The following is a 131124-nucleotide window of genomic DNA, read 5'->3' as shown; positions in this document are numbered from 1 at the left end:
AGGCTCCAGGATGAATATTTACTTCCCAACAAATAGTTCCTGATAAGAGGGAGGCATCTCCCTGCAAGACACCCTGGCCTTTGTCCTCAGCCTGGGGGTGTTGGGGACACTGCTGGGGGTGGTGCCACCTCCCAGGTCCCATGGGGGGGGGGGGTCTGATCCCTGGGGGTGCTGTGAGGACCTGGGATGTTGGGGAGGAGCAGAGCAGCCCCATGTGCTGGGGGACACTTGTCCTGGGGCTGTGACATCGTGTCCCCCCTCCCAGCAGTGGGACTTTGCTCAGGGATGCTGAGGAGCCCCCGGTGGCTCTGGTGCCACCAAAGGACCCAGTCCCTGTGTTTTTGGGGGGTTTGATGGTGTTGTGTCCAACAGGTCCTCCTGCCACTGATGGGTGCTGGGGAGCTGATGAACCCCCCAGCCCAGGAGGGTTTGGGTGTCACCCCCATGCTTGGTGCTCCTCCAGCCCTTGCCCATCCCCTTTCCCCCCCACTCGGGTACCCCAGAACCTGGGAAAGCCCCTGGGGCCCCCTGATAACCACAAAACCCAACATGACACTTATCAGCTGGATAAGGGGAAAATCAGTCCACGAAGGTGAAGAGCAGCCCGGGTGGGGGTGGGGAGGCTGCTCCAGCTGAGGGGACAGAGAAACACGGGAAGCTAAGAAAAAAACCCGAAAATTTGGAGCAAAGTAGAAGCCGAGACTTCGGGTCCCATCTGCTCCCCGCAGCGGGCTCTGCCGCCTCCTCCCGGCGCTCTGCTGTAAAAATCCCTCGCTTTCCACCCAAAATGCAGCCAGGTTTGGGCTCCATCCCCCGCGGGTCGGGATGATTCCCGGTGAGCATCCATGTCCCTCCGGGTCACTGCCCCCCCTGAAGGCCACCACGGAAACCCCTGAGATACAAACTCGCTTTTATTAGCAGCATCAGACACTGAAAATAAAAACCAAAAAAACCAAAAACAAACCCAAAAAACATCTCCAGAATGTGTTGGGGTTTTTACACCTGCAAGTGCCTCAGGGACCTGGCAACCAGCTTAACCCCGCGGCTGAACTCTAGCTGGCTCCACCCAAACTGCTCTGATTTTAATTTAATTGCAACGGGAGCTCCCCAGGTGGGTGCTGCCCCTTCCCTGCCAGCCCCCCGGGACCTCTCCCACCCCTCAGGATGGAGCATCCCTCATGGCCAAGCCCCCAGGCTGCTCTCCCACAGTTCTTGAGGTTGAAGCCAGCACAGCTGGCACCACGGGATGAGGCTGGAGCTTCTCCCATTCCATTCTCCAAGGAAAAGGGAGAGCAGACCTAGAGGCAAGAGCCCAGCCAGAAACTCACCACCCTGTACAGCTCTAGCCCATGGGGCAGAGCAAGGAGGTCCCCAGGCCACCAGAAGTCCACACCTTGTAGCCAGAGTCCCTGCAGGGTGCTGGGGATGGCTCAGGGGGGGTGCTGGACCTGGGCTTGTGCCCAACAGAAGGAAAGATGGGTGCAAAGAGCCCAGCCTGAGGGGCAGGAGGCACAGGTCCAGCATCCAGTTCTGTGCAGGGTGAAGAGGCCGTTTGTGCCTCCAGGCTCAGAACCCTCAGCTACAGGAGGGAATAACACCCCCAGCCCAAGAAGGCCCATGGGCTCCTCCCAGCCCAGCCAGGGGCTCAGCAGCAGCCTGGCAGGCACAGCCATGCCCACCTTCCCCTGGGGAAGGGCAGGGCAGCACCCAACTGCCCAACCTGGTGCTTTACAAACAAATATCCTGGAGTCCAGCAGCTTGAGCAATTCCAAGGTGAGCCCAGAAGAGGCTGGGGCAGCACCAGCACCAGCAGCAGCATTGGGGACAGCAGTAAGGACCCCGAGATCTCTACCTGCAAGGAGAGGAGAGGAGAGGAGAGGAGAGGAGAGGAGAGGAGAGGAGAGGAGAGGAGAGGAGAGGAGAGGAGAGGAGAGGAGAGGAGAGGAGAGGAGAGGAGAGGAGAGGAGAGGAGAGGAGAGGAGAGGAGAGGAGAGGAGAGGAGAGGAGAGGAGAGGAGAGGAGAGGAGAGGAGAGGAGAGGAGAGGAGAGGAGAGGAGAGGAGAGGAGAGGAGAGGAGAGGAGAGGAGAGGAGAGGAGAGGAGAGGAGAGGAGAGGAGAGGAGAGGAGAGGAGAGGAGAGGAGAGGAGAGGAGAGGAGAGGAGAGGAGAGGAGAGGAGAGGAGAGGTCCTCATCTGAGCCACCTCCTGGGTGTGGATCCTCCCTGTGTAGCTCCAGGGTATCCCATGCTGGTGGGGGCAGGGCTGGAATTGGGCTCTACTCCAAATTTCAGGAGCTACCTTCAGCCAGGCTCCCTGGGAGGGGTTCTCTGGCTGCACAAGGCAACCCAGAGCTGTCTCACTGCAGGATGGGGTTTCCATCCTTAGGGGGTTGGCATCCTTGTCCTCACCCTCCAGGAAGCTCCACTTAACAAGCCCTCGGTTTTTTGTGGTCACGTAAAGCCAACAAGCTCTGGGAAGATTTCAAGGATCCCTCACTTCCCAGAAGCCTCCAGAGCCCTTTGGAGAGTTAAAAGCCAAACAAAACCCAAGCCCCCCACTAAGGAGGCTGTTTCAGAGCCTGGGTCGTGCCCTTCTTGGAAAGCACTCCTGGAACCCCACCTGAGCCACAGAGGAGCCTTGGAGAAGCTGAGAGTCTCCCCTCCAAGTCTGCTCTCCCAAAAAGAAGCCCAGTGGGGGCTGTGCAAGGAGAGGAAGGGGGACAGGGCCACCACCCATCACAGGTGGCTTCAGAAAACATCTCAAGGCAAGCACAGAGGGAGAACCTGGATGATGGAGCAGCAGGAACAGCGAGGTTCTGCCTGGCATCTCACCTGCAGGGGTTGTGACACGGGCGGTCCCTTCTCCTGCACCAGACAAGGACACCTGGGGAAGGGACACAGAGCATTAACACCTGGGGAGGGGACACAGAGCATTAACACCCTGCAGATGGTGCCCAGACCAAGGGTGCCCATACTCAGCCAGGGACCCTGGGCCCTGCTGGGGGGTGGGCTCTGGAGGAAGCCACCCCCAGCCCCTCCCCAGGCCACCCCACGGGTCCCCAGCTGCAGGTGAGCAGGTCCCAGGGGATGTCAGGGCAGGAGCAGAGGGGTGGGTGAGCTTTGCCCACACCCACCCAGTGCCCTGGGGCTTTTCACAGGAAAAACCTGAAAACTTTGTGCAATAGCAAAACAAACACACACACACAAATCCCCCAGGGAGAACCTCCCACTTCTATTTGAAACTGCCAGGTCCTCTCCTCAGGTCCAGACTTGAGCGTTTCTCTGGGTTTTTTTTGTTCCCCCCCTGCTCCACGTTTACAGTTGGCAAGCTGAGAATTAAAGTCTCTGCTTTGCCAGAGACTGGGGATGGGCTGGGGAAAAAAAATGCTCTCCAGCTCCCCCCAAAAAAAGGAGGAAAAGCAAAACCACTGAGTAAGGATACACATTTCCCTTCCATGGGCTGAAAATGGTAGCAGAGAGTGGAGGAGGGCTTGGTGCTCCCAGCCCAGGAGGGATGTGTGGCATCCCCCAGGGCCCTTTGAGAGGGGAGTGACCCAGAAAAGGAAATTTAAGCACAATAAGCAGGAGGCATTTTGATGACAAGCTTCCCTTCCATGCCTGGCACCAAGGGGACAACATCACCTCCTCAGACTGGGGACTCGATGGCAGTGGCCACCCAGCTGGCACGTGCCCCCACCTCACACCCATCCCCTCCTCACCAGCCAAAGAAGCCCAAGGGCCACCAGCACTCACCAGCCAGGGAGCCCAGGGCCACGCAGGCCAGGATCATGGGCAGCACCACGTTGGCAGCATCTGCAACAGAACCGACCCACAGTCCCTGCGGAGTTGAACCCCCCAGCAAACCCCTGGGCACCCACACTTGGCACAGCACACTGAGGCAAGAGGATATAGGGGGGGAGTCTGGGGAGTATCTGCCCTGTTTCTTCCCCTGGGCATCAAGGATGGGGAAGGGTCTGGAAGGTTTATGAGGAGCAGCTGAGGCCACTGGGGTTGTTCAGCTTGGAGGAGGCTGAGGGGTGACCTCACTGCAGCCCACGGCCTCCTCAGGAGGGGAGGAGTTGGGGCAGGTGCTGATTTCTTCACTCCTGTGACCAAAAGCAGGGCTTGGGGAGGTTCAGGTGAGACATCAGGAAAAGGTTTTTTACCCAGAGGGCAGTGAGCAACAGAAGCAGCTCCCCAGGGAAGCAGTCCCAGCACCAAACCTGCCCCAGTTCAAGCAGCGTTTGGGTGGTGTGATGGTGTGACCCTAGGGGGGGTCTGCCCAGGGACAGGAGTTGGACTCGATGGGTCCTTTCCACCTCAGCCATATTCTGGGGTTCTCTAGGGAGGGATCCCCACTTACTCTGGACGTGGAGCAGGAAGGAGGTCTCGTTCTGGCTGACCTGGTTGCTCACCACGCAGGAGTAGTGCCCGCTGTCGTTGATGGAGGCACCGGCGATGCTCAGGGTGCTGTTGCCCACAAACTGGATGTGCTCACTGCCCAGCAGCACCTCCCCGTTCTTCTTCCACCAGTACGAGTCCGCCTGCCCTTCCACCGCGTTGCAAACCAGCTGGGTGCTGCCTCCTGCCTTCACCGAGGAGTTGCCCAGGATTTCTGGTTGGGAGAGGGGCTCTGGGAGAGACAGGAGGGACCGAGTGCTCCAACCTGCACGCCAGCCCCTCCTTCGGGGGGACGCCCAGGCTGGGGCAGAGGCTTTGTCAGCCCGGCACTCACCCACAACACGCAGCTGGAACCAGCCCGTGGCCTCAGCCTCGGTCCTGAAGCGGTAGAGCCGCCCGTCCCCCCGGCCCAGCAGCAGCCGCAGCGAGAAATCCGTCTGATTGAAGAGGGTGCGGTTCTGGTAGGGGCGGGAGGTGTTGGTGGGGCCATCGACAGCGTGAGTGAGGATGGTTCCTTCCTCCGGGCCGCTCCTGTATTCCCAGAGGACCACCTGGGAGGTCTGCAGAGGGGGGGGCACCAGCAGCACGGTGCAGCCGGGGGCAGAGACCAACCCCCCCTGTGCCGGGCGGAGGTCTGCGGAGTAGCAGGGGGACAGGGTGCGGGCTGGGAAGGAGAAACGAGATGGGAAAGATGCTGAGATGGAACTTCACCCACCCGGAGGAGGCTGCGGGGACCATCCCTGGGGCGGTGGGACCGTCCCGGGCTCAGCCCCTCTGCAAAGAACAGAGCTGGGGACTTCAGGAATTATTCCTGGCTGTGATCAGCCACATGGAAAAGTAAAAGGATGGTCACGTATGAGGTCCCCTTTGTAGCTGTCACCTGAAAAACTCCTTCCTGGTGACACAGGTACCGTCAGCTCGGAGCTGGGCAGGGGCAGAGCTGCTCCCCCCAAAAAAAAAAAGTAGCCCTTTTCCTCCCACCCAGGAGCCCAAATCCCGGGGTGAGGGAGCTCAAGGAGCCATCCCAGCCCTTTCCCGCCGGAGCTCTGCCAAGAAAATGTGCCAAGGGACGGGACATCCCTGCCAGCCCCTTCCCGACCGTCTCTGGAAACCTTCATGGCCGGGAAGAGAAGAGGCTCAGGAGCCCGCAAGCCTGGGCTTGGCTTTTCACGCTGAAATAAATAAATAAATAAATATAACAGAGGGAGCCAGGAAAACTCTCCTGCCTTCCTGAAGCTCGGCATGGGTGCAGCCCCCACCCCGCTGCAGCTTCACAAAGGAGAGACAAAAAAAAAAAATAATCCCGAAATGCCCCGATGTGGGACACCCAGGGAAACCCCCGCAACCGGACCCACCACCCCCGTGGGGACGGACGCGGGAGAACAGAGCCCGGGGGGGGGTTCCCCAGCTCTGGGGGTGTGTGTATACCCCCTAACCCCCTCCCCCGGGGCAGACACTTGCCTGTGATGGCGGGGCCGGCTGCCGAGCTGCCGGGGCAGGCGAGGAGGAGGAGGAGGAAGAGGACGCGCAGCATCTGCGGGGCCGGAGCGGAGGCAGCTCCGCCGGGAGGTACCGGGAGGATCCCACCGGGCGGGGGGGTGGGAGGAGGAACTGGAGCGCCGGCACCTCCCTCCCCAACCCCCCATCCCGGCTGCTGCCGCTGTCGCTCAGAGTGACCTTGGCAGAGGGGCACGGGGCCCCCCCGGGCTGCCCACACCCCCAGACGGCTGCAGCCCCGGGGGGGGCGTGGGCAGGGCTGGTCCCAGCGGGGGGGAAGGAGTCGGTTTCTGGGCCCCCGACCCAGCCTGGCCCCGCTCCTCTCCTCTGTCTTCTGTCATACTCCTTCTCTTTCTCTCCTTTTCCTCTCCTTTTCTTCTTTTTCGCTCCTCTTTTTTCTTTTTCTCTCCTTTTCCTCTTCTTCTCATCTATTCTTCCTCCTCTCATCTTACTCTCCTTTCTTTCTCCTTTTTCCTTTTCCTCTTCTTATCTATTTCTCCTTCCTCCTCCCCCTCCTCTCCTCTCTTACTTCCTCTCCTTTTCCTCACCAAAGTGGTTTGAGGGTCCCCAGGGAAGCAAAGCCTTCTGCTGAGGGCAGGTCCAGTCACCACCATGGCAGCTTCAGCCACACCATCATCTGAACCCCACAAGGGCTGGGGACACCATCGCGGGCTGGGGACACCATCCCAGGCTGCAGGACACTGCTGTGCTGGCGGAGGAAGCCTCCAGTGACAGGTTGGGGGGTGCTCAGGGTCAACTCCCTGAGCTGTTGGTCCCACCAGGGGCTGAGCTGTGTCCCTGCCCCGGCAGCAGAGCCACCAAACCCCAACCCAACCCCTGGTGAGACCCCCGGGGTTGTCTCTTGGAGGATGCTCTGCTCCCTCTGTGGGGACCAGGCTGGCACCAGTGGCAGCCTGGGGGTGAAGAGGGGTGGCCAGGGGAGGGATTTCCCGAGAAGAAGTCACGGAGCTCGGGCAGGAGTGTGCGCAGGAGGCCGCAGTCCCACTAGAGGGAGCGAACGCTCGGCGGAGCGGGGAGGAGAGCGGAGGAGCCGAGCAGAGGGAACCCAGGGCAGAGGAGGAGCCGCGGGAAGGACCTGGCCCTTCGTGTCCCCACGGTGACATGGGCACAGCCAGCACGGAGTCTGTCCTCAGGCTCAGCGCCTGCTGGGGACAGGAGAAGGGACAGGAGGCACGGCTGAGCCCCCCGCGGGGCTGGATGGGCTCTGACTCTCCTCTCTCCTCCTTCCTCTTTTTTTCTTTTTCTTGTTTTGTTTCTGGTGCTCTGCTTTGCCAGGAGGTTGCAACACGCAGGACGTGAGTCAGAGCAACCCTCAGATCTCTTTTACCCGCCAGGAGCAGCTGTGTTCCAGCCCGGGGGTGTCAGGAGCAGCTCTGGGATGGATCCTGGGGCCCAGCCGATCTGTGGGAGAGGAGAGCCTGAGCCCAGGCAGCCCCTATCCTGCTGGCCCACAGGAGGCACCTCTCTGCTCAGCCAGGACCCCCCAGTGCCCACCCAGGCCAGACTCAGCCCAGGCGGAGCCAGGTTCACCCCAAAAGAGTGTTTGTATCCAGAGAGAGCCAGGCAGCAAGCACAGGCTCACCCCAAGAGCTGCCTCCAGGAGGGGAAGGGGCCTCTCGCTGTGTCTCAGCATCCTCACAAGGAGCTGGATAGTGCTGGGCAGGGAGGAGGGCATGGAAAAGCCCTGAGCCAGCAGGAAAGCTGCGGTGGGAAGCTCTGAGTCAGCCCCAGCCACGGCTTCTCTGAAGCCCATCGCTCCCCAGCAGCATCTGCAGGGTCCTCCAGGCTCCCAGGATCACAGCAGAGGGACCTTGGTCCTCATCTGTCCCTGCCAGTGTGGCTGTGGCTGCCTGGGCAGGGGCCTGGGAGCTCTTGGAGATGGAGCTGAAGGTCTCTAGCTGAGGGCCTGGCACAAACTGGGGAGTTCAGGGGAAAAGAGGAGGCTGAGAAGACAAGTCTCCATGTAAATGGGTTGTTGGGACTGTGCAGGGTTTTGGGGCATTTTCTGCTGGTTCAGTGGTGGTTGGCACTGTCCATCCCAGGGAGAAACTGGGTGCCCAGTTACTGCAGCATCAGACTCTGTGCCATCAGTACTTCACAGCTGTCAGAGGGGTTTTGGGTGCTGAGTCACACTGTCTGGGTGCTGACTCATGTCTGCTGGGGTCACCCTGTCCTTGTCCTGCTGGCACATCCCTGCCAAAAGCCAGGGCCATGGGGGGTGAGCTGCTCCTGAGCCTGGGCTGGAAGTGCTGCCCTCCCCACCCCACCTGGGGAGCGCCCTGGCAGGGGGAAGAGGTTCCCCCCACCCAAAAAAAAACCCAAAAAAACCACTCCACAGAGGAACTGGCCGGTTCAAACCTAAAGACAAATGTTTGTGAGAGCATTCCAGGAAGGTGAACAAAAGCCATCCTGAGTGGTATGCAGCAATTTCACCTCCCGAGGGGGGGGACGGGATCCTGCTGCTTCCTGACCCCCCCACCACGCAGCCAACACCTCAGAAACCATCAGCCTGCAGACTGAAGGAGCATCCCTGGGATGCTGAGCCTCGGGATGCTGATCCCTAGCACTGGGGCTCTGCTCCAGGAGGCAGCAGTCCTGGAGGAACAAGCCTAGGCTGCTCTCCCTGATCCCGTAAAACTGAGGATAACAAGAGGATAACGTGCAGATCCCACCCCCTTGCCTGAAGCCAGAATGCATCCTGTGCAAGGAAGGAGTAGGAAACCCCCACGACATTCTGGAGCCCCAGGCAGGTGCTGCTGCCCGGGTTCCCCCTCCCCTTGCTGCCAGCACAGCCCCAGCAGAACCCCAGCAGCACCTTCTGCTCCTACGAGTGCTGAGGAAACCAATTCCCAGGCTCAGCTGACCCTGGTGCACAGACCAGGAAGCATTAGCAGTGAAAAACAACTCCTCAGCCAGACAGCTTTTTTTTCACCTGGCTGCCACCCAGTTTTCTCTGCACAGCCCCAGTGCTGCTCCTGCCCTCGCTCCCGGACTTGGCTGCTCTGCAAACCTGTCCCCAGGGCACCCTGAGCAGCCCCAAGCCACCAATTTTTGTAGCTCCAGGCTGCTCCCTGCTCCTGCCATGTGTCCTCACCCCATCCACAGCCCGGGCTGGCAGCACCCATACTGCTCCTGCACCCAGGCCCCAAATTGCATGTGGCTCCACCAGAAACTTGGCCACCTCTGGCCCCTCTCCTGGCTTGAACAGGTAAATGCTGCCCCTTGCACAGGGAGGGGGTCCCTACGACACCACCCCCCTGCCCCCCAGCACCAAAAAAAAAAAAAAAAAAAAAAGAAGAAAAAGAAATTTAAAAAGCAGAATTTCTTCCTGGTACCAAAGTTTTGAAAGTATTCTCTGCCCCAGATGTGCCTGTTCTCACTCTTCCTCCTCCCCTCAGGAGATCCCTGAGCCTTTCTTACAAGAAGGACAACCAGAAGGTTTCATTTTCATTTGGATTTTCTGGAAATGAGCAGTCACGTCTCTCCCTGCCCAGTGCCAAGGGAGACATCTCACCTGGAGCCACAGCTACCTGCCTGGGCAGGGAGGGTGCTGAGCTGGGTGCTGGCCACCCAAGCTGTCATGCATCGAGCTGTCAGAGGGAGGGGGAAAACACCCCTGGGCTTGGCTGATATCTCTGTCTGGAAGATCCCCCTGTCTGAGGAGCACCCTGCCAGCAGGGAGGTGGAAGGGGCAGCACCCTCCCCAGTAGGTCTCTGCAGGACAGGTCACCAGCAGCCCCTTCCCACAGGACACCCAAGGAGATGAGAGAGGCCACCAAGACAATGAGCAACCCCAGCTGAAGGGCTTTGGCTGCTGATAAACCCCTCCTCAGCCCTTCAGCATCCCTCCTCCCCATCCCTCCCTCCTCACAGCCCCTGTCCCACCTCCTTCCCCCTGCTCCTCCTGCCCTCACCAGGAGGTGGGGACCCACTGCCCCCAAACAGCACCAGAGCTGCTTTCCTGAGAGCAGAGGATGAGGAAAAAACTTTTTTGCTACCCAGAAGATGCCAAGGAAGCCCCCGGCCTCCTCCACACACACGCTGCCCCCCACCCTCTCTCCTCGGACAACTCAGCCCCCTGGGGACACGGGTGCAGGGAGTGATAAGCTCAGGGATTAAGGCCACTTGGACAGAGCCTGCATTATTCAGAGCTCTCAAAAGCAGATCAGGTGGCTGCTCACCCCTCAGGAGCTTGGGGTGCCCCAGGGGTCTGGCCCTCTGCACACCGAAAGGCAGAACCAGGTTTGGGGACACCCAAGTGAATATGGGGTTGCTCTTTCCCTTGCAATCAGGAGTTACCTGTGAGTAGCTGCACCTCTGTGTCAGCAGGGCACGGGGCTGGATGGAGCCCAGGGCATGGTCACAAGGTTCTGGAGGAGCCAGCGCTGTACCTGGAGGTGGGATGTGAATAGGAAAAAGGTCCTTGAGCAAAGGGGAAATAAAAAAGTGTGAGAGGCTGGAGAAGGCAACAGCTTGGGGTGTGTGTCCCCTGTGTCCCCCCAGAGGGACACACACTGTGAGACCCAGCCTGGAGGGCCAAACCTTGCACCACAATATCACTGAAATACCTGAGAAAGCCCCTCAAAGCTGGCAGCTCCCCCAGGGGACGAGTGGGGACCCCCGTGGCACATGGGGAGGTGAACTCAGAGCAGCTCCGTGGCCTCATCTCTGTGGCACATCCCTACAAACAGCTGTGGCCGTGGCACTGGCCTGTGTCCCAGCCTGGGGACAGCTGCAGGGCCTGAAGTCCTGGGGACAGGGTGGCCACAGGGCAGGCACCTCCCTCACAGGTCTCCCCTGGGTCCAAGTCCTCCAGCCCACAGCCAAGTCCCTGGGTCACCATCGATCCAAAACTGTCCCAGCACCAGGCTAGGGGCGCTGGAGATGTTGGGGGGTCGGGGCCATTCCCCCTGTCCCACACCCCATCCTTGGGCAGAGGGAGGGGTTCGAGGAGGACCCAAGTGCCGGGGGGGTCCGCAGGTTCTCACTTCCATTTCAGAGGGAAAAGCAGGGAAGGGCACGGGCTGCTCACCTGGCCCAGCCCCTTCTCCAGCACCGCCGATTGTTTGCCCAACAACTCGACATTCCCATGGCCCTGTGGGGACAGGGGACAGCCAGTCCTTAGGGGACAGGGGGCAGCCGGCCCTGCTGCCAGCACGGGGGGGCCCTCACGGCTGGGCAGCAGCCGCGGCAGAGCCTGCGGGAGACACTCACCAGACCCCCAAACTTTTCCCCGTCTGAGGTTCTTGGGGGGCCCAGCAGAGCCCTGGTGTCCCGGTGTCCCCCGGGGACGTGTGGCCCATCACCTAAATCCGTATCACATCGCGTCCCCCAGCCCTGAGACCAAGGGCTCCACCCAGGCAGCACCGCGGGGTTGGGGGGGCTCGGGGGTCTTCTCCCTGCCGGGAGCTGCACGTGACACCTGTGGGGGATACCGGGGGTCCCTGAGGACATGCACCCCTGTCCCCCACCCTCCACACCTGCGGCCACCCCCTGACACTGGGACCCCCAGCGCTGCACCCCCACCCCCGGGGACACCCTCAGCCCCTGCAGCCACATTGGGTCCCGGAGTCCCAGCCCCCCGCGGTGGGCTGTGGCTTCGGGGAGGCCCCACCTCCCCTCCCGCCCCTCTCCCGCCCCCTCCCCGCTCCCTCCCGCCCCGCCGGTCCCGCCCGGTCCCTCCCGTCGAAGCGCGGCGGTCGCGGGGCAGCGGCAGCCGGGGACGGGGCCGGGGGGGGGGCCGGGCCATGGCCCCTCACCAGCCCAGCGCCGGGCAGTACCTGCGCTCCGATAGCGGCGGGTCGGAGGCTCCGATGCTGGCGGAAGGTCCCGGTGCCGGTGTCGGTGCCAGGGGGGCGCGGGGGGGGCGGCGGTGCGGGCCGCTGTGGAGCAGCGTGGCCGTCATGGCCATCCTGGCCCTACAGATCGCCTCCACCACCGGACTCTTCGTTTACTTCACCATGGCCATCTCCAAGGTGAGCCCGCGGGAGGGGGGCTTCGGCCTCAGCACCCCCCAGCCGTGCCGGGCGGGCCGGGGAGGGGACCGGCGGGAGGGGAGGGGGCTGCAACCCCGGGAGAGCCGGGGGATGAGGGGAGGGATCCAGGTCCGATCCAGATGTGGAGGGGAGAGGGCGGGGGGCACTGCCCCGAGCTCCACCCGGAGCTGCGGATCCAGATGTGGAGGCGTGGGGGGAAGACACTGCCCGGGGTCCCCTGGGAACAGCGGATCCAGATGTGGGGTGGGAGGTGGACACCGCTGCCAGCTCCGCCCAGCCAGATGTGGAGAGAAGGAGCCTTTGTCCTGGGCTCTGCGGGGGGGCGAGGGGCTGACCTGGGCCCCAGCACCCCCCGCTTCCTCCTCCATCCCCTCCCTCGCCCCTGCCATTCCCATCCCACCCCCGGGACCCCCGTGGAGCGATGGGAAGGGGGCCTGGCGGGGACCCCCCGCCCCGAGCAGCACCTCTTGAGTCTTGGCTCCGTCTTAATCACCCGAAAAAAGCGTGCTGGGACCCAGCTCCCCCCCGCCACCTCCTCACAGGTTCACTTCTGCCAAACCCTTCCCAAACTGGGGGGGATCCTGCTCACACCCCCCGCCCCGAGCAACCGGAGGGTCCCGGGGGGGAAATCCCCCCCAGAAAGGGCTCTGCTGTGGGAGGGGAGCGTTCAGGTGGTCCCCATCGACCCCGATGGTGGGGTTGGGACAGCAGGAAAAGGGTTCCGCAGCGCCGAGCGTTGCACAAAACCACACGAAAAGGGGGGGAAAAAGGGAAAAAAGTCCCCCCAGCCCTGGCTGGAGGAGCAGCCCCTGAGCAGCCTCCGGCGCTCGTCCTGGGCTTTGTTTGCATCCCCGCGGTGAGGGATGGACATGAAAGGGGCTGGAGAGAGGGAGGGTGACACGGGGGCAGGAGGAGGAGCTGAAGGGGGGGTGGGGAAACACTTAAAGTGATTTTTGGGGCTAATTCGGGAAGCTGCTACCTGGAGCCCGGCATGAGACCTGAGCTGGGAGCTCAGCATCCCCTGGGGGTGGGGGTGCGGGGGTGTAAAACCCCTCGGCCCATCAGCCTGCCCCCTCCCCTTCCCCGGGGGGTGCTGCCCCTGCCCCCACTTCTGCAAAACTTTCACTTTTTTCCTTAATTTAAAACCCCGCCCAGCAGAAGGTGCCGGGGGCAGGCAGAGGGGTTACCCTGCAGGGGGGGGTGTGCTGGTGGCACCCATCCCAGCAAGCTTTAATTAAGGCAATTAGCATGACCAGGGTGGTTGTTGGGACCCAGAGGGACACGGCATATGGGTGCCCTGATCCCGGCAAGCTCAGGACAGGGGGTTGGCCCAAAAGTGGCCAAAAAAAGCCCCACAAACCCTTTTTTCTCTGCCCTCACACAATGTGGCGAAGCCCAAGGACTCCTGGGTCCTGACCTGGGATCTGGGAACAACCCAGGTGCTGAGAGGCAGAAGGTCAAAGTGCTGGTGTTTATTCCCAGCTCTCAACACGCCAATTCCAGGACAGCCATCCCATCCGTGCCTCAGTTTCCCCACGCCCTAGCCAGCAGCCTGCTGAGACTCTCTAGCCTGTCCCCCCCTGCCATGCCACAGCTGGGTCAGCCCTGGCACCTCCGGGGAAGGGACTGCTCACTGTGCAGAGCCCACCCCCCCCGCAGGGCAGGTCCCCAGCCCACCCCAGATGCCAGCAAGGGTGAGGAACCCTCTGAGGTTCCCAGCAGGGAAGCAGGGGAGGAGAGCCTGGACCCGGCTGCCCAGGCACGTCCCAGCTGCAGCTCCGAGCAGAGCCAAGGCTGGGCTGTGCTGCTGGAGCAGCCTGGTGCCCCCAGGCAGGGCAGGAAGAGGTGAAGGTTGGGTTCTTTTTCATTACCTGGTGCTCCGCACCTTGGAGGGTTCTGGTGTCTCATCTCTTCCTCACTCTGCTGCTGGAGGTGGGGGAAGGGGCTGCTGTGTTCCCCGCAGAGCCATGATGATCAAAACCACTTCTGCCAGGGTTAAGAGGAGGACACGGTGAGATTGAACCTGTCCAGTCCACAAAAAATCGATTTTTTTCTTTTTGGACAAAGCTTGGGCTCCTCCCAGGCTCCTCCCAGCCACCCTAACCCAGCTCCATCCCCGTGGGTGTCTGCATCCCAGCAGTCACACCACCCCCAGGGGCTCAGGGTAGCTCAGGGGGGTTCTCCTGCTAACCCGGGGCTCTCTGGGGGTCTCTGTTCCAGCTCAAAGCCCAAGCACCAGCGAGCCCGGAGGAGCTGCGGTGTCTGCAGGTGATCAACCAGCAGCAGGAGGGCTCCAGCCTGGAGGAGCTCATCACCAACCAGTCCTGCCTCAAGCTGGCCAACACCATCAAAGCCTACGTGGCCACGGTGAGCTTGTGGGGACAGGGGGACAATGGGACAGACGACAGGAGAGGTCCTGCCCGCCTCCCTGCCTCAGTTTCCCCACGGGAGGGGTAGCATAGGGCAACCACGAGGATGGATTTGGAGGAGAGGGAAGAGCTGCTGGAGCCCAGAGACAACACGAGGGACAGGGTCTCCAGGGCTTGGGCGAGCCAAGAGGAACTGGGGTGGGGGGAACACCCGTTTGGCCCTGAACTGAGGGGATTTTCCTGTCCTCTGGTGCCCAGGTGACGGAGAAGGTGATCGGCAGGAGCGTGGTGCAGGGTGAGTCCCGGGGGGGACACGGGGAGCGCCGGCCACCTCCCAGCTGGGGACAGACAGAGCCACCATCCACGTGCCCGGGGCTCGGCGTGCGGCCGGGGGTGCCAGCGGGATGGGGGGGATCGGATCCTCCCCGGGGCAAACTCCAGGACGGTCCCGCCGGGTTTGTGTCCCCAGGGGAGGGTTGGGGACAGCCACGTGCGTCGGGCTGGCAGCGGGGCACGGCCAGGGGCTGTTAGACAATGATTGACGAGACCTTTCCATCCCCTCGGAACCTCCTTCTCCTCCTGGGCGGGTCAGTGGGGCAGTTCCCAGCCCCGGGCTGGGTGTCCCTGCTGCTCTGTCCCCTGCAGCCCTGTCCCTTTCCCGGCAGAAGCCCGGCGCAGCTCCTTCAACGCCTCGGAGGGGCAGGCGCGGCCCAGAGCAGCCGGGAAGCCCTCGGCACACCTCACCCTGCGTCCCCAGAGCCTGGCCCAGGATGGTGAGTGGGGCTGCTGAGCTGGGAACGGGGCAAAGATCTCTGCCCACGGGAGGGGAGGAGCTGGGGAGATGTTTCTCTGCTTCACTGCAAGGGCACCTTAGAGCAGAGGAGGCTGAGGGGAGACCTTCTGGCTCTCTGCAACCCCCTGGGAGGAGGTTGGAGCCAGGGGGGGTCGGGCTCTGCTCCCAAGGAACAAGGGATGAGACAAGAGGAACTTTTGGCCTCAAGTTGTGCCAGGGGAGGTTTAGGTTGGAGCTGGGGAACAATTTTTAGGTTGGAGCTGGGCTGCCCAGGGCAGGGCTGGGGTCCCCATCATCCCTGGAGGGGTTTCAGCCCCTGGAGATGTGGTGCTGAGGGACATGGGGTCATGGTGGGCTTGGCAGTGCAGGGTTCATGGTTTGCCTCAATCATCTTGAAGGTCTTTCCCAACCTAAACAATTCAGTCATTCTCCACCCCTCCAGGCTGGAGGGAAAGCCAGAGCTCCCTCCCCCTTTCCGTGACCCCACAGTCAGTGGCCGTGACCCCCTCAGTGACTTTTCCTTCTCCCCAGGAAACTCCAGGCGCTTTGGGAACCTCTCTCAGTCCTGTCGCCACGCCCTGACCCGCTGGGAAGCCAGCACCATCCACTCCCACCTGCAGAACATCACCTACCAGGAGGGGCGGCTGCGGGTCAATCACGCAGGGAAATATTATGTCTATTCCCAGATCTATTTCCGCTACCCCAGCGCTGCCGCCCGCCCCTCTGTCCCCCAGCTCGTGCAGTGCATCAACTGGAAGACGTCCTACAGCCAGCCCATCCTGCTCCTCAAAGGGGTGGGCACCAAGTGCTGGGCCCCCGAGGCGGACTACGGGCTGCACGCCCTGTACCAGGGGGGGCTGTTTGAGCTGAAGGTGGGGGACGAGCTCTTTGTCTCCGTCTCCTCCTTGGCCATCGACTACAACGACGCGGCCGCCAGCTACTTCGGGGCCTTCCGGCTGGACCTGTGACTGCCACCTCCCGACCCACCTGCTCTGCTCCCACCCAGACCATCTCCTGGAGCAGCAGCTATTCTGACCGGACAGCGGCCAAATACCAGGGGGGAACCTGGCACGGGGAGCTGGCATGAGGTTCTTCCCTCCCCTCACGGCAAGGGACGAGCCAGAGGAGGCACTGGGGGTGGCTGCCCACGGGGATGCCACATGGGGCCACACCATCCAGCCAAGGGGAAGCCCAAAAGCCAGGAAAGGACTCCAAGGACTTACAGGACACATGCACGGAGTGGGATATCATCACCTACCTGGTGGGACGCCCATCTGAGCCAACAGAGCCCCCCGTGGCTCCGTGCTGCAGGAGAGGGGCTCAGGTCACCTCTGCCACCAGACATCAAAGTGTCCCCATGGTAGGGTGACCTCCCCTGCATGTGTGACCCCCACTCCCGTGGGGCAGAGAGAAGCTGTGGGCACTCGGGGACCCCAAAGTGCTGGGACAGAGCATGGGGGGGCAGGGGGGACAAGGCAGGGCCAGGCTTTGCTTGGGGAGGAAGAGGAACTGAGGAGTTTCAGTTTGGACTCACGAGAAACCTGGAGCGATGCCAGGAATCAGCTCATTAGGAACCCAGAGCCACCCCAGGGATCGGGGGAGGTCAAGGAGCAGAACCATGAAGGCTCTGGAGGAATCAGCAGCCCCAAGCCCCAGCACCCCGACACGTGGCAGCCCAGCACGTTGTGCCCCAGCTGAGCTGCACAGGACAGGACTGAACCCCCCCCTGCCTCCCACCGAGCTCTTCCTTGGGGATTTTTGGCCACGTTGGACACGAGAAGATGGGTGCAGAGCAGGGCCAGGCTGGCTTGACCCACAGACTGGATGTGGCCCCTCGCCATCACCTGGATCCCTCTGCACCCTACCAGGACTGGGGGTGGGCAGGGGCAGCACCCAGGGGTGCAGTGCCCCCTGCAGAGGGGGCTGCTGGGGGGGTCACTGCTGCTCTAAATAAAGCCCCTACCCCAGTGCTGCCTGGGCACCCCATGTGTCCAGCACCCCGGGCTGGGGGTTCCCCGGGCAGCTCCCCCCCTTCCCAGGAAGGCTGTGGGCAGGAGCTGGGTCCTGCCTCACTTTGTACAGGCAAAGCAGAGCAGGGCTCAGCTGCCTCCCCCCCCGAGATGCCTGCAGCATTCCGCAGGAGATGTACTCCCCATCCTGGTGCCTTTGTGGGACCACAGGCTGGCAGAGCCCCTCTCAGGATCTTCTGCTCTGCTTTGGGGTCCCCAAGCCTGGCCAGACCACCCCAAGATGGGCTTCTTCCCCACCCTGCTGTGGCTGCTCCTTGCTCCCACTCTCCATGCCACAGCTTTCCGGGCTGGAGACCCCCCCTTCCCAGCATCTCGGGCTGGGAGCTACTGCCAGGCTGTGCCTGGTGACTCCCTTGTCCCCGTCCCCCCCCACCTCAACCACTGCCCCTCACCAGCCCCCCAGCACAGCCAGTGCCAAAAGCCCAACACAAAAGCACAAAGTGGGGCTGGGCCCCTCCAGAGCCCCCCAAACACCCCAGGCCCTGCCACCCCCTTTCTTTCCAAAGCCAGCTTTGAAACAGGCCCATTTTCTTCCACCTCTCCCTCCTCCTCCTGCTCTCAACCACCTTGGTGCCCAAGCACCAGGAGCCAGGCTCCTCAAGATACTTTGCTCCACAAAAAGCTCCCCCTGGCTCCTGCAGCCGCTTTGGAGCTCGGGTTGGACTCTGCCCGCCCGGGGCTTGCTGGGAACCTCCCGAGATCACCTCAAACGGAGCTGGGAGCAGCCCCGGCCCCGCTGGCCCCGCAGCCCCGAGCAGGTAGAGCAGCCCCGTGCGTGCCGGGCCGGGCGCCAGCCGGGTGCTGGGTCGTGCTCTGCTTTCCTGGAAGGGAGAGGGAGGAGTGGGTGGGCGGATGTTTTCTGGAGGAGATGAACTCCTGGAGCATCAGGCCAAGTGGCCTGGGTCGGGTCTGGCAAGGGACGAGGGATGGGGTGGAGGTGGTGAGGGGTGCAGGCTGGGATGGTGTCCCCAAGGTCCCCAGCTCTGCAGCATCCCCTGCTCACCCCTGCAGTTCCTACCATAGCCAAGGATGCAGATGGAGCTGGGAGCACAGGCTGGCACCCCACAAGTTCATGTCTTGCAAAGCCTCCGTGCCTCAGTTTCCCCACTTGTACAAGATGTCCGTGGAGCAAAAAAAACCCCAAAACTCTGGGCCCTCACTAGAAGCCTGCAAGGAGCTTCTACCCCACGTTGCCATTGAGCAGGGGTGGGATTGCTGGTGGCCCCCCCGTCCCAGCAGCAGCCCAGTTTCCACTGGGGCAGGAGCAGCTCCTCTCTGCTGGGCTGAGGCAGGGAGGGCCCACACGCACCAGCGGGGAAGGGGCCGAGCTCCCACCAGCACCACCTCCATCAGGACCAGAACCATAAAATAATTAAAATAATCAAATCACGTGAAGCACAGAGCTGCTCCAGCTCCCCAGCCTGGTGACAGCACCGAAACTTCTGCTGCCCTAAGAGAGACCGAGGGGGGTAGGAGGATGGCTGGAGCTCTCATGATAATTTCAGATTGACCTTATTTCTCATGGTTTCACGGCGTTGATGTGAGCCTGGCCCGTGCTGCTTCCTCCTCCTGCCTGCCAAGGCACCCTCCTTATCTTGGCCGCCACTCAGCTCTGCTTTCAATTCAGCACAGACAAACGCGCCAGCCAAGGGCGTTCACAGCCCCGACTGAGCTGCCCTTTGTCTCAAAACAAATTCTGGGGCTGAAATCAGTTTTGGTTTTTTTTTGTTTGTTTGTGTTTTTTTCTCCCTGCTGTTGCCATTAACCAGCGCATCGCTCCATCCGAGTCTTTTGTTCCCTTCCAAACAAGACCTTGTTTTAACTTTCGAGTCCCGAGCCCAAAGTTCGCAGCGGGAAGGAGGAAATCCACGCTGAAAAACACGTCAATACCCCAGGAAACCATTTCTTGGGACGTTGTAAATAAAGCCCTACAAAAGCAAGCAAGCAAGCCCGGCCCTGTGACCCCCCTGCCACACGCCTGCGCACACCTCCCTGGCACCCACTGCTCTGCCCGGGGGCACCCCGGGACATCCCACCCAGACAGGACACCCCCCGAACCCGAGCATTAATAAAGCCTGAAAGAGAGGGGGAGGGGGAAACCACCAGCAAATCCCTTCCCTTCAGAGAGGATTCCAAGAGCTGCAGGAGGCAGGATGCTCATTGTACAGACGGGAAACATTAAAGTGCTGCGAGGAGAGTGGGCAGAGGAACCGCTGCTGCCAGCAGGACCCCGTGTCCACCCATCCCTGCTCTCCAAAAGCTGGGGACCGGGGCTGAGGTCTCTCCAAGACCCCAGAATCAAAGAAAAGCTTGGGCTGGAAAGGAGCTGGAAGGAAAGAGGCTGCTCTGAAGGCGATTTCCCTCCCATCCCGGCTCAGCCCCGGGTTCCCCAGCCATTCCTCCCTTCCCTGGCAGGGACATCCCGGCCGCTCCTTGGCACGGTCCCCGGACAGCCCCGACAGCTCCCCAGCTCTGCCCTTGGGAGGAGTGAGCTGTACACACGAAAACAGCTGAGCCAGCTCCAGCCAGGCCCTCGGATCCCGGACACCAAAGACGCGCGGTTTCCCCCTTTGTTTCCCCGAGCCAGAGGAGCTGGAGGGATCAGGAAAAACAAGAATTCCCCCCTCCTGCCTGCAGCGGGGGGGAGGCGGCAGAAGCCCGATCCCCGCTTGTCCCTTGTCCATCCCTAGGCATCCAGACAAGGCTGTAGCTTTTTGGGGAGCCCTCCCCCCCCCCCCTCACAGACACCCCCAGACCCACTGCAGGGTGGGACAGGGAGCTGCAGGGTGTAGGTGAGGGGTGGCCCCGTGCCCTCATAATAAATTATCTCCCGTATTTTGTGCCCCAGGAAGTGCAGAGTCATCCACCCCCACCCACATCCCACCCCCAGGAGGCCGACAGCTCCAGCAGGCACCCACCCCCCAGGGCTGTCCCCAGTAATGCATTTCACAAGCACAGTACCCTGACCCCCCCACCCTGGCAGGTCCCCTCCTCTTTTGGGGGTGAGGCTGGAGAAGGGGGTGCCCCACAGCCACCTCCTCGCCCAGATCCACACCCCGGAGCCGGGAGGGTTCAGCAACAGACGGAGGAGGCATCGAGAGGAGCATCAGCCCCGGGTGTTGACCCAGGGACGCTGCTCGCTCAGCTGAGGCGACCTCGGGCTCAGATTTCTGGGTCTGGATCATCTCCAGCTCTGACTTGTGTAACCAGCTGGCGGCTGGAGGAAAACCCAGGGCTCCTCCTGGAGCCGCTCCGAAGGTAAAGCAATGGAAAAGCAAGACCTGGAAAGGAGACAAAACCCTTCGGAGCAGCTTGAATGTTGGCTACAGGCAACGGAGAAAACGCTCCTGGTTAAAAAAAACTGAGTATGGTCTCTTCCCTGCACAGAAGTTTTGAGGGAAGAGATGAACTTATTTTTGTTGGAATGAAGGGAATTCAGCAGAGGCAGAGAGCAAACAGCCAGGGGTTTCTCTGAGCCACATCGCCCCGGGGAAGGGAAGGCACCAGCCCCAGACACTGAGAGCCACGTCACCCCCTCCTGGGTGACACTGACCACGGGGTAATTCTGCAGCAAGTTTCCCTACACCAAAAGCCACAGTTTAGCTACAGGTCTGGAGCCAAAACAAGAATTTTCCTTCCCCTGACCCCACTGATGCTGGTTAACAGGGCCAGAGGGTCTCCACGGACTGATAGAGCAAGCTTAGACTCCCACCTCACCCACGTGTACCAGCCCCTCAGCCATGACAGCAGGAAAATTCCCAGTTTCCACATTAAAAGCAGAGAGAGTGGAAAGATCTGCTCAAGCAAGAGACAAAGAAAGGTCCTGGGCCACCACAACATCTCTTGAACTTGCCCACTGCGTAGCTTGGCACCCCGAGGCCTCCATGCTCCCAGGACTGTGTCTGTGGAGCAGAGCTGGGCTTTCCCACACAGCAGGAGCCTCCCCAGGGCCACAGGAGCTGGGCAGCTGCTTCCTGCCCTGAGCACCCCTGCTTCCCCTCATCCCTGCCCTGATGCTTCCCAGGGAGGAGCCAGCAGCCAGCTCAGAGCTTGCCCTCTCACCCTCACCTTGGCCACCTTCCCTGGAGAACATGAGGAACAGGCTCCCACCTGCTGCAGAGCCCAGTGAAGCCAGGACAGGATTTTTCAAGCTAGAGTCCTCCTGTATATTGGGAGATAAACAGAAAAGTAAAAAAAATCCCAACCCCCCCAAAAAACCAGCCCAGACCAAAAAAAAACAATAACAAAGAAAAATAAAGCTTTGTCTTTCTGGGGTCCCAAGCATGCAGCAGGGGAGAGAAGCCTGCAGCCCCCAACCTGGTATCTCCCTGGCACATGGAAGGTGGCAGCTTCTTCCCTGGGCTCAGCCCCTGGCTCAGAGAGCATCCATCAGGTGAGAGGCACACAGCCCTCTCTAGGAGGACAAAACCCAAAACATTTAAAGGCAAAACACAAAACATTTTGAGCTGTGAGTGACTTTTGGACATGCTGCAGTCTTTGTTTTATCTTGGCAAGGATCTGCTGTACAAAACCAGCCCAAAGTGAAGCTGTGGATTTCCTAAGCAGGAGGTGATTCCTTGGCCTCACCTGGGTTCAGCTCAGGTTTAAGCCCCAGAGGAAGAAGAGCTCAGCCCCTGGCTGGCAGGTGAGGACAGGTACTCACTGCTGGGCAGAGGTGAGCCATTTGTGTACACCTGGGAGAGGTTCAGCATGGCCAAACCTCCAGCCAGCTCCAAGCAGGGTCCCCACTGCCTCCACCTGGGGCTGCAGGAATGAGGGGAGCTGTAAAATGCCATCTGCACCCCAGTGCAGCCACCAGGAACATCCCCAACCTCCTCAGGCACTCAGAGACCTCCCACACTCCAGTAAACGTCACCATTTTATTAACAGGAAAATAATTTGGTAAGGTCTGGGGAAGGGACTTGATGAGAAGCAGGGATGTGGAAGAGGTCACTGGGCTGGCAGTGGGCAGGAAGGGCTTTATTGCATAGACATTGGCAAGAGGAGGGACACGGGGTGGTGGCTGTGAAGTGGCAGTGTCACCAACCCAGGGCTGAGGAGAGGAGCAGGAAGGGCACAGTTACCCCCACAGACACCCTCGGGACACCCACCACCACCTCAGACACTAGTGAGGGAAGAGGTCAGTGGTGTGGTACCCAACAGCATCTGAGCTCCATGGGAGGTGGGGGAAAGGCAGTGACTGAGGGGTTGGGGGTTTTCCTGACACACTCAAGGGAAAGGAGGGAGAAGAAACCCTCAGGTGGGCACCTGAACAAGGGATCACAATGAGAAATGCAACTGCTAACTCCTGCCTCCTCCTTGGGGTTCTCCAGGCAAGGCAGAGCAATTTAATACATTCACAGAAAATTAACCAAAACAAGCTTCATCCCAACCAGAAACTGGGCCTGATTTTAAGGAGATCAGGTCTTCTGGGGGTTTTAGTTTTGGGGGTTTCTTCCCTCCTTGCAGCCACACAGCCTCAGCTAGTCAATTATTTTTCTTCCCCCCTCCCCAGTTTTGACTTCACCATTTTCCTGTACTTTACCCACTGGCTAATTGGAAACACACTGCCCGAGTTAACACCAAACCCATTTGCCACCTCCTGACCCCTGTGTGCAAAATCATAAATCATCCTTCTGCAGAGTCTCTGGAGGTACAGACCTTGTTCTGTTCCTCCCCACGTTAGTGACAGGAGTTCAGACAAACCAAGGAGAGGAGACACAATTCTACACCATTCTGCTTTTACTCCTTCATGGAATCTTTCCAATGCAACTTCACAAAAGCAACGTAAACAGTCTCCTTTTTTCTTCTAAAAAGAAGATTATATTCCACAGATTATGTAGTGCAATTGGTTATCTGGTAGAAAAAAAAAAAAAGTTATCTTCTTCAGCTCCATGAAAAGAAAGGCTGAAAACAGTCCCACAGTCTCCATAAAAATAGGAAAGGATATCCAGTCTGGTCTGTAAAGTTTCTGTTGTGCTGAACACACAAACAGCTCCAGGCCTGCCTCTAGTTGAAGAGGATGGAATCGGGGTCCTGGTTGGCCAGCTGTGCAATGTGCTTCAGTACATCCTTCTTGGTGATGATCCCCAGCAGCTTCCTGGGAAAAGGGATGGAAAGGGATTGTTAGAGTGTCCACAGCCCCATCAGAGGCCAGCAGGGAGCCCAGGGCCCTGCCCTACCCGTTGTGTGTGACCAGGCACTGGCGCAGCCCCAGCTTGCGGAATATGTCCACCACGATCTCCATGGGGGTCTGGTCTGTCACTGTGAAGGGGCTGAGGTCCAGGATGCTCCTCAGCTTCAGCATGGAGGGGGAGCTTGGAGGCAGTGGAGGAGAGTGGTCAGTGAAATAAATAACTGAAGTGCTCACGATCCCATCCTGCTTCTTCCGGGCATTTTCTGGAAGAAGAAATGTTCCATTCAGTGTTATCCCTCCTTTCCCACTCCCCACTGAGGAGCATCCTCATGCTGGGATGGCCTTAGCAGTCCATTCCTTCCCTCACCTGCACTGTTCCCCAAAGCAACTGATAACCCAAGGAGGCTGTGATAAATTTCCCTTCTGCTTTCTACTAACTCCAGCACAACCTCCGGGGTCAGCTGCATCCTAACCTCCAGTGTCACCCCAGGGCTGGGACCAGCCCACACTCTGCCCAGTGCCAGGGCTGCCACGCACCTCAGCAGTGCCCTCTGGCCACCTAAATGCAAGTTCTGGAGATTCTGACCTCCCAGTTTTAAGAGGAGGATGATTAAATGCTTCATGCTTTGATCTGTCACCAGCTGGGTTTTACCAGTCACCCATGCAGAGCAGCTAAGATGTTTTTAAGCACTGAACCTGCTGGTGCAGGCTCTGTGCCTGTGATGAGGGTCAAGGACAGGAACCAAGTGGAGTGCTCAACCCTAACACAGATTTTGTCTGCTGTATCAAGAGAAGGCAAATGGAAGATGCCCAGAACTTCCACTTGGGTCTCCTTCCCACCCCAGGCATGCAGACCCCAGGCTGGTCAGGGATGGAGATGCAGGCACCAGTAAGCACAGCCACCACCACCACAGAGGGTGCACAAACTCATCAAGTAACCCAGTGCTGGGGCCATCTCTACCAGCACCGTGTACCTTACCCAGTGTCTTGCTCCTTACCAATGGAAATTATGAGGTCCCTCCTGAGGACAAACCCCACGAGCCTCTGGGACTCCCGGGACACCACCACGGGGTACCCACTGTAGGTGGTTTCATTGATGATGGTCTCAACATCTTCCACAGTCATGCTGTCCTGGGTGATGATGGTGAGGGGAGGGTCGCTCCTCCGCGGCCTCATGACGTCCATGGCCAAGGTCTTGTGGGAGAACTCCTCCTTGGCCTCCAGGAAGGGGTACCCGTTGAGGCGGATGTGGGCATCATAAATCCCTTCCCTCCCGATGGCATCAGCCACCCACTTGCTGGTCATGGCTGCTGCCATCAGGGGAACGATGTACTCCAGCCCCCCCGTCAGCTCAAACATGATGACCACCAGCGACACCGTCATCCGGGTCACCCCGCCTGCAAGCAGAGCATGGGGACACCCCTGCACCACACCACCCAGGGCTCTGCTGGGCTGCCAACCACCAACAGGTGAGGGACTCCAAGAGCAACCAGCGGGGGCCTCCCAAACACTGACAGAATTCTTTGTAACAGCTTTTTGTCCGGGCGTATTTAATTACGCTTCCGGATCCACATCCCAAAGCTACTCCCAAATCTTTTCATAGAGTCACAGAACCACAGAATCAATCAGAGAGTCAGCCATGGATTCACAGAATCAACCACAGAACCACCCGGGTGGGAAAGGGCCTCTGAGGTCACCCAGCCCAATCCTTGATCCACTCCCCCCGTGGCTGCCAGCCCATGGCTCTGGGTGCCACGTCCCGTCCCCGTGCCCAGCCTGCAGCAGAAACCTGGCTTACCCAGACAGGCTGCAGCCCCCACCATGGCATAGAGCCCCGGGGTGATGCAGTCAGCTCCTTGGCTGCACCAGCCACTGAAGATGGCCCAGTCGTGGTGGTAAAAGGCCAACTGCTCCACAGCCACTCCCAGCAGCCGACCAGCTATGGCCCCCACTGCCATGCTGGGGATGAAGAGACCCGAGGGCACCTGTGGGAACAGGAAGGCACCAGCTCTCAAGAGAGGCAAAACAAAAAAAAAAAAAACAGATGGAAGCTCCAAACAGGACTGAGTTGGAAGTTAGGTTGAGGTTAAAGCTGGCAAGGACACCCTGCTCTGTCACCTCTGCCCTGCCAAACCCTCTGCTCCAACCTCTCTGCAGCAGTCTGAGCTCATTCCTCCCTGAGCAGAGGAACAGCCACACAAGAGGTTGGTGTGGAGCACAACGTGTCTGCTGCCTGCAGGGAATCTTCCCACTCTGCTGGCTCCCTGTCCTGAGAGGGGGAGCATCCTCCTGCCCTGGCAGAAACAAACTCCACCACCAAAGTGAGGGTAAATGAGCACACACAGCAAGTGTCACCTCTGCAAAGGCTCCTGTTCTCTGCACTCAGGGGATCTGCCCCCTCTTCCTTTCCACATCTGGCACACAGCTTTTCCAGACACTGCACAGCTGTCTCACAGACACGATGACTGCCCTTGGATGCCAGCAACCACCTCACAGCAACACCAATGTCCCAACCTCAGTGGTGGGGTCACCTTTCTGGACAGTCCACTGGAGGAGTGGGGCAGGAGGAAATGCTCAGCTCCACCTCCTGACCCTCACTGCAGGAAAGCTCAGAGCTGGGCACTGTAACCACAGCTTGGGAGGCTGACACCAAACAGGCTCAGGACCCCCTGACCAAGGAACAGCCCTGATCAGTAAATGTATTTACAAATCAAGGTATCAGCTACTTTGCAATGAGCCTATTTAGCAACAAGGCTTAAGGTGGGACCATTCCATGCTTGGAAACTGGGATGCGAAGCCCTGAGATGCCAGCTTCAGTGGCTACATCTGACCCTGATGTAGAAGCCCTGAGGGCTTCTACTGCCCTCAGCTGTGAGCAACAGAACAAACCATCCCATTCTGTCACCTCATCCCCTCCTTCCCAGAGCCTGGGGAGGAAAACACAGCTGCTAGGTGAGCACAAGTCCTGCAGAGGATGAGAAGGACGTGAGCTCCTGCACAAGCCATCCTCACCTTCATGCCAAAGGTGAAGATGGTGATGAAGACTTTCATGATGAGGGCCAAAGCCAGCTGCCACATGGCTGTGTACACCCCGGGGCCCGCGGCCCGGTCGGGCAGGTCGTCCCCTTTGGTGCTGTTGAAATCATTGACGTACTCGCAGAGCTTCGAGGAGTCCAAAATGCCACAGTCATTGAAGAGCTCAGAAATGAGCTCGCTGGTGCTCATCCTGGTGTACTCGTTGGGGAAGGCCAGCAGGGCAGTGATGGCAGTCACCACCAACACCTCCAGCACCGGGTACCTCCCCAGCTTGGTCGTCTTGCGCCGCCGGCACCAGGCAATGTTGCTGCGGATGAAGAAAGCTCCCCAGAGCCCCCCAAATATCCCCAGGAGGATGAAGGGCACGAGCTCCAGGAGGTGCCAGGGCATGTGGAACTCCACGTAGAAGAGGACCAGGCGGCTGTTCCCAAAGGGGTTGATGGAACGCAGGGTGAAGGCGGCCACCAGGGCAGCGAAGAAGGAGCGCCACAGGGTCTTGAGAGGAAAGTAGTAGCTGACCTAAGAGAAGGAAAAAACAAGCAGATTCAGTTAACCTGACACCTTTGAGGACACCCACCACTGCCCAGGAACAAAACTGTGTCAAGAGGCAGATGTGAGCTGGCCATGTCCCCTCCTCTGTTCCCTGCTCCCCAGCCAAGCACCCCAGGCTTTGTTCTGAGCTCCTGCCCAATGTGAATGCAAAGCCCAGGACAGGTCCTGCTGTGCACACCTCCAACACTCTCATCCCTCAACTGGAGGCAACTTATTCAGCAGTGATCACTCAGCAATGAGATGAACCCAGAGAACAATGCCAACCACAGCCAGGGCTCAGCTGAGCAAAACCATCCCATGCTCCTCCTCTGAGCTACACCCTGAAGCAAGCAGCTGTGACCCACTGCACGGCTGGATCCAGAGAACAAGGATCTGAAGTGCCTTGGGTTAAAAAAAAGGGGGTTGAAAAGCCAGGCAGGTTTGTTCCCCAGCTGCCAGGACAGGGTGAACACGTGGCAAAGAGGGTGGCAGTGAGCAGCTGGCATTGCTGAGCATGGACAGACTCAGGGAAACCAACAGGTTTCATCCAAAATCAACTCTCCAGTACTGGCAGGGACTACCTGAAGCTCCAGTAAGCTTTCAGGTTGCTTGGCCTTGTACCAATCAGTACTCAAGAGGGTCTGCTCTCCACAGCCCAGCAGTTTTGAGCAGACTGTATTTTGTAAACCAGCAGGGTCAGCTCTTGCCATGAAACAGGTCCCTAGGAGCTAAGAGCAAAAGGTGCAGTCACCTCCTCCAGGCTGAAAAGCACTCCTCCGATCGGCGCCCCGAAAGCAACAGACACCCCAGCAGCTGCAGCTGCTGACAGAACCTGAGAGAAACCAACAACAGTCAGGCATCTTCCAACCTCCCCCATGCCACCTTCCCCCCCTTTCTCTTTTTTTGTCTTTACTTAAATTTGTACAGTATTTATCTCCCTAGCAGGGATTCTGTTGGGCTGGGTTTAGCAGAAGGCAAACTGGCCAAGGAGACTCTGCACATCTCCTGAGAACTCTTCTCCAGAGAAAAGCCTTACAGCACCTTGAGGATACACTCAGGAACTCCATATTAGATGCCAGCTTGGTTCTTCCACCACGTTCTACTCCCAGGCCCAAGCCCAGGTCCCTCAGGCAGTCCCCTGCCCCACTGATGTCACACAGCAAACACAAACAAGAGCTGCAGAACTGGGTCCTGCCAGTGAACACTCCCATCACCACTGAGGTGACAACCTGCACTGGGGAGGTGTGTAGGGGCCCTTCCACCCACCCAGATGGCTGGGCTGAAGCCCACCAAAGCCCAGTGGCTTACAGGCTGCAGCCCCAGCAGTCTGGTTGCCCCCAGGACTCGGGGTCTCTCCGTACCTCTCTGCGCTTCGCTTCGTTCTTCCTGTACTTGGTGAAGAGGTGACACAAGATGTTCCCACAGCAGCAGGCAACGTGCACCAGGGGCCCCTCTTTGCCCAGGCTCAGCCCAGAGGACACAGCCAGCACTAAGGTGATGGTTTTGATGATCAGTGTCCATTTACCCAGGTAGCCTCTAATGATGAAACCACTTAAGATAGTTTTGATCTGGAAGTCAAGCACACAAAGCTCTACAGGCTCTCTGCCAAGCCCTGCTCAGAGCTCCTCTTTTACTGGGTGCTCCCAATCCTGCCCTCAACTTTGCCCGACAGCTTTCAGAGCCCCCCAACACCTCAAATATAACAGAGTCAGCAAAAGTATCCCCCCGTGCAGAGCCATCTGAACCCTCCCTTCTGGGCCACTCTCCCTGCCTAAGGAAAATGGGAGGATAGTTTTTGTGGCCTTCCACAAGCAGGGCACTTTTGTTTGTACTTCCTGCAGTACCTGACACAGGTATTTTAGTTATTAAAAGGACTGCACGGAGAGTTAAGTGCTTAAGACATGTTTCAGGAATAATTTGCAAAAAAAAAAAAAGTAATCTATATATTAAAAGTGCAAGGAATTATTATTCCACACTAGGCACACATCATCTTTGGATGGTGGATCCCTACCCCACCTTCAAAAAACCCAACCCACTCTGATTCTCTCACCTCTGGGATCCCTGAGCCACAGGCATAAGGAGCAAAGCCCTTCACAAGTAACACAGCAAGGAGGGAGAACAACAAGGCCCAGATAACATACATGAAGTAGTTGAGAATGTAGGCAAAAGCCCCCTGAAATGCAGAGAAAGTTACCCAAAATTAGAGCAGATATCACACCAAAGCTGCACACTGAAGTGAGCCCAGAGGACCAGCAGGTGATCCCCCACACAGGCATCACCCAAAAATGAAGAGAACTACTCCAAGGCTGAGGTCCTCAGGAGAAGTTACACTTGGGGGGTTACACACGTGGCCAGGACACCACTGGTGCAAACGTGTCCCTGTTTTGCTTCCCCCCTGAGGACAACACAAGAACCTTGGTTTGAGTCTGTTCACACCCCTGGGAGCCTCTACAAGGAGTGTGAAGCCAATGAACCACCAGCTGCATCCAGAGCACTGGCAGGGAGGATCCAGGCTGGGGAATGGGACACTCAAACAGCACACAGAGCTGAGGGCACCCCTCACCTCTCCATGGCCAAGGATCAGCTGGGACCAGCTCCTCCACTCCAGGCACTGGTCCCTGTCAGTGAAGGTTGTGTGGGACTTCCAGCAGCAGTGCTCGTGGTTAAACCAGAAGCCTGCCAAGCACACTCCTTCCTTCAGATCTGTCATCCAGTGGGCAGAAATGTCTATCAGACCTGCCAGGGAACCTAGAGCAGAGAGGGGAAAAAGAAGAAAAGGATAAAAAATTAGTAATCATCTTCTGCAGATTCAAGCATTACAGGGCTGCCCTACTAACTTATGGCTGGAGTACCAACAAATGGAGAAGTTCTGGTATTTTTGCCTGCAATTAATTTTTATTCTATAGAGAGGTAGGTGGGAAGATCTGCTTAACTAAACATCTATTGAAAAGAGGTCAGGAAGCCAAGCACACCTAACTGCATTTGCAAGACCTTTGCCAAGACTGTTCCAACCCACCCTGTATCACTAGGAACAAATTCTTCTTGATTCTGCTGAAAGAGTGTGTGTTAATCCAGGAGGCTGAGGGGAGAGAGGGATGCAGGACTTCTGAGGATGCAGCCCAAAAGCTGGAACCCAGGAGTTTCACTAACAGTGCTAAGACTGTGGCAGGAATTAGTGACAGGAATTCCTTTGGAGAAAACGTTGCCAACCCCAATTAAAAAAAAAAAAAAAAAAAGGGGGGAAAGTCACAACAGTGCCAAGTGAAACAAAGCAAGTAGAAAGCCACTACAGAAAGTAATTCAGATTTGAAAAGAGGAGACTTCAGGCAACTTCTTATTTTGCTGTGAAGGAAAACTCCTACATTCCCCCAAGATGAAGGCTGCAATCTGCTCAAGCCATCAGCACAGGGGCCAGAAGCAGAGACCTCTGATCTGTAGGACCAGCACAAGCTCCAGAGGTAGCAATAAACATTTAGCAAATCTTGCAGTTAATGAAAAGCTCCCCAGCAGCTTTCCTGTGTAAACATTAACAGAAGATTTCATTTCATTCCTCGGGATGAATGCTCAGCTGCCTTCCACAGGGAAGATCTGCATCCCACAGATTTACTGCTGCTGCACTGGGTCCAAAGGTTGCTGCTGAGGTAATTTAAAAGCTCTCAGCCTCTGGACGGGGTCTGACTTCCCGGGAAACACTGCTCACTTTTTATACCCAAGTATAGTAGGAAAAAAAATTAAAATAAGAAAATGCTGCCAGCTCTCCTGGGCATTAACCTGCCCTGTGCCAATGCAGAGCATTCAGCTCAGGGATGTCCAGCATCACAGCTCCCTCTGAGCCAGCACCTTCACCAGCCTGGCTCTGATGAATTGATTTTTCATCTCATTGCTCTTTAGCAGTGCCAAGGACACTTCTCAGTTCCAGCTTCCTACCTGAGTATTTACACAAACACTCCCCAAAGCTTAAAAATAATTCATAACTTGCAAAGCAGCAGCAAAGCCATCAATACCAGCACAGCCCCTGCCCCAGGGACACCTCCCCCTGCCACCCAGGCCCAGGAGTGCCTTTCCAGGTGAGTTCTGCTCTTACCTGCCAACAAGCCAATGAGCAGCATCAGCAGCCACCCTGAGAAGGCATCACTGACACTGTGGATCAGTGCCCACGTGGACTCTTTGCTTCGACTGGTGATCTACACGGGTTTGGGTTGTTTTTGCCAAAAAGAAACAACAATCTGTTAAGATCCTGATCTGCTTCAGTGTAAATGCTCTAAAGGCTACAGGGTGATGGTGCTGGTGGAAGATATTCAGAACAACAGCTCTGCTGACATGTTGTGTTTGCAAGGGGGGGATCAGAGCCCTCGAGGGTGCTGAGAGGCTCTGCCCTGTCTGGCAGGGCTGGCTGAAGCCTGTCAGTCTCACTGCTCCTGACAGGCAGACAAAAGGGTGACACAACAGCTATTGTGTGCCCCATCACCCCAGCTACCCCTCCTGAGGGACACATTCCAGTACACCACTATTATTCCCAGATAAAAAGGCACATTGAGTATCAAGTTGTTTGCATGACTAAATGAGGAATAAATGAAGAACTCTTTCTGCCTGAGTGAGTGTCCTCTGGTTTCTACTCTGGATTATTGTTTTTCACGTGCTGCACTGCCCAGGAGCAGAATGGCTGCTGAATCCAGGGGGTGGCAGAGTCACCTCCTTTGGAGCAACCCTACAGCCCTTTGGCCAGCAGTAACTTCTGCCTTGACCTGATTTCAGCTGCTTTTGATAAAGACAGAAGTGGTTCTTTTATACCAGCACCTCTGCAGATGGGCAACAGTTCATTCTGTGCCAGGCTGCTGAGCATCCCCTTTGTACACACCCATCTGTGGGGGGGATGTGTGAGAAGTCTTTGGGGTTTGTACCCTTAACCCATAGGAACAGGTTTTGGGCAGGAGGCTGTGGTGACATGGAGCCCCTTACCCAAGCCTGTCCTTGCTCAGATTTGGGCAAGTTCTGTCCTACAGGTACTCAGCAGTGAGCAGGGACCTGCTCACCCTGTGTGCTCTGAGTGCCACTCAGGTTGGTTTGTTACGTGCAGGGGGAAAACAAAATTAAAGATAATTTTTACAGGCAAACAGAGAAGTTGAGTGATCACCCTAGAAGGGTTTCTCAGCCCAGCACTCAGCCTAGCTCAGCTCTCATTACCCTACAAGCCTGCCAGGAGTGTTACCTCTCTGTGCCTGTCCCTGTCCCTGGACTTCTCCCGCACCCAGTCTATGGTGTTAAAATCTTCATAGGTCCCCACACCAGGAAGAGGCTCCTCCAGGAAATCCATCATGGTGCTTGTGCCATTCATCCCATTATAAGAGGAAAATCCTGGTGGGGAAAATAAAAAATAAAAATAAATAAAAAACAAACAAAAAATTCTTAGCTTTCCCTCTTTTTAGGAAAAAAAAAAACCCAAACAACAAAACGTTACCAAAACACCGAGTGGGAAACCCACAGTGGAAGCAGAGAGCTAAGGAGGTGTTCCTGAAGCTGCACTCCTGGAACCAGGATGCACAAGGCATGGGCTGAGGCTCTGCCAGGGGAGGGTTAGGTTGGATATTAGGAAGGAATTCTTTCCAGAGAGGGTGCTGAGGCACTGGGATGGGCTGCCCAGGGAGGGGGGGGATTCTCCATCCCTAGAGGTTTTTAAGGAGAGGCTGGATGTGGCACTGAGTGCCATGGGCTGGGAACCACAGGGGGAGTGGATCAAGGGTTGGAGTTGGTGACCTCAGGGGTCCTTCCCAACCCAAATGGTTCTGGGACTCTGTGCTGTGCTGTAGATTCTATGCCAGGGGATGGCAGGCAGCAGACACACAGAGGGCTCCCAGATGGGGCAGAGCTGGGGCCTGGGTGTTTTGCTGCTCTCCTCAGCAGTGAAAAGCTGCCAGGTTAAAGCTGTGCCCTCAGACCTCCAGCTCCAGAGCAACTGCTTCACCCCCCACCTCTGCCTGGGGAGGGACAGAGAGGAGTGCCCAGCCCAGCCCTGCCCTCCCCACACCAAGCTCCACACAGGTAACACACTGACCAACACAGCTTCCCAGCCTTGGGGGGTCTGTCACAGGCACACTGGGTAAGAAAACAACAAACCCTTCCTCCCCCCTCCCCAGCTGACATTTTGCTTGCTCAAAGCTCTTTACTCACTGTTTTTCCCAGAGGCAGACAGGCAGAAGCTGAATTTTGCTTTTGTCCTCTCTGCACAGGACACACTTCAGGAGCTCCCCCAGCCCCCAACAGGTTTTATCTCCCCATGCAGTGCACGGAAGAGCTCAAAGGGGCTGCTGATTAAGTTCCTCTGGCTCCCATTTGCTAGAGATAGTTTGTCACTTAAACACTGTCTGGCAAACTGAAACACTACACCCCAAAGGTTGACTTTGCTCCTACCAGATATGCTCTGGTGATCCTGGGCTTCTGGCTGGAGGTCAAGAGGAAGGGAGGAGAAGAAACAAAGGCAGGGGACAGACCTCCCAGCTGAGAGGTTGGGCCTGTGGCACCTCCAGTGGGTGGGACAATCAGCCTGAACCTGCCAGAGGTGCAGCAGGTGAGGGAAACCCTGCCTGGCAAACCAAAGAGAAGGACTGAATCCCTCAGGAAACAGCTACTGCAATTCTCAGTTCTGTCCCTTAGAGCAGGAAAAGGAAAAGGAAAAGGAAAAGGAAAAGGAAAAGGAAAGGAAAAGGAAAAAGGAAAAGGAAAAGGAAAGGAAAAGGAAAAGGAAAAGGAAAAGGAAAAGGAAAGGAAAAGGAAAAGGAAAAGGAAAAGGAAAAGGAAAAGGAAAAGGAAAAGGAAAAGGAAAAGGAAAAAGGAAAAGGAAAAGGAAAAGGAAAAGGAAAAGGAAAAGGAAAAGGAAAAGGAAAAGGAAAAGGAAAAGGAAAAACCCAACAACCTTCTTAAATCCTACAGAAAAAAGGGAACTTCCCAGCTATTGAAATGTTTTTAAAGCAGTGGGGGAAACACAGTCCTGCAGACAGGGGAGAAGCCTATTTGAGCAAGGAGGTAAAAAACCTGCAACAAAACCAGAGATCTTTCCTCTGCTGGAGCCTGAGAGCAGTGAGAGGGACCAAGCCAAGCAGGAAACAATCCCATAGCCACTGCAGGATCTCCAGCAGCAGAAGGGATGGTTCTGGCTACTGACAGGTGACATCTGAGGAAACCTGGCTTCACTCCCATTGCCTAGAGGCAGATCACCAAGCTGAGAAGCAAACCCAAAGGATTTCTTTGTAGTTTTTACCTGACAGCAAACAGAGGTGGGGGAAGCAGAATGAGAGGCCCCATCCTGGGCAGAGCCCAGCAGGACCCATGCAGGAAATCTGAACACAAAAATCCCACCAAAAGCCATTATGCCAAACACAGAAAGCAGAGAGAGGTGTGGGCCCTACCTCCCACCTCCCTGTCGAGGGGGGGGTCATCATCTGCCACGAAGAAGTCCAGAGATGCTCCTGCTATTTCCAGCATGTCCTCATCACTGGTGCTGCTGTGGAAGCTCCCCCGTCGAAAGCCTTTCTGGTCCATGGCCAGAGCTTCCAGACCTGGGGAAAAAGGGAAATGTCTTGGAGCACAGCCACGAAGACTCAGCTTCTACCCCAGCTCACTGATGCCCACTGGATGCTTTCTCCTGAAGACCAGGAGCCCACTCTGCTCTTCTCCTGGGCAGGAGAGATTGGGGCTGTGCTGGAGGGGCACTGGGGTCACACCCTGACAGAAGTGCCACAGGCACCAAGTGACATTAACTCCTGTGACTCTGCTCTCAAGCACAAGAGCAGCTCAAACCACCCAAATCTTGTTTTTCTCTACAGAAATCCAACTACAGTGCTAAATTCTTGGCCTAAAAAGCTGTGATGCTGCCCCCAGATGTGCAGGGCTCACCTGCCTTGTCCCCCCCTGAGATGCAGGGGAGCTGCCAGACCCCAGGGAGGATTCTTGACCACCCCCACGTGAAGCTGCAAAATCCAAGCTGGAAATGTGCTATTAAACTTAATAAAGCATCTTAATTAAGTTCCCTGGACCTGCTGCAGCTCCAGGGGCAGCCCCTGCCAGGCTGTGACACAAGGCCCATCATCTCTCCCCTTCTCTAGGATGGCAGGGAAACTACAAAAGCACAGGCTCTGAAAACAAGCTAAGAGACTGATTTGGAAAAAAAAAATTTAAAATTCAGGTGTCAGATTAAAAAATAGCTCTTCTAACCTGAGATCTTTTCATCTGAAGGAGAAGACAGGCTGTGTGCACTTCTCTCCTGCAAACACACAGTTTTCAAGAGAATTACAGAGGAAGCAAATCTGCAGCTCAGCCTTATTTCAGGAAGGGAAGAAGCTGGGCAGCACTGGCAGGCAGCAGGAATCACAGACTCTGCAGGAAGCACTACAAGAAAAAGCCAACACACACAGAGACACAAAAGCCCTGGCACTGCAGGGAGGTGCTGAGCTCCCTGCTGAGCCCTGCTCCACAGAACATGGTGTTATGTGACTTCCCAGCCCTGACCCTTCATTGAGCTGGGTCAGAACACACCAGAGGGGGGCACAGACCCCCGGGGGGCTTCTCCCCTGCAGCAGACCCTGGGGACACACACCGAAGTCAGCTTTCTAACAGAGAAGGGCACTGCTCCCTCTATGGGCAAGTGGTGCCTTTCCAGCTAAAGCATCCACACCAAGGGAAAAAAAAAAAGGAGAGAGCAGAGAGCTGAGATCTCCCCTGGGTGAGTTTCCCTCCTGCCAGCCCACGCCATGCCCCAGGACACACCCAGAGCCAGCACCATCCTCCTCCTCCTCAGTGTCCCTCTCAGCTCCCTGCCCCTGGCAGCAAAGCCCAGGGGGGGTCAGGACCCCACACACCCTCCTGGCAGTGACACAGGTGACAGGAGGAGGGGGAGCACCCTGCTGCCACCCTGCAGGACAAGCCCAGCCCTCTCAGGCTCCTCTCTCCCTTCCAAGCTTCCCACATCCTCCTGGCAGCAGCATTCCCCCTCCCAGTGCCTCCCCAGCTCTCCCAGCAGGCAGCTCCAGGGCTCTCCCAGTCACAGCAGGATACAAGCCCAGGCTGCAGCATCTTAAAGGGATTTTTTTCTCTTTTTTTTTTTTTTTTCCCAACCAGAAGGATCCTGTGAAAGCTCCTGCAGCCCTTTCCAACCCCCTCAGAGCAGAGCCTCAGCTCCAGGGCTCCACCACAAAAAGGAGCAGGGATGGAGTGAGCTGAGCTCCCATCCGTGGCTGCTTCCTCCTCAAAACCCCAGCCCGGGTCACAAGACTCTCCCTTTTGTTTCCCTGGGCTTTTTTTTTTGTCCCAGAGAGTTCAGCAAATCTCAGCTGAGCTTTGACAGCTCAGGGCACTTCTTCCTCCCCATCCTACAGCCTCAAGAGCAGGCACAGCCCCCACCACAACCACCAGATAAGGTAAATAAATCAATAAAATACAGCAAGTGTAACTGGGGAAAAAAAAAGGGGGAAGGAGAGGGAGAGGAGAGGGAGAGGGAGAGGGAGGGAGGAGGGAGGGGATAAGGGAGAGAGGAGGGAGAGGAGGGGAAGGAGGGAGGGGGGAGAGGGAGGGGAGGAGGGAGGGGAGAGGGAGGGGAAGAGAGAGATGGGACGAGGAGAGGGGAGAAGGAGAAGGGGAGAGGAAGGGGAGGGAGAAGCAGGCGAAGGAGAGGGGAGAGGAGAGGGAGAGGAGAGGGAGAGGAAGGGAGAAGGAGAGGGAGAGGAGAGGAGAGGAGAGGAGAGGAGAGGAGAGAGAGGGAGAGGAGAGGGAGAGGAGAGGAGGAGGGAAGGAGGAGGGAGAGGAGAGGGAGAGGAGAGAGAGGAGAGGAGAGGAAGGGAAGGAGGAGAAGGGGAGGAAGGAGGCAGGAGAGGGAGAGAGGGGAGAGGAGAGGGAGAGGAGAGGGAGAGGAGAGGAGAGGAGAGGGAGAGGAGAGGGAGAGGAGAGGGAGAGGAGAGGGAGAGGAGAGGGAGAGGAGAGGGAGAGGAGAGGGAGAGGGAGAGGAGAGGGAGAGGAGAGGGAGAGGAGAGGGAGAGGAGAGGGAGAGGAGAGGAGAGGAGAGGGAGAGGAGAGGGAGAGGAGAGGGAGAGGAGAGGGAGAGGAGAGGGAGAGGAGAGGGAGAGGAGAGGGAGAGGAGAGGGAGAGGAGAGGGAGAGGAGAGGGAGAGGAGAGGGAGAGGAGAGGGAGAGGAGAGGGAGAGGAGAGGGAGAGGAGAGGGAGAGGAGAGGGAGAGGAGAGGGAGAGGAGAGGGAGAGGAGAGGGAGAGGAGAGGGAGAGGAGAGGGAGAGGAGAGGGAGAGGAGAGGGAGAGGAGAGGGAGAGGAGAGGGAGAGGAGAGGGAGGGAGGGAGAGGAGAGGAGGAGAGGGAGAGGAGGGAGAGGAGGGAGAGGAGAGGGAGAGGAGAGAACCCTCTGGTTTATCTGTTATACCCCAGGTAGCTGGGCTGGGGCCAGCAGAGCTTTCCTGCAGGATTATCACTCCTACAGCTCACCTTGCCCTTAAAAACCAAACAAACACAGAAAGATTTCTGTTTGGGAGCAGCAGAGAGGACCCCAGGAGTGAGGAGCCTCAGCAAGGGTCATGAGGGGACCTCAGGGTGTCCCAGCCCATGAACAGCTCACCCTGAAGGGTTCACCCTGCAAGAGCAAAGATCTTAACATAAAAAACCAACAAAGAAACAAACAAAACCAAACCAGCAAACAAGACCCCATCAAACAAAGCAGTTGTCATTTTTCTAAACTGCTAAAAAACCCACAAACCAACCTAATAAAGATGCAAGAGTGTGCCTGGAAAGCTGGAGGCAGCATTCCTGGGAGAGCTCTGAGGTTTTCAGCCCTCACCTGGGAACAAATCAGGGGTCAGAGCTGGGGGACCCCAGGGATGGTTCTGTTCCTGCAGCCCCTCCTCAGCTGCACAGCCAAGGGGGGGTTATCCCAGAGGAGTGACTGCAGCCCTGATGCACAGCACCACTCCAACCCCACCAGCTCTGCCCTCAGACACCCAGACCCAAACTGAAGGAATCCAAGAGCAGTTTGGATCAGAACATCAGCCCTGGGCTGGCTGTGCACCCTCCCCAGCACCTCCTGGTGTGGCACAGCTCAGCTTCAGCCCTACCTGAGGGATCTGGGGGGTGGCTGGAGACACCACTCTGCCACTGCCCACACCAAAGATGGGAGAAGAAAATGAGGAACCAGAGCAGAGGGGAAGAAATAAGAGGGGGGTTGGGGAAGGAGGAGGTGGGTGAGGGTGGGCAGAGGAGCAGGAGACCCCCAGAGCTGCAGCAAAGCCCTCAGGTCCCAGAGGAGGTCACCACCACACAGACACAGCCTCACAACTGCTATTCCCAGGGGAGAAAAGGGAATTTGTGTGCATCTCCCTGCACTGAAAGCCCCTCCAGCCCACAGCAGGGCTGTGCAGTGGCTCAAGCTGAGGAACTGCAGCTGCTCCCCGGCCCCTGGGCAGCAGGAGACCCTCCCCAGGCAAGGAGACCCCTGTGGCAGAGCTGTGCCCTGGTGTGTGAAGCCCTCAGCCACCCCTCCTGCTGAACTGGTTGTTCGTGCAGGGCAGCTCCCTGGCCAGGCAGTTAATGACTCTGTGTGCTAATTGCAGCCTGGGATTGCACAACCAGCTCTGTGCCTTGCCAAGACACCCAGAGCCCAAAGAATCATCTCATTTACAGAGATTTCCTGAAATGCTGGTGTTAGGGACACACTTCTTACTCAGTTCTGGCTTTTTAGTGGCTGAAGAACAGGACCCAGGAGGCCACAGGGAGAGGTGCAGCACAGAGCAGGAGGAGGAGGAGCAGGAACAACACAACCCCAATAAAAAAATAAACCAGCTCTTGGTTGGGTGCTGCTCCCAAACCATTCCAGCTCCCACAGCACAACCATTAAGTGATAATGCCAGGAAAATCTCGGGCAGACCAAAGCCACATCCAAACCCCAGGAGGTAACCTGGGTGCAGCCTCCCCCTCTCAGCCTGCAGAGGCCCCTTCAGAGAGGAGCAGCTCAGCCAGGCTCCCCCAAAGCCACGGGGAGCATTTGGCTGCTGCTGTGTCCCAAAGAATTAAAAACAATTCCCTATTTTCCCCCACCAGTCACTCCAGCAGTACTCTGAAAACAAAAGCAATGCTGTTCTCCAGTCCTGCTGGGAACAAAGGGAGGCAGAGGCACAGCAGTGCCTGCCAGCCCCCCAGCCCTGCTGCCCCCCCAGGGGCCAGAACAGAACCACCAACACCTGGAGAATCACACAGCCAGCACCTCCCAAACACTGCTCTCTAAATCCTTCCTCTCCTTCTGGCTGCAGGGGAATAAAAAATAAAAAAAACAAAATGCTGGTACATCCTTCAGGATTGACAAAAGCTTTAAAACTTGTGGACAAGCAAACCAAAGCTCCCAGCCCCCAGAAGGCAGCAACACTCTGGATGAAGGGGCTTTCCTGCCCTCTCCCTGACGTTCCCGGAGGCTCCTCCAGAGGGGACTGCTCCTCATGGCGGCAGACGAGGCCCTGGCAGCTCAGCCCCCCCACTCCCACGCGTGTTCCCCCCCCAGGCAGAGCACACGGGAGCTCCTCACCCACCCATCCAACAGCACTGCCGGGGCCTCCAGCTGCCCCTGCTGCACACGGGGGCTGCGGGGGCTGCTCCAAGTGCCGGAGGTCCAGGGCGTCCTGGGGGTTCTGGAGGTTCCGGAGGTTCTGGAGATGCTTGGGGCAGGGACAGAGGTGCTGAAGCCCCCGGGGCTGTCTGAGGACGCAGAGCCCGGCTCAGTGCCCATCTGGGGAGCTCCCGGAGCCCCTCACGGAACACCCCCCCCCTTAGCCCTCCCGGTACCGGGCCCCGCGCTCCCCTCAGCTCCTCCCGAACCCCCCAGCCCAGCGGCACCACCGCGACACGGGCGGGAGGGAGGGAAACAGCGGGGCCCGGGATCCCTTCCCTTGCCTTGCCCCGCCCGGCTCCCCTCAGCCCCGCTCACCCCCGGTTCCGGTTCGGTTCCGCTCGGTCCCGGTCCCGGTTTCTCCCCCAGGCCCCTCCGGGCCCCTCGCGCCGCCCCGCAGCACCTGCGCGAGCGCTGGCTCCGCCCACCGCGGGGCGGGGGCACGGGGTACACGTGACCCCTACAGCCCAATCGCTGCTTAGGAAGCTGCGCGCAGGCGCAGTGCGGCGGGTGAAGGCGGTGCGGCCCCTGCCGGCGCCATCTTGTGTGCGGGTTCCCGTCCCGTACGGATGGAGCCGGGACGGGAGGGAGGGGGTGCGGCTGTCCCAGACATGTCCCCTCCCCTCCTCACTGACCACCCCCCGCACATCACCCGCGGCTGAACCCTCCCAGTAGGAACCAGTTCCCCCCAGCAGTCCCAGAGCCACCAGTCCATCCCAGTGCCACCAGTTCATTCCAGTGTCACCAGTCCCTCTCAGTGCCACCAGTCCATCCCAGTGCCACCAGTTCATTCCAGTGTCACCAGTCCATCCCAAAGTCACCAGTCCATCCAGTGCCACCAGTGCGGGGCACAGCACAGGCAGGATGCGGGATGCTGCCAGCACCAGAGGGCAGCAGAGGGGCAGACGGGAGCTGCCCGGGCAGGAAGGGTCCAACAGCAGGAAAACAGGGAGACGGTACCGGGATGGAGAGAGCATCGGGATGGAGGCTGCGCTGGGATGCACACCCATCCCAGCGGGATGCACAGCCCCCCAGGCAGCACCCACTCCCGGGATGAGGATGGGGATGAAGCAGGAGGCAGCTTTGCCCAGCTGGCATTCCCGGTGCCCCATCCAGCAGTGAGCTCTGCCCCAGCATCCCCCTGCCAGGTGCCCAGCACAGAGAGCCAGGAGCACACCCCAAATCCTGCAAATATCACAGAAAAATGGGAAAAGAGGAGAACTTCAGAAGCCAGAGACATCCTGCGGGGGTGGGGCAGGCAGGCCAGGAGCAGCCATGGGACGTGCTGGGGACAGGAGGTGTGGGGACAGCAGGGTTACCGGGGTGGTTTGGGTGGGGGTGCAGGAAGCCGCCATCACCCCAGGGACTCAGGGCTGGGTGCTGGTGGGGACAGACCCTAAGGAGAGGTGGCAGGAGGGAGGTTCAGTGGGATTGGGATAACCCGATCCCAGCACCATCCCTGCCCCAGAGGGTTGGATGTGCTGGAGGGGAGCCCAGCACCACCTGAGGCTCTTCCCGTCCCTCTCCAAGCAGAGCAGAACAATCCCAGGAAGTGACCCGGGGGACACAAGGGGACAGGATGCTGTGCTGGCTGCCACCACCACCATTGTCTGCCTGGATACCTGTGGGGGAGGCCAGGGCTGGGAGGGGGACAGCAGCCAGGGGACGCGGACACCGAGGTCATGGATCCCCTGGAACCTCAGCAAGGAGCTGGAGGTGCTCAAATCGGGACAAGGAGGTGACCTTCCAGCTCTGGTGACACCTCTGCAGCCCAGGGGACAAGGCTTGGAGCCAGCCCTGCAGGGGTGGCCGTGGGGGTGGATTTGAGGTCCCTCAGGCACTGCTGGGAGCACCTGGTGATGCTCCAGGGCTCTGAATCCCTTCCTGCTTCCCTGTCCCTCTGTGGCATCCCAGCTGGAAACCAACATCCATGGGGTGGGATCTGTGGGAGAGGGTGGTGGAGAAATGATGGGATCAGTGACCCCAGGCTATGGGATCAGTGACCTCGGGCTATGGGGTTGGGGACCCCGGTTGCTTCCTGGGCTTAGAGCACCCCAGAAAGAGCTCCAGACCCCCAGGAGGTCTCTGTGCACAAGGGAGAGAGCCCCATGGGAGCCAGCCCTGCCCCAGCTCCCATCCCATCCCCTCCCCTGCGCACTGAGCACCTGTCCCAGGTGGAGCTGTGGCTGCCCCATCCCTGGCAGTGCTGAGGGGCCCGGGTTGGATGGGGCTTGGAGCCCCCTGGGCTGGGGGGAATGAGGTGGCCTTTGAGGGTCTCTCCCCACCCAAACCAGTCTGAGATTCCAGTCCCGGGGTGCAGGAGCTTGGGGCAGACCCTGCCCAGCTGATCCTGGCTGGGGGGAACCCTGGGAGGAACCCAATCCCTCTCCTGGCAGCCCCACAACAAACATCCCCAGAGCCTCCCTGGTGACATTTCCCTGCAGGGGGGACACCTCTGCAGTGCTCAGGGGTGCTGCGGGCACCGGGGGGGTCCCAGGGGTGCCCCCACCATGGCCCCCAGCGGCGACCAGCATGGGGGGGACGTGTGACAGATGCTGGGGTGCTGGGAGACAGGGACCGGGGGTGGAACCAACTGCAGAGTCAGAGCGAGACTGAGAGGGTGAAACACGCACGGGCTGTGACTCAGAGGTGAAAAATGTCCCCGGGGACAGGAGGGTGGCTGCCACCAGCAGCGTGTGGCAGCTCCTTCTGCCCTGGCCTCCTGGACAGGGGCTGAGTGTCCCCACGGAGCGGAGTGCACATCCCCAGGATGGGAACATCCCCCACCACCACAGACACACCTCTGACCACCACCCCAGCCCCCCCCAATGCTGCTTTCACCCCAATCTTCTGTCTGCCCCTCACTGCACCCAGAGCTCTGGGGAGGTCCCCAGCCACATCACCCAGCATGGGGACAGTGACAGTGGAAAGTGTCCCCCCGTGTGTTCAGCCCTGCCCAGGGCTCCGTGGGACTGCTCAGGAGCCCCCCTGCACCCTGTGGGGTTGCTGTGTGCCCACCCCCCATGGGCTGAGGTGCCCAACACCCCCTGAGCAGCACCTAGGGGACAGGACTGGGGTCCCAGCAGTTGTCACGGCCACAGGGACACGCACAGAGCCTTCAGGTCCTGTTCCCAGAACCCCACCTGTACAGCACCAGGAGCCTCTGTACAGGATTTACAGCAGCAGGAGTGGGGCAGGGGGGGCACATTTGGGGCCACCCCTGCAAAGCCAAGGATGGGAAGAGGCTTCACCGAGCAGGAACCCCGAGGTCTCAGGGATGTGCTGCAAGGAAACCTCCCCCAAACCACCCCGGCTGCTCCTCTGGCTTCAGCAGAGGCAGAGAAATCCCCCTCAAAACCCCCCCCCAGCCCCTCAGTCACTGCCAACCCCCGGGCTGGACAGAGCCTGGGCTCCAGCACCATCCCAGCCCTTGGCCACCAGGACAGGGCTGGCTCAGGGCTGGCACTGCTGTCCTGGGGGGGCCCGGGGGGGCTGCAGAAGCAGAGGGTGCATCAAGGAGGCATCTGCTGCAGGTCCTGCTCTCCAAACTCTGCTCCAGAACCACATCTCACATCTCTGTGATGGGGAAAAACCAGAGCACAGAATCACAGGAGGGTTTGGGTTGGGAGAGACCTTACAGATCATTCAGTTCCACCCCCCCTGCCCCCCCAGCCCAGGGTGCTCCAAGCCCCATCCAGCCTGGGCTGCAACACCAGAGCAGAGGGAGCACCCCCTCCTGCTGGAGGGAACAGATACAGGAACTGGGACCTTCCCACTTCCCCCCGCCCTGCCAAAGGGGAAATATCATTTTTTTTTTAACCCAAGCTCTCCCTGCCCCCATCCCATCCCCCAGGAACCCCTCGGGGCTGTGTCCCCCCGTGCCCGGGAAGCAGGAGGATCAAGGCTGCCCACCTACCCTCCAGGGCTTTATCCAGGTCTGCAATGAACTCCTCCAGCTCCTGCGTGTCTCCCAGCTTTGCTGTGTGGACAAACACCCCCTCAGGGCTCTGCCCTTCCCCTCCCAGCTCCAGCCGGGATCCCTGCTCCTTGCTCCAGAGGTTTCTGCACTGGCAGCAGTGGGAGGGGGGCAGGAGGGGTCCGGTCTTGACTGGGAACATCCCAACCCAGCCAGGACCTCAGGAACCTCCCCCAGACCCGTGGGTCAGGGACCTGCAGCCTCACCTTTGGGGGGGGAAGTGTTGGTGGGGGTGTTGATGTCCTCCTTGCTGGAGCTGAGGCTGCTGCCCGGGGATGTGCTGGTGCCTGCAGGAGCAAAGCATCAGTCCTGGGCTGAGACACAGACCCAGGACCAATCCCACCCATGGGGTCCCCCACTGGACTGCCTGCCCATCTGCCCTTCCCCGGCTGCAGGAATGCTTGGAAAAAGGGAACTGAGCTTCTACACCAGGCCAAACAGCTCCAAGGGCACAGCCACAGAGACTCCCTGTGGTCATTACACCGAGCTGGGCCCCTCTCAGCTCTGGGGATCTGAAGCCTGGAGCAGTCCTGGAGCAGCTAACCCAGCAGCAGGAGACTCAGGAGATGCTGTGCAGCCCTGGCCACCACCCCACACTGCCCAGCAGGAAGGTACATGGTTTAACATGGAGCAACCTGGAGCTCCCAAAGCAGCTCCATCCCAGCAGCTCCATCCTGCCCCCAAACCCCTGGACTCACTCTCCAGCTCCTCGATGCCGCTGTCATACACGCTGGGTGCTGCTTTCCTCTTCAGCTCCTCCAGGTGCTGCTGGTACTGGCAGGCAGGGCCTCTCTCAAAGTCCTCCAGCACTTGGTCAAACTCCCGCAGGAGGGCACTGAGCTCATCGGCCATGGCTGGGGCTGGGGAGGCAGCAGGGGATGGGGCTGGAGGCACAGACCAGGCAGAGATCCCCAGGAGAAGCCTGACAGGAGCCGTGCTGGGGACAGGGCTGGGGTCACAGCCACCTCTATGCAGCTGAGCTCCATGCAGTGAGTTCAGAGCTGATTGTCCCTCACCCCCCCCTGCCCCCGAGTGCTCTGGGTACATCCAGCTCCTTATCTCGGAACGGTTTGGGCTGGGAGGGACTTCCAAGACCATCAACCTCCACCCCTGCCATGGGCAGGGACACCTCCCGCAGCCCAGGCTGTGGGAACCCATCCAACCTGAGGCCTTGGACACTGCCAGGGATGGGGCAGCCACAGCTTCTGGGGGCACCCTGGGGCTCAGCACCCTCACACCCTGTTCCTGGGGCAGCGGGGATGCTGGCAGCTCCAGCTCATCCCAGCAGCGAGCAGGGGCTGAGCCCCGTGGGAGCTGATCCCAGGCAGGGAAGGGGCTCGAGCACGGACCCAGCTTCTCACCCAACCTCCGGGGGGATGAGGAGGGTCCCGGGCTGACCCCGGATGACCAAGACAGCCGAGCAGGAGGGAGCTGAGCAGCTTCAGAGCCACACCGGGGATCGGGGAGACACACAGCCCCTTCCACCCGCTCTCGAGGAGCCCCCGACGGGGGAATTGGGGAGCGGGGGGATCGCTGTAGAGACCCCGGAGAACGGGAGGTGACCTGGGGGACAGGGGGCGTTCTGGGGAGGGGTCGGGGCAGAGCACGGCACTCACCGGCACCTCCGGGCGGCAGCAGCGGATCCCGCCGGGCGCGTCCGTCTTACCGAGGGGGGGGAATGGGAGAGGAAGGGGGGGTGTGGTCATGGGGCTCGTCCTTCCCTGGGGTGTCCCCTAAGGTGTCCCCCCACATACACACACACACACACACCCCGGATAAACGCGCGTTTGGCCTCAAACCGGAGCCGTTTATTTGGCGCCACGGCGGGTTTGACATCGCGAGGTCTGAAAGAGAAATTGAGTAAAAAAAACCAACAAAAACGGAAGGAAAAGGATGTTTTCTGGGACTACAAACCCACTCGCACGTGGGTGATGTACCGGCTGGAGGCGCTGGGGCCCCGCGCTCGATTCCGGCCGTGAGACCCCTCCAGGGGGGAGCTTTCGGGGGGTGTTGGTGCTCAAAACCAGAAAACCAAAAAGAAGAATCACACCAAAAGCAACCGGGTTCTCCAGAGCCCGTCGGGCTGAGGGCACGGGTTCACTTTGAGAGGCTGAAATAAAACAAGTGATGAATAAAGCCTCGTGCACGCCGGGCAGACAGGGAGGAAAAAAAAAAAAAACTCGGCTGTGGCCAGAACCCCAGGGCGGGTGGTGCCAGGATGCCCTCGCTCCGAGTTTTCAGTCGCATCCATCCCTTCGGGCAGCCCCAGGTGGCACCGAGCAGTCCCCAAAACCCTGCAGCGATCTGTGAGTTTTCTGTAGCCAAACGGAGCCCCCGGGCCGGACCAGCCCCCAGCTCGGGCAGCAAAGTGCTGAAGGGTTCGGGTTTCGGGAAAGTCCAAGCGAAGAGCTGCCTCGTGCTTCAGCATCCCTGGCCACGCTCGGGGTGAACACCCGTGGGATCTCCCCTCTGCAGCCTCCTGGGAGGTGGTGGTTCCGGTGCTGCGGGTTCTGGTGGGCTCAGGAACCTTCAGCAGGCTCAGGGGATCCCGAGTTTATCCGCTGGGCAGACTCCACAGCACCACTGCTCCCGGAGCTTATCGGCTCCCGGGAGGCTCTCCCCGGGCTATCTCAGCACACCCGGGGCCGCTTCCCCACCCATCCCGCCTCTGCCCGGCCCGGGACGGGACCTCTGCAACGGAACATGGACCCTGGGCGGTGCAGGACCTTCCGTCAGGGGATGTGAGGAGCCGTGACACGATGTGACAGTGAGGGACAGGAGCAGAGCCACGGGCTGGCTGCTGGCAGAGCAAGAGAGGAGCACCCGGCTACAGAGCTGCATCACCCCCTCCATCAACCCCTGTCCCCTGGGGCCCGGGCTCCCGGGGGCACCCACAGCCCCTGGGGTGCATCGGGGGGCCGGGGGCGGGGTTGGGCTTGTCCGGGGTCAGATTGCCCCGTGCTGAGCAGAGCAGGCAGGGCAGAGGCTTCCCTAGAGCCCAACGTCCAGGTTGAGGAAGGAGAGGTTGCTGTACAACTGTGATGAGACTGAGCTGCTGCTCCCCAGGCCGTGGGGCATCCCGGGCAGGGGGGCTGAGCTCTGCTCCCCTGATGGACCCTCGTGCTCTGTGCTCCTGAGAAAGTTGAGAAAAAAAGAGAGATGCTGTTTGCAAACTGCTTCCTTTGCCCCTTCCAGAGCTGGAGCAGGGGGGGGGGGGTGTCCTGGGGGCCATCAGGACAAGGGCTGTGAGGGTTTGCAGAGGGCTCAGGAGTGGTCGGGGGTTTGCTTGGGAGTTGCTGCCTGAGACGGTGGGAGGGCCAGGAAGGTGTCAGCAGGCTGGGTGCCCCCAGCAGCTCCAGAGCTGGATGGGACTTACGGCACGGAGCGGAACTTCCTGCGCAGGAGGTGCTCAATGGCATCGGGGTCTGTCTGGAACAGCCTCCTGAGGATGTCACGTTGCATGTCTGCAGAGACCTGGGGGGCACAGACACACACACACACTGGTGGCTTCTCCTCCTCCACGGGGGAAGCTGAGGACAGCAAAGGAGCCCAGGGCAATGAAGTATTTCCTACACTCCTGCCATGGGGGCTGAGTCACTTTGTCACCCCCTGACCCCAGCCACCCACTGCTGAGCAGGGCTGGGGATGTGTCCCTCCTCCTGCAGGGGTGGAAGGTGCCCTGGGAAAGCCTCACCTACCATGAACAAGGCCTGGTGGTGCTCAATCAGCCTCTGCAGCACCAGGATGATGGCAGCACTGTCCTCAAAGCTGATGGCACCAACCTCCTTCTCCCCAGGCTTCTCCTTCTGCAGGATGTTGGGACCAAAGACCGTGGCCAGGTTCAAAACTGTCATTTTATTCCCAGGAATCTAGCAAGCAAGGGCAAGGGAAACTACAAATTATAGATGCACCAGCATGAGATGTCCCAGGACAGCCTCAGCCACGCCAGGATGGGGACACCAACAGGTCTGGGGTGTTGATCTGGGTCCAATTTTGTCCTGCCCCAGTTAGTGGCAGGGCCAGCAGGAAGGGTTTGTGGTGCTGCAGCACACAATCATCCCCTCCATTCCCACCTCCCTCACCTGCACAACCCCTGCACCAGCAGGTGACAACCAGCCCTGCTGTGTCACCTCACAGTGAGGGGCAAAACCAACCCTGAACCACTCAAAGGCTCAGGGATCAAATCATCCAAAGAAACCTAAATCACTCTCCATGCAGGATAGGTCCTCCATGGAAGCTGGAGGCGGGGAACCAGCCTCACACCCCAAAATCAGCCCCTGGTCCTGTCCATGGACACACAGCCAGGTCTCTTGGGGGTTCCTGCAGCCCAGAAGATCTCCCTGAGCAACCCAGACCCACCAGAATCCATCACCAACCCGCCACAGGGCTCCTGGGGGCTGGCAAGAAGCTGTGCTGGGTTTCTCCCCCAGGGTGGGCTCAGCCTCCCCGGGTTGGGTCCATCCTTACCTGCTGACCATCGGGGCCATGGGAGCCCTGGGCGTGCTGGGCCACCTCCCCGAGGAAGCAGAGGATCCGGTGGAGTGTGGCACTGTGACATGGGGGCAGCAGGAAGAGCAGGAGCTGGAGGGTGAGCAGCTGGGACCCCAGATCCATGGCTGCAGGCAGAGAGCAGACCCCTGATTGCCACCCCCTGAGCACTGCGGGGAGCTGGGCTGGCATCCTGCCCTCAGCAGGGACACATTTGGGGTTGGCATCCATCCTGCACCCCGTGGACCAGAGGGATTATCATCCCATTATCAGGAATAAATCAGAGAATGGGCTCAGAGGGACCCCAAGGATCACCCAGTGCCCCCCCTGCCATGCTCAGGGACACCTCCCACAGCCCAGGCTGCTCCAGTCCCATCCAACCTGGGCTGAGACACTGCCAGGGATGGGGCAGCCACAGCTTCCTTGGGCAGCCTGGGGCTCAGCCCCTTCACACCAAAGAGTTTCTCCCTCCCATCTCCTCTGCGTCTGTTATATCTTAAACCCATCACCCCTTGTCCTAGCTCTCCAGGCCCTTGTAGAAAGTAAAAACCAACAAACCCCCCAAGAGCATGAGGTGGAGGTGGCAGTGCTGGGCAGCACCAAGGCCCAGGAGGGTTCTGGGCAGGCTGGGGACTCACTGGCCGTGCTGAGGAAGGCTGAGTAGAGCTCCCGGGGGATCAGGGGATCCGGCATGTCCCGCAGGAACTCCTTCAGCAGAGCAGCCACGTCGTGAACGCTCTGGTGCTCATCCAAGAACACATCCAACCCTTGGTCAAACTCCTCCCGCAACTTCAGGGGGGTTGGAAGGAGGAGAAGAGAGGTCAGGGTCTGCCCTGCACAGAGCTCTGCAGGGCCAGGACAGGAGGGTGTTCAGACCTCTCCATCTCAGGGTTTGCTTTATTCACTGTCCCCCCCCAGCAGGCACCTGCCCGTGAGGTGCCACGTTCTGCAGGGGACACAGGAGTCACCTCACTTTACCTGCTGAACTCTTTTCTTGGAGCTCCCCACCCGGAAGATGCCCTCAGTTTGGAGACCTGGGAGACAGAGGGGTCAGAGCTCTGCACCCCCACAGCCCCCACCAGGGAGGTGGCTCTGCAGCACGCACCCCACACCCACAGTGTCATTCTCAGCCCAGAGGACTCTTCCCAGGAGGGTTTTTGGGTGCATGCCCAGCCCCAGGAGCCAGCTGGCTCTTCCCATCTCGGGGAACAGCTGGGCCAGGCTGTCCCAGTCCCACCACCCTAGGGTGCTGTCCCACCAGAGACACGGGTGTTTACCATGGGTTTCAATGTGTTTGCAGCATCTGTCCACGATCCGTGGGACCTGCCAGGTGATAGGGTTGAGGCTCAACATCTTTTTTTTGCCCAGGCTCCTCCGTGGATCCAGTTCGTGGGGGTGGGACAACTGCAGAGCCTCCAGCAGCTTGGAAGTGTTGTCACTCAGGTCAGCGATGGAGTCCACGGACATTGCCCCCTGCCACGGACCAGAGGGGATTTGCTGGGTGGCCTGAGCTGCCCCACCAGCTCCTCTCTGCACCCTGGCACTGCTGTGGGAGGCACCACATCCAAACCAACACCCCAGGGCTGCAGAGCCTGCCTGGGGTTGCAGAACCGGAGAGACCTTTCCTGTCTGCTGGGTGCTGGGTTATGTGAGCTGCTCCCAGCACCAGGTGCTGCTGAACACACAGACGGTGGGAGAGAGGGAACATCCCCACATCTCAACGTGATGCAATGAAGGATGAGAAAGTCCACGCACGACCCACCTCCTCCTGCCTCTGTCCCCCTGGGCTACTGGCCACCTCCTCCTGGCAACCTCAGGTCCAGAAGAGACGAGCACCCCTCCCAGTCCATATCCCGGGGGACACAGGGACACCCCAATTCCCTGCGGGCACCCTGGGACGGGCCCAGCGCCCAGCACTAATTACTCACGTTCATTAAGCCCCAGGGAACCGGGGCTCCCCCTGGCCCCGGGCACCCTCCCCGCGCAGCCCCGCTCCGGCCCCGTACCCTGCGCTGGCTCCAGGAGCTGCTGCCGGGGAAGGTCGGGGAGAGGGGCTCCTCCGAGACCCCCCCGCAGGGCCCCAGGCTCCTGCCCACCGGGGGCTTCTTCTGCCGCTGAGCCCGGAACCGGGTGACGGTGGCTTCCACCTCCAGGCAGAACCGGCGGCTCCGAACCGCCTCCTGCAGCTGCCGCTGGGCTCGGTCGTTGGCGATGACTTGGGAGAGGGGGATCCCGAAAGTCTGAGGAGAGCAGTCTGGGGAAAAGCAAGGGAGAGTTGGGAACCACCCGCGGGAGAGGGAAGGGAACAGCAGGGACAAGGAGATGACGGAGCCACAGCGTGGTTTGGGGTCGGAGAGATCTGGAGCTCCAGGAGGGCAGCCCTGGAGTGCCCCATCCTCATCCAGCTTCCCAGGAGGGCCAGGGGTGGGGTGGGAAGAGCATCCCAATGACCTTGGGCAAACCCAAACGGAGTTTGGACCCTGAGAACCCCCAAGGCACTGCCTGGTGGGACTCAGGACAGCGAGACCGGGGGCAAAATGGGTAAAGAGAAAGATTCCTGTGTGTTCTTATTTACAGACAGACCTCCAGGCACACACAGACATTTTGTATGCACACACACACAATCACACACACACACACACACACACACACGTGTCCCTTCCAGCCCCTCTCGTGCTCATGTGCTTTGTTGCAGCAAAACAAGGCAGGACAACAAAAGCCTGGATGAAGCTGTGTCCCAGTCCCACCAAAGCTCCCCAGGCCAAACCCCGGGTGCACAGGAGGCTCCTCACCTTTCTTCTCCTTTGAAAAGCTCTCCAGTTTCTGGCGGATGGATTTGCTGCCCTTTGGCCCATCTGTTGCAGGACAGAAAGCAGAGGTTCTGCATCTCCAGACTCTTCTGGTGTGGCCTCTCCCTCAGGAAAATCTCCCAGGAAAAACCTCATCTGGGGCTTAAAGCTGTTCTGGCTTCCTATAAATTCTGTGTCCACCTTCTGCCTGGCTCTGTGCTAACGATGGTGTCCTGGCAATTATTTTAATGTCCCAGAAAATTACTTTCATTCATCCTCAGAGGTTTGGTCTCTATGCTGGGAATAGGAAGAGAGCCCTGGGAAAGGTTCTGTGGCTGTTCTGCAGAGCTCAGACAGAACTCATCCCACTAGGACCCCCCAGCTGGTTTAGGAGAGGCAATTCCCCCCCTGCCAGTGCCCACATTGTCCTTCAGGGACAGCAGTCACCACGTGTGGTCACAGCAATGATCTGAGAACTCCTTCACTGCGTGCTCTGAACCTGGGACACATCATCCCCTTCTGCTTGTGCTCCCTGTTCCTGAGGAATTCTCTCCCCAGCTCCAGCTGGATGATTGTTTGAGTTATTCTGCAGGGCAGCCGTGAGGGCTGGTGTGAGCAGAGGAGCCTCCAGCACCAACCACTGCAGCAGGGAGAACAACCCAGAGACACAGCACCCAGGAGGAAACAAGGGGCCAACCCAGCTCCAGAGGTCCAGCACAGGCTGGGGATGGAGATCCCGAGCTCCCCCTGAACAAGGAGGGGATTTGGTCAGGAGGCAGCTGGTCCCCAGCTCTGTGCTGGCCTGGGGACATGCAGAGATGCCGGGGGACACTCCAGGGGCAGCTCCGGGAACCCAGACCATGCCTGGGGCTGTGCAGGCTCAGTCCCTGTGGAGCTTCTATATTTATCCACCCTTTAACTTCAGCAGCACGTCTTCTGGCCTTGCACAAGCCCTGTCCCAGCACCAGGATGTCGTGCTGGACATCAATCCAAAGCAAAGTTTGTCCCATCCCCACGGCACTAAGTCCCTGTGAAAGACCCTGCCAAGTCCTCCTGCAGCTGGTTTGGATTAGGGGGATCAGGGGGGGACAACAGGCAGGGTCACGTTCTCACACTCCTCTGGACACATAAACCCTTCTCAGAAGGCTGATGAGGCCTTGGAGGCTCAGTCCAGAGCAGGAAACTCAACAGAAAATGGACCAAACCATGTCACAAACATCCTTCCAGCAGCAGCACCCCGTGCTGGGAAGGGCAGGGGAGGGGATGAGCTCAGCCCTCAGCAGGAGCCCCCCCTCTACCTTTGGTCAGGCTGAGCTTCCCCACGAGCAGCTTCTCCTGCAGCTGGAAGAGGGCAATCTCCTGCAGGCTGTCTCTTTCCAGCTCGGAAAGGCTGTGGAGGGGCACGGGCTGCATCTCGGGGCTGTGTCCCACAGGAGGCTGAGGTTGGGTCCTCTGGAACACAGAAAGCAGTCAGGAGCCCAGCAGCGGGCAGCCCGGCGCAGGAGAGGCACTGCTGGCAGCACCAGGTGCCCACCTTGGCCACCTCCTGTCCCCAGCACTGGTGCCCCTCACCCTGGGACACTGCCCCAGCACCCAGCCAGGGTCCAAAGGGCAAAACCCAGCAGTGAAGGGAGGAGAGGAGCTCAGGGTGGGCAGAGCCCGAGGAGAGGAAAGGATAAAACTGAAGCACCCGGAGACCTCGTGGGACCAGGGACACGGGTGGGAAGGGCTGGATGGAGATGAGGTGCAGGCTGTGGTACCCACTCCAGCCCCACAGCTTCTTTTGGCCAGGTTTTCAATTTCTAAAGATATTTAGAAAGTGACGCACATAATAAACAAACAAACAAATCCATAAATAAATCAGTCCGGACGAGGTGCTGTGAGCTCCCCAGCAGGGCACACGCAGGAGGGAACTCAGCTACAGACAGAGATCACCTCGAAGCAATTGATGTTTATCCCCACACCGCTGCGACCCGGCGGGGCCGTGGTGACACCCGGCGGGCACATTGTCACCGAGCCACCCGGCACAGCTCCGCACGGGGATCAGGAGCCCGCAGGCAGCACAGGGGCAGACACACGGACGGGAATTACCTTTCCCCAGGCCCCCAGCCCCTGCCCCAGCCGCTCCGGAGGATGCTCGGGCAAGGAGGAGAAGCTGATAAGGAGGAGACGGAAGAGCAGGAAGGAACAGCCAGGGCGAGCTGTTGCTTATCTGTCCCAGCCGCCAGTGCCACCAGAGCAGCCCTATCAAGTGCCACCCCATCGGGTGACTCCCCCTCCCACAGTCGACTCTGGAAAACCTCCCCTGGCTGCTGCCGACAGCCCGGGACCCAGCTGGATGGGGACCACCCCCCGCAGCTCTGCCCCTGTCCCTGCCCCGGGGTGGGTGATGTCCTGCACAGCCCCGATGCTCTGCAGAGTCCCCGTGTCCCCGCAGACCTCACTCCAGAGGGGGATGGAATCTTACCGACTCCACACCAGAAATAAAAGGCTTTTTTCTGGGAGCGTTCAGACAGCCCTTCCTCTCCGCAGTGACTTTCTCTGCTCGTTTTTCAGCCCTGGGCTTATTTAAGGAAATCTGATAGGAAAGGCTCAGCTCAGGTGCCCTTTCTGACCCCAGGGAGCTGCAGTTGCTCCCCCTTTTCAGCAGCAACCCCCCCACACACACACCCCTTCCCACCTGGAACGAAGCCGACATTTACCTTCCCCGTGTCCTCCTGTCAGGACCGAGGGCAGCCCGGGCTCTGCTCTCCTCCTCCAAGATGGTTTTCCGAGGGGTCTCCGGGGGAAGCTTCCCTGCTGCTGCTGGGGGAGAGAAGCAGAGGAGAGGCGGCGAGGAACGGGAGCAGCCGAGGGGAGGGGAGTGGTGGTGAGAATGTGATTCTTCTGCCAAAAAGAAATGAGAACCCAAAACATCGGGAGAGGGCAGGGTCAGCGGGAAGGAGCAGCACTTCCCACGCCAGACCCTGCCTCTGCCTCGCCGGGGGATCCAGCTCCATCCAGCTCCTCCCTCCCACTTTCCCCACTCTCAGAACTACCTGGTGCTCCAGGAGCTCTTCTGGGAGGTGAACCCTGGAAGGGAAGCTGGCTGCCTGGCTGCTCCATCACCCCCTCCACCATCCCCAGCTCTCTGGGGGGTCAGGGACACCACTGCCCCCCTCACCCATGGAGACCTAGAGCCCAGGGAACCTGCCAGACCCACTCACACCCTGCAGAGCCCTTTGCCTCTCAGCACTGCCTGGCCTGGTACCTGTGAGTGCTCCTGAGGTTCACTGCAACCTCGGTGAAGCCTCAGCTTGGCAGAGGGCTGGGGATGGAGAACTCTGCTCCTGGTGCAGGCAGCACCAGCTGGGTGAGAACAAACAAAAAAAAAGCAGCAGGGCAAAGATTTGCTCATAAAAATCGTTTATTCCTTAAAAATACATTTGCCTGCAGTGACACAACTATTCAGAAGGTTTCTGTAGAAGGTTTTGCAGCTGGTGTCTGTGTGGCAAGCCTTGGGTGTCAGAAGCCAGGGGAGCTCCTCTGAGCCATCCCCCCAGCTGCACCCTGGGTGGGGGCTCAGCTCCACTCCCTCCCCCCGCCCCACAGAACAACCTTCCTGCTCCACCACCAAAGTGCCCAAGGCTCAGCCCCACCACCACCCCAGCTCCCCCAGGAGGTTGTTGTCCATTGTTGATCCTTCAGGCAGGCAGCAATGAAGATGCAGTGAGAAGTCCAAGGGCAACCAAGAGACTTCAGGGCCATGGGAGGGGTGGCTGAGGGCTCAGAGCCCAGGCAGTGCCCTCCTCTGCCCCCTCCAGTTGCAGGGAATGGAGCAGGAACAGCCAGCAGATCAAATACCTGGTTCCAAGCCTGGTCACACCAGCAGGATTTGGGAGGTTTTGGCCAGTGTTTGGTGAGCTCCTTCCCACTGCTCCAGGGGTTGTTGATGTAGCAGAACCCAGGGAAGTGCCTGAGAACAGTCAGGTAGGAATCAGGGCTTCTCCCTCAAAAGAGGTGCTGGAACCAACAGCCCAACTGCAGAGCATCCACACGGAGGCAGGCAGGGTGGGCAGCAAGCAGCAGGAGCTGGAAATCATGAAGCAGCAGCAAACCATGGGAACCTGATGGGCTGGAGGCTCTCCAGAGGGACCTGGACAGGCTGGATCCATTTTACCCTACACCTTACAAACCTTCTGCAGAGGGGTGAGGAGCAGCCTGGCATTTACTGAGCCTCTGGGAAGATTCAGGAGCAGGAAAGTCTGTGGTGCCTGCAGCACTTCCAGAAGCTCAGGCTCCAAACAAAGTGGGTGGAGAAATTTGTTGGTGAGCCACTACTGAAAGAGTCTGCTGCAGGCAACTCTGCTCCACCCAGATCAAGAGGGAATTAAAATACCCCTTCCTGTGTAAAAAAAAAAAACCCAAACTTTACAGACTGAGTCTGCCATGCACAGACCACCAGTGGCACTGCCAGAAACACACTCAGGTCCTGAGATGCTGCCTCCACTGTAGCTTCACAGTGAAACCATCAGCAGGGAAAAAAAGAGCATGAAAAAGAATCAACTGCAGGGCTCAGAGCTCTGAGCCATCTAAATCTTCTTCTCTTTACACATACCCCAATTTCTAATCACAGAGATGCCTAAAAAAACCCAAAAATGCTTCTTTGTTGTGGCTTCAGCAGACAGTCTGTGGCAGTTCCTACCAGCAAAAGGAAGGGATGGGAGGAGAGGTCTGGGCACACACTACAAATACAACATGGGCAAAACATAGAGTCAACAGGCTGTGCTCAGAAACACCAGACATGAACGTCTTGCCCAAAATATGTTGAACAGTACTTGCCTATTAACAAAAAAATGATTAAAGTAGCTGCAGAACTTGATGTTTCTTCCAGTGCTGCTCTGGCCTTGGTTTCACAGGGACATTGTCCCACCTGAGTCCGTGGTGCCTGCAAGGTAACATCATAGACAGGGGGCAGAGGCATCCCAGGTGTTCTCAGCACACCCATCCTGCTGCTGGTTTCCATGGTAACACAAAGCTCAGGTCATTTTCAGTCCCTCGAAGCCACAGAACTTCCACCTTTTCTCTAGGCTGGCCCCAACCCCACTCAGCTCCTGCCTGAAGGTGTTCTGCAGGCGAGTCATGAGGACTTCCACCTCTGCTGTGCAGATCTGGGGGGAGAGAAGGGAAACCTTGCTGAAAACCAAGAGAGTTTTGGTGATGGGAGCTGTGCAGTGACTGGCAATACACAAACACAAGGATATTTCATCTTCTTCCCCTCCTGCAGCCAGCCTCAGCAAACCAGGTCCTGTTCTGACCTGAACTCAAGCCCAAAGATCTGCCAGATGTTAAAAGCAGCACCCAACAAGAACCCAGCTCCTGCAGTGATCAAGAGGGAGGTGCAAGAGCCAAGGTGTAACCTGAAGAACAAATGGGAAAATCTCTCACGGGGGGCAGGCACAGATGATGTGTCAGGGAACACTAAAACACCTGACACCCGTGCAGAGGTTACAGGGTGCCCGGGGCCTCTCTGCAAAGCTCACTGCAGGAGCCTCCAGTGACCCTTTTTAGCCCTTTCCCACACCATGGAGCCCAGAGGAGCAGTGCCAGCAGCCAGGTCAGTGACACCAGGGCCTTTCTGTAGGAGCTCCAAAGCAAAATAAAGGCAGCTGCTCACCTCCCAGACAGCTGCAGAACTCAAATGAAAGGACAAATTATCAGCTGTGACTTTAAAGGTCTGGACTGAGCCTGGCCAAGGCAGGCCAGGGAGCTGCTCCTCCTCAGAGCAGGGAAAACCAAACAGTTCTAAACAGCAGCCGAGAGAGATGCAGTCAGCAGAGATGACTCCTGTGCTGGCAAGTCCCTGTTCCTGGGGCACTTCAGAAAGACAAGGGAAGTGAGGAGCAGCAGAGGAATGAGATGCATTTCCTTGAGCCTGCCCAAGCCTTTGCACAGTCCCTCCCCATCTGCTCTGGCCAGGACCTGAAGCCAGCAGCACACAGAAACACTGTGGGATCCAGCAGCTCCCTGGGGTCTGCTCCTGTCACTGCCCTTCTTGTCCCCAGGACTCAATATCCTCTCCTTAGCACTGACCCCTGAGGCAGGGGCTGTGGTTAGCAGCCCAAGGCCCTTGGCACAGCTCCCTCCTAAAAATGGCCTCATGGACAGCATCAAAATAGAGACTAAAAATGCTCAGTGAAGGGCCACAAGTTGAGAAATACAGAAACACTTTGCTCAGAGCCACAAAACCAGTATGACTGCTGACTTTATGGAGAATATATACAAACAGTGGCAGATGCTGTGAGGCAATAAACAGTACACAAGAGGAGGGTTGTTTGCTCTCTGCCTTGGAGGCCATGAGGATAAGGGGAACCAAAGGCAGAGCTCCAACAGAATAAACAGAAATAAATTTGACATGGGGGTTCTTTTAAAGATGGAATTCACTGCTGCAAAACACAGCTACGGGCAGAGGGGTCCCTTGAAGCCTGAGCAGGCTCAGCCAGGCCCATCAGCTCTGTGTAGGTTCAGGTTTGGCTGCCCGAGGGCTCAGCCAGCAGCTGAGCAACCTGATCCAGTGACAGATCTGGTGATCCATCTGTGATTCTGAGAGAGCTCAGCCCTTCTCTTGGCCCCTTTCAGATCATCCCAAGTGACAGACACTGCAGAGGTCCCTGGGGAGGCAGAGCCGGGCTGGGAGTGCTGGGTCACCTACTTTGCTGTCCAGACGTTGCAGGTAGGAGCAGATGTACTCGATGCTTGCTCCAAAGGGGTGCACGTGGAGAAATGTTGAAATGATTCCTGTGAGAGGAAGGCCACAGACATCAGCCCTCTGAGCCAGCTGGCAACACCAGCTCCCTCTTACCAGGGGCACAGCAGGAGGGACCTAACAGGGCACTTTTGGCTGTAAGGAGAGGGAGGGCTTTGGCAGGGAGGTTGCAAAGCACCAACAAGGCAGTGCAGCTGCTCAGTGCTGAGCCCAGGCTGAGCTCATCACACACCTGAGCTGTCTCTCCAGGAGAGCAGCTTGCACTGCAGGATGTGCCCCCACACCCTCCCCCTGCCCGTGTGGGACTGCACTGACAGCACAGCACCATGGCCCAGGGGAAACCCTGACCCCAAGCCAAGCTGGAGGCTTCCCCAGGTTCCAGACTCCCGCCCTCCCCCCTTGGTGTAACCAAAGGGACAGAGGGAGCAGTGAGGCCACCCCAGCCCCCTGGCCCCACTCCAGGACTCACCAACCAACAGAACCTCTCGTTCAGACCTCACAGGGCTGGTGCTCAGGGTCTTCTCCACAGGACACTCCTTCTCCTGGCTGCAGGAACAAGCTCTGGAGGTGCTGCTCTCCTGCAGGAAAACCACAGGGCCCATTCCAGACCCCAGCAGGATTCTGTCCCAGGCTCCAGCACCCTCACCCCCCCATTGAGCAGCAGCTCCCTCAGACTCACCCGAGTCTGTATTTTTGTTTCCCTGTCTCACTGCATTCCTGGCATTGCTCTTCTCTACTGTTTATTTTGAAAATGCTTCCAGCAAAGCCCAGCTGTGTTCCTGCTGCTGTGTCTGAATGACCAGGCCAGGTTAAAAGCCCAAGAGATGAGGCAAGATGCCACAACAGACACTTTGTCAGCCCTGTCCACTGGTCTGACCTCTGCTGGAGAAGGGCTTATTTTAAGCAATAAAAGAAAAAGCAGAGGAGAAAGAAAGCCTTGCAGTGACTAATTCAGATGCAGATGTTTATTTTCCAGATGTCTAAACTGAGGCAATGTGATTACCCAGAGGGTTAAGGATCAGACTGTCTTCGACTTGGGTTTGGGCTACTGAATTAAAACAGTTTTGCATCATTTATTATCCCCAAAATAAAGACAGGGCAGCAATGCAAAGAGCTGCTGAGTGCACTAAAAGCAGGACTTCCTTTTATTCCTCAGTTTTATGTGGAATTCCAGTGGTCTGAGAGGAACAGAGCTATAATTGGCAATAGCCTTCAGTCACTAGTGGAAGGGATGGGACTTGGGCCAGTAACACAGACAGAAAAAAAGGTCCCTTGGATTTGCTCAGCTTCTGATGCCAGTGGAGTTCTCAACCACCCAGGAGTGAAGCTGCACTCCTGGCCTGAGCAGGCTGTGCTCTGCTTCTGCAGGGAAACGGAACAGCCTGAAGCTCCTGTGGAGCAGACAGAGGGTCTGGAGCTCAGTGTCACACTGGCAGCTGCCTCTTTGTCCTGGTGACCCCCAGGGGTTTGGGCAGCTCAGCTCTGTCACCCTGCAGACCAAACCCCATTTCTGCACCACAACATTGCAAGTACCCACTGATCTTCCAGCCAGAAGCTGCTCCCAATGGATAACTTGATTTTAATTTGTGCAGAGAAAAGGTCTGTATACACCAACCAAACCTTAAAAAGTTGCTCACTCTCCTAATGAGGTGTCATTTCTCCTCTCAGTAAGATATTCTGACTGAGGTAGCAGGAAAGAAACTGTTGGACTCACATTGCCCTGACAGTCACTTGTATCTCTCTCCTTGTCCTCTTCATCTGCCATGCTTTGCTACAGGGAGGTAAAGCAAAGGAAAGATTACTGATTTCTGTTCTTTGATATCAGGCACCCAATACTGCTGGGATAAAAAGCCACTTTTAGTTACTACAAAGACATTTCTTAACCTCCCAGCTCCTGGCAGAAAAGGGTGAGGATAAAGATTGAATATCTGAGACAAGGCTTCAGATTTGGCTCTCTGGGCATCATTGAAAGTGCTGGGAAATGGTTCTTGTTTACACCAAAACATATTGTATTTATGTTGGGAATAAATCCAGCAAGCATTAAGAAGATTTTAACGCTGGAGAAAAACTTTCAATTCAACAGTGTTTTATGGAGCTTGGATCAAAACATGTTCCTGAAATGCAAACCTAAAACAAATGTTTGAGAATTAAAATAATTGATCATATTTCTGGTACACAAAGCAGGTGACAACTTCATTACTGATGCACATCTCCCAGTTTGGCAGGAAATTCTTCCCAGCTCTCCAAAGACAAGTGCTTCTAAGCCCAGGCTGGGAGTTTTCTATGCTCTGTCCTTCCCTGAGCTCGTGATGGACCATGGAACCCCAGTACTGGATTTACTGCTGAGCATCAGGCAGTCCTGGGGTGGCACATACCTGCTCCTTCAGGCTTTCTAATAATGTTTCCATTTTCAGTTTTTCTTCTCTCACTTTTTCTAGCTCAGCTTCTCTCTTTTTGTATTCCTCTTGTACTTTCAAAAGGTGCTGGAAGAGAAGAGAGAAGCTCAGTTCTTAACCTGCCTTTCACCTCCCACTGTTTAAATCATACCAATTGAACAAGGATTTTTTCCAGGAAGACCAGAGGGATCAATCAACACAATTAAAAGGCCAAGTCCACAACAAGAAGGCATATTTTCTAAATGCACCTTGGAAAAGCCTATGAGCATGCAGAGGGTAACTTTGTCAGCAGCTGCTCCATCAATAAACCTTCACTAGCCCTGAAACAAAGCAGGTGCTGGACTGCTTCTGGGCCCACCTTCTGCATCCCCTGCAGAGCCTGCTGCAGAAGCTTCATCTGCTGCTCCTTGGTGGTGTCCTCATCCCTGCTGGCCTTGCCCTGCTCCTGCTTCAGCAGCTCCACCTCGTTGCGGTAGGCGTCCAGCTGCCAGCGCAGGCTGTCGTTCTCCTCCTTCAGGGCTTCCACCTGGGACACCAGGGCTGCAGAACAGGAGCAGCACTCAGAAACATGGGGGTGAGGAGTTCCTGGGGGGGAAGAGACCCTGGAAGGGGAGGGAGGAGGGGGAAGAGCCCCAACCAGTACACAGCAGCTCCGAGCTGTGAAAAAATTATTCTACCTGATTCTTCTGTTTCTTTCATCTCTGATGGATCTTCTATTTCTTCATCAGACATTTCCATCTCCTCCTCTCTTCGAATACCCATCAGCTCATCATTGTGAATGTTACGGATTTCCTAAGGTTCAGAAAGCAGGGGGGGTTTCTAAATACAGGTTACAAGGAACAGGCTGGTGGGATAAAAAGATGCTGAAAAACTAAGCCTGCAAAACACAACTCCATGGTACAAGAAAGGGGAAATTGATGAAGGAAAAATGAGCACAGACTGCTAGGTCAGGGACAGTCCCTATCACAGCTCAGTGCTGGTGTTACTGACTTGCCCATCACCCAACACTTCAGGTATCTGCAGCCCCCTGAGCCTGCTCAGCTCCTGGAGCAGGGATACTTCTGCAGGTGATCCCTCAAGAGACCCTTCCCCTGGCATCTGATACCTATAAAGAGGTATTTTACATTTTACATTACACCAAGAAGTGTGTTATGTGCTAGCAACATATATACATAAAGCTAAAGCTACAGCTTAACACTCTAAGCTTACAACTTACAGTGACCACTGCCACCTCCCTGTTTAATTACCACTTGGTTAGTGCTTCATGGCCACTTGATTACCTTTTCATTACCATTCAGTCATCAGTTGACATCTGACCATCATCTATTCATCAATAAACCCTCCAGCTCCACTCTCCATCCTCCCCTCAGCCCACATTTGGGGTCAGGAAGGAGCAGAGCTGTCAGGGGTACTTACTGACCAGAGCACCCCCCAGACTGTACACCCCAGGCACAGCCACAGGGGAAAAGAAGATTTGTTTTGGAATCTCTTGTAGATTTTACTCTAATGGCCTGAAACTTTGATCAACTCTGCTTGCCAGCCCAGGCCAGGGCTCACCAGCACCCAACAGCAACAGCAGAGACACCAAACACTGAGGCAAAGCTGTTGTACACAGGGAAGGTGCTGGCTGGCAGCTCCCCAGCATGGTGCCCCCCCCAGCTCTCACACTTCCAGAGCTGCCTGCAGGCATCAGACCTGCTGCCACTGCCTGGGCAAACCACCTCAAGTCACCACTGACCAAAATAAAACCCTGGCCTGGCCTCACACCTCCCCAGCACACTCCCTGAGCTTCTGCCAGGCTTTCCTCCCATGCTCTGAGCCATGGGATTAAACTCCACACCAAAAAGATGCATCTTGTGGGTCCAGCTCGCTTCAAGAGGAGACCCCAAGCCGGGGAAGCCCAGCAGGCTGAGCCCAGCAGCAAGAACTCCTGGAAGAGACCTCACCAGTGGGCTGACAGCCTCTTCCCACCAGGAGAACTTACCTTGGACCAACAGAGAGCTCCGAGCAGAGGGCATGCTCCCACCCCAGCCACAGCAAGCAGGAAAGAAGAGGAGCACCAGGGCTCATAGCAGGACCCGGACCCAACTCTCCACCTGGCTCCTCAGGTGTAAAACCAAAGCTCCTCCTTCAGCCACCAGGAAAGGTTTGACTCAGTGGGATTTGGAAAGCAAGCCCCAGACGTGCAGGCTCATGGGGAGAGCACTGAGTCCAGTCCCCAACTGGGAGCCCAAGAACTTGTCTTAGGAACACTCCTGGGCAGCACCAGGCAAGCACAGCCTCAGTCAGTGCCTCCTTTCCCCACCCCACGAGGGCACATTCCCTGCTGGCTGCACTGGGTGGGCTCTGCAAAGCCACACGATGAGGTCCAGCAGCCCACAGCCTTGGCTTCCCAACCAAGGGAAATGAAATGAAACCCCACAGGTAGCAGGCAGAGCAAGATTTCTCACCCAAACCTGAAGGAACCACGGCCAAGACCCTTGGGGCTGCCCACACATCTGTCAGGGGAGGGCTGAGACCCCACTGCCAAAGGCTCAGCTCCTTTCCAGCCCCATCCACACTGACTGACATTCCCAGCACTGCTGAACACTGCCAACCCACCAGGCTGGAAACCTTCTTAAGGTTATGCTGAGATGAGAAAGCATCTGCTTTGCCTTATTTTTGAGACATAAATGACAAGATCAGCTCCGACCTGCTCTCGTTCCTGCAGTGAATAAAGAGTTTCTGAGCACTGCTGTGTCTCCCTGGGTTAGGATAAAAGGCAGGTGGTTTTCACAGCAATTCTTTTCTACACTTCAGATCTGAGTCCTACTACTTCAAAGAAGTCTTTACTGTCAGTGGTAAAAACTGATTCAGGCTCCACCCTACTTTAAAAGCTTAATGAGCAAGAAAACCACAATTTCTTGCTCTTGCCTTCAAGGCTATTCCTAGCCAGGGTGACAATACTTCTGCTGTCACTGGGAGCATTAACCTTTGTAGGGAAGGGAGAGAGAAATGATGTGAACTCTGAGCAGGTGACCCTGCACAGGGCTTTCTGCCCTCCTGGTAGCTCCCCACAAGCACAGTAACCTCCTCCCTCAAACATCAGGACAGGCTCTGCTGCCAGATGCAGGCAGCAGTGGGACAGGGGGCAGAAGGCAGCAGAAATTCCATTGCAGACTACAGGACAAATGTCCCCCACCCATCACTGTCCCTTACCAGCCTCTCTTTACCTGAGCTTTACTCCTTCTGACGTTGTGCCTGACCCCACCAGGATTGGATTAGATCAGATATGAGACAGAGATTCTTCCTCTTGCAGGAGGAGCAGTTTGAGTGGCATCCCTTCTTCCACTATGGGTTCAACCCCATCCCTGTCCCCACCCCTAAACCCTGTATTTCACTCACACTGTCACCAAGCATTCAATCTCAGATGATGCTTAGATGTTTGCTCTTTTTTTTTTTAAAAAAAAACACATCTCTCTAGAAATCCCCCTTGCTTTAAGAATAAAACCATCAGAAAACTGATCAATTATCATTATTATGATTGGGCACAATTTCAACCAGCATACAGATCCCAATGGAACATGAACACCAAGAGAAAAGTCATTACCTGCAGCACAAGAGATGAGTAATTCCCATCTCACACTGTGAATTAAGGTGGTGTTATCCACGTGACCATTGTGCAAACTTAACATCAATACCCTGACAAGAAAGAGACCGTGCTGGAGGATCTAACACAAGAAAAAAATTACCAACCTCTGCTTGTTTGCACCACACGCTGATGTTCTTACGCTGAGCTTTCGTGAAATGGTCCCAAGCCTTTTGTTTGGAGGCAGAATGGTACACGGCCACTATCTGCTCGACTGTAGTATCAAATCAGCAGTCAAATCAGGCCAGAATATCATCCAGAGAGGGCGAACAAGAGGAGTAAAGGAGTAAAAAAGTGGAATCAGGCAGGTGGTTTGGCTGACCTTTTCTTATAACACTGTACTGTGCTGCAGCTACACTCAGGAAAGGGACTCTGTGCCTGGAAAGAAGAGTCAGGGCTTCACCAGCCCAGTGCCCAAGGCTCAGAGGAAGGACTGACTGTGGAAACGGCCTCTGCTTCCCAGGGGCCAAGAGGCAGGCACACTGTGACCTGAGAAACACTCCAACACACTGCCCAGGGTGTCAGGAATGTGCCCAGAGGCACACGGGATGGTTCAGTCCAAATGAGAGCTGGCACTTGGGATGTTCTCCTGCCTGCTGGGAGCAGGGCCTGAGCACCACTGCAGCCCCCCAGGTGGACTACAGAAAAAGGATTCCAGCTTATTTTTTTGTTGTTGTTCCTGGGGTTTACTCCTTCTAAAGTATTTTTTTCTAGAAAATTTGCAGAGTTTTTTAGAAATACAATGTGCCTCTCCTGGGGCAAGAGCTCACCCAGCAGCAGACAGCACATCTACCTGATTTTACACTTGTGATGTTGAAGCAGCTGTAATTCTAAGAAAAAAACATCAGCTCTCTGCTGGTTAGAGTAACCCAAGAGTGGCTGAGAAACCAGTGGGTGATTTACAGAGCAGAGTTTCACACTGCTCTCTGGTGCTACTTACTCTGCAGTACTCACTGGATTCCCCTCTGGACCGTGTGCCCACAGTTTTTACCATGAATGGAATTTTTAAAAACATAACATTAAAAATAGTAATAATAAAGTATCAAACAAATAATAGCCAAAATTATTGAATATAAAGCCAAAACTTAAGAATGGACTCTGAAAAGTAAAGACTTAACTGAAGAAGAGGGAGTGGAAGGAGTGTAAGTGTTTGAGGAACAAATCACAACTCAGAACTAACAGCCCGTGCCTCTTCCTTGATTTCAAGGTTCAATGAAGAACTGGGATTTGAAAGACCCAGGCTGGAAATGCTGCTCTGCACCAGGTCTTCAGGTGTGAGGGAGAACGAGGTGTTGGGAACACTCTGCTGCATCCTACCTTTGGTGAATAAATCCTGCACACCTCGCTGAGGCACCAGATTACCAGAACTTACCTTGTGTGCACAGAAGATGAGGTGAAAAAGATGAGAGAACTACTAATAATTATATTAGTATAATTAGAGAGTAAAAAAAAAGAAGCATTCATTCTCTGCTCCCCCCACACACAGACCCTTACTCCATTAAAAAGCATCCCCAGAAACTTTGATCTACACTTGCAGGTTGACTGCAGCTGCACAGAAGCCACTGCTGCTGCTTTTCCTGAAGCCCTTTTAGCAGGGCCCTTCCAGACCCTAGAAATTAAACCATTTTCCCTACAGCAACAGAGAAGCAACACTCAGTGTGCAAACACTACTCACACTGAACCAGAATCCCTGAGAGAGCCAGTTTGAACTTGTCTTTAGCTTCCTCCATCTCTTTCTCATGTGCTGCTTTCTCATTCACCAGCCTGCGAACGTGACTGTTGGCCGACTGGATCATGGAGTAGAAGTTGTTGGCTGTCCTCCTGTTCACCTCTCCACGCTCTATCCAGGTCAGCAAGGTCTGTATGGCTTCCAAGAACTTTGTTTCATCTGCAGCAAGGACAGAGACACCCTTACACATGAGAAGCACAGCTTTGCAAACTTCTCCCTGGTGCTGCTGAACTGCTCTCTTCCAACAGGGAACATGCTCTGGGCTGGTGGCTAATCACAGATCTTGCAGCCACCACGGTATTATCTGAATAAAAGGCTTCTGGAAAGGAAGGAGAGGCTAACACCAAGCTGATGGAGCAAACCCTCTGTCAAGGAGAAGGACCAACTGTTGGAAACCAGGGGCAAAACTTCCCGTGCCTGTTCAGATGTCCACTTCTGTGACAGAGAACACCCTCCAGCTCCAAAGGAATCAGGCCATGCACGGGGCGTAGGCTTCAAGGGAGGTCTGAGGACTTACACTAGACCTTTCAACCTAAACACAAATGGTTTGGAAGAAAGCACTGTACTCATGTATGGGTTTGATTTGACACTTATGAACAAAAATGGCCGGGAGAGCTGCTGTGTGAGGCTGGGGGCTCCGTGAGTTCAGAGGCACCATCATTCCCGTTCAGCAGGAAGACAACAGGAGAATACAAACCTCTGCCCTAGCACCACCAGCAGGGTGGCTGTGGCCTGCAGACCCCCTTACCTTTCAGTTTCTCAGCCACCACACTGCACTCGTGGTCGGAGTAGTGGACCACCGGGGGTGGGGAGGGGGCTCGGAAGCGATCCTCCTCCAGGCGCCGCCGGTGCCGCTCCTCCCGCGCCAGCATCCGCTGCTTGCACTCCCACTCGTAGAGATCATCCCGAGCCTGGGCAAAGTCCACGTGCAGCCTCCCCGTGTCCTTCTTGTCAGTGCTGGAGCCCAGCCTGATGCGGTAGCCTGGCAGGGAGGGCAGGCGACTGACCCTGGACACAGCTCTCCAGCCGACAGAGCCAGACAGCCCCGTGCAGAAGAGCCGAGGGCAGAGATGCTCCTGGTGCTGCTCTGCACATCACAGCCAGAGCTGACAGGGGCTCTGCCTCCCCAGAACACCCCCACGTCCTGGGGCTGTGGGACCAAACCCAGCTCTGCACACACGGATGGCAGTGAGACCCTCAAGCATCAGCTGCTGGACTCCAGCAGCTCTCCTCTCCAGGTAAGAGAGGGATGGACTCAGTCCCATCCCAACGTTTTGCAGAGGTCTGCAGCACCCAGGCACCAGCACTGCTCTCTCCCAGCAGGACTTGGTTTTGAGTATTTAAGCAGAAAAGCAACTGCAGCAGAAAAAGAACAGCAAGCAACCCCTCCAATGGCAGCAAAGCCAAGCAGGTCTGATTGTGTCACCACCTCCTGAGCTGCCCAGACACCCACCTGAGAGGTAGAGGGCCTTGTCCACCATGAACTCCTCAGCAAAGCGGATGTGGCAGAAATTCTTCTTGCCCTTGCGGATGGCGATGACCTCCCCACACTGCTCAAACACCTCCATGATGATCTGCTCTGTCCCGTTCTCAGGCAGACCCCCCACAAACACTGTCTTGCACCCGGGGGGCCTCTCCCTGGTGGCTGGAGGGGGAAGGTCTGAAGAGAGCAAGAGAGATCACTTGGGTTGGGTTTGGGTTTGTCAGCACACGTTCCTTTCATCTGCCCACCCCTCCTGAGGGTGTCCACACCTTCCTGGCTTCCAAGAATAAAAATTCCTTATTCCTCTAAGAATTTCAAACCTTATTCCTTATGCAGTTTTCTGCCTTATTTCCAACTGCCTTTACTCTCCTTTCACCACATTCTGCAAAGCCCAGAGCACAGACCAGTTCCCTGACCTCCAAAAGCTCTGCAGATGTCTGCAAAGCCTTAGAGGATACAGGCAGGGGTCAGGCTGTGGAGATGAGAGTTCAAACATCCCAGGACTGGAACACTTGGTTTCCCAGCCCTGACCCATTTAGTCACTCAGTGACAAGAGTCACTGTCACCTGCTTGCCAGCAGCTGTCACACTGACTTGCCCCAGAGCATCATAGTGGCTCTTCTCTCACACACTTCTTTTTCTATAAATACATCTATATGTACACACACACACACACACACACACAGAGCTATTCCTACACAGACAGGCAGAACAGGAGGAACCATCAACAGGCACTGACGTGGGTTGGGTGGGAAGAGAGTGCAGCTTTTGCAGTGAATGATCTCCTTGGCAGCAGGCATGTCCGGAGGGATGGGAGGGGGGACTATCCCCAAGCCTGGCATCATGGGGTTGATGGGAGGGATCCCAGTCATCATCCCAAGAGCAGGGTCAAAATCTAAACAGGGAAGAGGACACAGGAGTCAGTCAGACAACGCTTTGGACTCGTACAGCACCTGCTTGTTCAGTTGCAAGTATTGGGGAAGCAATGTGTGTGTGCTCAGGAGTTGCAGAGTGCCTCTGAATTCAGTCCCTTCGCATTCTGTAATTCTGGAGAATTCCACAAGAGCAGAAGTGGGACTGCAAGGTGCTGCCAACACAGCTGCTCCCTCCGCAGGTGAGCAGGCAATGTGATTCAGGCAGGAAACAGCATCCTTCTCAAGTGCTCAATGCAGTAAAGCACCAAACCAGTGATTTCATGTCAGGATTTTGATGCTCAGGCTTCCTGCACTGCTGAGAAACCAGGCAGAGCCCAGTCTGTTCCTACAGGAGCTCTGTAACAAACACTGGCTGGGATGACTTGCCCATGCCCATCCAGACTGCAGGGTGGTCATTTCTGGAGCAGAAACCTCCATTAATTTCTGCCACATCCATTTTACTGCCCTCTTGCTTTCCTATTCATCTCCCTCCCATCCTTCCTTCCACACAGCTCTAGTCCAGCTAGAATAACATGTCACTTGATGTCACACGTTCCCGAGCTCTGTGTGGGACCCTCCCCTGCAGCCCCCTGCAGAATTCCTTCAGGCAGCCCACAGTAACCATTGTTTGCACCAAACCCCATGTCTTCTCATTTCCCCTGACATCCCACAGCAGCCTCTGCACAAACCACTGACAGGCACTAATGCAAACAGGGCCCATTAATGCTTTTTGTTTGTCTGACCCAACTAAACCAGGTTCTTCCCAAGGAGAGGCTGGAAAGCAGGGGTGTGCAGAGCCCAGGGAGCCCCATACCAGGCAGGAGGGGCTGTCCTGTCATGCCCATGGGAGCCATCCCCAGGTTGTTCATGGCTGTGGCCCAGGCGGTTGGGTCTGACATTGGCAATCCCATCGGAATGGAGTCCAGACTCAGATCTGTGCCACCATCTGCTGAGAGGAGAGGAAGTGATCAGCAGCTCAGTTCTGCAGGACCTACATTGCCCAAGGCTCTGCAGCATCAGCATCCAAACCCAGATCTCAACCTAACAGGGAAAAACTCCCAGCTCCTCCGGGCCAGCCTGCCTGTGCTTGTCATTACAGCCACGACTTAAATACTGAGCTACTGCCCACTCAGAAAAAAAAAGGATAAATCTACTGGGATGGAGCAGAGATTCCACAAAGCTTAAAAAATAAATAAATGCCACAGAGGTTGCTTTTGTTTTGCAGGGCAACAGCCGCGAGCACTCCCCCAAAGCCCCTGCAAGCACGGAACCAGGGCCCAGGTCTGGCTGCCAGAACCACCAGCCCACACCTCAGCACGGAACCAGAGCACCACCACCTCCCCCCAGGCCCACGGGGACACCCCCTCAGTGCCCAGCCCCCAGCTGCCACGCTGCTCACCTGGAGGAAGCTTTGCTCTCCCCCTCTGGCTGCCCGGGGGGCTCCCATCCTGGGCTGGGCTGTCGGGGCTGCTGCTGGAGGGGTCAAAGGAGAGAGGGGGGAAGCCTGGGGAGGAAAACACAGCCAGTGACTGCCCTGACACTGCTGGGGAGGCAGCACTGAAGGGAAGTGTCCCCAAGGCACGAGCCCCGGGGGAGGGTGACACTGGCACCACTGCAGAATGTCACCCCCAGAGGGTGCTCCTGCTGCCCAGCACTTCATCCCCCAGCACCTCCACCATCCCTCCTGCCACATCCAGCACTGCAGGATGCCAGAGCAGAGGGACACTCCAACACACTCTGATTTACCTCTGCCTCAGCAAACTCTGATCAGCCAATGAAGAACAAACAACAAAGCACCAAATAAATACTTCTGTGGAGCCACCAAAGGGATAAAAGCAGCCACAGTTCAAGAGATGCTTGTGTGCCCCAGGGGGCCATCAGCACAACTCCAGAGATGAGAACTGTGCTGTCTCAAAGCACCAAAGGGCTGAGGGGTTTGGACCAAACCCTCCTCCAGCCACGGTGTTCTGGAGGATTCCACTTCCCAGAAGCTGTTAATAAACACGGGTGCTGTGTCTGGCTGTAAACAGACAAGAGAGTGGACACAGAGAGCCCAGAGGGGCAACTCCCTGAGCTGCTGAAAGGTGAGAATACAAGAAGCCAAAAAAATAAGTACTGTTCAGCTGGCAACAAGATGTCATGCCTGAGGCCACCAGATGCCTACAGTGCTGCTGCTTAAACACCCCAAAGTGTTCACTGGGGCAAGGGAAAGCAAATTTCAAGTGCAGCAGATCATAAACAGAGCCTCAGCACCAACCAACTCCAGAGAGCTGACACACATCATCCCAACACCCACCTGCAGAGGGGCTGCAGGCACACACACACCCTCAGCACCATCAGACACAGGCACCCCAGCCAGGCACTGCAACACCTGCAGAGCTGGGTGCTCCCCAAGCTGGGTGGCCCCCAAGCTGGGTGCTCTGCTGTCCCACAGATGAGGAGAGGTCTGGGGCAAACCCAAAAAAAGCACCTTAAAGACAAAGCAGATGCTCCCAGGGGAGCAGGCTGTGGACTTGCTCCAGCCCTGCACAGCCATCCCACTCCCCAAATGTTTATTATTTACGGGCTCCCCATCAGGTGTAACCAGATATGGTCTCCAGCAGATGCAACACATGACCCCCAGGCACGAATGCTGCAATATTTTTTGTGCTGGTACAGGTCCATGGTGTCAGATTAATGCCCAGGGTGAGCATGCAGGGTGTGATGAAGGCACCACTACCAGGTCCAGCCTCACGGTCCCAAGCACAAGAAGTGCTCACCCTGCCCACTGCCTCCCTGCAGCACAGAGTTTGCTCCAAGAACTAAAGCAAGGCAGAGAGGAGAGCTGCAGTGAGTGCACTGCAGAGCAAGAAACTCCTGGTTAGGGCAGAGCTCCCACCCTACAAACCCTAAACCCATGGAAAGCAGCCACCTTGCAGAACCAGAACCTCTTCTGCCATTGCAGCTCCAGCTCCAGGCACATCCCAGCAGGAACAGGCAGGGAAGGCTGAAGCTGAAGGGAAGCTGTGCCCTGGGAGCAGAGCAGGAGCAGGAGGGGAGCTGGCAGGATCAGCCACCACGACCAGGAGACGTGAGCACAAGCACTGTTCCTTCCTGCTGACCTTAACTCAGCATCCCTGGCTATTCTGGGCTCAGGAGGGGACCACCAGGCCAGGAACAAGCCTCAGGCTTTCACTCAGCTCTGCGGAGAGCCAGGCAGGGAAGGCAGAAATCAGCAGATGTCAGTGGAGAAAGCAAGGGGAGAGGAGGAGGAGGAGAGACCCCACTCACTGCAGTGTCAGAGGGGAGCTGGAGGTGTCTGTCCTCCTCCTCTTCCTCCTCCTCCTCCTAGGGACCAGACAGCTGTGTCAGGAGCAGCCTGGAGCAGGAGATTCCTCACTAGGAAAAGGAATCAGGATAACAGTGAAGATGCTGAAAGGTGAGCAGGAAACAAGCCCCTGTCAGGCCCTGGGCAGCAGCAGTGCTGGGGATGATCCTCACCCCTGGGGGGATGCCAGGACAGCCCTGCTGCTCCCTGGGGCAGCCCTGACCCAGGGCCCTGCTGGTACCAGAGGCACAGAACCTTCCACAGAACACGTCCAGAAAGGGGCTGAAGAGGCAGGAAAGATCTTCAAGTCCCAGGCATCAACCATGGGAAGTACCTCCCCTCAGGGGGGCCTGTACCAGGGCTTCATTCTGCAACCAACTGCTCCTGCCAGAGCCACTGCCTTGGGGGCCAGGAAAAAATAAAACAACAGAAAAAAAAGGGGGGGAAACAAAAGGGGGGGAAACAAAAGGGGGGGAAACAAAAGGGGGGAAACAAAAGGGGGGAAACAAAAGGGGGGTAACAAAAGGGGGGGGAAAAAGGGGGGGGGGAAAAAAGGGGGGGGGGAAAAGGGGGGGAAGGGGGGGAAAAGGGGGGGAAAAAGGGGGGGGGGGGGAAAAGGGGGGGGGAAAAAGGGGGGGGGAAAAAGGGGGGGGGAAAAGGGGGGAAAAGGGGGGGGGAAAAAGGGGGGGGGGGAAAAAGGGGGGGGGGAAAAAGGGGGGGGGGGGAAAAAAGGGGGGGGGGAAAAAAGGGGGGGGGAAAAAGGGGGGGGGAAAAAAGGGGGGGGAAAAAAGGGGGGGGAAAAAGGGGGGGGGGAAAAAGGGGAGGAAAAAAGGGAGAAAAAAGGAAAAGAGGAATGATGAAAAGCTCTGATTCACACCGAGTCACAGACCATTAGCTCTGCCAGGAGCTGGGCAGGGGGTTTCACAGCCCCCGCCCTGCAGAGCAGCTCCCGGGGGCTCCCAGTGCAGGAGCTGTGCCCACTGCCCTCCGGGGACCCGGTGTTCAGCGGAACCAGCCCAGGAGCTGTGGGCCGGCCCGGCACCACGCGGGGGCACAGGCAGCAGCCCAGGCAGGGCAGGAGGGGGGGACACTGATGGGATCCCCCCCTCTGCTCCTGGCAGTGTGACTGCCCCCAAACAGCTCATCAAAAGCAGGAACACAAATCTCACCCCAGTAGCTCAAAAAAAAAAATAAAATAAAATAAAGCAAAGCCGGTAGCAGGTCCCCTGACACCTCCACACAGCTGAGAGCATTCTGGTGTCTGACTCCGGACACCCCCAGAGACCCTGCCCACTGCCCCAGCCTCCCTCCTACCCAGCATCCAGAGGAACCCCAGCTATGGGCTGACACAGGCTTTGCTATAAATACAGATTTTCCTTCTGCCAGCACTGGCAAACACAAGAAGTGAGCCCTGCCCTGCCCTGCCCTTTGCCTTTTCTGCGCGGTAAAAAACACAATTTAGAAATCAAGAGGAGCCCCAGGACCCAACCTGCCCGCGGAGCACACACACAGCCTGCTCCCAGGGAACACCCCAGGAGCAGCACGGAGCAAGGAGGGCAGAGCAGAGGGATAACCGAGGCTCTGAGGGTGGCACAAGCACCCAAACCCAGACGTTTTACCTGTGTATGGCACCAGGAACATGGCAGGATGCTGACCACAGCTCAGGATCTCAGCCCCCTCTGCCACCCCCGGAGACAGGAGCCCGGGGCTGAGCCCCCAGGCTGGCAGCAGCTCCCCTGCCAGCTCCACAAAAGGCAAGCTGGGTGCTGAGGAGAGGAGCAGCACCCGGGGCAGTGTGGGCAGGCAGGGCAGGGGCTGGGGCTGGCCAGGGGCAGCTGCAGGTGTCACCATCAGTCTCAGCCCGGGCTGGAGGTGGAGGAGCAGGGGGAGATTAGCAGCCAGGAGAGCTGAATGTGGAAGGGATTCCAGGCATCCCTGCTGCCCGGAGCTGGCAGGCAGCGAAACAAACTCTGTCTGCATGCCTGGGCTGAGCTGCCTGGGCACGGGGAGGTGGCATTCTGGTAATCCTCAATGGCAAGGGGCAGTCCCTGTGCCCACCTGGCAGCTGGGCTCTGACAGGGAACCCCCTCCAGGAGAGCTCCTGGTCCTGGCAGGGGCCAGGGAGGAAAGACAGAGACACGAGGAGTCCCTCTCCTCTGTGACCCCGAGGCACAGCACAGACCCCACCAACCCAACCATCACCCCAGAACAATAAACTCTCCCTGGGGCTTCTCTGGGACACTGACACGACTGCCAAACCACCTTCCCTCCCCGCTCAACACCCAGGAACAGTTCTGTGCCAGCACAGGGCTTACAGGGGACAAGCAGCTTGTCCTCTGTCTCCCGGGGGAGAGCTCAGAGGGGACACTGCTGTCCCCAGGCAGCTCCTTGGGCACATCCCCCCCCCATCCTGCCAACCCCACACGGCCCAGAGAGAAATTCCTGTGCTTCAGAAAAGCTCAGGGTGTCAGAAATACATTTGTGAAAGGCTGGGAGGAGAAACCCACCAGGAAAAGGGGGAGAGGACAAACTGCAGAGACCCACTGGGGAAACAAAGGAAAAGGGGAAAAAAAAAAATAAAAGAAAAAAAAAGGAGGAAAATCCCAAAGCAAAGTTCAGCAGAGCTGCCATCGGGGTCACTGCACAGCCCCACTGCAAACACCTGGACCAGGGAGAGGGGGAATCCCGGCAGGAAAGCGTGGGATTAGTGGAGCAATCTCACACCCTGTTTGGAAGGTGCTGGGAATGCCTCCGCAGCAACACCTAACCCTGGGCATTCCTCAGAGATTGAGCTTCCCCTCCTCGGAGAGCTCAAGTCACCCACACCAAAACCATGGCCTGAACCCAAGAAACCCGACCTGACAGCAGCTGGGACCGGTACCGGCACCGGGAGCCTGGGCCTGAGGGGCAGGGGGGACAGAAACCCCCCCGGGGGCAGCGGGTGGGCAGGGGGTGAGGAGGGGGGGCTGGGGGGGGGGCCCTGCTGCCTCCCCCCGAACCCCAGCGCCTGACCCGGGAGCTGTGCAGGGGGGGCTGGGGAGGCGGGACGGGTGGGGACTGAGGAGCCCAGCACCGGAGCCCGCTGGACCGGGCCGGCACCGGAGCCGAACCTCAGAGACAGCAGCAGCAGCCAGAGAGCTGGGGCAGCGCTGGGGTCAGGCTGCGGGCAGGGGTTAAGGACGGGGCTGCGGTGCCTGCGGGTCACAGCCCAGGAGCGGCGTGCACGATACCGGTACCGGCACACCCGAACCCAACCCCGCTGCCTGGGAGGGCTGGGCAGCACCGGGCAGAGCCCCGCTCAGGAGAGGCCCTGGGGACACACCGGGCAGGCGGCACCTCCCGGGGCTGGGCACACCCGGGACAGCTCACACCCACCCCGGCCCGGTTCGGCCCGCTTCACGGCCAGGGTGAAGCTCCGCAGAGCTGGGGCACAGGACGGGACATCCCGAGCCCCCGCTGCCGCCCCCCCGCTCTCCAGGCGGGATGGACCGGGCCGGAACCACCCGCAGAAGAGAACCGCGCTCCGGTCCGGTCCGGTCCAGTCCAGTCCAGTCCGGCCCCACGAGGCGCTCGGGGCCCGCACGGCCCCGCACAGCGCGGGGAGGGGAGGGAGGGGCAGCCCCGCCCGGACCGCGTTCACCGCAGTCACCGCTCTCCCCTCCCCTCCCCGCGGTTCTCCCGCCCCGGGCCCGCACTCACCGAACCGAACCCACCGACCGCGCCGCCGCCATCATGGAGCGCCCGCCCCGCCCACAGCGCCCGCCCATTGGCTGACACCGCCCATTGGCTGTCACCGCCCATTGGCTGTCACCGCCCATTGGCTGTCACCGCCCATTGGCTGACACCTCCCATTGGCTGACACCGCCCATTGGCTGACATCTCCCATTGGCTGACACCGCCCATTGGCTGTCACCGCCCATTGGCTGACACCTCCCATTGGCTGACACCTCCCATTGGCTGTCACCGCCCATTGGCTGACACCTCCCATTGGCTGACACCTCCCATTGGCTGTCACCGCCCATTGGCTGACATCTCCCATTGGCTGACACCTCCCATTGGCTGACACCGCCCATTGGCTGACCCCGTGCCGGGGGGCGGGCCGTGCCGCAGAGCATGCCGGGACTGTGGCAGACCCGGTGCGGCGCCGTTCCGGGGCTGCCGTGACGTCACGCACTCGTTTTACCGGCCAGTGAAATGACGTCACTACCGACCCGTCCGGAGCCCCGGGCCAGGGCTGACCCTTCCCTGAGGCTCCGCAGAGGGGGCGATGCCCCGGGGCTGCTCCATCCCTTCCCATCCCGTAACCCCGGTGCCAGCCTCCTCCCGGGATGGGAAACCCCGGGCGGCCCCATCCCGGTCACAGCACACCCGAGGAGCGGAACGCCCGAGCCCGTGGCTTCCACAGGGAGCCAGCAGGAACCTCCCCGGGTGCCCCCTTGGCGCCATCCCGGCAGCTCAGCACCTCTGGGGAGGGCACTGAGGCTTTGCTGAGTTTGCACCAGTGTGGTTTTGTGAGAACCCGACTGATAAACACTCCTACTGCCATGATTCCTGAAGAGTGGTGTGAGATACACACACACACACACACACACACACACATCTATATGGGGAATAAGATACATACACACACACACACACATCTATATGGGGAATAAGATACATACAGTGTGAATACATACAGATTCTCACCAAGGGGCAGCTCCCCCATCTGCTCTGGAACAGTCAATCTGCACAGACACACGCTGGAGCCCTCCTCCAGTCAATAAATAATTTAATGAGGTTACATTTCTGCAAGAACACACGAGAGGCACCCACCCCCTCCCCACCCGAGCCCAACCACAGCTGCACCAGAAGGCCACAGGAATGCAGGGATCTTCACAGAAGATATTGCTCCAGGCCCAGACCCTGGCACATCCAAACACCTCCCCGGGGCAGGGGGACAGCACCCCAACCCCAGGCAGCACCAGCCAGCCCACACTGCAGGGATCATGCATTTGGGGAAGGGGAGAGCCCAGGCCCACAGGTACCAAGACACAGACAGGCGGTGAGATGGAGGGGAGGCTGGAGCAGGGCTGGGGTCCCTCAGCAGAGTTGGGGTCCCTCAGCAGAGTTGGGGTCCCTGCAGCACCTCCCTGCTGCCCTCAGAAGGGAAGGCGCTTCAGCTGCTCATAAGTGATAAAAAACTGGAGGGCAGGAAGGTCAAGGAAAGTGCAACAAGCTCCTCAGCTCTGCCTGCTGTCACCAGCAGAAGCCCCTTCTCCAGCGGCACCATCTGGGCTGCACTGGCAGGAGAGGTGTGGGACAAGGGCTGCCAGGGGAAGGAAAAGGCTGACCCAGCAGCAGGCTGGCCCAGGCTCACCTAGAGCCCTGAGAAAGGCAGGTGGCCCCAATCCCAAGCTTCTTCAAAATAAACCAGGGAGCCCATTCCAGAGGGCAGCAGTGCTGGCTCCACAGAGCAGCTCAGCACCCATCTGGGAGCAGCAGGACACTCCCCAGGCTGCCCGAGGGACACGGGAGCTGATCAGAAACCACAGCACCCCCAGAGCTCGGGACAGAGGAGGGGGCTCAGGCCAAGCACATGAGCAACAAACCACCACAGCCCCCTGTGCTGACACCCCCCAGCTGCCAGCAGCAGCAGCTCCCAGCCACTGGAGCCATCCTGTGTCTGTCCCAGCAGGACTGGGGGGCTGAGCCCTGCACAGCCTGGCTCCCAGCCCCCCCCAGCAGCAAACTGAAGGATATGATGATGTTCCAGGGTCCCAGCCGAAGCCAGTTGGGCCAGAAACCTTTATAGAGGGCAGAGAAACCCTCACTCTTCCACGTCTGGGAGGAGAGAAGAGACAGATGGGTGATGAGGCACAGCAGGTCCATGCTCTGCTCATCTCCCTAAAGCCACGTGTGACACAAGGGAGCTTCACCCCTGCTGCAGGAGGTGCAGGTCAGGCGTGTGAGGTGTCAGGTACAGAACAGGAACCCATTTACACTGCACTGCCACCAAAGGTTGGTCCCAGCTCGGGAGGATGCTCAAGCTGACAGCTACCCCAGGACAGGGACTGGGCCTCTTCAAACACTCACTGACCACCAGGTCCTGTCGCTGTGGAACCTGACTGCTCTGTCAGTGGTGCTGAGCTCTGCCTCCTCGAAAGAGGGCCCTGCCCCCCCTCACCTTCAGCAGCCCATCCAGGGTGCCTCTGTAGAGCTCCGTGCTGCCCACGATCGCCCGCTGGTTCATCATCCGCGTCCGCACCACGTCCACGGGGTTGGATGCAATGGCCCCTGCCAGCCCACAGGTGAAACTGGAGCTGCTCACGCACCAAAAGAGAGGAGGAACAGCTCTGAACACGGCCCAGACACGCTGAGACACCAGCAGGAGAGAGAGCATCCCTCCTACATCCAATGGAAGGCACCTGGGAGCAGAGGGCAGCTGCAGGAGCCATGCCCGAGGCAGGAGGGAGCAGCAGCACCTCTGGGCAGCACTCAGCTGAAACCAAGCTGGCATTTCACATCCCCACAGGCTCCCTGCCAGGCTCCTTCTTCAGGCAGTCCCTCTGGGGATACTTGTCAGCCCCCACAGCACATCCCTCAGAAGTACCAAGCCTGTCCTCTGCAGCTCCAGAGCTCCAAATCCCACCTTGCCCAGCCTGGCAAGCACAGCAGCAGCAGCAGCAGGAAATACTCACACGAAGTGGGCAAAGATGGTGTCCCCCATCAGGCCTGACAGAATCAAGTGCTTCTTGGTGATGTCGTAGACTGGCAGCTCCACCCCAACCACGATGGCAGCTCTCTGAGCTGTTGGCACAACCCCCTGCAGAGCAGAGACCCTGCTCACAAACTGCTGCCTGAGGCACAGCACCTGATGCAGCACCACCCCAGCCTCCTCTGGAGCCTTTGCTGACAACCCAGCCCCTGTCCCCTGCAGCTGCCCCCAGAGCCACTGCTCTGTCCTACCCCTTACCCCTGGCATGCTCAGAGGGTCCCAAGGGGTCTAGGACTGAGTAGGGTGGGGACCAATGTGGTTGCCTGGTAGCCAGGAGCAGAACCTGGCTGCTCCCCGTGGCTCAGAGCTCTCCTCAAGAGCTGCACTGGGGTGTAGGAAAGGAGCTGAGGGAGGGAGGTGTCAGTGCTGCTGCTGCTGGCAGGGCTTCCATCACTGGTGCTCACCCTCCAGAGCCCCCGGGTGCCCTCCTGCTGGTAGATGTCGATGAAGCTGCCGATCATCCCACCCTGGAACAAACTGCCCTGAGCCTGCATGCGGATCTGCAAGAGAGGGGAGAGTCTGCTGGGAGACAGAACAGCAAGGGAACTCGGAGCAGGCAAAGCAGGCAGCGAGTGGTGAGGGAGCAGGGACAGCACCGGGGGGGAAGCAAAGGGCAAACCCCAGAGGGCAAAACTCATCCAAGACAGAGGAGGGAACAGGCAAGGTCCTCCTGCTCTGAGAAGGTTGATCAACCCAGGGAGGAGCGTGGGGCAGACCTGCAGGCTCCCTTTGCTCAGAGCAGAGGGGTCCTGACCCCCCAGCAAGGCCACAGAGGGCAGGAAGGGGAGCAGGCTGCCCCCAGGCTCGCTGGCTCCGTACCCCAGGCAGGACAGCAGCCAGGACTCACCTTGAGGACATCTGTGGGATTGGCAAGCGCAGAGGAGATGACCCCAGACACCACACCACAGATGACGTTGATGAGCAACGTTTCATCTGCAACCAAGGAAAGACAAGTCAGAGGCTGAGAAGCCCCAGGGAAGGTGCAGAGCTGGCACCGAGCAGGTAGGAGGCTCCAGGCAGAGCAGAGAAACTCAGGGCCAGTCAGAGGGGGTGAGGTGAGGCTGCCCCAGGTGCCACCAGCTCCTGGCACAGTTGTCCCCACACCCGCTCTGAAATGCTCAGCCAGGAGCTCTCAGAGGGTGCTGCTGATGGGTCTGGCTGGTTTGGAACCAGGAAAGCCTGTGACGTGTGACAATTTTGAACAATCATCTGAGATTTGAGCCTCCAGTGATGCATTTCTCATAACGGAGAGAAATAAGCCAGGAAAGAGGGAGACCAGGGGAGGGAGAAGCCAGGAGAGGGACCTCCTGAAAGCTGCCACCAACTGGTTCTGCTCAGGAGCCCCAGCTGGGCCATGCTCAGAACACAGAGGGCCCAGGTGACCCAGGCAGAGAGCTGTTAGATGCAGTTAGTTCTGGGGGGTGGGCAGCAGAGCCCAAGGCTCCCAGGCCCAGGGTTAGGGTGATGGTTACGTTGGGACAAGGCAGAACCCTTGGCAGGTACTGACCCCAGCACTTCCCCGAGGAGACCAGGCCACTGCCTGCCCGGGCCTGCAGGACACAAAGGTTCAGGAGCTGAATCCCAGGGCTGGAGAGGCTGCAGCACGTGGAGCTCTTCCCTGGGGCTGGTCAGGAGCAGAGAGGAGCCTGGGGCAGCGATGCCCCAGATTTTGGGGGGTTTTTGGCTCCGAGGTGACAGCGCAGGGCTAAGGGCAGGGGGAGGGGGCTGCTGGGGGCTGCAGGCAGGGCCAGGCACATGAGAGCTGCACAAAAACCTCTCCTGGCTGCTACGGACCCGGCAGAACCGCCCCAATCCACAGCTGGGGGGAGCAGAGGAAGGGATGAGCAAAACCACGCGGAGCAGAGAGCCTGGGGGGGGTCCCACAGCACTGTGCCCCCTCCAGCACCCACCTTCCATCCGATCCACGAACAGCCGCTTCAGGCTCTGATAGATCCCGATCTTGATGGTGCCGTAGGACGCCTGCCGGAGCAGCGCGGGGGCGATCCTGGGGAGGGGACACGGACACAGACACTGACCCGGCGGCTGCAGCCCCGGCACGGCCACGGGCCGGGAACGCGGGGACCGGAACCGGGATGGGCGATGGGGAGGACGGGGGGAGCTCTGGGGCGGGATGAGGGGGGAAACGGGAGGGCGGGGAGGGGAGCCGGGGCGGGTGCAGCAGGGGAGAGGGCGATCAGGGACGGGGAGCCGGTGAGGGGGACCGAGGGGTCCGGTTCCGGTGCCGGTCCGGTGCTTACCCCGAGTAGAGGGCGCGGCCGCCCTCCTCCCGGCAGATGCGGAAGAGGGCGTGGAACATCCCGCGGTACCGGACCTCACGGAACCGGGCATCGGTGCTCTGACCCTGCACCTGCAGCCGCGTCTTGGTCAGGTCCACGGGGAAGGTGCCTGCGGGGAGAGCGGCCCTCAGCGACCCGACCCGAACCGAACCGGCCCGGCCCTCCCGGTTCCCCTCCACACCACCCACCCCTTCAGCTCTCCTCCCCGCCGCCGCCTCCTCACCGAACTCGGCCACGATGGAGGCGAGTCCGCCATAGACGAAGGGTTTCCAGTTGAGCGCGGACATGGCATGGCGGGGCGGGGCCGCGCCGGGACGCACCGGAAACGCTAGGGGGCGTACCGGGCAGCGCCCCCTGCCGGCACCGGGACCCCGCCCACAGCGCCCCCTGCCGGCACCGGGACCCCGCCCACAGCGCCCCCTGCCGGCACCGGGACCCCGCCCACAGCGCCCCCTGCCGGCACCGGGACCCCGCCGGACCTGGCGGTACCGCAGCGTCCCCCCCCCATCGCCATGATGTCCGCCCCCCGCTGCCCTCCAGGGACCGTTCGCGCTGCCCCCCGGGGGCAAACCGGCCCCGTGCCCCCATCCTGGTGTGGGGAAGCTGGCCCGTTACCGGGCCCCACCCCGGATCCTGGCGGGAGGTGGTGTTTTGTGTGGGTAAACCCGGAACTCTGCACTTCCCGTCCCCACCACCCGGTTCCACCCCATCACCCCGCAGGTTCTGAGTTGGATGGGGAAGACCACTGTGGCACAGTGCCGGTACCGGAGGGAAACGCTGCTCCACAGCTCACTTTTATTATAAAAAATACACCCAAACCAGGTTTATTTACACCAAAATGAACAGTGCAGCGCTGGGACCCACTGCACAGACAGACGTGTGTGTGCGTGTGTGTGTAGGTCCAGACCCAAATCCAGCCCCTGAGGTGACAGAACCACCCCAGGACCGGGGGCTTTGGGGGGCACAGAGCAGCCCCATGACCCCTGACCACGCCACAGGATCCAGGGAAGCCCCACGAGGCACCAGGGATGGAGGAGGAACCACATCTTGGTCCCGAGGGAAGGGTGTGGGTGCTGTACCCCCTCCCTAGAGGTTTTGGGGCAGGGGGTTCTCTCCTCAGCTGCGGGTGGAGCCCCGGGCAGAGCCCCGCTGCTCCCCGTGCCGGGAGTGGGGCTCCCTGGCCCCGCACTCCCGGGATCTGCCCCCCTTGGGACACTCTTCCCTGGATCTGCCGTGTCCCTCGCCCCTCCTGCCAGCCTCCTCCCTCCTCTCCCTCTCCTCCCGCCACCCCCCGTGTCCCCTCTGCTCCTGGGCCCTCTTTTCCCCTCTCCTCTCCGGTGAAGGCCTCCGGTGTCTCCGCTCCTCCTCCTCCCGCTGGGGCCTGCTCCCAGGTTTCCTCTCGGATCCCTTCCCGTGTGGTTGGCTCCCCCCTGCATAGCGCTCATAGCCCGGGTCCTCCTTCTCCTTCTTGATCTTCACCCTGGGCTGCTCCTCCTCCCCAGGCTGGGTCCTCTTCCCTGCCCGGCTGCTGGGCCTGGGACGCTCCTCTCTGCTCCTCTCCTGATCTGAAGGACAAGATCCATCTTCCAGTCCTGGAGCATCACCCCAACCCCCCGAGCTTGGCACCTTCCCAACCCCACTCCCACTCCAAGTTTTTCCCCCAGGCTCCACAGCCCATTGTCCTCCCCTCTCCCAGGGATCCTGCTCTGCTTCCAATCCCAACATTTTTCTCCCCCAGCTTCAGCCATCCCACACTCGTGCATTCTTCCCAGCCAGGCTGCCCCTGGCACTTCTGGAACCCCCAGCACCATCTGGGTGTGCTGCCCTGGAGCAGCCCAGGCTGGAAGGGACCTTTACAGAACACCCAGTCCAACTTCAGCATCAGTCCCCAGCCCCAGAACCTCCCCAGGACCTGCTGGGTTCATGTTCTCTCTCTCAGAGACCACCCGACGGTCCTTCCCAGCACCCACAGCTCCCCTGCCCCACAGCAGATGTTGAGGTGATGTGGCACACATGTCCTCAGCCCTGTCCCTCTCCGTCCCCCTGCTGACCCAGGACAAGGGATGAATCCAGGCACCCAGACACCCCTCAGGAGATCACAAAGCCAAGCTCGGGCACTCAGGATGTTCCCCCCTGACCCGTGGTGTTCCCCCAAGCACGAGGGCTCTGCAGATGCTCCTGCCCACTGTCCAGGCCAGCAGGACCACTCCTCACCTTTCTGCTTCTTCACAGGCAGCTCCTCATCTTCAGACATGGAGTCGGATGAGGTGTGAGGGGGGGTTTTAACTCCACAGCCCTTTGCATGGAGGGTCCTTGTGATGTCATCCAAGTCATCCGAGTCCTTGGGGGGACGATAGTTGGCAACATGGTCCACTCGGATCGTCCTCCCCTTGATCTGTGAGGGCAGCCAGGCTGTCAGCAAGGACATAAACCCTCCTGTGCTGTCAGGGGTGTTGGGGGCACACAGACCCCCCCAGGCTGTCAGGGGTGTTTGGGGGGTACAGACCCCCCGAGGCTGTCAGGGGTGTTTGGGGTCACACAGACCTCCCCGTGCTGTCCGGATGCTGTCCCGGCAGCACCTCACTCACTTTGATCCCGTTGAAGTTGTCAACAGCCAGGATGGTGCTCCTCTGGTCCTCATAGCACAAGAAGCAGAAGCCTTTGGACTTCCCGGTCTTCTTGTCCCGCACCAGGTTGATGTTGACGATCTCCCCGTACCTGGAACACACCCTGAGCACCGGGAGCCGACACAGGGGCAGGGGGCCGGGGGCCGCGGCACTTACTGGGAGAACACGCAGATGACATCGCCCTCTGTCAGCTCGTAGGGCAGTCCGCCTGCGGAGAGAGGAGAGGAGAGGAGGGGTCTCCGGCACCGCCCGAACCCGGCCCATCCCATCCCGGCCCATCCCGGCCCATCCCGGCCCGGCCGGTACCGATGAAGATCCAGGCGCTGTCCTTGTACTCCGCGTGCCACGAGACCGCCTCCTGCACACCCAGCTCCGCCTCCCGCGCGTTCAGCTCGTTGATCAGCTTCACCTTCGTCAGGGGGCTGGAGGGAAGGGCGAGGGCAGCGTCAGCACCGGCGGCGGGAGCGGCCGGACCGAACCCCACCGAACCGAACCGGTCCACCTCCCCTCAGCGCCCCGAACCTACTTCATGTTTGGCAGCCGCGCTCGCTGCGCATGCGCGTCCCACCTACCCCCGCGACGGGAACTGACGAGTGTTGCCGAGCCGGGCCGAGTCGAACCGAGCGCAACCGAACGCGATCGAGTCGCCGCCGAGCGCAACCGGTTGGGGCCGAGCGCAATCGAATGCGGCCGAGTCGAACCGAGCGCAGTCGGTCCGAGCCGAAGCGGTCCGCGCAAAGCAAGAGCCGTGTGAGAGTGTGGCCGCAGAGCCTTTATTGGGGTGACCGTGACAGAGCCCGCGGGTCCCCGCTCAGCACGGGCAGGAAGCTTTAGTGCCGGTATCGTGCGCCGCCTCCAGCCGCCGGGCCTGGCCCTGCCGCCCCTCCAGGTCCCGGCAGAGCAGCGAGCGCTGAGCCTTGAGCCGGCAGGCCAGGCACATGAAAATGGCGTCCACGTTCTGGCTCTCCTGAGGGTCCTTGGCCGAGGTCTCAAACAAAAGCATGTTGTGAGCATCGGCGAACTTGAGGGCCATGCTGGAGGGCACTTGGATCAGGTCTTTCAAGTCACACTTGTTCCCCACCAGCACCCTGGGGACGAGGGGGGGCACAGCGTGCCCGTTGCACTCCTCGATCCACATCTTGAGGTTGGTGAAGGACGTCATCTTCGTGACGTCGTAAACGAAGACCACGGCGTGCACGTTGCGGTAGTAATGCTCCACCATGCTCTTCCGAAACCTCTCCTGGCCAGCCGTGTCCCACACCTGCACCTGGGGAGCAGAGCAGAAGGACAGAAGGCTGGAGGAGCACTGAGGGACCAGCCCGGTCCAGGGGGCTGCCTGGGGAGTTGGCTGCTGTGCTCATCTCCAGGCAGGGGGACACAGGAGGGGTCCCTGGGGCTCTGTGAGGCAGGGCACAGGCCAGGAGAGCCTGGCAAGGAGGGGAAATCCCTTATGAGACAAACCTGGATGGATGGATGGATGGATGGATGGACCAATGGGCAGATGGATGAACAGATGGATGAATGGACCAATGGATGGATGGATGGATGGATGGATAGATGGACAGATTGATGGAGTTCCCAAAGTCTTTCAGAGTGAAGAATGCTGGCAAAGAAGAACTGTTCCCTCTGGGCAGAGCGGGAACTGGAGGTTCCTTCTACCACCTCTCGCCTCCCCTCTAGTTCGCATTGTCCCAGGAAAAGGCCAATTTGCTGCACTGCCTCCCACTTCTGGCTTCTGGAACACAAGTAATACCCAAAGGTGGGAAGCCTGGTGACATTTTTTGGCTCGGGGAGCTGAGAGAGGCTCCGTGCCAGCCTGCACACAACCACAGCTTTCAGACAGGTGTCCCGCTGCCCTTCCTGCAGCAAACCCCTCCTATTCCCCTTCTGCTGGAATCGCACCTCCTCCAGCCCAGCACAGCCCAGCTGCCCAGCCCACCAGCCCCCCGCCTCCCAGCCCACCACCATCTGCTCCCCCCAGGTCACTCCAGTGTCATCGCACGGCTCCTTCCCTCAGTTCCCTGCCCCCTGGCCCAAGCTGGAGCCCCCCCTGCCCTGGGAGGACCCGGGGATCAGAGGAGGGCAGGAGCTCTGCACCCCTCGGGCTCCAGCGCTGCGCAGGGAGGGTGACAGGGTGGCGGTGCGGGGGTCCCTTTCCCCGCGTCCCTGCCGGGGGTGGGCTGGCAGCAGGACAGTCCCTGCGAGGGGCTGGGGGACAGGGGGGGGGTTTGCCCGTAGCCCACCTTGATGCGTTCCCCCTCGATCTCCACCGTCTTCTCGCGGAAGTCCACGCCGATGGTGGCCTCGGTCTTGTCGGGGAAGGTTCCCCCGCAGAAGCGGAAGGTCAGGCAGGTCTTGCCCACGTTGGAGTCCCCGATCACGATGATTTTGAAGATGCGGGTCTGCACGTAGGGCTCCAGGGAGGGCTCGGGGCCCGGCGGACGCCCGCCCCCACCGCCCGCCGCCATCGCCTCACCGGATCATCGGGCCTCGACGCGATATGCGCCGGTACCGGTACCGGCACGGCCCGAAGCACCGGCACGATCCTCACTACGGCACCGGCTACGGCCCCGCCCCCGGCCCCGCCCCACGCACCGGCACCGGCACCGCCCCGCACAGCGCCCTCTGCCGGACCCGCCAGGACCCGCCCGCACAGCGGTACCGGTCCGGCCGCTGCCCCCCCCGACCCCCCGGAACCGCAGCCCGCCGGGCCCGACTGCCCGCACCCCACCGGCAGCCATGAGGTGGGCGGGACACGGAGCCTGTCCCGCACGGAGCTTGGGGACACCCACCCTTGGTGGGTGGCACCGGCTGGGAACCGGGGGTCCCCGGCGTGTACCGGGGGGCTACAACTGCACCCGGGTACTGCGGACGCGTCCCCGGGAGCCGATCCTGTGCCGGCAGCGTGTGCCTGACTCCCATCCCCGGTCACAGCCTCCACCAGGGACCCCCGCAGGGATCCCTCCCTGGGGACGGCGCTGAACTGAGGCTCCCATGATGGACCCCCCAGATCCCTCTGGACCGGGTCCCAGTGGTGCCACCGGGAGACCCGTGACCGCCCCTGGCCTGGCCAAACAGCGACGGGGCAACGCTGAGGACACAGTGAGTGGTGACAACCCAGGGAAGACCCTTCCTCTCCTGGGGAGTGGTCTGATCCTCCTGGAGACACCGGGGCTCTCTGTGGAGCCTGCACAGGCAGAGGTCCCCTTAGGGGATAAACATTCAGCTCATCCCTTTGTGTCCCATTAGGGAGAAGAAAACCAGCAACACCCGAGCCCCAGCCTCTGCTTCAGCTGATGCAGCCACCACCCCCACTCTCAGGGGTGAAGCTTCCCCAGCTCTCACACAACCAACGTGCCCTGGTGTCACTGCAGACCTGTCCCTGTCACCTGCCAGGGCAGCACAGCCCCACTTCTCCCCCCTTCCCACCACCACCCCAGGGCAGAAGGAACATGCTGCTAACAAACACCACTTCCAGGAGCTGCAGGGGGTTTTATTGGCCTGTCAGACTAGAGCTCCCTGCTTCCCACCCGCTGGTGCTTTGCCTTCTCCAGCCTGTGGAACAAGAGGCCGCTGTCCTCTCCAAGTCCTCTCCCTTCAAAGGGACAGGGCTTCCCGTGGTAGCGTGGCAGGAACACCAGACCTGAGAGTCCCCTCTCCTGGGGCTGCACAGCCAGCCTGGAGAGCAGCTTGTCAGCAGTGTGTGGGACCACAGGCTGCAGGAGGGTCCCGTAGACACGCAGGCACTCCAGCGTGACGTGCAGGATGGTGTCCAGCCACAGCTTCTCCGAGGGGTCCTGACGGTTCAGCTTCCAGGGCTGGTGTCTCTGGAAGAAGCTGTTGGTCTGCCTGACGCACAGGGCAATGCACTCTAAAGCTTTGTAGATCTGGAAACCCTCAAAATAAGTAGCCACCTGCAGCGGCAGAGAAGCCACTGATGCCAGGAACTCGTAGTCTTCAGCCGAAGCCCTCCCCCTGCCTCCCGTCTCCCTGTAATCCGAGACCTTTGGAAAACAGGACTGGGAGAAAGGTGGGAAGGTGTTGCTGGGGTTGATGTTGGGGCCGTGGAACGTTGAGCAGCCCCCCCAGGGCATCTGCCAGCTCGGAGTTCACCACCTTCACCACCTTCTCGTGGTAATAGTCACAGTCCCTCTCGGGCACGCCCTGCCGCAGCAGGAAGTACCGGAACCCGTCCACCGTGTACTGCCCCATGCAGCCCACCGGGTCGACCACGTTGCCCAGGCTCTTGGACATCTTCTGCCCACGGACAGTCCAGTGGGAATGCACAAGGACCCGCTGGGGGGGGCCAGCCCCGCTGCCATCAGCAGCGCCGGCCAGTAGACAGCGTGGAACCTGAGGATGTCCTTGCCCACCACGTGGTGGGCTGCGGGCCACCAGCCCCCGTGCTCCTCGGGGTAGCCCACCGCGCTCAGGTAGTTCACCAAGGCGTCCACCCAGACGTAAATGGTTTGTGTGGGGTCACCCGGGACCGGGATGCCCCAGGGCAGGCGGCTTCTCTCCCGGGAGACCGACAGGTCCGGCAAGTCCTCCTCCAGCCAGAGCAGCACCCGCTGGTAGAAGGGCTCCGGGGACACTGCCCGGGGGTTGTCCCGCAGCCACTCCCGCAGAGGGTCCCGGAAGGCTGAGAGCCTGAACATGTAATTCTCCTCTTTGGTCCAGTGCACCTGGGGAGGTGGGACAGGAAAAGATCATGGCCCGTGGCTGTGGTGCTGCCTTCACGTGACAATGTGGTCCCTGGGGGGAGTGTCCTTCTCTCCTTCCTGTCCTGTCCTTCTGTCCTTCTTGTCCTTCCGTCCTGTCCTGTCCCTGGGCTCCTCAAGGCCACGTGTGGGGACCCCACACTCTGCTATTAAAGATGCTCAATGCCCCAAGGGGAGGGAAACCTTCCCACCTGGCAGATTTGTGTCACCAGGTGAGGCTCAGGGAGACATGGATATGCCTCCTTACAGGTGGAGTTTTGCAGTAACAGAAAATCCTGACAGGATGGCATGGTTAATTACTGCCTTACAACCATCCCAGGCCGTGCCTTTGTATTTCTCCTGGGCACCACATTCCCCTTTCCCCTCCCCAGTTAAGCACCAGTCCCCCTTTATCTGCTGACTTTGTCACTCTGTAACCATGCTAAACGGGCCGTGCTCCTCCTACACGGGGAATGAGCCCAACCCGAATCACCTCAGAAAACGGGTCTGAAACTCCAGACACCCAACGGCTGTAAACACAGGAGAGAGGCACCACCCTTACCGGGCCGGTGCCGGTACCGGTGCCGTTACCTGATGGCCGCTCTCCGCAGAGACCTTGCAGAGGCGTCCCTGGGCATCCCTGCTCTCGGCCAGCTGGCTCTCGGGCAGGAAGCTCTCCTCGGGGGTGCAGTACCAGCCCTCGTAGGAGCCTTTGTAGAGCGCCCCGGCATCGCGCAGGGCCCCCCAGAAGCGCCGCACGGCTCGCTGGTGGCGGGGCTGGCTGGTGCGGGTGAACTCGGTGAAGGAGACGGCGGCCTGGGTCAGGGTCTGGCGGAAGAGCCCCGAGATCCGCTCGCAGAGCTCCGGGGGCGACGTCCCCGCTGCGGCCGCGGCCTGCTGGATCTTCAGCCCGTGCTCGTCGGTCCCTGAAACGGCAGCGAGAACCGGGGGGCGGCGGGGGCCGTGAGGAGGGGTCGGAACCTTCCCCATCTCCCCCTCACCAACCCCGCGGGTGCACGCAGGGGAGGACCCAGGGGAACGCGGAGAGCCCCGGGGACGCACCGGAGGCTGCGGGGCAGGCGCGGGGTCCGCGCTCACCTGTGGAGAGGCGGCCCGGGCCGGCGCCGCGGAGGCCGCGGTATCGGTGTAGAGCGTCGGCCAACAAGGCGGAATAGAGATGGCCGATGTGCGGCGGCCCGTTAGCGTAGAATATGGGAGTGGAGAGCAGGAGGCGCCGGTCGAGCCCGGTACCGGTACCGGTGGCTGCGGCGCGGCGAGGCGGGAAGAAGCGGCGGGGCGGCCGCAACATGGCGGCGGCGCCACCATCGAGACGGCGGGACAGAGAGGAGCCTCTCGGAGGTGCCACTATAGAGACGAGTGTGCAGAGGAGACCCGCCGCCACCATAGAGACAGGGGGGCGGAGGGGCCCGCCCGGCGGCGGCGCATGCGCCTTGGCGGAGCGGCGGTGCCGGGCGCGGTGACCGGGGGAGATGTTCCGCTGCCGCCTGATGGGCGCCACGGGGGGCTTGGCCACGGCCCTGCGCCCCCTCAGCCCCGCGCCGCGGGGCCGCGCCGCTGCCGGTGAGTCGGGGGCATCCCGGGATCGGTAACCTCGCAGCACCGGGGGTCCCGCCGGGTTTGTGACAGGCCCGGCCAGGCGGGGGGGTGGCGGACGGGAGGGGTCCCCGACCGATGGTTTGTTTCCCGCCGTGCCCAACGTGTGTGGAGCGGAGCGGTGCAGAGCCCCCTCCTCACCGGGCCGGTGCCCGGGGCAACCGGGGCTCTCCGGCGCCCCAGCGTGTCCGGGCACCCGGGCAGCGGCTCCGGTGGCCTCCGTGCGCTGCCGGTTCAATGAACTTCACCGAAGGGACCGGCGCGGGGCATCCCGGGGCATCGGTTGCCCTTGGGCCCGCTGCCGGGCGGCTCCGCTCCACCGGCGGCGGCAGCGGGGAGGGCCGGGGCGGGTGGGAGGCGGGAACGGTCCCGGTGTGTGGGGTGTGCGGGGCTTAACCAACGGGAAGGCGCGGAAGTACGGCTGTGATGTGGGAAACCAGCGGCTCCCCGGAGGCGTTCCGCACGTCGGTACCGACCGGGCTGCACGGGGCTATGCCGCGGGTTTGTATCGCGCAGGGGCTGCGGCCGTGTCCCTGCCCCGGGATGGGGTGTCCCTGCCCCGGTACGGGGTGTCCCTGCCCGGGATGCGCTGTCCCTGCCCCGGGATGGGGTGTCCCTGCCCGGGATGCGCTGTCCCTGTCCCGGGGGTCACAGATCCTGCGGAACAGCCCCATAGGGACGCCCGAGCACCCGCTGTCCCTCGCACTCATTATAGATCTAATTGGGACAGGCAGGAGTCTGTAATTAAGCCGCAGTCACATCCCCCGTTCCCTGGCTGCTCAGGGAGCTCCCTCGCCCGTCCCGGCACCTCCTTCCCGTCGGGAATGTCCCCTCCTGCCCCGCTGCAGGGACAGGTCCCGCTGGTGTCCCCCGCCCCCTGCTCGTCCCGGGGGGGCTGTGCGGGTCCCTCTCGCAGGAGGTGGAGCTGAGGGCACCATCCCAGCAGCAGGGACCTGGGGAGAGCTCTGAGGGCAGGGAAAGGAGCCAGGACACGCGTGGCTGATGAGCTCTCCCAGCCGTCCCTGGCTCCAGGGCTCCTTCAGCTGGAGAGAGGCTGCCTGGCTCCTCCTGGGTGTTCCTGCTGGTAACTCCTTCGCTTTCCCTTTGATCCCGAGGTGTTTGGTTGTGGCAGGAGCCGCCCGGAGCCCTCTGTTTGCGGGCAGGGCCTCGTTCCCTGCAGCCCCTCCCCGGTGTGGGACTGGGCGGTTCAAAGGGATTTACTCCAGTCTCTGAAATATCAAAAGGCAACTTTGTATTGACCGTCCTCTTGTGTTTGTTTTCTTGTTTTGTTTGGGTTTTTTTTATTCTCTAATACATTGTATTCCCCAGGCAACTTGTTGCAGCGCTGGAATGTCCCCCCGGGAGTGCAGCTGAGCAGACAAGTGGCTAGCGCTGGTGTGCCCGGGGGCAGAGGCGGTAGCTCTGTTTTTGTCCTAATTGTGGGCTTGTCCAGCTTAGGAGCGGGTGTCTATGTAAGTAGAAAGGTAGCTGAGGGGCAGAGGCTGCCCTGCACCTCTCCTCACAAGCCTTGCCTCTACTTCAGCTAACTTGACCTTGCTTTCCATCTCTCTAGCTGTTCCTTCCTTCAGAAAACTTCAAGGGGAGCTAACTGAGCTGGATGGAAATTAACTTCTTATGAGATTTTTTTTTTTAAACTGTAATTTCAGTTACCTTTGACTTTTTTTTTTTCTTACAAAGGCTCTCCTGTGTTACATATTGTGACCAACTCTTGTGTGTGACAGTAGAGTGTAGTTTAGGGAGAGGTGGACAGGGTGTGCTTTTAATGCTAAAGTAACCCATTCTTTGCCAAAAGTATCCCATTCTTTGCCAAATCTCCACCCAGAACACCCAGTGTTTACCTGTGTGAAACCACCACATCAGCCCCAAATTGGTGAGCATACGTTGATATCCAGCTCAAAAGATTCAGAGAGCAGCAAAGCTTTCCAGCCTGAGTAAATCCCATTCCCAGGCAGCTGCAGTGTTGCCTGGGGTGGACAGGTCCTAAGCTTGCACCACACAAATCTTTGTTTCAAAACTCTGTCTCTTAGAGGATCATTTTCATTAAAAGTCCCAAGTCCTGATTCTCCCATAATGAAACTCCTCAAATGCTGAAGCCTCCTGGGAAACAAGCAAACAAAAAAACCTTAATGCACAGAGGAAGAGTCTCTTCCTGTTCCTTTTAAATATTCAAGAAAAAAAAAAATACAGCAGGAGGTAACTGAAATTACAAAGCACACTCTGCTTCTCCCAACACCTGCTTAATCCAGAGCCCTTCTTAACACTCAGCTCTTTCCCTCTCTTCTCTTCCCTTGCCTGTCTTCACCTGCAGTTCTGCACTGTCCTCATCTAAGATGCCCTTCTAGATCCCTGACGTCTTCAGGTGCCCCTGGCAAAGCTGGCAGCAACCTGTTGTTGTACTTAATTGTAGGAGGAGCAGCCACTGGGACAGGAGCTTATGTAAGACCCTCAATCAATGGGGTTTCATTAATTGGGGGAGCGTGGGGAGGGGGGAACCTCTCTGTCTGTCGTGCCCACCCAGCCACGTGCTCCAACTAAATCACCTTTGTGCTCCTCAGCCCCAGAGACTTCCTTCTGAGGGATGTTGTCAAGTAATTGAAGTTCACAGATTTGATATTCCCAAACTGTACTTTTTTTGGTGGGGAGGATTGCCTCAGAAGGTTCCATGTCCAGTAAACCTGAGCTCCAGGCTGGCTGTGGTTGGTAACCCTCTGAAAGGCACACGTTAATTAATCATTAATTAATGCATCTCTTCTGGTATCAGTCATGCTGGCATACCAAAAAAAAAAAAAAAAAAAAAAAGGGAAAAAATCAACAAAATACACATGTGCTGAGGGAAAGAAAAGAAAACTTGTCTCACTCTGTGATTTTTTCAGAGCAGAGCACTGGAATGTCCCTGTTAGCTGTCAAAGCACACGGCTGTGTGTCTGCTGAGAGAGAGCTTGGCATTGTCCCTTTGGAAAAATGCATCCTGCAGACCTGATTTGCTCTTTTGCATGTAAACAATAGTTGTGGGTTTTGTTTTGCTTTTCTGAAGGCATCAGATGCAGTTTGCTGTATTGCTGCCCTTTGGACTCACTTCACAACTTCACTGTCATGCTTGCAAAAGCTGCAGTAGTTCTGCCAGCCTTGACTTCTGCATGTTGAAGCAAAAGGCTTTAAAAAGTCTCTGAGTTCTCTTCCACACTGATGAGTTCTTCTTTTCTGATGTTTTTTGACATTGTTTCAGTTCCTTGGATATGCTTTTTGTCTTCTGGTGCTCTTTTTCTGCCTGGCATGAAATTCCTCAGCTCTCACCTGAGACTGTTTGCTGTGCTATAAAGCACCTAATTGTGGGGATTGGTAAAGTGCAGGATGTCTGGGGAGTCACAGAGATTTCAGTTCCCTGAAGGAATTAACTTCTGCTCAAACACAGTTTGGATGTCATAACACTCAGTTAGAGACCTGTAAGTGGTTTGGCATCAGCTGCAGCACTGCCTGTTGTGCCTTTGCACTTTGGAGGCTCTTATTCCTTGCTGGAAATGTTCCAGTTTTAATATCCTCCCACAATTCAAAAGAGAGTAATTGGGTGATGTTTGTGTTTGGGGCTGTCTCGATAGGGCTTTGCTGTGTTGGGATTTTTTCAATGAACAATGCACAATGAACACCCTGCCCATGTGATGTGGATTATTAGCAAGGCTGGGGTTTTGCCTGGGAAAAAAATGGTTTGCTTCCCTCTAATTCCATTATCCATGGGGGCACGTGCCATGCTCTGACCTGCTTCCAGCCAGCTCGTTGCCTTTTGCTTCTCTACCCATTTTTCTTGGAGCTTAGCACAATACCTTGCAAGTTGTCCCTCTGTGTCCCCAGGAGGTGCAGGCTGTGCTCGTGCTGTACCCTGACTTTCAGACAGAATGCTCAGGAACCCGGGGTCCGGCCCTGGGACTCTCCTGCTGGGCAGTGACCTCTCTGCTGACACCATTCCTGGCCTAAGGAAAGCCAGGGAGATGTTTTGCTTGCCCTGCCCAGCTGCTCCAGGCTCTTTGCTTTGAAATCCTCTCTCCCTTTCCTGCCCCGTGCCTGCAGCAGCCCTGGGGCTGGGGTGACTGCATCTCTGCTCCTCTGCCTGGTTCCTCTGCAGCCCCCAGCTGCAGGAAGCTTGGCTGCTGGCAGCCAGGGAGCTGGGATCCACCCCACCCCTTCCTCTGGTGCATCCCCCACGGACAGACCTTCACGGACACGTTTTTTCCCCACGAGGTGCATTGTGATCCCAGCAGGGGGGATTTTCTGAGCAGGCAGGATGGACACAGGCCCATCGGGAGGGGAGGGGAGGGGAGCAGGCTGGTGCTGTGAGGTGCAGAAGATAAACATCCCCTTGTCTGCCCCCAGGTGTACAAGACCCTGAGGGAGAACAAGGAGCGTTTCACCTCCCGCGTCTCCTCCATAACCCGGCCTCAGGACGCTGGGTCAGCTGCTGGTGGGTACTCACCTGCTGGGACACCTTGGGGGCTGCTCGGGGATGATGTGCTCCTCGGGGCTGTCCCCTGGGCACCCTGCTTGGGCCACGAGTAGAAAGAGAGGAACTGGGGCAACGTGAGGCTCCCTGGTGCTGTGCAGGCATCCTGCAGGCCACAGGTTGCTCACCAAAGGCCTCTTAATTTCTGGGAGCCCATCCTGCTCATCCTGTGGTCCCCTCGTGTCAGCCCTGAGCTGCAGGGCCTGTGGCAGCCCCGGCCTCACTCAACTGACTCTGAGTCTTCTCTTCCAGATGCAGGTGCTGCTCCTCGGGGCACAGCAGGTGAGTCCAGAGGGTAATATTTAACTCACCCATTTACCCTGCCTGTGGTTCAACTGCAGGTTGCTTAGAAACAGGACTGTGTGTGGGAGGAGGTGTGCTCTGGTGGGAACTCAGGAGTTGGTCTCCTTTCAGACTACAGCTGCAGAAAAATACACAGTGGCATTTTAGGGAACTTTACTTTCTTATAATGTCTTCACTTCTTATCCAGTGCAGAGTTTTGGTCTTGCTCACAAGTTGGTTTGTGCTCTTAAAAAAGACCTGCAGCTAGATCAAACGCTGCACTTTGTGTTTTCCAAATAATTTTGAATGACACGCAGGCCACATCTCTTCTCCTGGTGTTTTGGATAATCTTTTGGCTGCGTCCCTCTTGCTGGCTCAGCAAACAGTGTCTTGCTGTCAAACTCTGGGGTGTTGTTTGGCCAGAGCAGAGGCCAAACATGATGTTACTATCCTGAACCTACTGTACAGAGAACGTCCTGGTCCTCTCTGAATCTCCAGGAGCTGTGTATTGAATGCTGGAAATGAGCTTTGTGGGTCCCCAGCTTTGCACTCCCTTCACCCAGCTGTGCAAATGCAAGCAGTGTTCTTAAATAGATGAGTTTATAAAATGAAGCTCTTTGAGAGTCTGCTGGGCGAGTAGCCCCTGATCAGAGTAAGCAGGCTGTCAGCAGGCTGTCCAGCCTGTGGTGTTTCAAGCTTCTCGTGTGGGTCATTCTCATTCTTCACATCTGAAACCAGAGGACAGCAGATCTGTGACAGAATTGTGCCTGTCCCCCCTGCTCCTGGGGGCTGGCTGTGTGTGCACTCACTGTCCCCCTCTCACCTGCAGCTCCAGGAGCTCGTCCTGCTGTCCCATCTCACGTCCCTTTCCTGCTGATTGGGGGAGGAACTGCTGCTTTTGCTGCTGCCAGATCCATCCGGGCTCGTGACCCCGGTGCCCGGGTAAGAGCTGCCCTGTCCCAGCTGAACTCTGCGGGTCACTGAGTGCTGTGCCTGCTGCAGAGCCTTGCTTGGAGACTTTGCCCAGCTGGGTGCAGCTGATGTCTTTACTGACCCCCCCGAAGGTGCTGATCGTGTCTGAAGATCCTGCCCTGCCCTACATGCGGCCGCCTCTCTCCAAAGAGCTCTGGTTTTCAGATGACCCCAACGTGACGGAGACGCTGAGGTTCAAACAGTGGAATGGGAAGGAGAGGAGGTACCTGCGTGTGTGTGTGTGTGTGTGTGATGGGGAGCAGGGCAGCCCTGGGGAAGGACTGGTGGTTAGTAAACTGTCCTTGTGAGGAGCCCCCGCAGAGCTCTGAAGGACCCTGCAGATGGCGGGGTAGAAACGACAAAAATCACTTTTTACAAGGGCATGGAGCAATGGGACATGGGGACAGGGGGGGGGACAGTTTCAAACTGAAAGAGGGGAGATTTAGATGAGATCTGTGGAAGAACTTGACTGTGAGGGTGGTGAGACGCTGGCCCAGATTGCCCAGAGAAACTGTGGATGCCCCATCCCTGGAAGAGCTGCTTAATACCTGCTGAGTCTTGCTGGGATTCCCTCAGACATGGCCCCATCACTGGCAGAAATGCTGAGAAATCAGTGAGCAGTGAAGGTGGGGGTGTAGCTGCACGGTTCAGAGCAGAGCCACAGGGACATTGGCTCACATTTAATTCTTGTGACAGCCTTACTGACCTAAACCTTCCAGCTCCAACAGCACAAAGACCTTAATTCCTACAAAGAGATAAATAAGAACTCTGGATCTTGTTACGGGTCCACAGCGTGGTCTGTGTATTGTTGGTGATTGCTGGGGTCACAGGGAAGGTGGGACCCAGGTGCTAATGGAGCTTTTTTCAGTATATATTTCCAGCCACCGTCCTTCTACGTGCCTGTCCCGGACCTGCCCTTCGTGGAGCATGGGGGGGTAGCAGTGCTGTGTGGCAAGAAGGTGGGTACAGCCCCAGCACCTCCCCAGCAGAGCTGTGGCTGGTGGTGGGGAGGGGGCTGCCTGGGGAAGGTGTTGGTGGTGCAGCAGGGGCTGTGCTGATCTCTCACCCCCAGTCTGTGTGGTTCAGCCCCAGCAGTGTCACTGCCTGGAAGCCTGAGCTCTCCTGCTGGTTTCCATTTGCAGGTTGTGCATATGGATGTCAGAGGCAACACAGTGAAACTCAACGATGGCACCCAGATATCCTATGACAAATGCCTCATTGCCACTGGTAAGCTGTTGTGTTGGTTTTCCTCTTTGTCTTGTGCCAGGGTTTTTCTTTCAGTAGCATTTATCCAACAAGGAAACCCAGGCAGCAGCACGGAGTAGAGCATCAGATCAGAGTGAGCTTTGTGTGGCCTGGATAGCAGATGTGGCCTTGGTACCATCAGTCTCCCTGTCTCTCCCCTTGCCTGCAGGTGGCACCCCAAGGAACCTTCCTGCCATTGAAAGAGCAGGAAAAGATGTTCAGAAGAGGCTGACACTCTTCAGAAAGGTAACACCGGGGTGCTGCAACACACAGGAGGAGGGAGAAACATGTTTCCCCTTCTGAGCTGGGCAGAGAGCTGCTGTCATTTTAAAGGGAGAAATTGGTGAAAAATATCTTCTGCTGCCGTTTTGTGTTCTGAGGACACTGGAAACAGGAATAAATCTTCTTTCAGATTGAGGACTTCAAAAAGCTGGAGAAGATTTCCAGAGAAGTCAAGTCCATCACAATTATTGGTGGTGGCTTCCTGGGCAGCGAGCTGGCCTGTGCTCTGGGAAGAAGAGGTGAGTGAGCTCCTGCAGGCAGCTTCTCTGCAGCCTGCCAGAAGTGATGGACCTTCCCTGTAAGCAGCCTGACACAGTCAACTTATTTGTCATTTCCCCAACTGCTGAGTTTTTGCACAGGCTTGTGGTTTGCCTGAAGTAACCCCTAATGCACGGGTGTTTTGTTGACTGCACAGCCTGAACTGCTGTTCCATTTTCTCTCCCATGAACTCTCAAGCAGCCTCTGACCACAAAGGTTTTTTCAAGTCAGGCTCTTTGGAAGCTCTGCACACCAGTGTGTGTTGCAGAGTCACTCCACCCTGTACAAAAAGTTACCCGTGCTGTCTCAGGGCTAAAAGCCACCCTGAAAACTCTTATTTCAAAGAGGTTTTCAACAATTGGATTCTTACTGTCAAGCATGTGCAGCTCTTTGAGCAGCATTGTTATGGCAGCTACTTAAATAAGGGAAGTTTTCTCCAAAGTATTAATTGTCTTCCTTGGAAGTCTGCTGCCTGCTCCCCAGGTGTGTGTGGAACAGTGGTCAGGCACTCTGGGAATCCCCAGGAAGATCTGGGAGCCAGAACTCCCAGTTTTGGAAGCTTCTGTCAAGCTCCTTGGGTGAAGCAGAGCAGATGCTTGCGTCCTGCAGCCTGTGCTGTGCTGCTGTGTCCCTGGGTTGTAAGAATCCTGCTCTTTGCTTTCCTTGCAGCACGAACCAGAGGCCTGGAGGTGATTCAACTCTTTCCAGAGAATGGCAACATGGGCAGAGTCCTGCCAGAATATCTGAGCAACTGGACCACCGAGAAAGTCCGGAGAGGTGAAGCTGCACTGCAGGGCGTGCCAGGCTGGAGGCTGTGGTGCAGCTCTTGTGCAAGGCAGCTCCCTGTGTCACTGCTGCCTGGCAGGAGGGGTCAGGGCAGGACAAGCTGCAGCTGGGGAAGCTTGGGTGGCACCAGGGCTGTGAAGCTCCAGCTCCGTAGCATTTCCTCAGGGAACACCAAGCAGATATCACGCTGCTGCCAGGGAGATTTTCCCTCTGGCTGTTCCTGTACACAGTGATCCTTGCTGCCACACTTGCAAGTTACTTTAATGCCTCTGTAACCTGGAACCAGAGTTGTCTCAGGATAACTGCCTGGTCCCCAATCCTGGGTTGCTCCAGCCTCAGATAATTCCCTCCTGACAGCCTCAGGTGGTCAGCCCCAGGGGACTGTGCCTCCTGCAGACACCTCGGGGAGGCCAGCACTGCAGTGCTCAGCTGGTAGAGCCCTGTGATGCCAAATGCCTGTTCTGCAGTTGCTGAACTCAGTGCAGAACAGATCCCTGTAGCTGGAGCTTGCAGGGCCCCACAGCTCTGAGGTCCTTGTTGATGGAGGCTGCTGCCTTGCTGGACATCTGGGTCTGGCTGTGGCAGAGCAAGAGGTGTCTGAGGTCCTTGGTGCCTGAAAACCTGTCGTGGAGTCCTTTGGATGCCACCTTGTCACCATATGTGTGCTTTTGATCATCACTTAACCAGCTCTTTCAGACTTTTTAACTGTGTTCCTTCCTCCTCGTGCTCACCCAAACCTGGTCTGGCACGTGCAGCAAGGACAAGGTGGTCTCTGCTGATCCCCCCTGCTCCACTTGCATCTCTGTGCAGCAGAGACACCTGCTCCAGCTGCTGTCCCACTGAGCTCTCACCTTTCTGCTGCTTCTTTCCAGAGGGGGTTAATGTCATGCCCAACGCCGTGGTCAAGTCTGTCTCTGTCTCTGGCAACCGGCTGGTAATTAAGCTGAAAGATGGCCGGAAGGTAAATATAAAATCAGGGAGAGGGTGAAGTCGGCAGGGGCACTGAGAGGCTTCAGGTAATGGTTATAAATTGCCAACCAGGTGGAGACAGATCATATCGTGGCTGCGGTGGGGCTGGAACCCAACGTGGAGCTGGCCAAGTCAGCGGGGCTGGAGGTGGACTCGGACTTCGGGGGCTTCAGGGTGAATGCGGAGCTGCAGGCACGCTCTAATATCTGGGTGGTGAGTACAAGCAGAGGAGGTTTCTGTCTGCTGGTTCTGCTGGTGCCATCAGAACACACCGAGCTGTGGGGGCTGCTGTGCCTCCAGAAGGGGAACGGGGCAAAACCTCTCAAAATGTGAGAGCAGTTGTAGCCCCGCAGCCCCTTCACGCACCGCAGCACGCGGGGTTGCTGTGGTAACCATGCTGCCAGTTTCTGAATATTTATGCTGTGTAAGAGGAGTTGGGGTGACCTAAAGATAGCACGGATTACTCTGTTGTGTAAGAGTCCCTTTGGTGGGAGTTGAGACTTTGAGTCCTCTGGAAAAATGTACTCAATGCTGGCTTTTTTTCTCCGAATGCTGAGAAACTGGGACTCGTGCAGCCCGGGAGTGGGGTAAGAGTTTGGGGCTCACTCCGGTCGTAGTTCCAGTGTCCTCTTCCCTTTTGGCCTTTTTTTTTGGGTGTGTATGTTGACTGAAGGTGTCAGTGCCAGTGCTGGTGCTCAGCCCATGGCTCTGTTTCAGGCTGGGGACGCTGCCTGCTTCTACGATATCAAACTGGGGCGGAGGCGCGTGGAGCACCACGACCACGCGGTGGTGAGCGGGAGGCTGGCTGGAGAAAACATGACAGGAGCTGCCAAGCCCTATTGGCATCAGTCCATGTTCTGGTAATGCTGATTTCTCCTTTTTTTTGGCTTTTCTTCTTGGGCCCCGTGGTGGGAGCTGTGTGACCCCTCCTGGAGGTTTCTGTGTCCTGAGTGTAGTGAAACTCCTTCGGCAAATCCCTGGTACAGCTCCCTGATCCCAGGAGCTGTGGGCACGGGAGGGTGTGTGAGCCTTGCCTGCTCCACCCTCACCTCTCTGAAATGTTTTTCCTTCCTGCAGATCCCAGTTTCTCCCTGAATGAGTCCCATTCAGCCAAGCAAGTAGCAATACAGAGCAGCAGCCCCTTCCTCGGAGCAGGCTGAGTTGCAGGTTGAGCATAGCAGCAGCTTTTCTGTCACAGTTATCTGAGGTTGCCCAGCACAGCCTCTTGGTTTCAGCTGTGTCATCCCCTTGCTGATTACCTGAACTGATGCTTTAGTAGCTACACATCCCTGCCTCCCAAGCCACCTGGAAGGTTGTTGTTTTCCAGAGAGAGGTATCGAGAAAATGGGCAGTTCTGCTGTAACTTTTGGAAGATCTTTTTAAAACAAAACAAAACACAATATGAAACAGACAAACAACAACAACAACAAAATCCTAAAGCCTGTTAGCTCAATATCAGAAAATTTTAAAGTTAGCAGGAGTTTAAATATGGGAAAAAGTTTTACTTTTCTTGGAGAAATCCCTTCAAAAAGGGAAATACTTCAAAAAGAGTACTTTCTGACCTCCTATCACTTACCTGAACCCTTGGTCTGTGCTGCACGGCCCCTGGGCCCAGGGGAGGGTTAAAAAGGACACAGAACCATCCCTTCCAGTTGGGTTTTTTCCTCCAGGATGCTCTGTCTGTGCCACAGATGCAGGTGGTGGGGCACTGTGAGCTGCCCTCCCGGGCTCTGCTGCCAGGTGTTCACTCTGGGGCTCTGCCAGCCCTCACCCAGGGACACTTCCTTCCCTCTGCTGCAGAGCTGGCAAACGGCAGGAGCTGCTCCTGCACTAGGTCAGGATGTTCAGGTTCCCCCCCCGAGCTCTGCCTGACCCACTGCTGGGTGCTGGCACATTCCTGGTATCCCCTCAGTAACCCCAGTCTGTGCTGGGGGATTCTGGCCAGGAAGGTTGTGACTTAAATGCAGCAATTTCCAACTTGTTCTGTGGGAAGAGGAGCATTGCCCTGTATTTTTCTGACACTACAAATGCCTTTTTCCTGCTTCATTCCTAGGAGTGACCTGGGTCCCAATGTGGGCTATGAAGCCATTGGCCTTGTTGACAGCAGCTTGCCAACAGTTGGAGTCTTTGCTAAAGCCACAGCAAAAGACACCCCAAAGAGTGCAACAGAGCAGTCAGGTGGGCTCTGGTCACACACAGAGGGCTGTCTGGGTGGGAGGGTTTGGGTGTTCCCCACAGTCACCCTGATCCCCCTGCACAGGAGGCATCCATCTTTTTGCTTCTTCTCTGGGCCAAGCTCTAAGGCTGGTTCTGATATTAAAATGCAATTAGAAGGTAACATTCCTCCACGAAGGCAGCATGTAACTCATTTACCAAACTAAAGCTTCTCCTCCCAATGAAGCTTCATTTCCCCCAGAGCAAGGACACGACCAGGATTTGCACAGCAGTGTTAGGAACTGTCAGTGTTGTGCTTCATGCTAAGACTGTTCCCTTCCCATTACCGAAACTTAACTTTCCCTAGCCACACCTCAAAGAAAAACACCTCTGTCTGGTACAGAACCTGCTCCTTAGGGCTGCTCCTACCCTCACAGGCAGCAGCTGCTGTGGTTTTTTGTGCTGGATGTTTGATTTCTTGTACCTTTAGGGACGGGCATTCGATCCGAGAGTGAAACAGAAGCAGAAGCCTCAGAAGTTCACATTTCTCCCAGCTCTTCACCCACGCCTCAAGTTCCGAAGCCAGGAGAAGATTATGGCAAAGGTGTCATTTTCTACCTCAGGGACAAAGTGGTGGTAGGAATTGTCCTATGGAACATCTTCAACAGGATGCCTATTGCTCGGAAGGTCAGTGCAGGGCTGGCGTGCTGAGCAGTGGGGCTCAGGCCGGGCAGTTCCTTGTGGAAAAATCAATCTCTCAATTTAAAATGAGGATAAATAAATGCAGAAGCTCTGTCTGGAGCAGAGCTGTGCAGTATCCAGTGGTAGCCCTGTCTCGGGTGAATGCTGGGAGCTGTCCTCGTGCCCTTCTGCACGTTTGCTCAGAATTCTTGTGGTAACAACTGGGATCAGGCTCATGCTTCCAGCCTTGCCTCTGCCTGGCTGAAATTCCCGGGCCGTGGTAAGTACAGGCAAGAATCACACGTGACTGAGCATCAGAGTGGAATGTCCTATTTTTTTGTGCTGCTTTGTCTAATGTACAAGTGTCTAAAACAGCCTTAAACATCTGTCACCCCAGAGACAGCCACAGACAGGCAGGGTAGGAGCAGCCTTGAGCAGGGGCTTACTCTATCTCTGCCCCCCATGGTCTCTCTGCCCCCCAGGCAAGTTCAGCAGCACTTAGGTCATTTTTTAACATCCTTGGAGAATTTCAGTAAACTATGAGAGTGATTCCACACTGTCCCCAGGTGATCTGTCCCAAAATAAACTACTCCTGATGCTGGTACCTCTTGGAAGCCTCATGGTGCAGTTTAAACCTGTTACTTCTCCCATTCCCAGGAAAGAGAGCTTTCCTTCGTTCTCTCAGCAGACCTTCTCTAGACCAGAGATATCTAGAGATCTCTAGATGGTCTAGAGACCTGCAGAGTCCTTGGCCTCTTGGTTTGGTGTCTAGCAGAGGTTTGAGTTTAACCCACTCGTCCTGGTTTGTCTTCTCACTTGCTGAAGATGCTGCTTCTCCCCAGCCCGCAGAAACAAATCCTCCAGGGGCAGGGGTAGGGTTTAGCTCTAGCCACTCCCCTGGGCAGGGTTTCCTGGGTTTAAGACTCTTACATAAGCAGCCGTACAAAATGCTGCTGTGGGCTGTGCCGGTCGGTGCGGTGTCATCCACAGAGCTTCCGAGAGCATCTGAGGAGGGTGTTGCACAGGGGCTGGTGACCATGCAGAGCAGCAGCTGGTGGGTTGGAGTCCCTGCAGGTTGTAACACATCCTTCCCTCCCTCAGATCATCAAGGATGGGGAGGAGCACGACGATCTCAACGAAGTTGCGAAGCTTTTCAACATCCACGAGGACTGAACTACTCCAGGAGGGGACACAGGGCAGTGGGAGCCAGCAGGACAGTGCACCCCTCACCCCGGGCAGCCAGTACTTGGGAATATTTCCAGTCACCTTAGAGTTCTAACGTTTGCACCAATAAATCAGATTGTTGTAAAGTTAAAAGCCTCCTCCCTCCTCCCCGTGTGTGGTTGCTGTATAACATGGAGTGTTTTCCCCTGTCCCCACAGCAGAGGGGCCTGTGGGGCTGCCCCTCTTCCTCCAGCCCCTCTTCCTCCAGCCCCTCTTCCTCCAGCCCCTCTTCCTCCAGCCCCTCTTCTTCCTGCCCCTCTTCCTCCAGCCCCTCTTCCTCCAGCCCCTCTTCTTCCTGCCCCTCTTCCTCCAGCCCCTCTTCCTCCAGCCCCTCTTCTTCCAGCCCCTCTTCTTCCAGCCCCTCTTCTTCCTGCCCCTCTTCCTCCAGCCCCTCTTCTTCCAGCCCCTCTTCTTCCAGCCCCTCCTGGTTGGTGAGCCCCCTCTCACTGCCCTGGTGCTGTGCAGGGTGGGTGCTCCCTGAGGGGATGGAACAGCTCAGGGTGCAGGCTTCCTGCAGCCTTTCACTTCTTTTCAGATCAACTCCATCCACACTCTGGCTCTGGCCCCCTCGTTGTCCCTGCAAAGCTTCTGAAGCTCCGTGGTTCCACCACTCCTGGTGGCAGGAGCTTCTGCCTTTGATGGTGGCTCTGAAGTGCCCCATGCCTCCAGCTGGCTTGCTGGAGCTGGGCGGAAAGTTAATTGTGCTGTTAAAAATTAAATGCTTGCAGATAAAAGGCCTGGATGAGGAACAGAGAATGAGAGTGTGTGTGTGGCCATGTCCCCAGCCCTTGCTCCCATTCTCAGGCTGCCACTTCAGGAGCTGTTTTGGGGCACAGGTACATTTGGAGGCTGAGCCATCCCTGTGCCCTTGGAGGAGGCACCTGGGCTGGGGACAGGGGGGGGAACAGCTTCAAAAAGGGCCTTTTGGGGCATGTTACAAAGAATATGAATGACAAATCCCAACCCCAGCTGAGCCCCACCAGCCCCCTCTGCTCCCACAGGGGTGAAGCCAGGCAGGGACCAGCTGCCCCACAGCCACAGCTGCCACTGCCAGGAGACGTGGCAGTGTCCCCAACAGCTTCTGTGGCTGGACAATGTCCCCCTGCTCTCCAAAGCCATCACTGCCACCCGAGGCCCCGGGGACAGCTGGGGACAGGGAGCCCTGCCTGCAGCTGACACGGGACAAGGAAGAAGAGGCAGGAGACAGGGGGCCTGATGCAGGTTTTTTCTGTACATCAGTGTTTTTGACACCACAGCCTGTCGCTGCTTATAATAAAACAGAAATCAGAAAGAGCAACCAGAATACACACCCAAAGGCAAAAATCCCTCGGCTTAAACAAGGTGCTGCCAAGCCCCCCAGAGAGCGGGGAGCCCAGCAGCTGGGAGGCCAAGGGGAAGGGGGAAACACCTGCCCTGGCTGGGAAGAAACACAACACAAAGGAAAAACGAATCAAAGAAAAAAAAAAAAAAAAAAAAAGAAAAAAAAAAAAAAGAAAATAATAAAAATAAACCCACCCGAGGCTCCTGCTGCGGAGCTGGGGAGAGCCAGAGCAACCACGATTGTCCCCTCCTCAGTCCTGGTAGCACCTGTACAATAAAACTGTACCAGGAGCAGAGCACCCGGCACCCTGTCTGCTGACCCCGGGAGCTGCTCCTGCTGGCACAGGGGGCCCGGGGAGCAGGGCCAGGCCCAGCAGACACTGCACGGGGCGAGGAGGGGGCTTCTGCCCTGGCCAGAGACCCCGGGGTGGGGCAGGGGGGACAAGCTGCTGGGAAGTGTGGGGTGCACTGGGGAACAGCAGCACAGATGAGATGGAGGAAGGAGCCCGGGGAGAGGATGGAGCAGCGGGGCTGGCGGGCTCCAAAGCTGAGGGAAGTGACTGTCCCCAGGCTCAAAGGAGGGCAGAGACCCCCCCGGCTCTGCGGCGGGTGGTCCTGGGGAGTGTGGGAGAGGGGCCGGAGGGAGCCCTCAGCCCCAGCCCGGAGCTCACCATCACAGTGATACAGACTCAGCAAAAACAAAGGAAACATTACAAATTAAATACTAATTAAATAAATACTATGGAAGACGTCGGGAGGGGGAGGGCAAACAGAGAGAGGCGCAGTTCCACGGGGTCAGGCGGGGAGGGGCAGTGGCACCCACCCCCCCCCAAGCTGGCCCACGAGCTCCACAGAGGGGGCTCCATCGCCCGCCGCAGCCGGATGGGGCCGGGAGGGTGGCGAAGGGACCCCGGGGAGTCCTTGGAGGCGAGGGTCCTCTCCCCAGCTGGAGGAGACCCCGAGGAGAGGGGGGACTGGCTGGCCAAAGACTCGGGTCCCTGCTGCTGGCGCTGAGAGGGCTGCTTCCCCTTGGTCCTTATTATTGCCTCGTGATGCCGGGAGCCATCCGGCCCCGTCAGCTGCTCCAGCCCTCGTACTCCACCGCCGAGCCCAGCAGCTGCAGCAGCTCGGGCTCATAGTGCACCAGCTCCACTGTCTCTGCAGTGCCCGGCTCAGGGCTCTCCTGCACCTCCTCCTGTGCCAGCACCTGGCTGAGGGAGACCTGGCGCTGGAACTCGGCCTTGGGCAGCGTGGCGACCTCAAAGTGCGGGAAGCGGGCCTGGAAGATGCGTGAGGAGAGCTTCAGCCTCTTCAGCACGTCAGAGAACAGGAACCAGTTGCTGGGCCTGCGAGGACAGCGAGAGGAGGGTGGGTTAGGGAGGGTGGGCTCAGGGGGCACAGTGCCCACCCCGAGGCTCCCCTCAGCACAGCGCTGCCAGCAAGCTCCAGGCATGGCTGTCCTGGTCCTCCTGGTCCTCCTCAGCAGGGTCTGGACAGGCCCTCGGCTCAGAACCACGCCTGGGGCTGAAGGCTGCTTTGCAGGTCACCTCTTTTTAAAGCACTCAAAGAGGGACAGGGACAGTGGTGTGAAAGTCACACCTCCAAAGGTGTCCCGGCAGCTCTGCAGGAACAGGAGCTGGACCCAGACACGGATTGTGTTCCTGGAAGGTCCTGCCTTCAGCCCAGCACCTCTGATCTGAATTTGAAGGAAAGTCACCACCTGTGACTACATAGTCTGCTCTGAGCCACGAGGAGCTGAACTGACCAACTGTGCTGCCCTCAGTGAGGGGGATGCCAGGGCTGCAGCCACAGAACAGCAGAGACCAGGCGGACAACACAGAAACAACCATCTTCCTGGCTTCACCTTCGTCATTTGGTTTTAAAACAAAGTCTTTTCTTAAATCTCTCCTTTCTTACACCAAAGGGGTCTTTATCCCTCCTCTGGAAGACAGCCCAAGGCTCTCCTGCACTGTTGCTAACTTTGGGAGCTCAAGGGCTGCTCTGTGAACTCCCCCTCCACCCCGGTTAATGTCACCCAAATGCTCTCTGCTCCAGGAACAGACACTCACCCCCGAGAGACTGACACTTGGAGGTTGTAGCTGGGCAGCAGGGGCTTGTCTGAGAATTCAAACATGAAGTTGTCTGCTTCTTGCTCCTCTTCCTCCTGGTCTGAACTTCCTGGAGGGTTGAGCAGAAGATCGCACCCAATGCTGTCCTTCCCCTCTGCAACAAACAAGACAGACACTGTTGGCATTGCTCAGTTCCACAACAGCCTGTGCCCACCTCTCCCTGGGAAGAGCTGGGCTGCCACCACCACAGCTCCAGGGTGTCACAGCAATGGTGAGAGCCACATCCAGGGGCTCCTCCTGCCTCCCCAGCCCCCTGTCTCAGAGGAACTGCATGAGCACTGGCTGCTCCACACAGCCAGCCTGCACTGGTGAGCAGGCCAGGCAAGGACAACCTCCTGTGCCTGTCACAGAACCAGCCACCACTGCCCCCCAGAATGCCCCGACACAGCCCAGCTCCTCCACATTGCCAGCACAGCTCCCCTCTGCCTGGAAGAACCCATGGTGGTGAGGAGCTGGCACGGAAGGAGGAGAGATCCTGCCAGATCCTCCGCCCAGATACCGCTCCTGACAGCTGCCAGCAGGTCACCAAGAGAGCTGTGCCAGCAACTGTGTCCAAATAAGGACTGCCAGGCTGTGCCACCAACCTGTGCGGCAGAGCCGGACACCAGTACAGCCCAACAACAAGCACCATGTCAGAGACTCAGCCCTGCAAATTTCCTGTGTAAAGCTGGCTGTGCCCGGAGGTCTCCATCCGGATTTTCTTCCACAGGAGCTGGGGAATAGCCCACTTGAGCCATAAACCATCTCCAGACAGATAAATTGCTCTTCACCAAACTGAACAGCATCTGCTGAAAACCAGCTTGCTGCCTGGATTTTATTGTTAGGAGGTGTGAATAGTCTTGGGTTTGCAGAGTGGTTTTGTCCTGCTGAGATAATACAGGGCAACTCCAAAAACTTCCCAGAAAATAAGAGTCTAGATTCTACAGAGGGAAAACAGTCCAAATGTGCTGGCGAGCAAATAAACCAATCATATAAAAGTTCAACACCACGCACGAGAGAAAAGGCTGCAAAAAACCCTTCTGCTCTGCTGCATGAGAAAGCTTCAGGCACCATCCTGCACTACAGACACAGGCAGCACCCAGCAAGGAGGTCATTTTACTGGAGAAATGACAGCATGGGCTCAGACAGGGACTCGGGGAAAAAAAAATTTAAAAAAAAAACATTTCTTAGTCCTGCCAAGGGAAATAAAATTCCCTAAGAAACAGTATCACTGTGAGGCAAGGCTCAGGTGCCACCACTGAGAAAGCTCAAATTTCTTGAGCAACCCAGGAAAAAATAATTTAATATAGCAGCAATAGGGCCCAATGTCTGCCCTGAAAACCCTTCTCCCTCAGTCCTGCCCGTTAGCCTGCGTGAAGGCTGTGACAAGCTCAGAACAGCCTGTACCCTGCTGAGCAGCAGGGAGACAATTGGGAACAACAATGTGAGTCCCAGGTGTGGAACCCTGGGACTTGGGGTCTGGGACTCAAGTAGCGTCAAGTGCAAGAGGCTGATGACTTTACCATCCTCAAGCCTCAGAGATCCCACACCCTGGTGTCCCTCATTATCTCCTAGCCCCCAGAGATTTGCAGACCTGAAGGAACACAGGGACAGCATTCCTGGCTCAAAAAAAAAATAATAACACAACAACCCGGAAACAGATTGAGCAGGGTCCTGAGATTTCTCCTCCACCCTGAGGGACCCGCAATGCTTTGTGCCTCAGCTGGTGGAGCTGATGGAAAGGGAAACTTTGAAGGACTGAACCACTGAAGGAGGAGAACTTCTCTCTGCTTTGCTGCTGGAAACAAAGATGGCACAGCCTGAACTCACCTAGGACAGAGCTGCTGTAGAAGTCCCACGCTGTTCGAGGGTCCCCATCTGTGCGTCCCTGGAGATCTGAAAGGTAATCTGAAGAGAAAAAAATTGAGAGGGTTAATGTGTGCAAGCACCACAGCACTCATCTTGCTTCTGCACAGACAGAGAGTGGGCAGGTGTCACACTGGGCCATGGGGATCCAGAATGGTCCTTTCTAGCAACAGCAGACCAGCAGCATCTGGACAGAGCTGCTTTCAAGTAGAAGGCACCATAACTTGGCAGGAAAAATACATTCCCTTTGGTTATGCAGTGGAGCCAGGAATGGTGGAACAGTGTCTCCAAGCCTCATGCATAGCTCTGACCTTAGCTGTGTGACCACAGCACTGCTGTTTCCTTGCACTTTAAAGACTGAAAAGTGGCTTGTATCTTATTTGGAAAACAGTATATAATTCTGTAATTAAAGGTTGGGTGGTAAAAAACACACATGCATGGCAGGACAGAGCTCAAATTACTCAGCCAGCTGCCGCTCAAGCACTTCTAAATTCTCTGAGCCCCAGATTTGGTCTCGTGTGCTGCCCCGGGCTGGGCACCTACCACAGAGGAATCGCTTCATCACGTCACTGGTGGCCAGCTTGACAGCTGTCTGCCCCGAGTACGTGGCCAGAGTGGGATCAGCACCATAGGAGAGTAGAAGCCACATGGTTTCCAGGTTGTCATTTGCTACTGCATCGTGGACGGGCCTGAGAGGACAGAGGAGATGGCAGAAACCTGAGAGGCTGGAAGAGTTTGCATGAAGGCAAACGTAGTGATGACCAAGACCTCATCCTGAACCACCCACCCTGCTATCCCCACCATGCCCCCCAACTTCCCAGAACCTCTTCTGCCCTCTCCCAGCCTTGCCTGGTGCCATCCTGGGCACTGCAGTTGACGTTGGCTCCGTGCTCCAGCAGGATGTGGAGGATGTCAATCCAGCCCCGCGCGCAGGCTTCGTGCAGCGCCGTGTAGCCAGCGTTGTCGCGGTGGTTCACGTCGCTGCTCTTTTTCTGCAGGCAGTAGAGCACCACGTCCTGCAGGGAGGAGAGGGTGGCAGACCCGGTCACACACCAACCCGGGACAGGGCAGCGCAGGGGAGGTGGCAGGAGAGGGCCCCAAAGCTCACCTTGTAGCCCAGGCGAGCTGCTCGCTGCAGAAGGGTCTCCCCTGCGTTCTTGTTCACAATCAGCCGCCGGGCTCCGGGAGGAACATTCTGGGCCACGGGCAATTCAGGAGAACTCACTGGGCTGACCCGATGGGACTTACAAATCGTCCACAAGTCTTGGGGCTTCTTCAGAGGGCACGTTTTGGGCTGGTTCCAGCAGCCTTTCCCCTGCAAAAGACAGGGATACAATTCCTTGGCACATGAGGACATGGCTTCCTAACAAAGGTCCCCTTCTCTCTCTTCTCCCCACCCCTGTTACCCACACCAGCCCCAGCCATACCTTTCCCTCGTCGCAGATCCCTGCTAGGTGCTTGGTTTTACATTTGCGTTTTCCTGATGGCTTCTCCAGCTCTTCTTGGGCAGGAGAGCTGTCAGAGTGCTCCAGGAAGAAGCCATTCCGGAAGTCTGGGCGTCCTTGAGACTTTCGGGGTGAGGGTGACAGCCTGTTCCTCAGCCGTAGCTCTGTGCCCTTACCCTGCACCAGCTCCTTCTGCTTCCGGTACCTGAAATCTAAAGGAGAAACTCCCGTGGGATACCCCTCAGAGAGGGGTAAATATCACTGAAAGAAGGGATGATCAACTGAAGAGGCCCAGCCTTTGGACCAACAAGGTTGTGAGTAGTAACGGAGTTTCATCATTATAAAAAAACCCAAACCTCCCCCACAAGTTCCCTCAGACACCAACAACAGAGCAGCAGAACAGGAAAAAAAAAAACCTTCAGGCAGGTCCCCAGCCTGGTACCAGAAACCCATTCCCAGCCCGTACCTGCTTTGGATTTCCGCCTCCTGTGGGGGTAGCCCACTCGCTCCTCCTCCCGCTCTGTCAAATATTCCCCTGTTTGGTATTTCCGACTTTTCTGTCGTCTCCTTTTCTTCCTTTTGATGTGGCTGTCATCTTCGTCCTCCTTGTTGGGCTCCCACAGCTGCCCAGGTGATTCCACTCTCCAGGGCAGCTCCCGGGCTCTCCTGGTGTAACAGCTGCTCCTCTCAGACAGAGACCTGTCCCTGTCCCTGCGACTGTGGCAGCGGGATGTCCTGTGGGACTTTCGCAACTTGTGACGTTTCAGAGATGTCTCCTCCTCCTCTTCCTCCTCCTCTTCTTCCTGATCCTCCTCCAGCAATGGCAAAACCTCCTGACTGGTCACATCACACTCTCCCGCCACACCAGCGGAAGAGCCAGCAACGTTTCCTGCAAGAAAGTGGGATTTATAGCTGACAAAAAAAGCCAAGAGTATCTACAAGAAAGACCCTGCGAGGCAGGACAGGAGGCAGGGACAAGGCCACGTAAATGGGGACAGGCTCACAGGCCACTCAGGAGTCCCACCTGGCTCCCAAGGCACCAACTCACCTGACTGACTGCGCGTCCGGCTACTCAGCACCACCGGAATGAAGTCCCGAAAGTTGTTCTTGGCCTTCTTCTCGAGGTAAACTGTGGGGACAAGCCAGCCCTGAGAGAGCACACCTCCCACCTGCACACCTGCCAGCTGCTGCTCACCACTGGACCCCAACCTGCCACGGGCAGCCACTACTGCTCCATGGGCCCTTCAGGGCAGCGGGGGCTTGTCCTCAGGGGCACAAGGAACCACTGCAGCCACTCCTGAGCCTTACCTTCCTCGTGGCCATCCCCACGGTGTGCTGGAGGGGGGAACTCGCTCTTGGCCAGCCTCCTGCGCTTACGCTTCACCCTGAGGCTGTTGTGGTCCTTGGCCAGGCCCGCTCGCCCTTCCCTCTTGCTGATTTCGTGTGGATTGTCGTGGTGTTTCCGCCACTGTGAAGGGAGGACACAGGCTGACACTCAGGCTGACAGCTGGCCCAGCAAAGAAGGGAGAGAGCGCTGTCCCCCACTCTTCATTCTGGTGCCCTCCAGCCTTTCTGACCCCCCAGATCCGTTCATTTTTGCTCCAACATGGTTACATTAATCCCCTGCCAGGTCATGCCAAAGAGCGGTGGAAAGCCCTGCACACAGCCAGCCTCCCCCAGGAGCTGCCTCCACACCCCCTGCAAACCCTTCCCTACCCCAGCACCCCAACACCCCCCACCCACCTTCCGTCCGTGCGTGCTCCGGCTATCGGCTCTGCCTGGGGACTCCTGCCTGTCCTGGGCCTGGCACTTCAGCTTCTTGTGGCCCTGCCTGGCCTCCCCGTCGTGATGACGCTTGGACTTGCAGCGCACGCCGCCCTCTTGCTTGATGTGTCCTTTGAGCTTCACCTCTGGCAGGGGCTGTGTCGCACTGCCAGCCCGCAGGCAGCTCACAGAGCCAAAGGCCCCCTCACACTCCACCCGCTCCTTCTTCACCCGGCACAGCTCCACCTGGTGCACACACTGCAGGGGCTCCGTGGCCGGCGGCTCCGGGGAGCCCTCGCGGCCCAGCTCCTTGCCTTGGCTCTCCGAGGGCAGGGCGGGCACCTCGGGGGTCCCTCTCGGGCCCTGCTGCCCAGCTGCTGGTGGGTCGTGAGACAAGTACGCCGCCAGCACTTGGTTTTTAGGCTTTGTGTCCGACTGCTTGAGGCTGCAGCTGCCCTGGGAAGCCTCGCTCTGCACGCTGCCCTCCTTGCCGGAGTCAGCCCCCGGCTGACTGCGCTCTTGGCTCTTCTGAGGGTTGTCCAGCTTCCCCTTGCCACCTTTCGCATCCAAGGCGCTGGTCTGAAGAGCTGGACCTGCGTCCAAGGGGACCGGGTTGGCCGGCTCCTCAAAGAGCTTGGGCAGGGCCCGGCAGCTCTTGGTCTTGGTGGCAGGTTCCCGTTCCTGAGGTGGGGGCCTGGGCAGCCCCTCCGGAAGGCTCTGGGTGGCCGTGCTGGACTCCACGGGTGGCACGCTGGGGAACGCCGGGAGCTCCCCGGCACCGGCTGGCTTGCAGGAGCTGTTCTGGTTCGGGGGCAGCTGCCCTGTCGTGGAGATGCCAATTGAAAGCAGAGGGGCTTGATGATAAGGAGACCAACCAAGAGGCAGGAGCTGAGGATTGGAAGGTTTTCCATTCACAGGGCATCGAGGGTACACAGTTCCTTGGCCAGGATTCCAGGTGGAGATGTCCTTGGACAGACACAAAGGAGCTCCAGGAGCAACTCTGCCATGAAGAGGTCTCCTGGCAGGATCCTGCTGTCCTTCCATGCTGCCCTGGTTGGCTTTCTTCCCACAGGGAACAACACCAGCACCACGAGGCTCTCCTTGATCGATGATGGAAATGGGCTCCTGCTTGGGAAGATGTCGTGGGTCCCTGCTGAAGCTCACCCCAGGGTCCTTGCTGAGCAGGAGCGAGGCAGGCACTGGGTTGGCGACGCCGACGTAGGTGCCGGGGATGGTGCTGATGAGCGTGGTGTTCTTCACCCAGGAGCCCTGCTCACCGTTGCGCAGGAACTCGGGGAAGATGACCAAGGGAGGGGTGGTGCCGAGGCACGAGGTGACGCTGCTGCCCGTCGTCTGGGCCGCGCGCTGGGACTTGGACAGGACGGTGGTGAGAAGAGCCTTGCCACTGGTGTGCACGGGCGTGAGGATGGGCATGGGGGGTGTCTTGCGTTGACTCGGGGGAGGCAGTTTCTGACGGTTGGACTTGGAGGAGAGATCGAGAGGCATCTCGCTGCACTCTGGAGAGGAGATCATCTCACGCTCCAGCTGTGGAGGAGACTTCAGAGGAGAGAGCGAAGTGGCAGCCCCCGGTGCGTGCGGCTCAGGTGCTGCCGGGGTTCTGGTGTGTGCTCCGGTGCTGGTGCTGGTGCCAGAAGAGGGAGCAGCATTCCCACACGATGCTGGCAGTGGAGGCTGGCTGGAGGAGAGAGAAGGTCCGGCGGTAGACGGGGCAGCCCCCTCGGCAGCAGCCTGGGCAGCGCTCGTGCCTGTGGGCGAAGGGCAGCCGAGCTGATTCACCTCCACAGACACCACTTTGGCGTCCGAAGCCAAGGGCCTGGTGACGGAGAAGGTGTAGGGGTAGGAGCGCAACTCTGGGGAAGCGATGATGCCCGGCAGGCAACGCTCGTGTAGGTAGGAAGGTAGGACAGGGAGAGTGAGCGTGGAGGAGACCCCCAGGGCGGCTGGCAGCGTCGCCACGCTGAGCGGCTGCCCGCAGCTGGGCGGGGGGATGTACACCAGGGACTGGCTGGGGCTCAGCACCGCCCCAGGCTGGAAGGACAGGGGCACTTTTTGCATAGCAGGGGCCTGAGTGGTGGGAAAGCACGCTCTGTTCAAAGTGAAAGTGGCAGGAGTGGAGGCAGAGGTGTTGCAGCTAGAGACAACCGCAGACAACGTCCCTTCTGCCAGCACACCTGGCCCTTGCGCTCCGGGGCTCGGGGAGGTGTTCTCCTCAGCAGGATCGCTCTCGGGAGCCACGGAGCAGGCTGGAGGAGCATCAGCCTGCTTGTCACTGGGAGGATCTGCAGGGGTCCAGGCAGCATCAGCACCACTGCTCTCCTCCTCAGCAGCTGTGGGGACGGCAGGCTCCTGCCCTCTGCCATCCCCCTGGCTTGTCGGAGGGCCCAGGCCATCATCTTTCACAGTCTGTCCTGCACACTCAGGGTTTGGGTTGGGATCAGGTGGCTGCTCTTCCAGTTTGGGCCCAAGCTTTTCCTCCACCTTGCCATCAGCATCCAGCCCCTGGGCACTGCTGCCACCGCCGCTGACTGCTGTGAGCTCCACCTGCAACGAGAAGGCAGAAGGAGATCCAGAGAGCTGCACAAGGTGCCCCATCAAAGCAGGCAGGATCTTCTCTCAAGTCACCACCAGGACGCAGAGGCTGAAGTGGCAAAGAGCTCTTGCCAAACCAGAGTTGCTTTGCTTTGCCTCACTGCACCTGGGTGCACCCCACTGGAAAAGGAGCCCGTGGGACCCTTCAGAGCAGATGCACTTGCTTAGACCCAGACCCACACACAAGGAGCTCACCTTGGAAAGGCTGCTACTGACGCAAAAGTCCTGAGACCCCAAGTGCTGGGAGCTGCTCGTTTTGGACTCCTCATCAGAAAGGGGGGCTCTCCTAGTGAAGGAACAAAACACAACATTACGAAACCCCAAGTTCCGCTCCTAGCATCCCACCCCTCCCTGTCCCTGTGTGGGACAGCAGAGCAGCTGGCAGCCTGAAGAAGTGTGCCAGCTCCAGGTAGCTCCTCATCACCACATGTTACACGTGGTGGAAGCAGCAGGTGTCCTCAGCAGGTGTGCAGTGTCCTGCTGGCCTGCACGTTGCACCCTTCCTCTTTGGAAGGGCAGAAGCCTGAACTCGTAGAACCACAGAATGCTTTAGGCTGGGAGGGACCTCCACGACCATCTACCTCCAACCCCCTGCCATGGGCAGAGATACCTCCTACCAGCCCAGGTTGCTCCAAGCCCCATCCAGCCTGGGGCTTTCAACACTGCCAGGGATGAGACAGCCACAGCTTCTCATGGACAAACCTGGGCCAGAGGCTCAGCACCCTCACAGGAAAGGATTTCTCCCTAATGCCTTATCTAAATCTCCTCTCTTTCAACTTGAAACCATTCCCCCTCATCCTATCACCACATGCTCTTACAAAATATCCCTCTTCTGGATGAAGGCTGTGAATTCCATGGACATGAGGTACGTTGAGGTTACTGCTGTCCTGGCGACCTACAAGCAGGCTGGACAGGAGACACTGCTGCTGTGCCCAGCACCCTGCCCGGACACTCCTGCCCCACCACGGCGGCACTTCCCTGGTCTCTGAGGGTTGCTCAGACAATCTGCCGGTGCCAGGGTAAAGCGGCTCTCGCTGAGTTTCTGCTGATGCGGCGATTTCTTCCTTTGCCTCACGCCGGCTCCCGCACAGGGCACAGCCACAGCCCGCGGCAGGCAGGGCCGAGGGCCGCGGGGCGCGGAGCCGGGGACAGCGCTGGGCACCAGGGGGCGACAAAGCGCAGGCGGCGAGCGGCCGGAGCTGTGCAGCGGGGACCGCCCGGCCCCTCCCGCCCGCGGCCGCGGGCACCGGGACCAGGCCCTGACAGCCCCGGAACAGCCCCGGCGATGCGGCCCGCCCCGCCTGCCTCTCGGGCACCTCCGCAGACAACCGCAGAGACAGGGACCTGCACCCCGCTGAAGGCGGCCGAGCGCAGGGCTGCAGCCGGCCCGCAGGACGCCCCAAACCCGAGTGTTTGTGGTAAACTCGGAGCAGCTCCGCCTGGTTTAGGGCAACGCCGTCCCCCGGCTCTTATCTGCGGGGCGCACGGCGGGCAGAGCGGCTGCTGGGGCTGGAGATGATCTCTGCGGCGTGCCGGCCCCGCCAGCTCCCGGCTCGGCCCCGTCCCACCGGCACTGACCCGGCGCTGCCTCCGAGCACCCGGAACTTTTCTGGCTCCAGCAAACGCGCCGAGCAGACGCCGCAGCCTCAAGCAAGCCACAAACTGATGGGGTTTGCAAACAAGGACCCAGGAGCTGCGGGAAAAAAGCGGCGACGCGAAGCCACGGGGCCGGCCAGCAACTCGTCTTGATCGATCCTGCCTCCCAGCCACTAATCCTCCCTAATCTCCCATTTGATGGCATGTCACAACTCTCCCATCTAATCATTAGGGCTGCACTAACCCTCCTGGGTCACCAAAAGCGTCTTGGCTCTCCGTGGGTCGAGCCCCCTCCCTCCTCTGGCAGTTAAGGGCACAGGTCCGGTGAAGCCAACAGCACAGCTCTATGGACACAGCTGGGCCTGGTCACACCAACACCACAACAGCTACAGACAGCCCCTGGTTCCTCTGCAGAGCCCTCCAGCACAAGGGACACGGGGACCACCACAGAACGCCACCGTTTCACCACGCACCCCTCCCCTCCCTGCAGCTCTTCCACACCTCAGGCGTTTCACACTCTGGTGAGGAGGGGCTGAGCCATCACCAGCTCCCTCCCCGTCACCAATCCGCATCCCTCAGGCCCTTTCCCCGCTCTCCTTCTCCTTCGCTGGCCACGCCACCCACGCACCTCACCTCTCCTCGTTGAGGCCACACATGCGAATCCGCTCTGTGCTGGTCCAGTTGTGCACCCCGCTGTAGAGAGGTGCTGTAGAGATCATGACAGCTGCTCCTCACCCACCGGGACCTGCTGGGGCTCCAGGGGCCACTCTGCCTACAAAGGAGAAACAGAGGATGGGTAACTCTTCTCGGGGATGCTGACATTCAGGGAAGGTCATCCCCAGCTTCGCTGCCAGGCAGCGCCTTCCATGCTCCACACCTGCCTGGAAGAGGGTGAGGAGAAATCAGCAGCACCTTGGGGTGGTCTGCTCATCCTCATTATTGCCAAAAAAAGCACTTTCAGGCTACCATGAGAGTTTCACACGGGCATCCTCACACACAGACACACACATACACACACATGCAGCCCTCAAAATATTCCTCCACTGTTCCTCTCCCTCCAGAGGAACCTCCAGCGCCCGTTTCTGAGCCACGAGACAGAGCTTTACCCGAGATGATGGTCTGTTAAAAGGCTGACATCCCCGAGGCTTCACAGGATGCTGATAAACCAGCACGTGGCAGGTTCACGGGGAGACACCTCAAACAAGGGGGCAGCTGGGGGACCCTGGAGGGGAGCAGAGGGCTGCTGACAGTGCTGTCAAGAGAGCATCCCCTCCCTCTGTCAGGAAGGTGCTGGTATTCAGCGGAGTTACGGGTGGAAAACATGAGGAAATCCAGCGATTCGTGAGCATCCAAGACGCACCGCCGGCTGGGTGGAGCTTTGGAGGGAGGACGCTGCAGCCAATCGTGCAGCGCTGGGTGTTCAAGCATTAAGGCAGCTTTGCTGCTCGAGTCGTGTCAGGGAAAAAGCAGCGAAGGAAGAGAGGATCTACTGAGCTAACAAGTGGACTCGGCCGAACGGCGTAGAACTGACTGCCAAAGAGGCTGTCAGAGGCTCTCGGCTCAGAGAAACACCCAACACCCGAAGGTAAAGAGGCACAGAGCCACGGCAGTGCTCGGTGCAGCGGGCGAGAGTGAGAAGCAGCTGAAAGCGACACGTGATCCCAAATCTCCGTCGGGTTTCTTTTCCCTGACAAACTCCTGGCGACACCAGCTCTGAACAGGACAAGAAGCAGCTTGCACCATTTAAGCTGAAAGGAGCAGCGTGGGGATCCAGCGGCTCAAGGGACGGAGCCATGGAACCGAGCGAGCCCTCGGAACTGCTGCCTGGCACCCTCAGCTGGGCCCAGACAGCCCAGCAGAGATCCTCCAGACAGAGAAGAGGGACCAGGCACACAGGGGAAAACGGGGCAAGGCAGCTTGTTTGCAAAAAACAACAAAAAAGACCCATCCGCACATATGAGGGCACAAGTGAGCAAAGAGCCCGAGGAAACGAGAGGTCAGGATACCTCCTAAAACCCACACCGTAAGATGGCAGAAATCCTACACAGTGAAGGGGAGCGGGGCAGACACTGAGACGGAGAGCAGGGTCATACCCAAAGAGAATGCGAGGTGGCTTGGAGCAGGAAGGGGAGGAGTCTTTCGGTGCCTGGAGAGAAATGCAACATAAAGGAAATAGGGGAACAAACAATCTGCGGGGATTTCACCATCTTAGGCTAAACTGAAAGAAGGGGAGGAGAAAGGTCCTGCCCCTGAGCAAAGCAGCAGGACAGATGTTTCGGGAGAAATCAAAAGGCACCTTCTGTGTCACGGGGGACGGGGACGCCTACGGCCACGCGATGTAGAACTGGACCTGGGGATGAGCTGAAGCCCCAAGCAAGCACAGATCAGACCCGAGAATAGGTCTGGTGACAGGGTGGTGTGAGGGGCCGGGCGAAACGGCAGGGTCTCAGTACTTGAGTTAGAGCTGGTCAAGAGAGGAGGCCAGAAGAAGAGAGCCGTGAGGACACGGCAACGGGGAGAGTTTCGTGGATTCTTGGCCTCTGTCCTCTACGGACCATGTGGGACACGTGCCAAAGACAGGGAATTCACAGGGAATGGAGAAGAGAAAAAGAATCAGGATTTTAACCAAGCGAAGGGAAAAACCTTGTGTGGGGGGAACAACAAATGTGGTCTGGAGCACAAAGCAATGCAAACAGCCAGGGAACAGCATCCTTAAGAAGGCGGACCAGGAAGTTCAGGGGAAAGGCAGGGAGGGATGAGCAGCCTCCCGATGCAGTCCCACACCAGGGAGTGTGACTGCAGCCTCCCTGGGTCCAAACACACCTTCAGTCGAGCTGACACGAGGAAAGCAAGCAAGCTCTCATCTACACTGGTGCAGCTTGAAGCGACTTTAAAGGGATGTAATTAAACTAGTAGGAACCCCTTGGAGAACACAACTAGGGCATGGTTTCAAATGCCTGGCTTTGAGCTGAAGAAGCTGTTGAAGCCCTTCTCTCTCTCCTCAGCCCTTCATTCTGTTTCAGTGCCACATCCTGGTAAACTTAACCAGAGAGTTGATCTCTGCTTAAAACTTTTTTTTTTTCTTTTTTTTTTTTTCTTTTTTTCCTGTCTGGATTGGTTTAACCCATACTAGCGGCTAGATCAGTAGATCAGGTTCACCAAGAGGCAGAGAAGGTACAGCCTGGCACAGAATCTGCTTAATCCACAACGTCTGCCAAAGGAAGTGTATATGAAACCACAGTCTTATTTTGATTTAGCGAAATAGGTGCCCAGCCAATTCTAATTAACTCCAAAGAAAACTAGCTTAGAACAAAATAAGAACACCAATAGTGCGTTTTGCATGGAGGAGCTCGTCATGCGATATTAAAGCTCCTTCACCTCTCAAAACAAAACGTGCTCCAAGATTGCAAACAAGAAATGTGCTGAAAGCATTCTCCTCCAGCAACGTCCTCAGAGAGACTGTCCATGAAACTGGTGTGGTGGATTAAAAGTCCAGGGGTTTTTTTTTGGACATTAAGGCAAAATCTCTCATCATCTTGCAAAAGGAGAGGATGCTGCCCTGCAAACCAGTCTCTTCCAGGCTCCAGAAAAAGCACAGCAGAAGTTTTCCTTGTGTAAAAGAATGCTTTTACTCAGGTTAGCAATGACTTTGCTACACGTGGATGTTCCCTTGGATTAACCCAAGAAATTACTCTCTCTTCTGAAACACTGCTACGCTGCTGTTCAAAACAAATTTCCAGAGATTAAGTTCTTCAGGAACAGGTATTTACTGATCATAATCTCTGGACAAATCTTCCTTGCACAAGAATCCCAACAGCACAAAGACAACCACAGTCAACCCTAGCCAAGCTGAGGATGGCAGGACAGGATGCTGCTGCCTTCACCTTCCCACTTCCATGCAGATAAAGACAATTAAGCCCACGTAGTCTCCATGCTGATCCCTGGCAAAATCCTGCTGCTTCCCAGCTCTCAGGGATCCCAGATGGAAATGCCTGAGGTGAGGCTTCCTGATGAAGTTTTTCACTTGCAACGCTGCCACTCACAACTCCCACCCCAGCACTGATGCAGGGGGGAGGGGGCTGCAAAGCAGATTTGAAAGATGTCCTCCCCAGTAACAGGGATTCCTCAGCCAGATTAGTTCCCTGACCTGACTTCAGCCCAGCTTCTCAAGTGCTTGCTTTGGCAAATACATACAGCAACTTCTCTGGGCTGCCACCAAACTTCCAGCCACAGTTAAGCAAAGAGTTGGTTTTTTCACCTGAGGGTTTGGTGCTGTCAGTGTTGGCCCTACCAGATGTCACATCTAGGTTGCTGCTAGGTCTGACCCACCTCCAGGTCAGCAAGAGCCATGATCTCCCACCGGTGCCCACCTCCAGAGCAGCTTGGGTGGACCCAGACAGGGGCCTTCCCCTGTTCCTCACAGGGACAACCTCTGCCAGCCCCTTCTGCATGGCACAAGCACCTTCTCCTTCACAACCGTGCTGCCTTGACTCCCCAGGAAGCTTCTCAAGTCTTTTTCCACTCTGCACATTTCTGAGCACTAAACCACCTTGGATCTCAAGACACTTGTCTTTCCCCTCCCATACCCCCCCACCAACAGGTTGTCTCTATCCCAGCCACACACTGCCTGGGGAGGCCACAAGATGACAGGGACCGAGAGGCCAGCAGCCCATCTCCTAGAATCCTCCAGCACAAGGCTTATCACCCCCCAAGCACAGGTAGGAGAGCAGCTATGGGCACTGCTGCCAGGGTTCAGACAAGGGCATAAGCTCCCCTGGGATGAACAGCAGCACCGGAGACCCCTTGGCAGAGGGAGCCAAGCACTCTCCTGGGCTGCGGGTCTGTTACGGGCACGCTGGAACAGTGCCCATTGGCAGTGCCTCCTTTGGCACCTGCAGCACAAAGGAAGGGAAGAGAGACTTCCCAGCCTGAGGGTGCTGGAAAGGAGAAAGCCCAACGCATCCCTCGGCAGCCAGAGATGGGGAGGACGCGGCCGCTCGCCTTTGCCAGGTGCCGTAGGGCTCCTTGGCAAGCTGGGAGGGATGCACTTTGACCCTGGAAACACACCCGCCAGAGGTACCTTTGTCACATTCGTTCCCAGAGAGCAGCCAAATCTCTTGTAGCCCTCTGGATGGCTACAAAAAAACCCTCTGTGGGCTGCTGGAAACTCAAGCAGGATGTGGAGTGCATTGCCTGCGAGCCGGCTGCTTCCACAGGAGCAGGACACGGCAGCAAGTTCCCTGCAGCTCTGGTGGGCCAGGAGGGAAGGGTCTGCATTCCCAGGAATGCTCTCCTTCACTTCCCATAGTTTATTCACTTTGGCAATCTTTGTTGCCATTAGTAACACAGGCAAGAAATTATATTTGTTTTCCTGTGTGATTGTTGAGCGTCCATTTGAGGTGCAGAGGTCCAGAGCGAGTGCCGATCCTGAGAGATGCCTTAGCAGGGACCCAGCTCCATGCCTCGCCTTGGAAAACCCCTCTAAAGCCAACTGCTCGCCAAAAAAATAATTAAATAAAAAAATTAAAAAAAAAAAAAAAAAAAAAAAAAAAAAAAAAAAAAAGCGTGCTGGCCATCTCGCAGGACTCAGAATGGGTGTGATACACAGTGAGGGAAAAATCTAAGTGAGAAAACTGGACGGGGGGAAAAAAAAAAAAAAAAGAAGAGTTCATCTAATATTACCTTAGCACTGAGCACTGAGACAGAGGTCAGAAACTGTAGCAGAATTGACCCAGGGATGACTATTGTGGAACAGCCCCCAGGCCACCTCCCCTGCCTGTCCAGGTGCTGGTGCAGGGCACAGGGCCTGGTGGTGGCCGTGCAGCCCCCGGCAGGGTTTGGGTTCCTGCACAGCAGCCCCGGCCCTGCGGAGCTGAGCCAGGCTTTGCCTACACGCATTTGCCTAAGCTGATTTAAAGACACAGTAGCACCACAAGTAATTATAGATACTGGGTGCGATGAATTGGAAAGAAAAAAGGGAAAAATCCATCCCCGGGTAATAAAGAGGGGAAAATAAAGTTTGCTGCAGGTTGGGTAGTCCCTGAATAACAACTCCCCGCAGCGGGACGGCTGGTGTCACCAAACCCTTGCTGGCTCGACACAGCCAGGCTGTCCCCACCAAATCCCACTGTCACCAGTTTTTAAGGATTGGTAGGGAAAAAAAAAAAAAAAAAAAAAAAAAAAGCCACTAAGGGTGGGGTAGCACCAAGAAATGTTGTATCTGAGGTGGCAGCGTTGTCTGAAACACCACGATGGGAGCGGCGCTGGCAGGCAGGAGCCCAGCTGTCCCAAGGGCAGGATCCTCCTGAAGGCCAAACCATGCCAGAGCAAGGGCCCCTTCCCAAAACGCATCTCCAGCCCCAGGTGACAGTGACAGTGCTGCTGCCCTCGACATGCACCACGCAGCCTCCAGCTGGCACCGGGACCAGCTGAACCCAGAGGCTGGGCGGCAAAAAGGGCAGAGCAGGGTGATGCAGACACGGCAAAAAAAGATGCAGGCAAGCAGCAAAGGGCACGGGATGCCCCGGCCCTTCCCTGGCACGGATCCCCCTGAACTCCCCTGGGGACAACAGTGCCGGAGCACAGACGCTCTAGACAGAGGAGAAACTTGTTTCCTCTGTATTTTCTCCTGGAAAATCTTTTTCCCGTGCTTTTCTGACCGGGCTTCACCCACGCTGGGATGCAGGTAGGGATGCAGGTAAGGATGCTGCCAGCCGAGGAGCCGGCCCCGATGCTCCACCGAGGGAGTCCGTGTTTTCCCCCGGGGAGGGCGGCAAGAAGAGCTTGCCCGGTCCTGCCGTGACCGACCACCGCCCTGGGCACGGACTCGGGGCCCGGCAGCAACCCCCCACGGCCCCGCTCCGGGATCGGCGGTGCGGGAGCGGCACCGCCCCGGCCCACACCCCCCGTGACGCCGCGGGGCTGGGGCCGCCGGGGGAGTTCCCCTGCCCGAGCCCCCTGCGGCACCTCCTGCTTCCCGAGCCCCGGCCCACGGCCCCACGCCGCGGCCGGAGCACGGCGGGCAGGCCCCCCCGCCCCGGGACAGGCTTCGCCCCGCAGCCGCACCGGGTACCAGGCCCCGTGGGCGCTGCCCCACGTCGGCTCCCGCAGCTCTCTCTTCCCCCCACCCCCCCCCCCCCGGCCTCCCGCAGCTCCCCCCGGCCCCGCTGCCCTTCCCGACTACCGCAGCCCCCCCGACTCCGGCCCCGCAGCCCCGCCGCCCGCCCCGGCTCCCACCGCCGCCCGCCCCCCAGGCCCCGCTGCCCGCCCCGCTTCAACAGTTGCCCCCCCCACGCCCCGGGGCCGCTCCCCATCGGAGCGCGGAGCCGCCACCGGTCGCCCCGCAGCCCCGGGGGCCGCGGCCGGGCCCCCGCGCTGCCGCACCGGGGCAGCCCCGAACATGGAGGTGGCGGCGGCGGCGGCAGCCGCGCTGCCCCCGGGGAGGGCTCTTCCGCCATCGCCCGGCGCCCGGCCGGCCGGCACCCGGAGCTGCTGTCGGCGCGGCCGGCCCCGGGCACGACGACCGCCGGGGCAGGCTCGGGCCGCGCCGCCGAACTCCGCGAACGCCCGGGCTCCGCCGTCCCGGGAGCGCTGGGCTCCGGCGGCCGCCCCGCCCCGCCGCCCCGGGACCCCCCGCGCCGCCCCGGGAGCGGCAGGTGCCGCCGGTGCCGGTGGCGGAGCCGCGGTGCGAGGCAGGGCAGCGGCACGCCGTGCCGTCGCGGGGCAGGGAGCGGAGCCCACCGCCGCCGCCCGCCCGCCGCCCCCGGGGCCCGGCGCTGTCACTGCCCGCCGTCCCCGCCGCTGTCCCGCCGCAGGACGCTGCCCCCCCCACACACACCCCCCCTCGCCCTCCTCCGCCGCCACCCCCGGGGCTGTCCCGGGACCGTTTCCATGGAGACCCCCGCCCGGTCGGGCGAAGGGGGGGTCGGGCCGCCCGCTCCCCTCCGCCTCCCCCCCCCGGCGGTGGGTGCGGGGCCGCGAGGGCCCGGGGTGCCCGGGCAGCGGGGGCCGGGCGTCCGGCGCGGGGCGGCGGGCGGAGGAGGGGCGGGCACGCACCTGCTTGCCGAGCCGTGCGGGCGGCGGGCCGAGGCGGGCCGAGGCGGGCCCCCTGCCCGAGGCGGCGGGTCGGACACTGGGCGCTGCGAGCGGCGGTTCGGCGGCGGCAGCGGCGGCGGAGACACTGGCAGCGGCAGCCGGAGTGTGAGGGCGAGAGCGAGCCGCCGCCGCGGGGGCTGACGGGAGGTGTAGTCCGGCAGCCGCCCGCCCGCCGGGCCCCGCGCACCCCCGGGGACTACAGCTCCCGGCGTGCTGTGCGGCCAGCCCTGCCCGCGCGGGGGGGCTGTGCGGAGCCAGCCGAGTCCGGAGAGGGAACGGGCGGGCGGGGAGGGAGGGGGCGAGGGAGGGGGCTCCGCGCCCGGCACAGCCCGCGGGAGGGGGGGGGGGGGGGGACGAACGGGGGGAAGGGGGGGGCGGAGGCTGCTCCCGCCCGGGGAGGGCCCGCACCGCTCCGTACCTACGGGCGGCACCGCACGGTGCGGGGGGAGCCCCACGCACACCGCACACACACACACACACACCCGACCCCGCACCGGGGCACCAGCGCCCGCACCGAGGAGCGGCGCCCGCTCCGCACCGGGGGGAGGAGGATGAAGGAGGCGGAGGCGGCGAGGGCGGGCGCTCGTTCCACGCCCGGGCAGCGCCTGGGTGCCCGGTAGCGGGCAGCGCTCGGACGGGCAAGCGCCGGCAGCGACCGCGGTGCCCTCAGCCCCCGGTGCCCGCCGCGGGGGGTGTCCCCGGGCCGGTTCGGCGGGACGGGCGCGGAGCCTCCTTGCCCGGCCGAGGTGGGCGCGGGGCCCCCGCCCCGGCGATGGCGCTGTGTTTCCCCTCCCGCCCCGGGCCCGGTGCCCCGCCGGGAGGGCAGCGCTGTGGGGCGAGGGGCGGCCCCCGGCGGGGGTCGAGGCGCCTCCCCCGCGCCATGCGGGCACCGAGCGGCGGACTGGAAGTTTCACACCGGCCCCCGCCCGAGGCACCGGGGCCCGCAGGCCCGGTGGCCGCCGCACCCCGGTCGGGGCGGCCCCGGCAGTGCCCGGCCGCGCCCCCCGGCCTGCTCCGGCCCGTCCGCCTCACACCGGGCCCGCCCCGCACCGCCCCGGCCACTGACAGCCTCGCCCTTCCCGGTGCTGCGCCGCCCCCGGCCCCCGCACGGGGCCTCGGGGACCGCCGGCCCTGCAGCGCCCTGGCGCGGGCACCCGCCAGTCCCCGGCCCGGCCCCGGCCCTGCCACGCCGCCCTGGGCCGTGCTCCGGCCCTGCCCGGGCCCCGCGCAGGCACCGCCCCGCTGCCCTCGCCCCTGCCCCGCTGCCTGACACCGGCAGCCCGGCCGCCCCCCTAACTCCGAGCCCCCTCCCCCCCCCCCATTCCTTTCCCCCTGGGACGGGTCCCCCCTCCCCGCAGCTCGCCCGCTCCGCCCGCGCACCGGCAGACCCGGCGGGGAGAGTGGGGGGGGCGGTGTCCCCGTTTCTGCACAATATGGACGGTCAGGGGGGAGGGTAGGGCTGAATCCGCCCCCACCTCGAGTCAGAGGTGGGGGGGACATGATCAGCTCCAGCTTGTTCGCGTCAGGGCCCGTCCCACCGGGGAGGAGCGGGCGGGGGGCAGGGGGGGGCTCCGGTCGGGGCAGGGGAGGCGGCGGCAGCACCGTGCACCGATGTGGAGCGATCTCGGAGCCAAACGTTGCGGAGGAAGGCAGGACCCACCTTGGGGGCTGCTCCCCGCAGGGTGCGGGTGCTGGGGTGTTAGGGTGGGACTGCGGTCCCCCAGCCCACCTGGTCTGCCGGAGGGGTTGCCCCCCTCCCCCACCCCGCGGTCCACGGGGCTCTGAACGGCGGCAGCGCGGTGCTGCTCCGGGGGAGTCCAGGGGACCCGCCGCGTTGCTACCGTCCCGTTCCACCCTGCCCGGATTTGTCCACTCCGGCAGCAAAGTCTCTGCGCCACTCGTCACATGTGATATCCAGGGGCCCTCCATGAGCTGGGCTCGTCCCACGGGCAGTGGCGACTGTCGTGTCCCTCCAGATGACACATCAGGGTGGGCACCCACATCCCGTGTCACCTGCCGCTGCCAGCAGCATCCTCTGCAGCCTCAGCACCAAACCTTTTCCTCTGACGGAGGAGGGGAAAAAAAATACCGTACAGAGAAATTGAACTCTTCTTGTTGTTTTTGTTGGGGGGTTTTGCCAAAAGGGCCGTAGCAGCCTGGAGCAGGATTCAGCGTGTTGTCCCTTAGGGGACTGGGGGCGTGAGGTTCAGGGCAAAACGCGAAGGGCTGGCAGCACCGGGAGAAGGAGGGGAACAAGGGCCAAGCCGAGGGAGGCCAGGAGGGAGGAGGCTCCTCCTGAGGAGGGGGATGACTCCGTTTCCCCCCACCACCACCCGTGACATCCCTACCTTCTCCTACAGCCAGGATGGGGGCAGAGAAGATGCTCCAAGACGTGTTCTGGCGTTAGGGAACTGGGCTGTCGAAGCCTTCAACAGGCACATGACCGCCCCCGGGTTTATAAAGACCCACCTTATCTGCATCCTGCTGCAACTGAAAACAGTTTGAGTATCGGCCTCATTCTGCAGCTGAGCTCACCCCGTCCCTGCCCGAGGTGCTCTGGGGGATGCATGGTGCAGGCTGGGAAGCCTCTGATCCCACCATTGTGTCCTCTAACACTGTTCTGCTCCTTCCTGCTTTAATTAGACCCTACAAACCCTTTAACTCGAACCTACTCATGCTCTGACATCTTCAGGTGGGACCATTTGCACCTCAGGGGCTTTAGAAGGTGGTGCTGGAAAGTCCTGTGGCTCTCCTGTTCGTGTTCTAGGGAAAACAGAAGATCTGGGAGATAAGGAGCATCCCTCTTTGGAGCATGGTTAATCAGACCCTGGTCACGGGCTGACCTGCAGAAAGGCCAAGGTGAAGATGTGCACTGCAAGGACAGGGCTGGGAACCCTCACCAGGAGCTCTCCATGAGCCAAAGGGGCCCTGTCCCCTCTGTCCCCTGGGATCCCCCGAGCCATCAGAGCTCAAGCATTTGCTTCTGACCTGGCCTGCAGACTGCTGTTCTTGTTAGTACTTCTTCGTTTTAATTTTTTAATTTTTTTTTTTTTTTACCTTGTCCCTTCCCTCTGTTTTTGGGCAGGATCTGCATTCATTCTTCCCCCCGTCTCCAAAGTAGAAACAGAAACACCTTGACTCATGCACCCAGCCAAGGACTGGCTGTGGCAACACCACTGGCATGTGTCACACTCCACTTGCTGCCAGGCCAGGGGGGAGGAAACCTCAGACCCTTCTCGGGGAAATTTTGGTCTCCCCCGAGCAGCTCTCCACCTCTGAGCTGATGGCCCAGGAGGTGCAAATGGATCCCTCGGGTTTAGTAGGCATCTTGGTGCCTTCTCCTCCTGCGAGGGTGGCACCTCATGTGAGGTGAGGGTGACAGCTCATGCTTCCCATCATGCTACATCCAGCTGTCCATCCCCCAAGCCTCTTGCTCCAAGGCTGGTCCTGTGTTGGACATCCCAGCTTCTGAACTCTGGCATTGCTGGGAGGATGGAGCTGTGACTGAGGAACCAGCCCTGAGGCCAGGGCAGGGGTTTCCCTTTGGGACAGGCAGAGCGTCTGTTGCCACAGCGGCTGGTGGTCTTGGGGTTTCCTGCGGCTTTTCCTTCTGCTCCAAAGAAAGAGACTCTGCACTGCCTGGATCATGGCACGCAGAGCTCACCAGGATTCGGCTGGGGTGGTGACACCAAGCAGAGACGTCAGCTCTGAGTACAGACTTTGTCCTCCCACTTTCCAAGGGCCAGCCCCACGCTGACCACAAATACTTACAGCCTGCTAGAAGGCACAGCTAACATGACCACTTTGTCAGAGCAGCTACCTTCTCCTCCCACCTGGGGGACAGGGAAGAGCAGGCAGGAAGGCCACGAGTCCTGCTGGAGTTGCTGTGCCTCTTCCACCTCTTCCCAAAGGGGCTTGCAGCAGGGGCGCAGGAGGGATGTGTGATGGGGACTCCATCACATCACCTCCCGCATGAGAAGCTGTATCTCTTCATTATCAGCTCAGAGGCTGATACTTAGAACCCTGAGGGCAAATCAAGCTTGCTTCTGCGTTGGGAAGGAGCTTACGTGGTGTAAGGCTCCGGGTTGCCTCACCTTGAACCTTCCACGGGCACCACGGGGATCTCAGGGCTGGACTCTTCCTCCCCATGTGCTCCGTAGGGTTTATTTTGGGACTTGCCTTTGTGCTGGCTGAGAAGCGAGGAGAAATGAGGCATTGCCTGCGGTCACTGTGCTGCTGCCCTCCTCCTCCTCCTCCTTCACAGCATCCTCGGGAGAAGCCCTGGACTGCTGGGTGAGAATTTGGGAGAGGAACTGTGCTGCGTCTGGGAGCGAGGGAAGAGCTGGCAGGACAAAGTGATGGGGGGTGGGGAGAGGGACGCAGCGGGTGAGCAGAGCTTGGGGTGCCTGGAGAGTCCCAGAAAACAGGGGAGGGGCTGGCAGGGGCGGGAGGGTTGCTCTGCCTCCGCTCCAGCCGCTTTCCCAGGACCGCAGGGCCGGAGGCTCCGGAGGGCAGCTGGCCGCGGGCAGCGCTGGGCCTGTCCCTGCTGCCCCAGGCTCTCCACCCCATCCCCGCCGCATTTATTGTCCGTCCTGCAGCCCCAGCCCCCCCGGATCCGGCTTCGAGAGCCGCCGAGGTCTCCTAATTGTAACCGGAGACAAAGAGAGCCGGTCTGTGACCGCGGCGCTGACAGCCCGTGCCGGGAGAGCCTGGCAGCAGCCCCGGGGACAGCCGGGGGGCCCGCGCCCCCGCCCCCCTCAGGACCCCAAGGCTGGAGTGTGACCCCGTGCCCAGCGCAGGCATCGCCCCCGCTCACAGCTTCCCCCCCTCCGGGGGACCACACTCCCCACGGAGACCTTGCGGGGACTCGGCTGCTGCTGCTGCGTCCCCGCCGAGGCTCATGGCCGGGCCGGGAGCGGGGAGCACGGCGGGGGCCCGGCCGGGGGGAACGGGGAGGGGGTGGTGAACCGGCCCCGTCACCGCGTCCCGGCGGAGCTTCCGCGCCTCTGGCTCCGGCCGGGGTCCGGCTTTTGATCGGGGTTTTTCACCGTGTGCGGAACGAGTGACTGCGACCTCTGCGGCGGCGGCGTGTGTGGCGCCAGGCAGGGGACAGGCAGCACGCAGCCATGAGGACAGCTGGCCGAGCAGCCCCCGCTCCGCCCCAAACCTGCCCCTCCGGGGACCCTCATGTTTCCTTCCCTCGGGAGGTTTCTGCTACTGCGGCTCTGCCGGGGCCCCACCAGGCACCCCCCGTGATTTGGTGACCCCAGAGGTGGGGTCCGGTGCTCTCACCTCCTGCCCGGTAGCCCTGACACCCCTCCTGGCCCAGGACATCACTGGGGAGCTGCGGGGTGGCAGCTGGGACAGTCACCAGGGGGATATGGAGACTTTCCCCCTCTCCTTCCCAGACAGGGACCTGTCACCTCCGGGGGACGCAGGAGGTGACATTACAGCACAACCCAAGTGACTGGAGGGGTGACAAGACTGGGGACTGCCCCGGCCCCAGCCACTATTCCAAGCTGTCAGCGTGTCCCAGGGACTGTCACCAAAGTCGGGGGGGGAACCAGTCCAGGGGTACCACGACGTGCCCCCGGGGCCCTGGCCAGGGTCTCCGTGGGAATGTCCCCGCTGCGGGAGCGAGGGTCCCGGCTCCAGCATCTCGGTGGCAATGCCTGGCTCAGGTTGTGCCGTGCTGGATACGGCATCTCCATGGAAACCCTCCCGCTCCGGCTGTGCGGGCTCGGGAGATGCCATCTCCACGGAAACGCGCTGCGGCGGCTGTGCGGGCCGGGATGCCCACGGCGGGAGGGTTGGGGTACCCGGGGCACCCCAGCTGAAGGGTGACAGCAGGGACTCGGACCCACCTCCGAGGCTGATGGGGGCTTGGGGACCAGGGGACGGAGTGCAGGCCACCCCTGTCCCCGGCACGGGGGACAGGGAAATTGGGGGGAGCGTGCCTGCGCCTGAAATACCAACACAAAATGTGTCCCCCCTGCCCCATCCTCACCCAGCTGTGCCAAGCAGAGCCTCCCACCTCCACCGGGTTTGGCGGGGATCACCCCCTCTTCCCCCAGCCTCAGCCAGGCACATTTTTGGGAGGGCCGTGACCCGTGAGATGGGGGCTGGAGGCGTTCAGGGACATGGAAATCCTCCGATCCCAAGGAGTGGGGGTGCAAGACCCCCCCCGACAGCCGGGGGGGCCCTACGGCGGCCCCCGTGCTCACACTCACGTTCTGTGACACAGGAAGCCGGAGAGGGCTGGGATTTCACCCTCAGAAATAGCCCAGATGAAATATTTTTATGGGTTATTTATAGCCTGCATTAAAACCAAACCAAAACAAAAACAAAACCCCAAAGACCACCAAAAGCCTTTATTTGTTGTTTTTAAATCTGCCTTTTACTTTCATTCAGCTCCCACTGGTCTCCCAGGGTGGCAAGTGGAGGAGCCTGGTGGCCCCAGCGTCCCGTGGGCTCGGGCATCAGCTCTCCCCGGCCGGGTCCCTGCCCCGTGGGGACACCCGTGGGGACATTGGCAACCACCCGGGCACGGGAGGGACACCGGGCTGCTGTCCCCACCGAACACCCGGGGGTGCTGCCCAGGCGGGCAGGCACGGCTCAGGGCCGGGATTAAGCCACCGCTCCCCGCTGGCAGCGGGAGCAGCAGCTCGGCTGCCCTGGCCGAGGCGCCCGGCTCCGTAAGCCTGGCTTTGACGTAGCCCGGAAAGTAGGCCAGTAAGAGCAACCCACAGCCGCTCACGGCTCTCCCGAGGGACGCGGTGCTCCTGCGCCCGGGCACGGCGTGAGCCTTGCCACCCCCGTGCCCCGGAGCCACCGCACCCGGCGGGGAGCAGGGCGGGGGTCTCTTTCGGTTGTTGGAGCTCCTGGTACTCACCCTCTCACACCTCGTGTGGCAGTCGGGCTGGACCCTGCCGTGGGAAGGGCAAGAACCAGGCTGAGGAAGTCCCCAGGGGGACCTGGACCCCAGCCCCAGCACTGCCCGCTCCATGTCAGGGTCCTGGGGGGCTCCCCAGACCCCTTCTGCCTCACTGCGAGCAACAACCCCCATGTGAGGAGCTCCCCCCACTGCACTCCCCCTCTCCCTCCCTCTTCCTGCTGCCCTGGGAGCTGCCAGCAGGCATCCCCGGTGTCACAGCCATCCCGTGTCTCAGCCATCCCCGACATCCCCTTTTCCTGCAGCCATTTGCAGACCCGGGATTGGTTTTTAATTAAAAAAAAAAAAAAAAAAAAAAAAAATCCCAGGAAACAAACCTCAACAAACAAACCCAAGCCCTGACATCCCTGTGCCCAGCAGTTTCCTCTCCGCGGGGCAGGACCGAGCTGTGCCGGAACAGCAGGTGGGCTGGCCCGGCAGTGCGGGGGGTCCAGCGGTGGTCCCGCTGCATCTCACTCCCTCTTCCAACCCCTCCCCAGCGCTCGGGCTGATGCTGCGGGCTTGTGGAGCATCTCGGGGTGCTGGGAGCCCCAGCTGAAGCCCAGCCCACCGCTGCCTTTCCTGGCAGGATGAGGCACAACCAGCTCCGTGGCTCCATGCTGTCCCCCCTCAGCTTCCTGCTGAGTACCAGCAATGCTCCTGCCAAAATCTGGCATGACCCGGGGCTGGCAGGTCCCCGTCAGAGCTTGCAGTGGTCCCAGCTAGTGACAGCTGTGAAGCCACCTGCTCCCCGAGGCCTGAGCTGGTGGCAGTGTGTCCCTGTCCTCGCAGGCAGTCCAAGAGCAGGGCACCACTCCCAGGACCTTGTACTGCCTCTGCCCTGACCTGCGCTGGGTCTTTCAGCCCCCTGAGACCCCTTGCACACCAGGGCTGGGAGCTGGGGGGCCTGGTCTGGGTCCCAGAACCGTTGCATCCAGCTGGGCACCTTCCCAGGGCTGGGATGGGGGATGGGCAGAGACTGGAATGGGGGCAGGCAAGGAAAGGTCCCACAGTGAGGGACAGGGACAGTGGTGCCACCAGGACCTGAATAGTCCCAACAACCCTAGGCCATGGGCAGAGGGGCTGTGCCCACCCCATGCTGGGCTCTGTCCTCCCCTGGCTCT

General features: G+C 58.7%; 12 protein-coding genes across 28 annotated transcripts; 2 read left to right on the top strand and 10 right to left on the bottom strand.

Moving 5' to 3' along the window:
- Window positions 1–893: 893 nt before the first annotated feature.
- LOC115598193 (hemicentin-1-like) lies at window positions 894–6043 on the bottom strand. 2 transcript variants are annotated; one of them, XM_030448977.1, is made up of 6 exons: window positions 5861–6041; window positions 4734–5063; window positions 4362–4631; window positions 3752–3811; window positions 2831–2882; window positions 894–1852 (listed from the first exon to the last, which is right to left on the bottom strand). In XM_030448977.1, the coding sequence occupies exons 1-6, from the start codon at window positions 5931–5933 to the stop codon at window positions 1849–1851; spliced, it is 789 nt and encodes a 262-aa protein (XP_030304837.1). In that variant the 5' UTR covers window positions 5934–6041; the 3' UTR covers window positions 894–1848. The 2 variants fall into 2 exon arrangements, with proteins under 2 accessions (XP_030304837.1, XP_030304838.1); XM_030448978.1 differs by lacking the exon at window positions 894–1852 and having other exon boundaries at window positions 2825–2882; window positions 4402–4631; window positions 5861–6043.
- Window positions 6044–11646: 5603 nt separating this feature from the next.
- LOC103534176 (tumor necrosis factor ligand superfamily member 10) lies at window positions 11647–16961 on the top strand. Its single transcript, XM_030448976.1, has 5 exons — window positions 11647–11892; window positions 14134–14280; window positions 14541–14577; window positions 14948–15055; window positions 15607–16961. Exons 1-5 carry the CDS (start codon window positions 11665–11667, stop codon window positions 16041–16043), a joined length of 957 nt encoding a protein of 318 aa, XP_030304836.1. The 5' UTR covers window positions 11647–11664; the 3' UTR covers window positions 16044–16961.
- A 5876-nt stretch (window positions 16962–22837) lies between these two features.
- On the bottom strand, window positions 22838–39890 carry LOC103534131 (H(+)/Cl(-) exchange transporter 5). 9 transcript variants are annotated; one of them, XM_030448918.1, is made up of 15 exons: window positions 39770–39890; window positions 39375–39540; window positions 35017–35065; window positions 34212–34361; window positions 32018–32163; window positions 30893–30992; window positions 29372–29556; window positions 28859–28981; window positions 28170–28376; window positions 27560–27640; window positions 26254–26796; window positions 25040–25226; window positions 24240–24638; window positions 23288–23504; window positions 22838–23205 (listed from the first exon to the last, which is right to left on the bottom strand). In XM_030448918.1, the coding sequence occupies exons 4-15, from the start codon at window positions 34342–34344 to the stop codon at window positions 23115–23117; spliced, it is 2412 nt and encodes an 803-aa protein (XP_030304778.1). In that variant the 5' UTR covers window positions 34345–34361; window positions 35017–35065; window positions 39375–39540; window positions 39770–39890; the 3' UTR covers window positions 22838–23114. The 9 variants fall into 9 exon arrangements, with proteins under 9 accessions (XP_030304778.1, XP_030304779.1, XP_030304771.1 ...); XM_030448919.1 differs by having other exon boundaries at window positions 39371–39540; window positions 39770–39866; XM_030448911.1 differs by lacking the exon at window positions 39770–39890 and having other exon boundaries at window positions 24240–24520; window positions 24572–24638; window positions 39371–39562.
- Window positions 39891–42563: 2673 nt separating this feature from the next.
- On the bottom strand, window positions 42564–46340 carry LOC115598212 (regulator of cell cycle RGCC-like). Of its 2 annotated transcripts, none has more exons than XM_030449366.1 (5): window positions 45044–46340; window positions 44126–44287; window positions 43634–43714; window positions 43364–43430; window positions 42564–43027 (listed from the first exon to the last, which is right to left on the bottom strand). In XM_030449366.1, the coding sequence occupies exons 2-5, from the start codon at window positions 44277–44279 to the stop codon at window positions 42964–42966; spliced, it is 366 nt and encodes a 121-aa protein (XP_030305226.1). In that variant the 5' UTR covers window positions 44280–44287; window positions 45044–46340; the 3' UTR covers window positions 42564–42963. The 2 variants fall into 2 exon arrangements, with proteins under 2 accessions (XP_030305226.1, XP_030305227.1); XM_030449367.1 differs by having other exon boundaries at window positions 43368–43430.
- A 23-nt stretch (window positions 46341–46363) lies between these two features.
- On the bottom strand, window positions 46364–53566 carry ARHGAP36 (Rho GTPase activating protein 36). The gene is made up of 11 exons (XM_030449365.1): window positions 53407–53566; window positions 52003–52156; window positions 50708–50770; window positions 49922–50169; window positions 49193–49388; window positions 48894–48949; window positions 48554–48704; window positions 47895–48043; window positions 47126–47296; window positions 46804–46901; window positions 46364–46560 (listed from the first exon to the last, which is right to left on the bottom strand). Exons 2-11 carry the CDS (start codon window positions 52115–52117, stop codon window positions 46419–46421), a joined length of 1389 nt encoding a protein of 462 aa, XP_030305225.1. The 5' UTR covers window positions 52118–52156; window positions 53407–53566; the 3' UTR covers window positions 46364–46418.
- A 526-nt stretch (window positions 53567–54092) lies between these two features.
- On the bottom strand, window positions 54093–74671 carry ENOX2 (ecto-NOX disulfide-thiol exchanger 2). 2 transcript variants are annotated; one of them, XM_030448934.1, is made up of 15 exons: window positions 74605–74671; window positions 68998–69102; window positions 68413–68544; window positions 67424–67579; window positions 66656–66862; window positions 65951–66184; window positions 65149–65361; window positions 63581–63687; window positions 60523–60637; window positions 60204–60385; window positions 59825–59932; window positions 59164–59220; window positions 57919–58027; window positions 57396–57481; window positions 54093–55854 (listed from the first exon to the last, which is right to left on the bottom strand). In XM_030448934.1, the coding sequence occupies exons 3-15, from the start codon at window positions 68507–68509 to the stop codon at window positions 55723–55725; spliced, it is 1803 nt and encodes a 600-aa protein (XP_030304794.1). In that variant the 5' UTR covers window positions 68510–68544; window positions 68998–69102; window positions 74605–74671; the 3' UTR covers window positions 54093–55722. The 2 variants fall into 2 exon arrangements, with proteins under 2 accessions (XP_030304794.1, XP_008498280.1); XM_008500058.2 differs by lacking the exon at window positions 74605–74671 and having other exon boundaries at window positions 68413–68547.
- A 1014-nt stretch (window positions 74672–75685) lies between these two features.
- SLC25A14 (solute carrier family 25 member 14) lies at window positions 75686–80275 on the bottom strand. 3 transcript variants are annotated; one of them, XM_030449262.1, is made up of 10 exons: window positions 80183–80271; window positions 79921–80068; window positions 79573–79667; window positions 79170–79286; window positions 78510–78595; window positions 78067–78162; window positions 77586–77710; window positions 77072–77207; window positions 76648–76728; window positions 75686–76088 (listed from the first exon to the last, which is right to left on the bottom strand). In XM_030449262.1, the coding sequence occupies exons 1-10, from the start codon at window positions 80244–80246 to the stop codon at window positions 76047–76049; spliced, it is 990 nt and encodes a 329-aa protein (XP_030305122.1). In that variant the 5' UTR covers window positions 80247–80271; the 3' UTR covers window positions 75686–76046. The 3 variants fall into 3 exon arrangements, with proteins under 3 accessions (XP_030305122.1, XP_030305124.1, XP_030305123.1); XM_030449264.1 differs by lacking the exon at window positions 79170–79286 and having other exon boundaries at window positions 80183–80275; XM_030449263.1 differs by lacking the exon at window positions 78067–78162.
- A 454-nt stretch (window positions 80276–80729) lies between these two features.
- RBMX2 (RNA binding motif protein X-linked 2) lies at window positions 80730–83143 on the bottom strand. The gene is made up of 6 exons (XM_030449418.1): window positions 83137–83143; window positions 82893–83093; window positions 82743–82794; window positions 82548–82677; window positions 82174–82354; window positions 80730–81524 (listed from the first exon to the last, which is right to left on the bottom strand). The coding sequence occupies exons 1-6, from the start codon at window positions 83141–83143 to the stop codon at window positions 81076–81078; spliced, it is 1020 nt and encodes a 339-aa protein (XP_030305278.1). The 3' UTR covers window positions 80730–81075.
- Window positions 83144–83340: 197 nt separating this feature from the next.
- On the bottom strand, window positions 83341–85184 carry RAB33A (RAB33A, member RAS oncogene family). The gene is made up of 2 exons (XM_030449265.1): window positions 84830–85184; window positions 83341–83853 (listed from the first exon to the last, which is right to left on the bottom strand). The coding sequence occupies exons 1-2, from the start codon at window positions 85052–85054 to the stop codon at window positions 83398–83400; spliced, it is 681 nt and encodes a 226-aa protein (XP_030305125.1). The 5' UTR covers window positions 85055–85184; the 3' UTR covers window positions 83341–83397.
- Window positions 85185–86058: 874 nt separating this feature from the next.
- MARS2 (methionyl-tRNA synthetase 2, mitochondrial) lies at window positions 86059–88785 on the bottom strand. The gene is given in 5 exon segments (XM_030449261.1): window positions 86059–86657; window positions 86659–86893; window positions 86896–87271; window positions 87878–88212; window positions 88385–88785. Coding segments are annotated over 5 exon segments (1815 nt in total). The 5' UTR covers window positions 88692–88785; the 3' UTR covers window positions 86059–86095.
- On the top strand, window positions 88690–102359 carry AIFM1 (apoptosis inducing factor mitochondria associated 1). 2 transcript variants are annotated; one of them, XM_030449259.1, is made up of 17 exons: window positions 88690–88867; window positions 91230–91357; window positions 93287–93374; window positions 93666–93695; window positions 94525–94637; window positions 94760–94890; window positions 95536–95626; window positions 95810–95894; window positions 96082–96158; window positions 96325–96433; window positions 97122–97229; window positions 98111–98199; window positions 98280–98420; window positions 98925–99067; window positions 100261–100385; window positions 100852–101048; window positions 102144–102359. In XM_030449259.1, exons 1-17 carry the CDS (start codon window positions 88777–88779, stop codon window positions 102213–102215), a joined length of 1818 nt encoding a protein of 605 aa, XP_030305119.1. In that variant the 5' UTR covers window positions 88690–88776; the 3' UTR covers window positions 102216–102359. The 2 variants fall into 2 exon arrangements, with proteins under 2 accessions (XP_030305119.1, XP_030305118.1); XM_030449258.1 differs by lacking the exon at window positions 91230–91357 and adding an exon at window positions 90230–90372 and having other exon boundaries at window positions 88744–88867.
- Window positions 102360–103472: 1113 nt separating this feature from the next.
- BCORL1 (BCL6 corepressor like 1) lies at window positions 103473–123092 on the bottom strand. 3 transcript variants are annotated; one of them, XM_030449234.1, is made up of 14 exons: window positions 123031–123092; window positions 115609–115747; window positions 113575–113665; window positions 110749–113331; window positions 110314–110473; window positions 110054–110134; window positions 109472–109894; window positions 108988–109217; window positions 108669–108875; window positions 108410–108576; window positions 108104–108249; window positions 107525–107602; window positions 105656–105809; window positions 103473–104932 (listed from the first exon to the last, which is right to left on the bottom strand). In XM_030449234.1, exons 2-14 carry the CDS (start codon window positions 115692–115694, stop codon window positions 104662–104664), a joined length of 4677 nt encoding a protein of 1558 aa, XP_030305094.1. In that variant the 5' UTR covers window positions 115695–115747; window positions 123031–123092; the 3' UTR covers window positions 103473–104661. The 3 variants fall into 3 exon arrangements, with proteins under 3 accessions (XP_030305094.1, XP_030305095.1, XP_030305096.1); XM_030449235.1 differs by lacking the exon at window positions 123031–123092 and adding an exon at window positions 116082–116180; XM_030449236.1 differs by having other exon boundaries at window positions 103740–104932; window positions 105656–105764.
- Window positions 123093–131124: the final 8032 nt, after the last annotated feature.

This window comes from Calypte anna, chromosome 4, assembly GCF_003957555.1.
Source record: "Calypte anna isolate BGI_N300 chromosome 4, bCalAnn1_v1.p, whole genome shotgun sequence".
NCBI lineage: Eukaryota > Metazoa > Chordata > Aves > Apodiformes > Trochilidae > Calypte > Calypte anna.
Note: the sequence above shows the minus strand (reverse complement) of the source record. Positions and strands in the feature narration are given on the sequence as shown.

What these genes read in the sequence shown, in the direction of transcription:
- LOC103534176 (XM_030448976.1), top strand. Translation starts at nt 11,665, where the DNA reads ATGGCCCCTCACCAGCCCAGCGCCGGGCAGTACCTGCGCTCCGATAGC. An exon ending in TCACCATGGCCATCTCCAAG is followed by an intron (nt 11,893 to 14,133) that starts GTGAGCCCGCGG and finishes TCTCTGTTCCAG; the next exon opens with CTCAAAGCCCAAGCACCAGC. An exon ending in CGGCAGGAGCGTGGTGCAGG is followed by an intron (nt 14,578 to 14,947) that starts GTGAGTCCCGGG and finishes CTTTCCCGGCAG; the next exon opens with AAGCCCGGCGCAGCTCCTTC.
- RBMX2 (XM_030449418.1), bottom strand. An exon ending in CAGCGCCTGGATCTTCATCG is followed by an intron (nt 82,795 to 82,892) that starts GTACCGGCCGGG and finishes CTCTCTCCGCAG; the next exon opens with GCGGACTGCCCTACGAGCTG. An exon ending in GTCATCTGCGTGTTCTCCCA is followed by an intron (nt 82,678 to 82,742) that starts GTAAGTGCCGCG and finishes GGTGTGTTCCAG; the next exon opens with GTACGGGGAGATCGTCAACA.
- LOC115598212 (XM_030449366.1), bottom strand. Translation starts at nt 44,279, where the DNA reads ATGGCCGATGAGCTCAGTGCCCTCCTGCGGGAGTTTGACCAAGTGCTG. An exon ending in CAACACTTCCCCCCCCAAAG is followed by an intron (nt 43,431 to 43,633) that starts GTGAGGCTGCAG and finishes TTGTCCACACAG; the next exon opens with CAAAGCTGGGAGACACGCAG. An exon ending in GATAAAGCCCTGGAGGGTAG is followed by an intron (nt 43,028 to 43,363) that starts GTGGGCAGCCTT and finishes TCCCCATCACAG; the next exon opens with AGATGTGAGATGTGGTTCTG.
- BCORL1 (XM_030449234.1), bottom strand. Translation starts at nt 115,694, where the DNA reads ATGATCTCTACAGCACCTCTCTACAGCGGGGTGCACAACTGGACCAGC. An exon ending in GGATCTGCGACGAGGGAAAG is followed by an intron (nt 108,876 to 108,987) that starts GTATGGCTGGGG and finishes TGTCTTTTGCAG; the next exon opens with GGGAAAGGCTGCTGGAACCA. An exon ending in CTACAGCAGCTCTGTCCTAG is followed by an intron (nt 105,810 to 107,524) that starts GTGAGTTCAGGC and finishes TGTTTGTTGCAG; the next exon opens with AGGGGAAGGACAGCATTGGG.
- ARHGAP36 (XM_030449365.1), bottom strand. Translation starts at nt 52,117, where the DNA reads ATGCAGCCCGTGCCCCTCCACAGCCTTTCCGAGCTGGAAAGAGACAGC. An exon ending in CCAAGAAAAGAGTTCAGCAG is followed by an intron (nt 48,705 to 48,893) that starts GTAAAGTGAGGT and finishes ACCCCCCTGAAG; the next exon opens with TTGCGGGAGGAGTTTGACCA. An exon ending in AGCCTTCCTCAGCACGGCCA is followed by an intron (nt 48,044 to 48,553) that starts GTGAGTCCCCAG and finishes CTCTGCCTGCAG; the next exon opens with CCATGGATCTGGGGTCCCAG.
- LOC103534131 (XM_030448913.1), bottom strand. An exon ending in ACAGGGACAGGCACAGAGAG is followed by an intron (nt 30,993 to 32,017) that starts GTAACACTCCTG and finishes AAACCCGTGTAG; the next exon opens with ATCACCAGTCGAAGCAAAGA. An exon ending in GCTCATTGGCTTGTTGGCAG is followed by an intron (nt 29,557 to 30,892) that starts GTAAGAGCAGAA and finishes TCTCTGCTCTAG; the next exon opens with GTTCCCTGGCAGGTCTGATA.
- LOC115598193 (XM_030448977.1), bottom strand. Translation starts at nt 5,933, where the DNA reads ATGCTGCGCGTCCTCTTCCTCCTCCTCCTCCTCGCCTGCCCCGGCAGC. An exon ending in AGCCGGCCCCGCCATCACAG is followed by an intron (nt 5,064 to 5,860) that starts GCAAGTGTCTGC and finishes TCTCCTTCCCAG; the next exon opens with CCCGCACCCTGTCCCCCTGC. An exon ending in GTTCCAGCTGCGTGTTGTGG is followed by an intron (nt 4,632 to 4,733) that starts GTGAGTGCCGGG and finishes TGTCTCTCCCAG; the next exon opens with AGCCCCTCTCCCAACCAGAA.
- SLC25A14 (XM_030449262.1), bottom strand. Translation starts at nt 80,246, where the DNA reads ATGTCCGCGCTCAACTGGAAACCCTTCGTCTATGGCGGACTCGCCTCC. An exon ending in CTCCATCGTGGCCGAGTTCG is followed by an intron (nt 80,069 to 80,182) that starts GTGAGGAGGCGG and finishes CTCTCCCCGCAG; the next exon opens with GCACCTTCCCCGTGGACCTG. An exon ending in GCACCCGGGGGCTCTGGAGG is followed by an intron (nt 77,711 to 78,066) that starts GTGAGCACCAGT and finishes TCTGCTCTGCAG; the next exon opens with GGGGTTGTGCCAACAGCTCA.
- ENOX2 (XM_030448934.1), bottom strand. Translation starts at nt 68,509, where the DNA reads ATGGGATTGCCAATGTCAGACCCAACCGCCTGGGCCACAGCCATGAAC. An exon ending in CAAGGCCCTCTACCTCTCAG is followed by an intron (nt 66,185 to 66,655) that starts GTGGGTGTCTGG and finishes CCTCCCTGCCAG; the next exon opens with GCTACCGCATCAGGCTGGGC. An exon ending in ACGAGAGGTTCTGTTGGTTG is followed by an intron (nt 57,482 to 57,918) that starts GTGAGTCCTGGA and finishes TTCCTCTCACAG; the next exon opens with GAATCATTTCAACATTTCTC.
- RAB33A (XM_030449265.1), bottom strand. Translation starts at nt 85,054, where the DNA reads ATGGCGGCGGGCGGTGGGGGCGGGCGTCCGCCGGGCCCCGAGCCCTCC. An exon ending in TCGAGGGGGAACGCATCAAG is followed by an intron (nt 83,854 to 84,829) that starts GTGGGCTACGGG and finishes TCTGCTCCCCAG; the next exon opens with GTGCAGGTGTGGGACACGGC.
- AIFM1 (XM_030449258.1), top strand. Translation starts at nt 88,777, where the DNA reads ATGTTCCGCTGCCGCCTGATGGGCGCCACGGGGGGCTTGGCCACGGCC. An exon ending in CAAATGCCTCATTGCCACTG is followed by an intron (nt 95,895 to 96,081) that starts GTAAGCTGTTGT and finishes CCTTGCCTGCAG; the next exon opens with GTGGCACCCCAAGGAACCTT. An exon ending in CACGCTCTAATATCTGGGTG is followed by an intron (nt 98,421 to 98,924) that starts GTGAGTACAAGC and finishes GCTCTGTTTCAG; the next exon opens with GCTGGGGACGCTGCCTGCTT.